Genomic DNA, 139751 nt, shown 5'->3' with positions numbered 1-139751 from the left:
TTGGAGCCTGCTTCAGATTCTTTGTCTCCTCTCTCTCTCTGCCCCTCCCCCACTCGTGCTGTTTCTCTCTCTCAAAAATAAATAAATATTTTAAAACATTTAAAACAAAAGAAAAGGAAAGGAAATTAGGACACACACACACACACACACACACACACACACATACACACACCCCAAAGATGGCCATGTCTAAGCCAAGCACCAAAAAAAAAAAAAAATCAACCCCATTGATATCTTGATCTCAGACTTCTGGCTTCCAGAACTGTGAGAAAATAAATTTCTATTGTTTAAGCCACTCAGTCTATGGTACTTTGTTATGGTCGACCTAGAAAACTAGCATAGGTATATGGATGGATGGATGGATGGATGGATGGATGGGTGGATGGGTGGGTAGGTGGATAGATAGAGAGATAGATAGATAGATAGATAGATAGATAGATAGATAGATAATGTGGACCAGAAAGACCTGTTGTTACTAAGATTGTGGAGTTCAAAGTTAGCAAACCAAATAAGGAGCACCCCTTGTAATGTTATTCTGGCAGAGTCAACAGTTTCTGTGTAGATGTGCTCTGTATTACAAAGATTTTGGTTGCACTTTTCAAAATATAAGACAATACCTGAGAACCCCACATCCCCACTTTTCCAAGCCACCAACTCTTTCTACAAGCTCCTAAGAAAACTATGAAACTAGGAGACTCCAGAATGATGTAAACTCCTCATTGCCAACTGGACCTTGGGCCTGAGCCTTAGCTGATCTTGGCTGATCTGCTGATCTGGGCTGGACATGAAAACAGAAAGGACTTCTGTTGCCCAGAATCCTTGAGCAACCCAGACCAAAAGCAGTACAGTGGTCAACTTGGCCCCTTCCCTAAGGCTCACACTTTCACCTGGTGGCCTAAGGTCTAACAGCTTGAAAGAGTCAGGAAGAACGAGCCCAAAAAACAAGAGGAATAAAAGCTTTCCTCCCTGGGGCTGAGAGCAGCTGGCCTGAGTCATCCTTCCCTGTGCCCTACCCTGTTATTGCTTGGCCTTCCCAGAACAGGATGCTCCCACACGCAATGTAGCCCCAAGCCCTTCATACCCCTCCAGAGGCCTGGGTAGCAAGATTCTAAATGTGAGGGAAAGGATTCAAGAAAGAAAAGCCAGGCTCAATGGCATAAATAAGTAAATGCCTTTAAACTCCCCTAAACTCCCCCAGTAATATCCTCCCCCTTGATACTGATCACACTCCTTTTCTCCAACCATAGAGCTGTGGAGGTGGGGTAGAAAACCCAGAGAGTGACCTGATAAAAACACTTTGTGAATGCAAATAAGAGTTCATTACCAAGAGGTTTCATTACCAAGATGTCTGTGTTTTTCATTAACAGATATTCAGTGCATCTCGATGCAAGGCACTGTTCTAGGTGCTCATCCCACTGGAGCTTACATTCCGGCCCTGGTACAGAGGGTAAGAATAAAGTGTGGCACCTTAGAGCCTGGCAATAATTAACTATATTACCTCTCTTCTGGATTCCAGCTGTCCCTTATGTGAATCATTCTTTTTGTGTTGTCTGAGGTTGGCATCCTCTGTACATCTAGTCCCCTTTGGAGCCCTCCGGAAACAAGGCCCTGCTTCACACACTGCTGGGCTGTCAATAGCTCCCAGCCCAACACCTACTCACATGCAAGTTGGTTAAATGTTTGTGGAAGGAAGGAAGGAAGGAAGGAAGGGAGGGAGGAAGGAAGGAAGGGAGGGAGGAAGGAAGGAAAATGGGGAGGGAGGAGGGAAACTTCTTACGGCTTGCTTCGGGAGACTTCTTACTTACTCAAGGAAGAATTAACTTTTAATGATCGGTTATACCTTTTGAAGTCTCCACATCACAACTGCCATCTGTTCATACTGTGGACCAACCCAACTGAAATGAACTTACGTTTTAATGTGACATTTTGCATAGCAAAGAATAAATCAGCAAGGGGCTCTCAGAAATAGACCATACCATTATATCACCAAGAGTGATCATTTCAGCAGTCTCTGACACTGCATGCCCTTAATATATGAGGCAGTCATTGGAGGGGCTTTCCCAAATGCTATTGTCATAAACAATCAGATTAATATAGGGGATTTTTCTTGCATTTGTTTGGAAACACTTCATCCTGATGTAGAACATTCAAGCCTCACCGCTTACAAATAAACTCCAGCTTTTCCTCTCAGTTGTCCCTTAGCCTTCCATCTCACCCCATCTGAAGCAACAAGCATGCTTAATTTTGCTTTGTTGCCCTCCTAATATAGAAAGCAGTTCAGGTCAAGAAACTGAGAGAATGTGAGTGCTGACTCTATATGTTTTTGGTTATTTGTGGTTTCCTGTGTACTTTCTCTAGTGTAGACTTTCCCCCCTTCATTTCCTTACCCCTCAGGCCCTTAGGATTGTACCAGTTTATTTTTCTAACCTTAAGGGAATGGATTCTTAACTTATTCACAGCCATGAGAGGCCTACCAGATTTCAACAACCACAGAATTCCATCAGGAGTCAAGATTTCCCAATCACGAGGCTGAGGGGCCTTCCTGGGGCCATTGGGCTCAACACTGCCTCCTCACAGGGCCCATGGGCCACCCAAGATGGCTAGCTGGCTGTGTCATCCTTTTTCTCTCCCAGCCAACCATCTTTGAAAGAAAGAAAAAGGAAAGGTCTCTTTGAACGTACCCATTTCTTTCCCAAATAATTGTGTTTAATGAATCCCTTATTAGGCCAAATCCAATGCACTGAAATATGGGCGGAGCATGGCATTCTGCACAAAAGGGGTTTGAAAACAGTCAGTAGCTAGTGTGAGGAAAGCACATGTGAAAAGACCTGGTGAGGAGTTTCCCATCGGTGGCCAGAGGTCCACCACTGCCTCGCTGTTTGCATATTTGGGCTGAGCTATGCCTCACATTGTTCATGTAAAGAAAAAGCGGCTGTTCTCCCTGAGTGCCCCTTCCCTGCTCCAAATGGCTGCGATCAACAGCCCCAAGACCCTAATTGCCACAGCCTATTAGAAATAATGAGACTTACATGGCAGAAGCCAAGGGTAAAAGCGACATCTCACAACACGAAAGGTTAATATCAACATATACTGCCAGTGAGTGCAAAGGGCACGTCAATTGGTGGCTCATTACCGCGGGTTGACCCATGGGGAAAGTGTCATTCCGAGGAGAGGCTCTCTCAGGATGTGGCAGCAAAAGTTACAAAAGATAAGGACTTGCCTGTGGAACACGCTGAACTAATGAGAGCTGGAAACTGTTTGAAACATCCCGATGACCTCACAGATGGGGGATGCTGATTAAGGTGGCTACATGAGGCTCCTTTCTTGTCTGACAGCCCATTGAGAAGCTTTGGTGAGATGTGACTAACCGGCCGTGAAGGTGTCTCCATCTTCCCTGACATGGTCCATGCTTTGGGCAAAACAAACATGAAAAATAAGTCTAAACCGACATGCATGTTTGAGTTTCGTTTTCAGGGACATATTTTGGGAAAAGAGCCCTGGTCGGGCTGTTAGCTATGATTCCTTTATGGCAAAGGGGGTTTGTGACTACTTGCGTGACTAATCGCATGACTGCGCTGGGGGTGAGCCAACGGCAAATTTAGGTCTTGAACACTTGACAAAACAACTCTACTGTTCTGGGGGTGAAATTCTATGGAGCTTCATGTGTAATTAAAAGAAAGTTTCACAAGAGTCTATACCTCAGTCATTCAATGCTGATATGTGGCACAAAGAACGGACTTTGCCACATCAAAATACATCCATGAAACAATAGGGAAATGAAACCAGATTTTTGTTTGCTTTGCCAGACGTTTTCTGAGACAGAGACGTTCGAAGAAGAAACCCTGGAGCTCTCTTGACCTTCATTTAGAGCCTGAGACTCTGAAAAGAGATCACCATTACTGATGTTCTGCCCCTCTCTCATTCTACGGATAAGGATGAGAGTGGATCTCATACTGCTTTTCTTAATGCCTTCTCTAGAAAAGCTGTAAGTAATGCCTGCCCATTTACCACTTCACTTAAAATTGCAAGAATCATTCATGTCTTGCAAAAAAATAGTCAGATCTCAGAAAAAGAGCTTATCACTATATTCAATAAGGTCACACAAGGGTTTTTATAATGCAATTTAGGAAACTTTTATTGAAGCATTTCTAACTGGTTGTACTAGTTACAGATTGCTTTATAACAAATTATCACAAAACATAGTGACTTCACAATTAATTTTTTTAAGTTTATTTATTTTCTTGTGGGGCGAGGGGCAGAGAGAGAGGGAGAGAGAGAATCCCAAGCGGGCTCCATGCTGTCGGCACAGAGCTTGATGAGGGGTTCAATCTCATGAACCATGGAATCATGACCTGAACTGAAATCAAGAGCTGGATGCTTAACCAACTGAGCCACCCAGGTGCCCCAACAATGAACTTTTATTATCCGACATAGTTTCTGTGGACAATCTCATAGGGTTGCAGTAAGATGTTGACCAGAGCTGTGATACTGTGTGAAGGCTTGTCTGGGGCTGGAAGATTTGCCTCCAAGGTAGCTCACTCACATGTCTGGCAAATTAGTGCTGATTGTATTCAGGAGGCCTCAGTTCCTGCCACATCCTCTCTATACAGCTACTTGAGTATCCTTACAACATGGCCACTAGCTTCTCCAAAAGTGATAATTCAAGAGAGAGAAAGATGGAAGCCACAACTTCTTTACCGATCTAGCCTCAGAAATCATGCACCATCATATCCATAATATCTTAGTGATTACACAACTCAGCCAATATTTAATGCAGGAAGGGACTACCATGGGTGTGAATATGAGGAGGCAAGAATCTTTGGGAGCCATCTGGAGACTGAATGCCACACCACTTTCTAAAATACTAAAAACATACGGTTAAAAAAATGTAAGGAATGTGACTGTTGATCCAGTCAACCAGAATTCTTCAAAGGAGACAAAACCAAAAAACAAAAAGTCCATGGTAAAATTTCTGAGAAAATATACTCCATTCAACTAAAAAGATTTTTCTACTCATGTATATCTATACTTTGTGCCTTTAAGGCCAAAGTGAAGAGATGAATTAAGAAATTATACAAGGGGGCACCTGGGTGGCTCAGTTGGGCGTCCAACTCTTGATTTTGGCTCAGGTCACGATCTCACAGTTCATGAAACTGAGCCCCGCCTTGGGCTCTGCACTGACAGTGTGGAGCCTGCTTGGGATTCTCTCTCTCCCTCTCTCTCTCTCTTCCATTACTCTCTCTCTCTCTCTCAAAATAAATAAACATTTTTCCAAAAAAGAGATTATATAAGAGAAGTTAATCTGCATAGATTTCTTTTTTAAAAAGTTTTTTTGGGACAATTCTTTTGGCTTCAAGAGCAGGATTTTTTACCTAAAGCATCTAGAAAATTTCACAGTCTCCCTCTTGAAGTACATATCCATGGAGTGGTTTACAATCATTCACCAATGTGCCAAGCACAGAGAATTCAAGAGGAACAAGATGGAGAAAATCAAAATTGGCTAATCCATTTTAGGGAGAGACACCCTCTTTGGGGGAATGGACTTGATAAACCTACTGAGGAGTCCCTGTGAGTATGGATGTGACCAAGGTTTATACATGTTCTATATATATTAGAAGTAAACTGGTTTATAAAATTTATCAATATTTCATCTCATAAAAGAAATTCTAATTTACTTGAACCACTTTAATGAATTAACTCTTCTTGTTTCTCTATAGAATATTATAGACTTGTTCACCTACTTCAGTATGATCACAAAATTAGATATTCCACGCTTTAATTCATATCAAATTCCTATTTTCTGAAAAAGAATTACAACTTTCTTAAACCTCTTTTCTTTCTGACTCCCACCCTAACTTCTCTGACCTAAATAAATGGAGAGATGTAGCATGTTCAGAGATTAGAAAACTCTGTATTATTAAAATGGTAACATTGCCCAAATTTCCTCCAAGATTCAACACAATCCCCATCAAAATTCCTATAGGAATTTTTGTAGAACTTGATAAGCTAATTCTAAGACTTACATGGAACTTCAAAGAATCTAGAATAGCCAGAACAATTTAAACAACGTACCAAGTTTAAGAACCTAGTCTACTTGATTTTAATACTTATGATAAAATTGTGGTGATTCACACTGTTGGGTATTGTTTAGGGATAGATATATAGATTAATGGAAAAGAATAGAGTCAGAAATAGACAAAGTGATTTTTGAAAAATATGCCAAGGCAATTCACTGGGGAGATGGAAGTCTTTCCAATAAATGTTCAGTGAACTAAGTATCCATATTTTAAAAATGTCAATCCATACTGACTATAATACACAAAAATCAACTCAAAATGAAACCTGTAGCCTAATGTGAAACCTGAAACTATGAAACTTCCAGAAAACACAAGAAAAATATCTTAGCCCTCGGGCCAGCAAAGATTTCTTAAATATGACACTAAAATCATTACCTGTAAAAGATGAAATGTTGACACTTAAACTTTATCAAAATCTAAAACTTTTGCTCTTTGATCAGACACCAGTAAGAAAATAAAAAACAAATAAAATACTGGTAGAAAACATTCACAACACATTCACATCTGCTAAAGAACTTCCATCCAAAAAATATAGAGAACTCTTAGACTTCAAAATGATATGAACAGATTCTTCACCAAAGAAGAGATATAAATGGTCAATAAATACATGAAGAGATGTCCAACATCATTAAAACTCATTGTGGCAAATGTATAATAATGCAAATTACAACCATAATAAGGCACAACTCCACACACATTGGCTAAGATTAAAAACACTGAGCACATTAAGTCTTTGCAATTATGTGGAGAAATTCTTACACACTGGTGACAGGAATATAAAATGGCACAATCACTGCCAAAACAATTTGGCAGTTTCTTAAAAGTTAAATATACACCTACCATGCAATGCCCAATCATTTCACTCCTATGTATTTAACCAATGAAGCAAAAAATCTATGTCCACACAAATACTGTACATGAATTTTCTGTTTTTGTTGTTAATTTTTTTTAATGTTTATTTATTTTTGTAGGAGAAAGAGACAGAGTGTGAGCAGGGGAGGGGCAAAGAGAGAGGGAGACACAGAATCTGAAGCAGGCTCCAGGCTCTGAGCTGTCAGCACAGAGCCTGACGCAGGGCTTGAACTCACGAGCTGTGAGATCATGACCTGAGCTGGAGTCAGACGCTTAAATGACTGAGGCACCCAGGCGCCCCTATACATGAAAATCCTTAGCAGCTTTATTTGTAATAGCAAAAAATTAGAAACAATCCAACTGTCCAACAGGTAAATGGATTAATAAATTGTAGTATATCCATACAAGGGAATACTATTCATCAAGTAAACGGACGATTCATTGATATACACGACACGACTGAATCTCAAAATCATTGGACTAAATGAAAAAAACCAGGCCAAAAAAAAAAAAAAAAAGGCAGACAGATGGGCTCAGGTTTCAATTTCATCTGGCTATGCAACATTGAGCTGTGACTCACTCTACTTGCTTTAGTTTTCCCACCTGCTAAATAGGAATAATAATACCGATAATGATTCATAATAATAATAAAAATTGCTACCACTTATTGAGTACTTAATATATTTCAAGGTCTTTACTTGCAATATCCCCTTGAATCCTCACAACTCCGTGATATTTGAGATAATGCATGTTTAGTTCTTACCACATGACTCAACAAATTATAGTTATCATTTTACTTTCTTACTGGTTTCTTGTTAATATTAAATAAATATATGTTGAGACCCAACTATGTTCAGGCCCTAAGGAGAGATACAAAGATAATAAGATTGCATCCCTACCCTCCAAAAACTAACAATCTACGACTGAAATAAAAACACATACACAGGTAACTGTAACATGAGTAGCATTAAAAGAAGCAAATATTGGGGTGTCTAGGTGGCTCAGTCGGTTAAGCATCCAACCCTTGGTTTCAGCTCAGGTCATCATCTCACCATTCATGAGATCAAGTCCCACACTGGGCTTTGCGCTGACAGCATGAAGCCTGCTTGGGATTCTCTCTCTCCCTCTCTCTCTGCTCCTCCCCTATTCGCATGCACATGTGTGCGCTATCTCAAAATAAATAAATAAACTTAAAAAAGAAAGAAACAAATATGGTGCTGTGAGAGAGGATCATGGGAATTCCCATAGAGGAACTAGTGCTTAAGCTGTATGGCGGCACCACACCAGCAAAAGCTGCTAAAGCCCCAACTCCTTGCCTACTATTCAGGCCTTCCAAGATCTGACCTCATTGCTCCCATTTATTTTCACACAACTTGTGCTCCACTGATACTGTGCTATTTGCTGTTCTTCCCACCCTCCTGCTTTCTCTCTTCATGCTATTATGTCCAGAGCTTCTTTGTGCCTCAGCTACCAGGCTTTCCACTCCCACCTGGTGAATGTTCAACAAGCAGGAGATGAGGGTCTATGTTAGTAGCTGATAGGAGGTTACCGGAGATAAACATATGTGTGTCATTCATTAAAACAGTTATGGATAATGATAAAGGGAACGGAGTGAGAAAGCTAAGGAAAGAATCTTGAAGAATGCTTACCTGTAGGTGTTGGAAGAAGAAAAATAGAGAAAGAACAAAGAAGTAGGAAAGGGTCAAGAAATGCATGCACATGAGCCAAAGCAGAACAATGCTTCAAAGAGGAGAGGAGCAGCTAATAGCAACAGCAAATGCACCGCAGTGGTTAAGAGCATGGACTTTGGAGCCAGAGCTTCTGGGTTCGAATCTCCATTTCCTCATCTGCCAAATGGGGCTACAAATGGACACTACCACATTAGGTTAGTTCATCTGAACAGTGCTAGCACCTGCTTATATAGACAGCCCCAAGAAGATGAGAAGTGTGAGGAAGACGGATGGATTCAGTAGTTAGGACTTGAACTGGAGCCAATTTTGGAGAGCACTGGGGGAAGGGGGCAGAAGTTTGGTAAGAAAATAAATACTAAGAAAGTGAACCAATGATGAACAACCAGTATCCCTAAGACCACAGATGAACCTTTCTAACATGACAAAAGGGTCTGGTCACCTTCAACCTCTCCAGTTCCTAGTACTCCCTTGTATTCCAGATATGAGAGTGAGGCTATAGGTCAGCCAGGGTCCCCATTAGACAGGGACCTCCAAGCAAGTGGCCCAGGAAGAAACAGTGGTTTTCTCAGTTGGCTGAGGAGTCTGAATGCAGCCATACTTATCTTCTAGAAATAATGCCAGGGTATAGTTTCTGTTTCTCAGATTAAGAAGCTTCCCCATTAGAAACCCATCCCAGGAAGGAGAGAAGAGGAGAAATCCTAGACAATTGTTCATAAAGACTGACTTAATGGTTCTCTCCAAAGCTGCTTTTCCAATGGTGCCCTTGATGGGCAGCCCCCATGGCGACACTAAGTTTAGCTGTATTAACATATTGACGTATTGATGTAAGTATTGATGTAACTAAGTATTGCTCTTGTCCTAACTTTCCTGCTATTTCCAAGGGACATCTCAACCACTTATATCACGTCTTTCAAAAATACATCTTTGAATGAGATACACTGAATTTCTCTGTGCTTCTGTGTTTTCTGTGAGCAATCAAAAATGTCTTTTTTATGGCACGGAATTCTTTAGAATTTATCAGATTCATTGAAATCCCTACATCATTCAGGGGGCTTTTGTTTCAATGCTGATAGTGACAGAAAAAATATGTGAAAATTAGAATGAGTATCTTCATCCTGTATGCTCACAGAGGGATCCAAAGAAGCCAAAAACACATACTGAATAATAGATATTTGCCTTCTATGAAAGGTACTGTTGTATCTTTAGATATCTTGCTGTTGTAAGAGTTAGGGTAAGCAGGTTATCCCCGTGACTTTGGACAAGTTAAGTTCATCAGGGTTTCAAGTAAGAATAAGACTGGACCACAGAGAACTAAAGTAGAAGCCAGAAGAGATGATGTTATGAAGAAATTGCAACTCTGAACACGGAGCATAAATTCCTATATTTTTTCCAGAAAGTGTCAGGGCCACAAATCATAAAACTTATTTTAAAATATCCTTTAACCTAAAAATCTCCCTCCTAAGAATTTATTTTAAGGAAGAAGTTCAAGAGAGGCCAAACAGAAAGCTATATATGGTAAGATAATTTTGTAGTGCTATTTCTAATAGGAAAAAAAAAAGTGAGAGTAACAAACAGACAATGGACAAAGTTTTGTAAAATAGGATGTTAACAGAACAAGTATTAGTGACTTTTCAAATGGTAATTATGAAGTCTACAAACACACAGGGAAATATTTTCCATATTTTAAAATATGATAAGGAAAAAAAAAACCAGGACATAAAAATGTGCATACACTGATTACTAATCCATAAAAGATTATATGAATGTCGGCAAGAAGTGGAAAGTAATATGTAAAAATGAAAAGTTATGTTAAGATGAGATTATGAATAGATTTTCTTCTTTTCTCAAAGATGTGTCGACTTCTGCTTCCAGGAAGATAGAATACGTGTAATTTTCCGTTCTTCCCACGAGCTACAACTAAAAATCCTGCACATTGTATATAAAGCAAACATAAGAAAACTCTGAAAGGAGGAGAGAAGAAGGCAGGCCAGCTAGGGATGTTAAGAGCCACGGAACAACATGACGGTGAGTTCCATGGGCTTTCTCTTCTCCATACACCCCAGACTTGGAACCGAAGAAGCCGGCAGCCCAGAAACAGCAACAGGCGCAGACAAAAACAAAACAAAAAAACAACCAAAGACTGCTGTCTTAAGCCAAAGGGCTAAGAAAGGGTGGCCTAGAAAGCCAGAAAAGCTTTAGACAATTTAGATAATTATCACACTACTCCAGCCAAACACCACAGAAAGAACTGTGGGCCCACCCTCACCCACACGTGCAAAGGCTGAATGAGAGCTGGGTTATCCACTCTTGCCAGGTTGTACCGAGGCTCCCCAAACTCCTGACAGGGTGGTATTAGAGAAGACCAGTACTTTAGGAAACCAGTACTTTCATTCCTACTGGCCAATAGTATACATCCCCTCCACCCCCAACCATTGTGGGAAGCCTGGTTTTCCACTCCCACCTGGCAATAACATGGCCCCACCATCTACCCCACAGGGTAGTGTCAGAGTCAGGTGGACAGTCAGGACCTTATTTATCCCCCAGGGGTAATGGGGGGGGGGTGCACCCTTACTGTAGCATCACTAAAGACTACCTTTAGTGAAAGGGAGAGCTGGAGCTCCCTCTCCTGCCCAGCAGCCATGAGGAGCCACCCTGGCAAGTGTCAATGAAGGCTAAGTGGGGACTCTGGACTTCTACCTCCATTGGAAGTAACAAAGCAGTACTCTCCCCTACCTTTCTCTGCCAGAGTGATGTCAGAAAAAGCCAGCTACAACGGATCATTTCAATAAAATCCAGGGTCTCATAATTAGGAAATGTCCACGTCTGGGGGCACCTGTGTGGCTCAGTTGGTTAAGCATCCGACTTCAGCTCAGGTCATGATCTCATGGTTCATGAGTTCAAGTCCCGAATCAGGCTCTGAGCTGCCAGTGCAGAGCCTGCTTGGGATTCTCACTTCTGTCCTAGCTCTCTGCCCCTCCCCACTCGTGTGTTTTCTGTCTGTCTCTCTCTCTCTCTCTCTCAAAAATAAATAAATAAACTTTAAAAAAAAGTCCACATTTTAATTATAATCACCCATACTACCAAGTACCAGGAATGTCTCTGACTAGATGAAAAAAAAACCATCAAGGATGCCACCATGATGAGAAAACTATTAAAATTATTGGACAAAGATTTAAAAGCAGCCATATGTAATGCCCAGAGCAGCCACTGAAAAGCTATACAAGAAATACACTTTCAAACACTATAGATAAATCACTACAGAATTCTTTAAAATGTTTGAGTAACCCATAGGAGGGCAGAAAAATGAAAAACAGAACAAACAGAAAACAGAAAATAAAATGGCAGACTTAAGCCCTAATATATCAATAATTACGTGAAATGTACAAGGTCTAACTATACCAATGAAAAGACAGAGACTAGCAGAGGAGATTTCCAAGCATGATCCAACTATGTTCTGTAAACAAGAAACTCATTTCAAACATTACATTGGCAAGGTGAAAGTAAGCCACATATGAGATGTCACTAAATACCTGTCAGAAGAGCTAAATAAAAAAATAGCAATGACGCCAAATGCTGACACACATGTGGAGAAACTGAGTCACTCATCCATTACTGGTAGGAGTGTAAAATGGTACAGCCAGTTTGGAGACAATTTGATAGTTTCTGAGGAAACTAAGCATTTAATTTTCTTATAAAACTAAGCACTTAGTTTTCTTTTAAAACTAAACTATCCCAAAACTTAGCAATTGTACTCTTGGGCATTTATCCCAGAGAATCAAAGACTTACATTTATACAAAAACCTGCATATAACTGTTTATAACAGCTTCATTCATAATAGCTCCAAAACTGGGAAAAACTCAGATGTCTTTCAATGGATAACTGGTTAAAAAAAAGAAGAAGAAAAGAAAAGGAAAGGAAAGAAAAGAAAAGAAAAAAGAAAAAAGAAGAACAAACTGTGGTAAACCCATACCGTGGAATATTACTCAGCAATAAAAAGAAACAAACCATTGGTACATACAACAGCCTGGATGAATCTCTGAATTATGCTAAAAGGGAGGAGTCAGTCCCAAAAGGCCACATACTGTATGATTCCATCTATATGCCATTCCAAAATGACAAAATGACAGAACTGGAAAACAAATGAGTGGTTACCAAGGATTTAAAGAGGGGATGAGGGTGAGGAAGAGGTGGGCATGGCCCTAAAAGGGCATCAGGAGAGACCTTTGTACTGATGGAATGTTCTGTATCTTGACTGTATTGCTGTCTGTATCCTGGTTGTAGGATTGCCTCGTAAGTGCTCGAGATGTTTCCTTTGCAAGAAACTAAGTAAGCAGCACACAGGATCTCTCGGTATTACTTCTTACAAGTGCATGTGAATCTCCAATGGTCTCAACATAAAAAGTGTTTTTTTACGTGTCACACTCTTTTTTATAGGAGACCCTTGGTATTTCAGAATAACAGATCCAAACCTTCAGAAATCCCCAAATACCAGGAAACGGACATGCTTGTGCAGGCTTTCTCCCGCATCACCTTTCCCACAGAATCACCCATCCCCGCGCATCCTCGGTCCTCCCCACTCAACTTGTGCTGGAGCTCACCCCTCCCTTTACGTCCATTTCCACAGCACGATCCTTGTGACCTGAGTCACTGCACCCACGAACAAATTGGGAGCCCTGGTGCTGCTTCAGGAAGCAACAGATGCCAGGTCCTGGGCTGCTCAACTCCATACCTCAGTAAAACGCCAAATCGCTGGAAAGATTAGTGGGCACCGTGGTGCTAAATGCAGAGGAACCAAGGGCACACTACGTCCTCATTGTTTTTTGTTTGTTTTTGTTTTTGTGTGTGTGTGTGTGTGAATGAAATGGATCATTGGTGTCTGTTCAGATGTGCCAACCAGGTAGAAATTATTCAGAAGTGAAGCGAATGAAGGTCTTCCATTTGTGGTGTACTCTCAATCTGAAGTTGGCTTGAATCTTTCAGTGGAGAGTTACAGCCAAGACCTTCATCTGATTCCATCTGACTTAGAAGGTAAACACCAGTCACACCTCGCTACCAGATCCTTACATTTACCTAACGTGTCCTCTTAGCCCAGGCTGCTGAAACAAAAATACCAGACGCAGGGTGGCTTATACACAGCAGACGTGAATTTCTCACAGTTCTGGAGACTGAAGTGCCCACGTGGCCGGGTTCCAGTGAGGGCTCACTTCCTGGGTTATAGACAGCTGCCCTCTCCCTGTAACTTCAAGTGGTGGAAGGGACTGGAACACTCTCTTGGGTCTCCTTAATAAAAATCCTGATTATTATTTTTATAAAAGAAAAACCAGGATCAGAGCCTCGCCACTGTCAGAACCTCACTGTCGCACCCAGAGGGGTGAGAGACTCTGGAGACAATAGGGGGAAAAAAAGAACGAATCTTCCTGTGGAGTCAGACTGACGAGGTGGGGGTCCTTGGCAAGGGCAGGATCAAAAAGACCGCTTAGCCAGCACCTGTTGCAACCGTGCATGGGGCCCCGTGCCTGTCAACGGCTGAAGGCCCTCTGAGCACCTCCCCCGATGAAGTCCCAGCTGGATGCCGGAGCTGTTTTTTTAACCCTAACAAGATCTGTCATTAAACGTTACTGGAGCCTGACTTTGCCTCTTTCCCTCCAGGCCCCGCTAGTGGAGGTCAGAGGTCACACCATCCATCCACACAGGCTCCTGGGCCCCAGCTTTTGTTCACCAGGCCTCATAGTGATGATGGGGAAGCACTCTCTTGGCCCTTGGAGGCCATACAAGAAACCAGCGAACCATGGTCCTTAACGAACTGGGCCCCTCCACGGCCAGCCGGCAACAACCACTTACGATATTTACAGCCTTCTGTCTGCACAGATTAAACACAGGGAACAAAAAATGGAACTCCTTTGTCTGGTAAACTTATGTCATTCCTTGTTAAGACAAATTGAGAACAAAACTCGATTTTGTTGGGAAACGTTTGCTTCTAAAGACAGTCTTGGATGAGGATAGGAGCATTTCTAGGGACAAGGACATCTTGTACAATATTATGAATAAGTGACTGTGTTCTGATAATTTCACAAATACTTTAGCTGTATTGTTTTCTAGCAACAGAATATATTTTGGCCAAGAGCACTATTTCTCACTTGTTCATTGGCAATTAGTGTTGTAAACAGATACCTCGTGGGCACATTCCTCAGCAAAGAATCAACACCACAGCAACATGATCTTGGCAGCCCGAGTTATCACTTTTTGTTTGAAATGTAGACATTTTTCTAAAGATCCGTCGGGGCTTTGGGTGCTGAGGTCGAGGGAAGGGTTCCATTTACTGTCTTTGCAATTTGAGAACCATGGATCTAGGGACAATACATTTTGGCAGAGAAACACTTTTTATTTTTCCAGAAAAAGCATATGCACAAACCCAGTATGTCAATTTAAACCCAGAAGTGCTTTTTAAAAAAAAAAGTTTTTTTTTTATGTTTTTATTTATGTTTGAGAGAAAGAGACACAGAGCACAAGTGGGGGAGGGGCAGAGAGAGGGGGAGACACAGAATCCGAAGCAGGCTCCAAGCTCTGAGCTGTCAGCGCAGAGCCCGACGCGGGGCTTGAACTCATGAACCGCGAGATCATGACCTGAGCCGAAGTCAGATGCTTAACTTACTGAGCCACCCAGGCGCCCCCCAAGAAGTGCTTTGATTTACACCAAGTAGGAGACCAGAGCTCCCCTGACCTGCAACCCTACTTCTGGTGCCACCCCAACTCCACTGTCCCCACCCACGGTATCCCCTAAAGAGGCTCTGCAGAACACAGCTGAACAACCACAGCTCTACCAACCGTGTCTGGAACTAGTTGTCAGAAGACCTGGGTACCTAATGGATCTTCCACAAAGTTTCTCGAGCTGGGAGAAGCCCCATGGTCTCACTGTGTCTTCGCTTTCTCATCCAGTAAACGTGGCTTCCTTATTCCACTGCCTAATGGGACTGTGATCAGTGTTGAACAGAGAGGACAACGTGCTGCTAAATCCCTGGCACCCTCCCCCTAAGGTGTGGGGGTTGCTGCTCCTAATGGTTGTTTTATAGACTAACTTGAGATATAATGCACACATAACTCTCCCGCTGAAAGTGAACAACTCAATGGCGTCAGTACATTCACAGTGTTCTCACCGTCACCACAGTCCCCATCAGAACGTCTTCGTCACTCCAGAAAGAAACCCTGTACTCACTGGCGTCACTCCTCATTTCTCCCCACTCCCCCACGGTGCCTCAGACTTTCTGTCTGCAGAGATCTGCCAATTTGGAGATTTCCTATAAATGGAATCATACACTATATGATCCTTAGCAACTAACTTTTATCATTTAGGGTTACTTTCAAGGTTCATCACTACTTCATGTCTTTTTATTGCCGGATAGTCTGTTGTGTGGATGTACGCAGTTTCGCTGAAGGACGTCTGAATGGTTTCCATGTTTGAGCTATGGTGAATAATGCTGCTGTGAACATTAAAAACATCAACAAGGTTTTGGTTTTGCATTTTTGCATTTAGTTTTTCATTTCTCTGACTGTATCCCTAGGAGTAGACCTGCAGGGTTACACGGTAAGTCCATGTTTAACCTTTTGAGGAGCTGCCAGACTGTCTTCCAAAATAGTGTACCATCTCACATTCCCCCCAGCAGCGTGTGAGGATTCAGTCTCCCCATATCTCTGCTACACCTGTTAGTATGTACTTGCCTCTCTGATTATAGCCATCCTGTAAAGATTAGATAAAGTAGTATCTCCTTGTGATTTTGATCTGCATTTCCCTAATGACTAGTGATGCTGGGTATCTTTTTGTGTGCTCATCATGGGTCTTTACATTTATTGTTTCCTCTGTAGAATGCCATCCTATACACCGCCCAGGATAATGGCAGGCAATCTAACAATGGAAGATGTCCGGAAAGATGGAACTCTGCAAGCGTCAGTTGTTTTCTATGTCTGTCAAGTGTACTTTTTATTTGAAGACTTGAAATATTTTTACTTAAATTATGACATCGACCTATCTCTCCCAGCATCCCTCTTACCCCATATTCCTCTTAAGTCATTACTATGCCTTAAATTGACCAAACTCTTACAAGAAAGTTTCTCTACAAAATTCTCTGAAAAACAGATGAGCTCTAAAATCAAGCCAATAACTCACTTTTTCAAAAAAATCCCAGCATACCAGGTCATCTGAATTTGACCAGGCTGCCACTCAGTCCAACCCTGGCAGGTGCCATTCACGCAGTCCTCCGTGTGCCTGGAGCCCCCTGGAGCTGTACAGTGCTCTCACCCTGTGAGACAGCTCTCCCTTCCCTCACCCACCCCACCCGCAACACACCTTTAATGGGGAGTGTCTTTGAGAGTTGTTGTTTAGCCAATCATGGCAGTGATTTGCACTGACCTAAGGGGCATCTGCAAGGTGGCTGAGTCAGGTGAAGAAGAGAGTGAGAGTAGCCATCTGGATCTGTTCTGTCCAGCTAAATGTTGATTTCACGGGCTTGCCTAGAGCAATGGTCACCCCAACATCTACGGAAAGCTCTTCCTCAGTCACAGCTGATTGGTAAAGGCAGCCCAGAACAGCAGGTAGGAGTAAGAGCTGCCTCTGGTACCCCAGGAGTCTTCATCCAAATATCTCCCACCACCTGCCAGCACTGTCATGTTACAAAGACCTCTTCACCACTCTGAGTCTGTTTCCTCACCTGTACAACCGTCAATACCTTGTTCAAAGAGTTGTGGCAACGAACAAAATACTGTTTAATCCACATTTCACAGAGTGCTCAGGACATAGTATGTCCACAATCAAAGTTGTCATTACAGTTATTTAACCAATAGCCCATTAACGTGCAGGGGTTTCTTGCTTCCGGCTCTTTACCTTGACCGTCTCCTCTGTCCAGAACACCGTTGCATACACTGCCCGGGTCATTCCTGGACTCACGTTTGTGTCAAAATGAGCAACTCCAGAAGTAGCACACGTTTTAGCAGCACGGCTGCCATGAGCCAGCACCTGCTTTGTGCAACTTGGTTGTTCATAAACCGAAAAGGATGCTGCTGGGGCGTCTGGGTGGCTCAGTCAGTTGAGCGTCCGACTTCAGCTCTGGTCATGATCTCACGGTCCGTGAGTGCGAGCCCCGCGTCCGGCTCTGTGCTGACAGCTCAGAGCCTGGAGCCTGCTTCAGATTCTGTGTCTCCCTCTCTCTCTGCCCCTCCCCTGCTCATGCTTGGTCTCTCTCTCTCTGTCAAAAATAAATAAACATTGAAAAGGATGTTACTGCTGTTCCTCTTGCAATGGCACAGGAAGCAAAATGAGGAATTCTTTGCTCCTTAGTTTATTTATTCAACAAATCCATACTGAGCACCTCCTCTGTGCAAAGTGGAAGTGAAAATTGGAATTAAGTTATGGTCTGTGTTCTCTAGACAGTGCAGGGAGGAAGGCCACGTGGTGGAGGAGCTATAACGTTAATCATAGCTGTGTTCCAGTAAAACTTGTTTTATAAATAAACAGGTGTCAGCCCAGATTTAGTCCATGGGCCATCATTTGCCAACACCTGTTCTAGAATATCCTTAAATTCTGCTAAATTTTTTTAAACATTATTTTTTTAATATGAAATTTATTGTCAAATTGGTTTCCATACAACACCCAGTGCTCATCCCAAAAGGTGCCCTCCTCAATACCCATCACCCACCCTCTCCTCCCTCCCACCCCCTTCAACCCTCAGTTTGTTCTCAGTTTTTAAGAGTCTTTTATGTTTTGGCTCCCTCCCTCTCTAACCTTTTTCTTTTTTCTTTTCCTTCCCCAAATTCTGCTAAATTTTATGTTATAATCAAAATGCAAACATACGGTTTAAAAATCATCTTACAGAACTCTTGGACTCTTGAGAAGTCTATGGACTTGTTTGAGAAAAGCTTGCCTAAGGAAGCCAGAATATAAGCACACAGACCAGGAGTGCAGAACCATGGCTCCGTTTGAAAGACAATGTATACACCATAAAAATGACCTCAGATGGTCTCTGAGAATAGAGGCTTGGACTGGCTGCCATGTTCTCTATTAGGTCTAGTAAAATCTTAGCAAAGGATAATGCTCAATACGTGACCATTTCATGAATCAAGTCAAAATCAATAGAGGATTTCTGGTTTAAGCACGGACATCGAAAGTGCTTGGACGTCATCACCACTGTCCTCGAAATAAGAAAAAGCAGCCGAGGGGGGCCTGGGTGGTTCAATCGGTTAAGCAGCCGACTTTGGCTCAGGTCATGATCTCACAGTTTGTGAGTTCAAGCCCCGCATCTGGCTCTATGCTGACAGTGCAGAGTCTGCTTGGGATTCTCTCTGCCCCTCCTATGTGTTCTCTTGCACTACTCTCTCTCTCTCAAAATACATAAATAAAATTGAAAAGAAAAAGAAAACGTAGCTGAACAAATTGAAAACCAACAACTTTTCTTGGAAACATCAGAGAGTTGAAATCGCAGGGCAAACCACCATCCTGAAATTTGAGGAGATGGGTGAATATGGAAAACCAAAGCTGAGATCAGTTCACCTGAAGCAGAAGCCACCAAAACCAGTAACCTAAATGGTGATTTTAAAGACTTGATGGAAACTGAGTATGCACTTCTTGATATTTAAAAACACTTGGGAATCTAGTTTTTGTGTTTAGGGGCTAACCCTACACTTTCATGGTTTTTATCTTAAGAATTCCTACCATGTTCTCACAGCGAAGACTATAGTGTGAAAACCCCTGCTTCCAGCAGAGGGAGGGGGGAAAGTAACCATTTTTTAAAACACACCAAAGGAAAAGTAACCATTTCAAAATAGACTAAGAGGAAAATACCATTTTGAAATACGCTGAGAGTATTCCCTGTAACAAAGGCCTGTGCTCAAAGGGAAATTACTGGAGCCTTATCTGACTTAGGGGAAGAGAAAATAGCCAATTCCAACTCCCTCTAGCCTTGTCCCACATAAGAGGAGGAAAAAGGCCAAGAAATGCTTTTAAAGGTCACAGTCTAGGGACACAGGCCCCACTAAAACACTGAAGTTTTTTAATCATAAGATGGTAGAACACCTCCCCTCTCCCACACCCAACTGCCACATCACTAGGGCTCTGGTAGTGACTGGGGCATATAAATGAAAGAACTGTAAAGCAAAGACCTATTTAAGAAGGAGTTCTTAGGGAGACATGAAGGCAACAGGAGAGGGAGGGAAATAAGAAAAAATAGGGGAAAATGAAGCCTCTGGCACCTACAGCTACAGAAGACACTAAACATAGCACAGCTTCAAGCCAGATTACCATAAAACCTCACACTAAAAGCCTCGATCTTTACCCAATACATCGTGTCCAGCTTTCAACAAAAAATTCAAAAACATACTAAAAAGCAAGAAAAAACATAGTCTGAAGACACAAAGAATGTATAACAACCAGACTCAGGTAGGACATCGATTTTGGAATTATCATATAAGGAGTTTAAAATAACTATGATTAATATGTTAAGGGCTCTATGGGACACCTGGGTGGCTCAGTTGGTTGAGCGTCCGACTCCGGCTCAGGTCATGATCTCACGGTTTGTGAGTTTGAGCCCCTCATTGGGCTTTGTACTGACGGCTCGGAGCCTGGAGCCTGCTTCAGATTCTGTGTCTCCCTCTTTCTTTCTCTCTCTGCCCCTCTCCCACTTGTGCTCTGTCTCTCTCTCTCTCTCAAAAATAAAATGTAAAAAAAAAAAAAAAAAAAAAAAAAAAAATATATATATATATATATATATATATATATATATATGTTAAGGGCTCTAACAGAAAATTAGACAATATGCAAGAACCAATGGATAATGTAAACAGAGAGATGCAAACTCTAAAAGATCAGTGAGCTTGAAAATAGGTCTATAGAAACCTCCCAAACAGACATGAAAAGAGAAAGAATGATTTTTTAAAATGGAACAGAATATCAAAGTACTGCAGAACAACCACATAAGGTAGAATATATGTGAAATAGAAATACTAGAAGGAGAACAAAGAAAGGAACTGAAGATATATTTGAAGTAATAATGGCTGAGAAATTCTCAAAATTAATGACAGACACCAAACCACAGAGCCAGAAAGCTTAGAGAACACCAAACAAGATAAATATGTAAAAATCTATACCCAGACGTATCAAACCACAGTAAATTAAAGACCCAGGGAAAATGACAAAAGAACAGAACACTTGATTGTAGAAGAATTACACTGGGCTTCTCTTCACAAACCATGCAAGCAAGAAGACAGTGAAGTGAAATATTCAGTGTTGAAGGAAAAACCATCAACCTAGAATTCTGTACCCAATAAAACTGTCACCAGATATTAAAAAAAAAAAAACCTCCCAAAACTCAGCAATAAGGAATGAACAAGCCAGTTAACAAATAGGCAAAAGATCTGAACAGACACCTCACTAAATAAGATAAACAAACTTTAAATAAATATATAAGTAATATACAGATATTTATTGAACACAACAAAGCCTTTATTACTTGACGGTACAATGTATATCTCCCGAACAGAGTATAGCGTTTCCCAAATTTGTTTGAGAAAAATATTCACTCCCACCACCCACCTCCTGCTCTATTTATCCATTTTGGTGTAGGAAAGAGAATTTCATGGACTGGATACCATCATTTGGTACACACTTTGAGAACTGTCACTAGGGAATGGCAAATTAAAACAACAGTGAAACTCATATGTGGAATTTAAGAAACAAAACAGATGAACTTAGGGGAAGGGAAGCAAAAAGTAAGATAAGAACAGAGAGGGAGACAAACCATAGAGACTCTTAAATACAGAAAACAAACTGAGGGTTGCTGGTGGGGTGCTGGGTCAGGGGAATGGACTAAATGGGGGATAGGTATTAAGGAGGGAACTTGTTGGGATGAGCACTGGGTGTTCTATGTAAGTGATGAATCACCAAATTCTATTCCTGAAATCATTATTACACTAATTGTTAACTAACTTCAATTTAAATTAAAAATTTTTAAAAACAACAGTAAGATACCACTGTACCCCTGTTAGAATGATTAAAATATAGGGGGAAAGGGCGCCTGGGTGGCTCAGTCAGTTAAGAGTCCGACTCTTGATTTCGGATCAGGTCATGATCTCACAATTGTGAGATCGAGCCCTGGGTTGGGCTCTGTGCTAGGCATGGAGCCTTCTTGGAATGATCTCTCTCCCGCTCTGCTCCTTCCCCACTTGCTTGCTCGCTCGTTCCCTCTCTCTGTCTTTCTCTACAAATAAATAAGTAAACTTAAAATAAAATAAAATGGGGGGGGGGGAACCTGACAGTACCAAATGGTTCACATGAATGCAAGATGTTTATAACAGGGAACCTGAATTGTGGGGAGGAATCATGTATGAGAACTCTCAAGTATTTGCTCAATTTTTCTGTAAATCTAAAACTGTTCTAAAAAATAAAGCCTACTATGTTTTTTAAAAAGCCAATACAGGTAAACTGAGGCCACATGGAACATTCGCAGGGTAGAAGAATGATAAAGATCAAATAGGTTTAAAGCCAGAAGAGACCTTAGAACTGGTCATTTGTTCCTCCAGTATTTGCTGACCACTTACAAAGTGTCACTCTCTGTGTGAGGCACTCCATGGATGATGAAAACAAGACAGCCCCACACAGTAAGTGAAAAACGCCAAATGATCCCATTTTTGATAAGTATGTGTGTCTGGGGGTGGGGGTGGGGTACAGAACTCTGAGAGGAAGGTCACTAAGGTATTAACAGTAGTTATTTCTTGATGGGCTTGTGTTTCCTCTCACTGGTTCACATTGTTTCATAGTGTTTATTTCAAGCTTGCTTTGCTGCAGTCACAAGAAAATAAAATAATAAAAGTCATTTTCCTTTTATTCTAAGGAGGCCCCCTTGGAGAGTGCTCCCAGGTGAAGGTGAAGTTGGGGCCAGGAGTGTGAAAGCAAATGAAATGGGGCAGGGTGGCTAGGACAAGGGCCTGTCTCACAGGAGAAGTACACAGCAAGAGAACCCCATGTCCTGAACGGAAGTGTTTTTGGTCGCCCAGAGGACAGATCCCGGTGGCTTCCAAGGTGCATTTCACTCAGTGGCAGCAACACTTGACCACCAGTAACCATAGCCAAATCTGCGATCCTGATCGTTTTTGACACTCGTTCATTTCCACTAAGCTGTCTCCACCACAGTGTTCTCCAAAGGGTGCTTTATAGAAAACTAGTCCCCAAGATATTAGTAGGTGGGCTTCTGTGGTTAAATGCTTTTGATAAATACTGGATTGAACTAATGAATAGCACAAATACAGCAGAATATATCAAAGCCTTTATTACTTGATGGTACAATGTGTGTCTCCAGAACAGAAATGGTGTTTCCCAAATTTGTTTGAGAAAAGAATTCACTACCACCACCTACTTTCTACTTTATTTGTTTCAGCGGAGGCAAGATAATTTCATGGACTAGATAACATCATTTGGTACACATTTTGAAAACTGTCACTCTGCCATATGTCACATTAATGGTTCATGGACCACAATTTATCTTGTTCATCAGTATTCCCACATATCTCCAGCAGCTAACACATAGAGGGCTCTACGTAAGAATTGGTAAATATGTGAATAAATGAATTTCATTATGAAAAACTGACTTGGGGCGCCTGGTTGGTTCAGTCAGCTGGGCAGGCAAATCCTGACCTCAGGTTCATGAGCTCAAGCCCCATGTTAGGCATAGAGCTTACTTTTTTATAAAAGGGTTGGAGGCGTGGGGAGAAAGAAAAACTGACTTCCCATAAAGCTCTACACTTGCTGTATTTCTTCTGGCTTGTACTTTCACTTCCCTACAAAGAAAATAAATCACCCAGGATCACAATGAACTGCCCAATCTGGACAGTCCATGTAGGCATGGAAGTAGTCAAAATCAGATCTGCTCACCGGGACTGTCTTTCTCCCAAAGGTTCTGCCACTTGCGAACGAAATGCTCTCCCTAGCCGAGAGTTAGGGACAAACCAAGGCAGACGGGTGTGTGGTTCATCTTACCAAACACTTTCAACAAATTCAACTTACTTCATAAGAGTCAATTGGGAAAGACCTCTAAACAAAACAGCCACTTGGATTATATGAGGTGAATGCATGACTGTCGAAGCAATGAAGACTTGTCTTTTCCACTTCTCCATCAAGAGATTAGCGGGGGGACATGCTTTCCCCATGTAGCCTGATAACAGCTGTGCTGGAGGATGACTTATACATGGATTACAACCAAATGGAGTCAAGAAGAGGTCGCCCACAGTCTCATAAAAAAGAGTTCCCCCGGGGCGCCTGGGTGGCTCAGTTGGTTAAGCATCCAACTTCAGCTCAGGTCATGGTCTCATGGTTCATGAGTTCGAGCCCCATATCTGGCTCTGTGCTGACAGCTCGGAGCCTGGAGCCTGCTTCGGATTCTGTGTCTCCCTCTCTCTCTCTGCCCCTCCCCTGCTTGCGCTTTGTCTCTCTCTCAAAAATAGATAAACATTAAAAAGAATTTTTAAAAAAGAGCTGAAAATGTGTGTGTTCCTCCAGATATTTCCCTGACCCCAAACGCTCAGCCGTTGTGGTACTTGATGCTTCTGTCTTCTGCAGGCTTCTGTCCTTGAACAACAAAGGAGCTATTGCCCTCATTTTTTTATTTTTAAGGGCTGAAGAAACTCGTTAGCCCCTCTAAATACAACAAAGGAAAACTCCATTCGGCCAAAAGTTCAAGCCTAAATTTTAAATCTAAATATTTGAACTGATCACTGATGTCCACATGCTACAAAATTATAACTTCCTCTTTTTAAAACCCTGCTGATTGTACTGTACGTATTCTAAGCAGAATGCCTTTCAAGTCTAGAGCCATTTTAAATTCTCAAAACTTTACATATGCAAGGAAAGCAAACTGAAAGCGAAAGTCAGTAAGTTTCCCCTTATTTCTGAGATTAATTTCAACCTCCCCAGTTTTCTGCACTCCTGCCATGGTTCAGACTACTAGATGCGGCAACAATGAGGGATTTCCTAGGTTACACAGGAAACCTGGACTCAATTACTGCAGAGGGATATGTGCCATTTCTAAGTTTGTGGTTTGCTTCACTGTGTTTAAAGCAAAGGTTATTAGACACTAATGCTGCACAGATTTTCTAAATATTCTGGATTGCCAATGGCAGAGCCAGATGTGAACCACATCAGGAGAGACATGCGTGACAGCGTTTTCCTAAATGCTCATGATGAATTATAATTTGCAAAGGGGAAAATTGCAGCTGTGTGGTGCCAGGATCACTTCTTGCAAATACTACTCTTCTCAGGGTATTTTCTCCTCAGGGACAGTAGAGGCTCCCTTTTGTGTGAAATCTAAAGAACAGTATCAAAGACCTCAGTCATCAGCCTGCCCTACCTTTAGGCTATCCGAAGGGTGCGCCGTACCCCCAGGACAACCTCTTTACTCTCTTCCTATGTATTTTTGCTTGGGTGGCTGTCTCTGTCTGGAACCCACGGCCCTAACATCCTTCAGAACCCGGCTCAGACCTCATCATGGTCAAGGAGCCTCCCGTCTCCAGTCCCTCTCCAGGCTCATCATTCCCCTGTATTTGTCATTCCCTGTAGTTATCTATACTTGTCATCATGACTATTGGTAGTGGCCACTGGAAAGTCTGGCATCACATCCATGGCCCCCTTAAAGCAAGAGTGTGGAATGGACTCCCTCGTGTGTATTTTCTATACTTCCTCTTTCCTTCCTTCACTTCATGCTGTGTGTCCCCACCCTTGATTGGATTTGCCTTTTTCATCCCTTCTAAAGTGTTACCTTATTCTAGCTTCTCTATTTTCACATGATATCTTAAATCATCTCTGGACTAAAGTGGAGTGTCCATGTGAATCTGTGGACTATATTAGCATGCATTGTTCTCTCAGCACATCCTCCGTGAGTGCCTACGCTCCCACCATTTCACATACTTTGCCAAGGAAAAACTGATGTCAGAATCAAGTTATCTTCCTGTCCTAGTTGTCTTCTTGTATCTAGTTACCTTTGATGTTCTAATTTTTGAAACTTTTTTTTTGTTCCTCCTTTGATTAAAGGATTAAATGTGCAAGACCTTTTATATATATTATCTGCAACCCGGAATTATCATCCCATGTTATACATGAAGAACCACATAATCAGAAATGTTAAATGGTTGGCCCAATGCCACCCAGCTAATAAGGTAGAGTCGAGACTTGAACCTCAGTCTACGTGATTCCAAATCCCTTGACTCCGTAGCTCCTAAAAACCTTTTAGGTTTAGTACAAACCAAACTCCATGGTTTGTACTAATTGATTGTTGAAATATGACTAGGAAAACTTGGTCCAGAATTGAATAAAACCTTAGAGGCTAAGCTATTGCAAGTTGAACTTGTAAAGCTGGTACAAATTGGCTTCATAAAGAATATGTGTAGATCCTAAGCAGATCTGTCTGGGAAAGACAAGGAAGACATACTAAAGTAATCAAAACACTTAGGATATGGGGTAAAGAATCCAAGAAGAGATGCCATGTGCTGATGTCCAAGTTTGGATACAAAGAAAGAATGAATGAGGCACACTGGTTTGGATTTAGGCCCAGGGCAAACTGATCTAGCTGTGCAACCATCCCAGCAATTTTAGCCCAACCCTTGGGTTTCAATAAGGGTAGCCGTGGTGGTTATTTCTTGAAGGAGTCTGACAAAATGGAATAGACATTTTATATCTGAAGCCAGAATACAAAATCTTTGTTCACTGAGAATCTATACACATTACCTTCTCTGTAACATTTTCCCTAACTCCTCCCTGGTATTTCATGTTTATGTAATATTTACCACATGGTATTATAATGGTGTACCTATGTCTGTCTTCCCCCACTAGAGCTTCTGCTACTCAAGGGCCATAATATAATCTTTTGGAAATATCATACATATGTCACTTCTTCCCAAACCGATCTAAAGACTGGATGCAATTCCAGTAAAGCCAAATAGAATTGTTGAAGAACTTGACTGATAATTCTCAAATTTATATGCAGGAGCAAAGACCTAAGAACAAACAAGGCATTCCTGAAGGGGACTATCAAGATTCATTAAAAAGTTGTACAAAGTTGTCTATATAATAAAGACAGTATTGTAGTGGTACAGTTATATACAAATTGCCCAATGAAATAGATGAAAAGGCCCAGAAACATAGAGAGAGAGAGGTGAAGAGGGTGGATCCTTGACATACGACAGAGAAGGCATTGCAAATTGGCAAGGAAACAGCAAATTCATTAATAAACAGTGCAAGACCAATTGGTTTTCTATATGGAAAAGAAACCCTGTAATTAGATCTTGCTTCACACCATGCAGAAATGTCAAATCCTAGAGGATTTAAGACTTAGATGTAAAAGGCAAAACACTTAAAATTTGGAAGACAATGCAGGAGAATATCTCTAGAACCTGAAAGTAGTGAAGGTTACTTTAAAAAGTACAAACTGCATGGGGCGCCTGGGTGGCTCAGTCGGTCGAACATCCGACTTCGGCTCAGGTCATAATCTCACGGTCTGTGAGTTTGAGCCCCGCGTCGGGCTCTGTGTTGATGCTCGGAGCTCAGAGCTTGGAGCCTGTTTCAGATTCTGTGTCTCCCTCTCTCTCTGTCCCTCCCCCACTCATGCTCTGTCTCTCTCTCTCTCTCTGTCAAAAATAAATAAACATTGAATGAATGAATGAATAAATAAATAAATAGTACAAACTGCAGGACACCTGGGTGGCTCAGTTAAGTGTTAAGTTGGTTAAAAGTCCAACTTCAGCTCAGGTCACGATCTCGTGGTTTGTGAGTTCGAGCCCCACGTCGGGTTCACTGCTGTCAGCACGGAGCCCACTTTGGAACCTCTGTCTCTGTCACTGTCTCTCTCTCTCTCTCTCTCTCTCTCTCTCTCTGCCCCTCTCCCGCAATCTCTTGCTCTCACTCTCTCTCTCAAAAATAAATAAATATTTAAAAAATAATAAACAGTACAAACTACAAAAGAAAAAATAATAAATTCAGCTGCATTCAAATTAAGAACATCTGTTTAACAGTACATCCCATGATGATGAAAGTGGTCAGAAACCCCACAAATCAGGAGAAGATAATTTGCAACATGTATGACCAATAAAATGTACATAAAGACGGTTTACTTTTTTTATCTTCTAAGTCCAATAAATAAATGAATAAATCCCAACAGAAAAATGAGCAAAAGATAGGACTAGGACAAAGCAGGAAACATGACAGGCCCCCAAACACATGAAGGGACACTCAACCTCATTAGTAATCAAGGAGACATTCAGACACCATTACTTTTCACCCAGTGGATGAGCAAATAAGAAGTCTCAACACTGTCAAAGTCTTGGTGAGGGTGTGAATCAACTGGAATTTTTATACATTATTGGCAGGAGTCAACTGGTACAACCAACTTTGGAAAAAATAAGCTGAACATTCACATACTTTATAGCCTAGCAGTTCTACTGTAAAGAAATTCTTGCATACATGTCCAAGACTCATGTGATTCTACTTCTGAGGATAAATCCTAGAGAATCTCTCGCACAGCATTTACGTATAGGAACATTCTTAACAGCATTGTAATAACAACTGCAAATAACCCTTGTCCAAAGTGGCCAGAGAATGAATAAACAGTCATTTATTCGTGCACAATAAAATGTGAAAAAAGCAAGTGAAAAAAAGACTGGGTATAGTAAAATACCATTTTTTTGAATTTTTTTTTAACATTTATTTATTTTTGAGACTGAGAGAGACAGAGCATGAATGGGGGAAGGTCAGAGAGAAAGGGAGACACAGAATCTGAAACAGGCTCCAGGCTCTGAGCTGTCAGCACAGAGCCGGACACGGGGCTCGAATTCACGGACCGCGAGATCATGACGTGAGCTGAAGTCGGACGCCCAACCAACTGAGCCACCCAGGCGCCCCGTAAAATACCATTTTTTAAACAAGCAAAAAATACACTATTTGATATTATATATGTATGTGATAATTTGGTTTTTTTAATATTTACTTTGAGAGACAGAGAAAAACAGAGTGTGAGCAGGGCAGGGGCAGAGAGAGAGGGAAACACAGAATCCAAAGAAGGATCCAGGCTCTGAGCTGTCAGCAGAGAGCTTGTTGCAGGGCTCGAACTCACAAACCATGAAAGCATGACCTGAGCCTAAATCAGACGCTTAACCGACTGAGCCACCCAGGCACCCCAATAACTTATTTTTTTTAACCAAGGGTTCATAGAAATCAAATTCAAAATGTTGGTTACTTCTAGAAGAAATGATCAGTCATGTGATTAACAGGAATTCTGAGAACGCATGAGTGGCGGCTTGTGGGAGGCGATATCTGAGGGAAAGGAGGGCAGGGATCTCTGCAGTCGCCATGGATGCACTTCCTAGCAGCCCAGCTTCGCGTGACTGACTTTGTTAGCTAAAGGTGTAGAATTCAAGAGAAAGGAGCCAAACCCTATGAGTGTGTCTTTGTTGCCTCCGGAGCAAGGAATTGCCTGGATCTGTGGTTTGGCTGTGGAATGAGCAGTGGAAGCACTTTCTCTTCCATTATATCTGCATAATAGACTGGCTGATCCCACGCCATATTACTAAGCTCCTGGCAAGCCAAGTGGTTTCCATGTTACTTCACTGACAGCTTCCCTGAACTTCAGGTTTCCCTAGCTCCTGATTCCGTGTGGTGAAAATTCCCTCAAGTATCATTATTCTTCGTCCCTTATGTTTTTCCAGACCTTCCCTATCACCTGAAGGCTGAGACAGATTCCTTGGTAGTAGGAAATTTGCAGCCAGCCTCCTTCTCCAGCTCTTGTCTGGAAGAATCCTCAGCAAAGGCTCCTAAAGCAAAGCTGTGGGAGTGCCCCCCCCCCCGAGTGATGTTAGGTCCAAGGTGTCTCAGGATGCCCACGTATCCCTGGCAGCAGTTAACAATAGCCAGGATATCTGACTTCACCTCAACACTTTCAGGATTGTGTTGACAGACCCAGAATTTTGAGAATTTCCATCCAGAAATGTAATATATCTCCCCCTTTATTCAAATGCCCGCTCAAAAAAGCTTCTCATTTTCTTCACCAAATTCTATTCATTTCTCAATAACTATATTCCCAGGAATGCTCTGTTTGGGGTGACTTGGGGCAACAATCTATTGATTTATAAACACCTGCTGGCCACTAGAGGTTCCAAGATGGCCACCCTTCATTTACTGAAAACAAACCACATCTCTCCCGTGAAGAAGCACCACCTTCCTGCAGGTTGGTTTAACACCAGGTGTTTGCTTGTAATTTCCCATTTGTACAGATCTTCCCCAAGGGTATGTAGAAAGGGCCCTACCCACTGCAGTGGAAGCCAGAGCATGGTTCCTCACACTACAGTAATGTTAAGAACAGATGTGACCACCTGGTCACCGTCCTTGACCCAGGCTACCTTAGTTACTACGCATAGGAGGCAATGTAGGCAGATGTCAGGAAATGCCTTATTCGCAGCTGAGCTCCATGAGCCACACTTCTTAGGTTGGCTAATGTCCTCCCTCTGCAGACCAGCACGCCTTTCTTTTTTTTTTTTTTTTTAATAATTTATTGTCACATTAGCTAACATACAGTGCATACAGTGTAGTCTTGGTTCAGGAGTAGATTCCCGTAATTCACCACTTACATACAACAGCCAGTGCTCATCCCAACAAGTACCCTTCTCAATACCCATCTCCCATTTTCCCACCCCCAACTCTTCACCTCCATCAACCCTGTTTGTTCTCTGTATTTATTTTAATTTTTTTAATGTTTATTTATTTTTGACAGAGAGAGAGACAGAGCATGAGCGGAGAAGAGGGGGCAGAGAGAGGGGGAGACACAGAATCCGAAGCGGGCTCCAGGCTCTGAGCTGTCAGCACAGAGCCCAACACGGGGCTCAAACTCACAGACCGTGAGATCATGACCTGTGATGCCTCCCTCTCTGTTTGTAACTTATTTTTCTTTCCTTTCCCCTATGGTCTTCTGTTAAATTTCTAAAATTCCACACATTTGTAAAAACACAGGATATCCGTCTTTTTCTGACTGGCTTATTTCACTTAGCATAATACCCTCCAGTTCCATCCAAGTTGTTGCAAATGGCATGATTTCATTCTTTTTCTTTGCTGAGTAGTATTCCAGTGTGTGTGTGTGTGTGTGTGTGTGTGTGTGTGTGTGTGTATCACATCTTCTTTATCCATTCATCACTTGATAGACATTTGGGCTCTTTCCAAAATTTGGCTATTGTTGATAGTGATGCTATAAACATTGGGGTACATGTGCCCCTATGCGTCAGCACTCCTTTGGATAAATTCCTAGTAGTGCTATTGTTGGGTCATAGGGTAATTCTATTTTTAATTTTTTGAGGAACCTCCACACTGTTTTCCAGAGTGGCTGCACCAGTTTGCATTCCTACCAACAGCGCAAGCGGGTTCTCCTTTCTCCACATCCTTGGCAACATCTGTTTTTTTCCATGTTCCCAAATACAGAACCTAACCTCATGCCTAAAGGAACCAGAAACAGATCAGCAAAGAGAGCCCAAAGCCAGCAGAAGAAGAGAAATAATAAAGATTAGAGCAGAAATAAACAATATAGAATCAAAAAAGGAATAGAACAGATCAATGAATCTAAGAGCTGGTTTTCTGAAAGAATAAACAAAATTGATAAACCCCTAGACAGACTCCTCAAAAAGAAAAGTGAGAGGACTCATATATATAAAATCACTGATGAAAGAGGAGAGATCACAACCAACATCACCAAAAATACAAGCAATTATTAGAAAATACTATGAAAAATTATATGCCAACAAACTGGACACCCTTGAAGAAATGGACAAATTCCTAGACACCCACACACTACCAAAACTCAAATGGGAAGAAACAGAAAATTTGAACAGACCCATAACCAGTGAAGAAATTGAATTGGTTATCAAAAATCTCCCAACAATTAAGAGACCTGGGCCAGACGGCTTCCTAGGGGAATTCTACCAGACATTTAAGGCAGAGTTAATACCTATTCTTCTCAAGCTGTTTAAAAAAATAGAAATGGCTCACCAAAGAATTACAAATAATATATTTAGATACTCCCTCCTACTGGAGATAAGAATAGTGCCTGCTCCGTTAGAATATGGACTGTACTTGGTGACTCACTTCCAAAGAACAGAGTAGGGAAAGGCAAAGCTGGTAACTTTGCAGTGGAGAAATCCAACAAAAACCACTTCAACCAAGTGATGAAGATTACCATCTTCCGTTACATTATGTCCATATCATGGATCCTGTGATACTTGAAAACAGAAAACTTCACTTCTGTGGTAATTCTTCCATAAACCCAGAATCCTAGTCTCATCACGAGAAGAACAAACACAAACCTGGATTGAGAAATATTTCACAGGATGCCCATACTCCTCAACACGGTCAAAGTCATGAAAATCAAGAAAAGACTTAAAAGTGTCATAGACCAAAGGGGACAGAGGAGGCAGCAACTGAAAGCGAGTGGTTCCTACTCTGGATTGGATCCTAGACCAGAAAGGAACACCACAGAAATGGTGAAATCCACATACGATCTGGAGTGTAGTTAATAGCTAACGTCAGCTTCACACTTTAGATAAATGTACTATAGTAATGTAAGATGTTAGCAATGGGAGACAGTGAGTGAGGGATATATGAGAATTTTCTGTCCTACTCTGCAATTTTCTGTAAATTGAACTATTCCCAAATAAAAAGTTTAGTTTGAAAAGAAAAAAAAAAATAGAAATGGAAGGAAAGCTTCCGGACTCATTCTATGAAGCCAGCATTACCTTGATTCCCAAACCAGACAAAGACCCCACTTAAAAGGAGAATTACAGGCCAATATCCCTGATGAACATGGATGCAAAAATTCTCAACAAGATACTAGTAAATTGAATTCAACAATATATTAAAAGAATTATTCACCATGATCAAATGGCATTAATTCCTGGACTTCAGGACTGGTTCAACATTAACAAGTCAATCAACATGATACATCACATTAATAGAAGAAAGGATAAGAACCGTATGATCCTATCAATAGATGCAGAAAAGCATTTAACAAAATACAGCATCCTTTCTTAATTAAAAACCCTCAAGAAAGTCAGAATAGAAGGAACATACCTTAACATCATAAAAGCTCTATATGAAAAGCCTACAGCTAATACATTTTCAATGGGGAAAAACTGAGAGCTTTCCCCCTGAGATCAGGAACATGACAGGGATGTCTACTCTCACTACTGTTGTTTAGCATAGTTGTTTAGCATAATTGTTTAGCATAGTGTTGGAAGTCCTAGCCTCAGCAATCAGACAACAAAATGAAATAAAAGACATCCAAATTGAAAAAGTCAAACTTTCACTTTTTGCAGATGACATGATACTCTACATGGAAAACTTGATAGACTCCACCAAAAAACTGCGAGAACTGATCCATGAATTCAGCAAAGTCGCGGGATATAAAATTAATGTACAGCAATTGGTTACATTCCTATACACCAATAATGAAGCAACAGAAAGAGATATCAAGGAATCCATCCCATTTACAATCCACCAAGAACCATAAAATACTGAGGAATAAACCTAACCAAAGAGGTAAAAGTTATGTATGCTGAAAACTATGGAAAGCTTATGAGAGAAATTGAAGAGATACAAAGAAATGGAAAACATTCCATGCTCATGGATTGGAAGAACAAATACTGTTAAAATGCCGGTACTACCCAAAGCAATCTACACGTTCAATGCAATCCCAATCAAAATAGCACCAGCATTCTTCTCAGAGCTAGAACAAACAATCCTAAAACTTGTATGAAACCACAAAAGACCCTAAATAGTCAAAGTAAAGTTGAAAAAGAAAACCAAAGTTGGAGGCATCACAATCCCGGATTTCAAGCTGTATTACAAAGCTGTAATCATCAAGACAGTATGGTATGGGCACAAAAATACACAGACCAATGGAATAGAACAGAGAACCCAGAAATGGACCCACAAATGTATGGCCAACTAATCTTTGAAAAAGCAGTCTCTTTAGCAAATGGTGCTGGGAGAACTGGACAGCAACATGCAGAAGAATGAAACTGGACCGTTTTCTTACACCGTACACAAAAATAAATTCAAAATGGATGAACGACCTAAATCCATTTCAAAGCAGATGAAAGATAGGAAACCATCTAGAGGAGAAAACAGTCAACGACCTCTTTTACGTCAGCCGCAGCAACTTCTTACTTGACATGTCTCTGAGGGCAAGGGAAATAAAAGCAAAAAATGAATGGGACCTCATCAAGATAAAAAGTTTCCACACAGCAAGCAATCAGCAAACAATCAGCAAAACTAAAAGGTGACCTACGGAATGGGAGAAGATATTTGTAAATGACATATCGGATAAAGGGTTAGTATCCAAAATCTATAAAGAACTTACCAAACTCAACACCCGTAAAACAAATAATCCAGTGAATAAATGGGCAGAAGACATGAATAGACACTTTTCCAAAGAAGACATCCAGATGGCTAACAGACACATGAAAAGATGCTCAACATCGCTCATCATCAGGGAAATACAAATCAAAAACACACTGAGATACCACCTCACACCAGTCAGAGTAGCTAAAATTAACAAACCAGCACACCTTTCTAATTTACATTGCCTCTCCTGGGCCTTCAGGATGCATGGGCTCTCTGGATTTGAAGCCAGTTTTACTTGGGTCTATAAGGCCTGATTTATAGATGATGCATGTGTTTGTGCTTTTTGTTAAATTGAGTTTTTCATTTCCAACACATTTGGGCTTAAACTTCTGGCTTTCCACCTTTAAGATCTGATTTCATGGGAAATGCCATCCAGGAATGTACAGAACATCTGTTGTGTGTAAGAGGAAGTTGCCATTTGGTAGACCTAGGAACAAGAGGCGGGCAGGAAGAGGCAGGGTTTCTAAGGCTGGGGGAGGCTCGCTCAGCAGCCCTCCAGTACTTGCCCACCCTATCCTTGCTTGGTTCCTTTGTCTTTTGAAGAATGCAAAACAGCCAACTCCTCCTAAATGGTGTCATTCATAATTCTGCAGAAATCTTCCCTTACAATTCACAAAAATGACATAGTTTTTGCAGTATTTTAATTTTTAAAAGTACCAGACATCAGGGTAGAAACTGGAAAGAGTATTGCATATGGATTTCAAAGAGCTATGCTCCAGTCAGACCTTATTAAGACCACATACATGACTTTGAGCAAGTCATGTGACCTCCCCATGCTTCATCCCATCCGAAAATGGGAACAGTAATACCCACCTTCTAAGATTGTGGTGAGGCACAAATGACTTTGCCCAAGAGTTGTACAAACACTAGCTATTATAATTTTACTCTAAGAATGTTAGTAGATGTCCCATAAATATCTTATTTCAAGACAACAATTATTTAGCGCTTATATGCAAACAGAATATGAGAGATTCTGGTAGCACAAAAACGATAGTAATACTAGTTCCTATTTATTGAACACATACTACATGCCAGACACTTTGCTAAAGTCTTCACAGAAAGTATCTGTAATCCTCAGGCAGGTAATATCATTCATCCATTTTTACTGAAGGTAAAAACCATGTTTAGCAAGTTTTAGTAACTTTGCCAAGGTCACAAGACTCCTAAGTGGCAGAGCCGGAGTTCAAACACAAAATGTCAACTTTTGAGCCTTATTTCAAGAAGCTTCAAAACTATCATGAAAAGCAAAACCTATTCGCAAATAAGACACATTCATAAGTAAATAAATAAATGAAATTCACAAATTTAAAAGAAACAAAGAAATAGAAGATATATCAGGGGTAATACCATTGATTACCCCCAACATGTGCTTTGTTTCCTGGCTCTGGGTCTTTGTGGTCACACCTCCCTTTGGGGCACATTTTTTCTCCTCCACTTGTCAAAATATGTATCCTTCATGGCACAAAATAACATGCTTCTTTGTCCATGAAGTTTTCCCAAATTCTCAGTTCTCCCCCTCTCTCCCTTTGGCTCTTTGTTTATAAGTGGAGGAGGGAAAGGATGTCCTAGACAGAGGGAGATATGGGCAAAAAGGCCCACATCCTAGGAGACAAAGCACATATCCAGGTAGTATATTTGTACAGCTAGAACATAGGAAAAGTAAAGGTAGACATGGCCCAAAGTAGGGACTGATCATTGCCTCCTAGTATCCATTTGCAACTCTTCCTTTTGTTCAGAAAAACCCAATTTTATCCCAGCACATGGCTACCCAGCTAGAGGGTACAACTGCCAGCTTCTCTTGCAGCTAGGTACGGTCATGTGACTTGGTCTGAGCCAACAGTGCATGAACTGACATGACATGCTAAAACCCTGAGCTAACGTCCTAAAGACCAAGCCCCCTACCTGAGACCTCTCTTGTTCCTCTTCTTCCCGGATGCAAATGGCAACAAGTAGAGCCTTGGACCCAGATATGGAATCCATAAGTGAAGGATGGAAAAACTGCCCACCACCTGGACACTCACATCTAGACACATGACAAAGGAATAAACTTTTATCTTATTTATGTCATGGTATTCTGGCTTCTTGTGCGACCTCCAGAATCACAAATGTGTGCTGTCCACACCAGATTTGATACAAGACCGACCTTTATAGGGTCCTGACTCCATGATATATATTTGGAAAATGGTTCACAGGCAATAGGAAGCCTTTTTTTTTTTTTTTAAACTTGAAACATCTGTATCCACACAGTGACCTGGTGCCATGGTTTATCTTTCTTAAAGAGCATTAATGTATTAATGGTAAGCCTTTCTATCAACTACATTTCAAATTATGTTAGCTAGAGCTTGAGGTCAGGACAACATATTTGTCTAGATCTCACAGTAGAGGGCTGTACTGGCTTTATTGAAAGAGTTTTGCTTTCAAGAGTGCAGAAAGGGAAGAGGAAATAGAGACATGAGGAATGCGTGTGTCGGAGACAATTCTGCCAAAGAACGGTTTGCCCATAGTCTTCAGTCAAATTGCTAGTCCCAGTTATTCTGGAATAGGGTGACTCTCAGGAGGGCACAGTCCAAACCAGTGGTACCCAACTAACATCCACCACCTTATATCTTTTATGCAAAACACAGTAAGCAATTAGATTGAGACCTAGAGTAAGATCTCATCTATGTGTTTCTTTAAAGAGATGGGTATTTCAGATAAATCAATTTTTTCAGTGTCTGATGCTTAATTTCTTAACTGTTTTATCATTGGCCAACAGCAATTAAATCCATGCTATGGTTCCCAAGATGATCATGAACAAAACCTTAAACACATGTACTAAATTGGTGGCAGTAATTATCAGAAGGTGAGCGCCTGAGTAATCCAGAACATGCTTGCTTATTCCTTTTTAAATTGTCATCATAAGAGAAATATAAAATGTAAGCATTTTCTAGAGAATCTGGGGCCAATCTATACCTCTCCTGTGTGAGAAATTCAGGTATAAGTAGCCAACATTTCGAGGCATGTGGTCTATTAACTAATCATTGGTCTTTCGTAAATCTTACCTTATAAATATATGTTCAAGATATTATTCAGCATGTGTTGTACATTAAATATTTTTACCACACAGACTTATTCCTCATGGGTCTGTGGTGAGGGAGGAAAACTTTAAGTGAAAAGCAAAAATGTGTAATTCTCAAATTACACCTACAAGGAATCAGCAAAAAGTCAGGATACTATTACTTGAAAGTAAAACAGTGAACTGATTTACAGGACATTTGCATTCCTGGAAAACTCAATGTATTTTATTACCATGTAAAAAAGTATTTGTAGTTCTATGTAAAATGGAGTTCACATCTAGGTTCAAGCAATGGCCAGTGAGTTTTTTACACTAATGTGCCATGGGACATTCGAAAGTTGTGCGGGACGTGTAATAGTGTTTGTGATGGGCAGGAAGGTGCTATGCATGGCAGGGTGACCGCTTAACCTACTGCACCACACAGGCACCCCTGACTTGATCTATTGGTCAATTTATACAAAGAAAAAACTCATTTTACAGAAGGCAAAGGGGAGGAGTCTATTATGCAGACTGGTAGTGCCTCTTAATCATCAAAGCTCTCTGTTTTCTTATCATCTTGCTCAGATTTTTCATTTATATCCTCTACTCTATATTCAGCAGTATCTGTTTTCCTTCACGTTCTATCCAATATAGCCTTAATTTTAATCATAGGGTTTTTTTGCTTTTTTAAAAATTTCTGGGTTCTGTGCTTTTTGGAGATGAGAGATGTTTGACAGCTTTCTCTATATCTTTTACTATAATTAGTCTATATAGATATTCTATCTTCTCTTGAACCTTATTTGGTAATTTATATTTTACATATTTACATTTCAGCAACCTTTGTTATTGCAATACAGCTCCCTGATCTTTTATATCTCTGCTTTGGGCTCTTGATTTGATTATTTTTGAAATTAATTCCAAAGGATTTTGTCATAGATTTTTAAACAAACTTTATTTTTTTAGAGAAGTTTTAAGACCGTAGCAAAATCAAGTGGAGAGTACAGAGAGTTCCCACATGGCCCCCACCCCCCAACATGCATAGCCTCCCCCACTATCAACATCCCACACTAGAAGTGGTATGTTTGTTACAATTGATGAACCTATATTGACACATCATTACCACCCAAAGACCACAGTTTACATTAGAGTTTACTCTTGGCATTGTACATTCTATGGGTTTTAACAAAGGAATGATGACGTGTCCACCATTATAATATATAGAATAGTTTCATTGCCCTAAAAATCCCCTGTGCTCCACCAACTCATCCCTTCCACCCCATAGCCCCTGACAACAACTGATCTTTTTATTGTCTCCATTGTTTTGCCTTTTCCAGAAAGTCATATAGTTGGAATCATATTTCAGATTGGTTTCTTTTACCTAGTAATAATGTGCATTTAAGGTTCCTTGGTCTTTTCATGACTTGACAGTTCTTTCTTTACAATCACTGGGTAATATTCCATTGTGTGAATGTGCCATCGTTTATTTATCCATTCACCTACTGACGGCCATCTTGGTTGCTTCCAAGGTTTGGCAATCACGGATAAAGCTGCTATAAACTTCTGTGTCCAGGTTTTGGTGTGGACATAAGTGTTCAACTCATTTGGGTAAATACTAAAGAGTAGGATTGCTAGATTGTATGGTGAGAGTATGTTTAGCGTTCTAAGAAACCAGCAAATTGTCTTCTAAAGTGGCTGTACCATTTTGTATTCCCACCAGCAACGAATGAGAGTTCCTGTTGCTCCACATCCTCTCCAACATTTGGTGTTGTCAGATTTTGGCCATTCCAAAGCGCAGTCATCATTTTTACCAGCGAGACTGCTACGCTTTTTCTGGAGTGTGTACTTTGATATTTGTTTTTACTTTTCCTTTCCTTTTTTTTTTTTTTTTTTTTCTTGTAACATCTTTGTATATTCCAAGATTCTGTGATGGTTCCTTTTTTGTTACTTTTTATAGAAACAGGTGATATTTTTCTGAATCAGCTTTTTGCTCTCTTACTCATGTTACTTCCCTGCCCTTAATCAACCACTTAGGCTGAAAATAGCAACATGGAAGGAAAGGGAAAAAATGAGTCCTCCCCTGTTCCTCTTCCTCTTATGCCCTCCTTACTCATCAGAAAGCCAAAGGTAGAGAGCGTGAGGACAATGTGCACATATCAAGAAGTAAAGTGAATGGGCACCTGGGTGGCTCAGTCGGTTAGGCCTTGGATTTCAGCTCAGTTCATGATCTCAAGGTTTGTGAGTTCGAGCCCCACATCAGCCTCTGTGCTCACAACCTGAAGCCTGCTTCAGATTCTGTTTCCCTCTCTCTACCCCTCCCCTGGCTCACACTCTCTCTCTCTCTCTCTCTCAAAACATTTCAAAAAATTTTTTTAAAAAGTTAAGTGCAAACATCTGAGTTAGTGGTGTGCAGTGCTTCTGCTGTTCTGCTTAAAACAAAATAATATATGTGCATGCACAAGCTACAAAACATGAATTGCGTGATTTTGCCTATAATTTCAATGCTCTTACAGTTTATAATTTATAACTGCCATTACACAATATAAAGATGAATGGTAAAATTCACGCTAATAATATAAGTTTTAATTGGTCTTTACTTAGAGTAACATTAAATAGTAAATGAAAAACATCATGACTATTCGAGAGAACAAAGGAGAACGGAAATGCTTTATATTTTTAAGACCTTGAAGAGTCCTTTTCCCCTGATTTTCGAACAAGGACCTTGCATTTTCATTTTGCCTTGGGCCCAAGAAATTATGTAGCCAGCCCTACCCAGGAGGTTCGAGCTGAAAAGACCTTAGAGATTATCCAGCTCACTCTCTTCATCAGACAAGGAAAATGAGGCCCAGAGAGGAAATTAAAAGGGAAGGGTGAGATTGGAGGAATTTTCTCCACCCCCAGACTTTGAGGAGTGAACTGGGGCTTCGCTGAAACATGCTCAATCCCCAGGGACCCACACCTCTCTGGTCTGTCCCTGTCTAGGTTTTCTGGCACCCAACGCCTCCCACCATGATCCTGGCATTCCCAGAGCCAGACTTGTCTCCAGGGCCCGAAGACAGTGGAGTCAAACTCCCTCATTCTGTGTGTCTGCTGCATATTCTGGCCACATTCCCAACGTCCTGGATTCCCCCCAGGCATCACGAGCATACATTCAACAGCCAGACAAGACCCTCTACCACCATGTCCTGCCAGCCCTGGGCACTTGGGGACTTTCAGACGACATGTTTTCTATTCTTGGGAACACCTGGCTTCTAGTAAGTCCACAAAACCTTTTAAGTTTGGAAAATAAACTGTCAGAGATGGAGTTTAGGGGAGCACAGGGGGTCCTGATGCAGTGTCCTGAACCTTCCAGCCTTTGACCAATTTCTTCCCTCCTAAGAAGACATCACAGAGGGGAGAAGAGAGCGCTAGGAGAACAGAACCGGGAAAGATGGCATGTCTTTTCCTACAGCCCTGGTGGTGTCCTTGCTGTGAGGCTTGGAAATGTTGACTTGGAAAGACTTGACAAAAGCAACTGACTGAATAACTCATAGAACAAGAGCCTTTTATCAGATGTCCTGTCCTCGGGTAGCCCAGCCAGCACCCCCGCTGTTCACGAGCGTGCGCACGCACACACACACACGCCTTATTTTTACTTCTTCAAGGAATAAGAAAATAGACGCTTTTTCTCAAATTACAGTGAGATAATTTTACCCTCCCCTATACCCTAGAGCCCAAGGCATTCCCAAACACAGTCGAGCCACGTCTGAAAGGGCACCATGTACCGTTTCATTCCTTTCGGTGCAAACATGAGCTTGAACTCCACCCTGCATTCCCTCCACCTACATCAAAACCCTAGAAGGAGATTTTCTTCCAGTGATAGATTTCCTGGGACTTCTTCAGGTTGCCTGAAAAGTGTTTCTTTCTACTCAAAACATCTGGGCACCGGCCACAGCCAGCTGTGGAGCGCTGGAGCAGATTGGGACCCTGGGCCTGGCACCTGCAGCCGGGAGCCAACACTCCCTCTCCCAGCTCTCAGGCCCTCCGTGCCTTCTCAGGGAATGTTCTTCCCTCCTGTCATCAGCCGCACGTTTCACAATGAAAGACCACAGCCTCTGCTTCAGTGCTGTGGGGTAGTTTCAGGGTCTACCTCCTCCCATCCGCCTTTCCCGGATCCCACCACCCCTTCAGACACCCACCACCCCTTCACGCCCCGCCCTTCCCACAGACCCTTTGTTTCCATCAGATTCCATCGACTCCTGGGCGCTAAACTGCAGACTCCCATCACTTCCTGAGCTTTCTCCCCAGGACCCGGAGGTCAGTCCTCCTGCCTGGTTTTCCCACTGCCCTGCAGGAACCAGTTCCACGCAGCTGGGCCACTACACCTACCTCTCTGCTCTGAGGAATGTTCTGGAGGATCTGAGCAAAGCCTGTATTGTAGCACATTATCTTCCTCTAGTGTTTGCTTCGCCCACTGCCTTGGAACTCAGGAATAATGACTTACTTTTCTCTGCCTCCCCCAACGTCCAAATGATTCGTGCGGGACTGGCACATAGGGCCTGGCGTCAGGGAGCGCTCCCCACCCCACTGCCAGCTCAGCGCTCTCTGTCAACATACCTGCGCAAAGACCCAAGAATACGTGTGCTGGTAAATTTGCTTTCAGTTCGATGCCTGTCTTCCAGCGTGTTCCCAGCGCCTCTCCTCCATCACTGCCAAGGCCACAGCGAGGTTGTCACACCCTGGAGATCGAAAAAGCCACGTGGGCCGCTCTGCCCAGCCGCAGGGCTCCAGGGGCTGTTGGGGCGCTTTGAACCAATGCCGGGATGATTTGTAATTTAAAGCCTGCGGAGACAGTCACGAAGGAGTTCATTATTTTCCACCCCCGCATGCTTCTCCGGGCCCTGGGCCCCAGCCCACCGCCCACCAGCCTCCGAGCACCTGCCACCGGGACCCCCAGGGCTCAGGGATCTACACCACACCGCCCGACCCTCCTGACCACCCCTCCTGACCACCCCGGGGTGGAGCACGGTAGAGCAGAAAGGCCAGCTGAGGCGCAACCAGTCCGGACCGGTTCCCTCCTGGCTTCGGTAAAGAGGCTGCAGGGTCGGGGAAGGGCTGGGGGCCGCAGGGAGAGTCCAGGGGGGAGCCTGGGCTGGGGGGGGGGGGGGGGGGGGTCCTGCTTCCCTCCCTCCTCCGCACTCGGCCTGAGCTCCCAGGCCTCCGACGCCCACACACAACTACCTTGGCTGCAGAGCCCTTTCTTCCAAAGACCCTTCCCAGAACCCCAGAAAGAAGAGCCCACGTGTCTGCCCTCTGCTTTCACTTCCAGGAGGCCAACGTGTTTGCATTTTACTTTCCTTCCTCTGCTGCCTTCCACTCCTGACCAGCAGAGGCACCTGGCACCTGGGGGCCCAGCATCAGGGGCAGGCAGCCTGCACTTGCCCGTCATGCAGGAATGTTTACGGAAAGCCGTAGAAGACCGGCACATGGATGGCTGCGTTAGTCAGAGTATTCCGTCCCGTGAGTGGTAAAAGCCCAGTACAAACAAGCTTAGTTTAAAAAGGGCTTTATTGGAAGGATACTGGAGCATCCGGACACGTATCTCGGTTCCCCGTGCTAGAATTGGGCCTCGATGCCATGAGGAGCCCTCTCTCTGTCTCTCCTCTCTCTTTACCTCACATGCTTTCATTCTGTCCAGTGGACATGCGGCTTTTTCTGCCACCAAAAACAGGTTCTCTGGAAGCCTCGCTTCCGATCCCTCCCTCCAACCTCTTGGGTTAAAATGCTGCCTCTCTGAGCTCTCCTCAAATCACTCCTAGGAGAGGCCTCTGATTGGCCCAAGCTCTGTCATGTGCCCATCCCTGAACCAATCACTGTGCCCCGAGGGAGGGACCCATGCCCCGCTCCGTGGGCGGGCGAGAGCTAGGAGTGCTGGGATTGACAGCCTGTCGGAACCACGGGAAGGGGGCGCTGGAGGAAGTTCCCCCCGAAGAAAGAGGAGCTCCTGTTAGGTTGAGGACGGTGAATGGGACAAGTTTTTAACATTTTGACAAAGGCTTTCTTGGAAACAGTGCCTTAACCAAAAGAAATGGTCCCAGGGAGTTCATCCGCAAGCATTAGAGACTGGGGCAAGGAGAGCCTTGCAGAGCCCCTCCGACCACCCACAGAGGGAGCCATCTACACTTCGTCCCTACACAGCCGGAGCTAAACCCCACCATTAGCTGGGAGCATGTGTGTTGCTTTTCCTTTTAAACTTAATTCAACTTGAAAGGGCTCTTCATCTTATCTTGTGCAAGTGAGCAAGGGAGAGTGTGTTGGTTCAGTGGTGCAATAAATAACCTCTCATTATGAGAAATGTGATGCCTCAGTCCACTAAGCCATTTGGTAACCATAATCTGACATTACAGAAGCTTTTCTTGTGAGCCCAGAGATATCTGAGCCACTTCCCTTTTCAAACAACTTCAGCTAATGGCTTTCCAATGCTATTAGTGGAATGAGTCCAAGCTATCTTTGATTTGTGGCCACTTGATTGGGTCCTGAAAGCGGAGGCTCAGCTTTGTGAGGAGGAATAATTGCCTGGGAACACTAAAGAAAGATACAATTCCTGTGGAGTCGGAGGGACCACAAATTTAGAGAAACTTAACTCCTCCGGGAAGATGAAAACATTTGTAAGGGTTTCTCACTCCCATGCAGGCCCCTTCCTCACCCTGATAGCTCACTTCAGCCCTGTCTGCCTCGCCAATTTTCCTGACTCTGGGAATGTTGTTTTAGAGAGGAGGGGGTCTTCTTGGATCCTACGACACCAAGCCAGGAGCCATATAGAAAATGATTCAGCTGCACAGCCTGGCTTTCAGGTCAAACCTCCATATCCTCAGGCAAAATGTCAGCGCTGGGAGTGCACCTAAGCCTCTGCCTGTGAATTTCAAACTGACTCCGGCCATTGCAAGGCAGTTCCAGTGGGAGGGCGGCAGTGTGCATGACTGCAAAGTAGACCTTCTCTTACTAATAGGAAGAGAGACGCCATCTTGTATAGCAAAGTTGCCTGACCACCTGTATGCTTCTGGGCTAACCTGCAGGCCCGTTTCAGGAGTCTTGGAACCGTGTGCTCTAAAAGGAAAGGACAGTAAGGCGCAACACTGTGCTAAGCACTCACCATTTGAAAGAAGGAACACCAATAGGACAGCATGTGTTTTGACATTGGAAACCCAGCCTCATTTGCAGAACCATAACAACCAAAGGTTATCTCGAGCTTGGAAGGGACTTTTTCTTTTGAATAAACTTTTGACTTTGGAATAATTTTAGATTTACAGAAAAGTTGCAAATGTAGTACAGAGAGTTGCCATATACCTTTCACCCACTTTTCAAAAATGTTACCATTTTTCATTATGCTGCATTTGTCAAAATTAAGAAATTAACATACCATCAACTAAACTCCAGACATTATTCAGATTTTCACCAATTTTTCCACTAACATTCCAGGATCTTAGACTGCATCTGGTCATCATGTGTCCCTAGTCTGCCCTGATCTGTGACACTTGTTCAGTCTTCTTTTCCTTGTTTATCATGACCGTGACAATGTTGACGAGTGCTGGTCAGATGTTTCATAGAATTCCCTCCATTGGGATTGTCTGATACTGTCTCATGAATAGATTAAGATTATGGTTTTTGAGAAAGAATACCCGAATGTGAGTGCCTGGGAGGGATTTTTTAAAGAACAAGTAACTCAGAAGTTATAACCCACCTGCTGTCAAACCAAATCATATTTTGTTTGTTCTAGCTGTATTTTTAAGAGATTGTGTGCCAGTTTTGGCCTGAAAATTTTCAATTCAGATTTCTAGCTTCTCTTTAAAAAATAGGAAGAGCTGATGATGCTTCCCCAGCAGTCAGAGATGGGTGCAGAGAAGCAGAGCTCCTCCTGCTTGGCATGTGGTCTCTTTGGACCCCACCAGTCCCATGGCCTCCCCAGCTCTAAGGCCCAATATCAGCTGCCATTGGTTATCATATCCATGGTGTTGATCTTCTTAAAGTAAAGAAGTGCTTTCTACATCTCCATCACAGATGTGACAGATGGCTCCACACTTCAAGAGAAAGAAAGCCAAAGCAAGAAACGTGGTAAGGTGAATCTCAAGGAAACTACATTTTTCCTAATAATGGGAAAGGGCATGAATGCACATTCTGAAAAATGCATGTGATTTTTTGTGACTCTTGGCCACACGACATAGACCTCACCACTTATTTGGCAGCAGAAAGGAGGGATGTGGGTCAAGAAGGAAGCCAAATATAAGAAAAATGGATGGGTCACAGGAGGGATGTTGAAACCTCCACCAGTCCTAACTTCCTCCCAAGATCCTCCCAGACCAAATTCATGTCACCACCACCATTCGTGCTAATCATCTACCTAGAACAGCTATCTAGTAGGGTCTGCACATCCAGGCCTAGCTTGGGTAGAGATTTCCAATACTGCCAAGCCCACCCCAGAAGAAGACCTATGAGCAAAGAGAGTGTCTTCCATGTCTTTTGTATCCTTCCTAATGTATGACTTGTTAGAGGCACAGTGAAGGTTGGCCTGATTTCTCCACTGCCCACCCCTGCCGTCCGTGAGTCAGACATCCCTTGCCAGAGCAAACCTGGATGGGGGGGTGGGGGGCGGGGAGGAATTCGGGCGAAAAGAGTGAGCACTGAACCAGGAGTCAGAAGATCTGGATCTAGCCTGGATTGCAGTGCTATGTGGTGTCAGGCAAATCACTCAACCCCTCTGAGTCCTAGTTATCTCAACTGTCAAATCAGGTGACATTTTTACCTGCCTTGCCAACCTCCGGATTTCTGTGATGTGTAAAGATGATCAAGCTACAAAATAATCTTCCTGACTTGTATCCTTCACTTCCACGCACAATTTAGGTACTTCTTTACTGTCCATCGCAACCCAACTTTCTCCATCAGTGCCCTTCTATCACATTCCCTGCTTATTTGTTTATCCTGCAACCCCACTCCTAATAGAACTGCAATACTCATATTGGAACATGGAACCTAGTACTGTGGTACCTACTCCTGTTCTTGGTACAGGCCATGTCATCAAATTTTGAATGAATACATTAAGCAAGCAAACAAGAAAATTAACATAGAGTATGTAAAAGCACTTTGTAAACTACTGGGCCTTATTTCATTGTGAAGGGCTAGGGATGCTATCAAGCTAGTTCCTGGGTAGCTGACCTGATCTACCAAGCCCCCTTCTAAGAAACCTCTTCTGGCCCACAGGCAATTATTACCCGACCATGCCTTTTGTTCAAAATTGATTGGACCAAGCTATTGGCTGACCGATCTGTCAGTCTATTGGCTGATAAGCTGCAATCAGGCTTTCACAGTCTTTGGACTGTCACAGAGATTTTAAAAATCATGAAATGAAAGTAGGTGATTGAACGAAAGTGTTATGTAGAGCCATGACTGGGCAGCCATATTGGTCCAAGAAGCCACCAGAGACAGGAGATGGAGAAATAGAGGTGAGAAAGATTATCTGAGGCTTACAACTGGAGAGGGCAATCTCTGTTCCCAATATTCCAGTTGTGTTTTCAGGCCGGCTGCACTTTTTGTCTTGTGCTTGGATGTCCAAGAGATTTTCCTTTGACATTGTATAATAAATCCCTCTGTTTAAGCACGGAGTGGGATGGAGGTTGGAATATCTGTTCCTTTTACCCAAATAATCTTTATTTAGACACTGAGCAAACAAGACATAGTCTCTTATTAACAGATACAAACTTACCTACAGAGAGAAAGAAAAAGACACCGATGAGGGCTAAGACATGAGCGCTTACCTGAATCAGGGATAGGTCAGAGGGCTTTCCTGGGGCCCAGGACAGACCCTGAATCCCAAAGTTGATGATAGGAGTGGTACTTCCCTGAGAAGCCTCAGAGATACCGCTCCCTGATGAACAGAGGAAGCTGAGCCATAAGCTAGCCAAAAAAAATATTCTAAAGAATTAAGCTTCAGCCTGGCATGTCATTGCTGGAGTTGAACACCAACAGTTAGTGGCCAGATCAGGAAGCCTCGCGGGATCCTCTGTCGAGATTGACTGGTTCTAAGGGCTGAGAATTCACCAGATCAGGAGATGGCTAAGCTCATAATAGGCAAAAGTGCAAACAAATCGTATGAGCAAAGCGACAAAACCAGGAGGAGACATAGCCAACTTGGGCCTGGCCAGTGAATCCTCGTAGGAAAAGATTCCTCATCCAGGAACTGTAAGTAACTCAGATGGTGTTTGTCATAAGATTATGAAACACTGTGGAACTTTTGTTTCCTGTGATTTGTCTGCCTCAGAAGAGCTAATGTTTATTGATTTTCTTTTGTAAGAGGCAGAATCATCAATTTGGTTTGCCAGTATTAAAAATTCTCAGGTTTCCAGAGAAAGCTCGAACCAAAAGAATTGAAATTGGGGTCTCTATATTGGTTTTGCTGTTATTCACAGAGTACTATAATGACACTCTTCACAAACATCCAAAATCTGACGCTTTTCAAATAGTCAGAAGTTGAAAATGAAAGAAGGAAATGAGCATTTACTGAATACCAAATATATGTCAGGCACTGAGCTAGGCCCCTTTACAAGACAGAAGAAAATTTGGGGCTCCTGAGTGGCTCATTTGGCTAAGGGTCTGACCTCAGGTCCTAATCTTGCAGTTTACGGGTTTGAACCCCGCGTCGGGCTCTGTGCTGACAGCTCAGAGCCTGGAGCCTGCTTCAGATTCTGTGTCTTCCTCTCTCTCTGCCCCTCCCCTGCTCATGCTCTGTCTCTCTCTCTCAAAAATACATAAACATTTAAAAAAAAATTTTTTTAAGACAGAGAAATTATTTAATCCTTGCATGACCTCTTAAAGTTATCATACCCATTTCACTGAGGAGGAAACTGAGATTTAAGGAAACTAAATAGCTTGTCCAAAGTCCCACATATAATATGGATCCAAACTGAGATTCTGGCCCTTGTCTGTCTATCTCAACTTCCTGATCTTTCCGTGGTACAGACTGCCTCTCTGAGATTGGCCTCCCCAAGGCCTTAGTAATCTAAACGTCTGTGAAGAGAAATACTTTGGCTGGTTATTGAGTCCTCGCTCCTGATCTAGTTTTTATGACAGTCTTGGGCCAAGAATATAGGAAAACACTGAAACTCCAAACTTTTATTAATATTGCCTTTTTTCTAATGTCATTTTAAGATTTGTATCATAAATCTATCTGGAACTTATTTTTCAGTAAGGTGTGAATGAGAAGTATAGATCATTTTGTCTTAATGGACACCCATGTACACGTGGTACAATTGATTTTTTTTTTAATCTTCTTTCTCCCACTGAATTGAAAGTCCTGTCTAGAATTCATTATGTTTCCATATTCACTGAGTCTACTCCTGACTCTCTTCTTTTGCACTGATCTGTTTCAGCACCATTTCCTGGCTGTCTAAATGTTGTAACTTTGTTTTAAGTTATACTACCTGTTAAAGCAAGCCATCCTTCTCAGTTCCTCTCAGACGTTTACTCTTGCACAGGAACATTAATATCTTTTTGTGTAACTCCCTCCACCTACTCAAAATAATGATTTTTATTCCATTACATTTTGAACTAAACTTGCATATTAATATGGATTATTAATAAAGATTGACTTTTTTTAAGTTTACTTATTTATTTTGAGAGAGAGAGAAAGAGAACACAAGCAGGTGAGGGGCAGAGAGAAGGCAAGACAGAAGATCAAGCAGGCTTTGCGCCATCAGCACAGAGCCCGATGTAGGTTCAAACCTACCAACCGTGAGATCATGACCTGAGCCAAGATCAGGAGTCAGATGCTCAACCGACTGAGCCACCCAAGTGCCTCAAGGATTGATATTTAAATTGCAAATTAAATCTTATGTTGGTATGTATCTCCATTTCTAAATCCTGCCTTATGTCCCTGGACATGATTTTATAGTTTTTTGTTTGTTTGTTTGTTTAATGTATGTCTTTTACCCATTGCATCAGATTCATTCCTAAGTATTTTGTAGTTTTTATTTCTAACTGGATATGCTTATTTAGAGACAAGCTACTGACCTTTTTATATGTTTATCACATCCAGCCACCTTACCAAATTCTCCTTTTCATTCTAGTAGGTTTTTACTGTCACTAAATTCTGAATATATATTTATATTTCTGCAAAAAAGAGAAATAATTTATTTGGCTTTCCTCTAATATGTTACATATTTTACTGCTATATTACATTAGTTAAAACTTCCAAAATATACTTAGTAATAGTAAAAGTTTTCAGTGCTATTTGTTCCTGATTTTAAAATAGCGTTACTATTTCATAGTTTGATATAGTCATTATCATGTTAAAAATGTCTTATCCCATCCTTATTTTACATGGGGTTTCTTATTAATAATTGTTGCTAGATTTTTATCAAATGCCTTTCACCAACAATAGTTATAAAAGATTTTTTCCCTTTTAATCTAAATAGGAAATTATTTTGATAAATTTCCAAATTTTCAACTATCTTTACATACCTGAAATAAACTTGACTTAATTTCCTTTCATTCTTTTTATAATTTGCTACTGAATTTTGCTTACTATTTTTTTTTAGTATTTTAGCCTTTACATTCATAACTGAATTTGTCTAGTTTTCTTTTTTCTACTTTTATCAAGTTTTAATATTAATATTATTGTGGGAACTATTTCTACCTTTTTTCATTGCTTAGGATAGTTTAAAAATAACCCACCACTGTTTCAATAGATGCTGACACAAAACTCCTGGATCAAATGTAAAAGACAGGATTTTGTTTGTTTGTTTTAAATATTTATTTATTAATTCATTTATTTATTTACAGGCACCTGGGTGGCTCAGTCAGTTAAGCTTCCAACTTCAGCTCAGGTCATGATCTCACAGTTAATGAGTTCAAGCCCTGTGTCGGGCTCTGTGCTCATAGCTCAGAACCTGGAGCCTGTTTCAGATTCTGTGTCTCCTGCTCCCTGCCCCTTCCCTGCTCACAAACTACCTCTCTGTCTCTCTGTCTGTCTCTCTCTCTCTCAAAAATAAACATTAAAATAATAGTAATAAATATTTATTTACTTATTTATTTATTTTGATAGAGAGAGGGTTGGGGAGAGGGGGACAGGGACAGAGACAGAATCCCAAGCAGGCTCCACACTGTTCACACAGGATCCAACACAGGGCTTGATCTCACGAGCCGTGAGATCATGACCTGAGCTGAGACCAAGTGTCGGGCACTTAACTGACTGAGCCACCCAGGTGCCCCAAGACGGTATTTTTTTAAGTTTATTTATTCATTTTGAGAGAGAAAGAGGGAGAGAGAGCATGCAGCATGAGTGGGAGAGGAGCAGAGAGAGAGAGAGAGAGAGAGAGAGGAAGAGAGAGATTCCCAAGTGGGCTCCATGCTGTCAGCACACAGAGCCTGACTCAGGGCTCAATCTCACAAACTGTGAGATCATAACCTGAGCTGAAATCAAGAGTTGGACGCTTAACCAAATGAGCCACCCAGGTGACCCAAAAGACAGTTTATTATTCGCAGCACTAGCAGCAGCGAGAGACCAGCATGTGTGTGCCAATCTCTGAAGCCCTGATTCCCACAGGCAGCGTGAAGAGGACCAGACGTGCAGTGGTTGGATTACAGGAGCCGAATCCTGAGTTTAAGGAACCTGATTGTTTTATAACGGGCATTAAGCCTACCTGCTCTTTGCTCCAGAACGCGACACACTGTCTATCTTCCAAGGTTGGAAGAAACTTGCCGTTTACTCTGAAGGACATCATTATATCTTTCATAGCTGTTCACAGTACAAACCTCTATACAAGATAGTCCAGAATAAGGAGCGGCCAGTAGTCCACTCGCGGATGTTTAAAAAGGTAAGAGACCCATGGAAAGTTATTTCCCAATGGTGGATAGCTGAGGCAAAAAAGGACAAAACACTGGAGCTTGTTAATTCTTAGTCAGTGGGCATATGCATGTCATTATATTATTTCCTGTATTTTTCCATATTTCTATAAACATCTGCCCCAACACCCCCTCCCCCAAAAAAGAAGCAAGAACTGTCTAGTAGTGGAATAGCTGCCTCAAGATATGGTTAATGTTCCAAAAAATATGAGTGACTTCCCTTAGGGACACTGTGGAATCCTAAATTAGTTGGGTGCGTCAGAGTAGGGCCCTTCTAATTCAAAGAATGTAGAATATTAGATGGCTAGATTGGAAGGCATTTCAGAGTCTATGTAGCTACTCCTATTTATTTCCTCTGCATTTCCCATCATATTCATAGGTGGACCAGGGACAGATGATTAGAAATCACACACCCACACCCACACCCCCACACACCTACACATACATTTTAAAAAGAACTCATGGCTGGGATTATCCATGTTTCTTAATCTCTTTAGTCTTTCTTTAATGAAGTCAGTGGGAAGACTATTATTTATGCCCCTAAAGTATTGGCATATGAAAAATGACACGGGCACACGAAAGTCAATGACAAGCAAGATAAACATGACCCTGTTCCACAGAACTTCCTGTCTAGTGGGGAAGATAAATAATTCCACAGAATATGAGATGTGACTCACTCTCACATTCACTAGAAATTGACTTACCCCCCTCCCCTTCTACTCCCCCACTACCTCTCTAGGGAGCCATAGCCAGGGAGAGTTGGTGCGATTTTCCTGTGTTTGTCCCATAGGGAGTAGCAGAACAGGAGGAAAGGAAAAAAAGGTGTCTGCTCAGGTGATTCTGCTCTCTCTGACTCAGATTTTCCTTTTCAAAGGAAACTCTAATATCTATCTTCATACCTCAAATGAGTATCTATCTTCAGACCTCAGATAAATACTGATTGCCTGAAAGCACCCAGCACATCTAGCATAGCATTAAAAAGTCCAAAATTAGAATATTCTCTTGAGGTCTTTGCCCCCAGTTTAATACCCCACATCCGTGACCCTTTCTTTGTCCCTGCCCCTCTGATATCATTCTTGAGGTCCCAATAGTATGTAAAACACACATGCACACACACTCATACGCACTCACATACACACACGTTTTGCTATCTCTACATTTCTAAAATTTCCTCTTATTCACTGTCAAAATCTGAGGATGGAGAGCTACTGTTGCTGAAATAAGAACAAGATTAGCTGATGGGAATCACGGTTTCTTTACCCATTCTCTCAGTAACAATAAAAATGCAGCTACAGTTCAATCTGAGCAAACACCTAAATGAAAATTCAGCTCCACAGAAAACATTAAATTAATATTAAACCCATTGAATAGTCTTTATTTTTGAAAGCATCCAGAGTAGAATTCCTTCCCTTAGCAAGCTTCTCTCACGACTATTCCAGAAAAATACTGATTCTGAAAGATGGAATGTTTCGCCTTTTCCCAAATTTGGTACCAGAGGTACCCAAAGTCAGAGGAGCAATGAGCAAAATGCAAAACCAGACTCTAGTTTCCTTCAAAAACTGAAGTCACAATTCTAATCTACAGCTGAAATGCTAGGACGCCACAACCGATTGTGAAAGGCGGCCTTCCTCTGCCCCCTGCTGTACTCTACATAAATGACAGGACTTCCTAACGGCAGCAGGAGATGGGGCCAAATTTGGGGGGGTGCTTGCGGAATATAAAGGCTGTGGCAAAAGGGGCTGTGCCTGTGGTTCAGCACTGTGCTCCCAGCATGTAGCAGAGGTGGAATACACCAGGCACTCAATAGATACGTGCCAAACGAGTAAACATACAGGTAAGAAAGATGGGCTTACAGCCTCTGCATAGGCATAATACCAAGAGCATATTGGCCCAAGGAAAAAACTAGTGCAGATGTTTTGTGATTCTACCTTCACAAATGTTTGAAATAAATTGGTAGCAATCAGCATGGCTGGCGTTCTCTCTCTAATAATTCCATTGGGCTGAACAAAATAATAAAACTGGAATATGCAGACTTCAGGATAAAGGTAGATTTTCTAAATGTTACTGCCAAGAAATAAATCTTTGAGAGCTTAGGAACTAAAAGCCGTGAGATTAAAAAAAGAACGAAAGAAAAGAACACATATGATTTTCTCCAAGATGGCAGAACAAGTAGAGATCATAAAGTTCTTTGTGTTATCTTTCATCCTTTTCTCCAGGGACCCCTGTTTCTACCAGCCTTCCAATGATTATCCATATGTCTCTCAAGGATTAGTGAAGGCAAGGATGAGACAGAGAGGCATCATCTTTAGTTGGAGGTGGATTTATTGAATATGAAATAAGTCATGGTAGGGCTGACTTTGACATTTGATACATCGGTATACCTACCCTGGAGAGCCTTAGGTCTCATTGAGGAGTCAGCAAATAAGTATATGCAGAACAGTTCTACAGGAAATATAATCAAATGCCATTGGATGTGATGTAGAAACTGTCCAAGAGCTGGGGTGCCTGGGTGGCTCAGTTGATTGAGCGTCCAACACTTGAATTCAATCTCAGGTCATGGTCCCAGAGTCACTGAGTGTGGAGCCTGCTTAAGATTCTCTCTCATACCCTTTGCCCCTCTCCCCTGCTCACATGTTTGTGCGCTCTCTCTCTCTCTCTCTCAAATAAAAAATACAAATAATAAAAAATAAAAATAAATGCCCTGATGAATGAATGAAACCCAGTGACTCAGCCTAGATGTGCAATTCTTTTTTTTTTTTTTTTTTACATTTATTTATTTTTGAGAAACAGAGTGAGACAAAGCATGAACGGGGGAGGGGCAGAGAGAGTAGGAGACACAGAATCTGAAGCAGGCTCCAGGCTCTGAGCAAGCGGTCAGCACAGAGCCTGATGCGGGGCTTGAACCCACAAACTGTGAGATCATGACCTGAGCCGAAGTCGGACACTCAACCAACTGAGCCACCCAGGCACCCCTAGATGTGCAATTCTTAAAGGATTAAGAGGCAAAGTAAATGGATCACCCTTAATTTTTGAGGAAATCTGCGAGATCTATCCAGAGCCTGTGCCACACAACTAGGGCAATGCCCATGACAAGTAAGTTCAACTTCTTGTAGTGGATGGTCAGGGACTTTGGCCTCATGAAGATATTTATAAGATAACTAGGAAAATTTGAATGCCGACTGGCTATTCGATACTGTTATTCTTTTAGAAAAAATAAGAGTATTGAGGTTGCCAAAAATGAAAGTCCTGATGTTTTAGAGATACATACTGAGATGCTTGAAATAATGGAATATCTGACACGTCCTTGAAAACAATTGATTCTGGGGACAGAGGAGTGGCAGCACATAGATGAAACCGGGCTGGCTATATGCTGGTCACTATCTAATCTGGATGACAGGCACATGGAAGTTCATTCGACTGTTCCACTTTCTTTGTGTTTGAAAATCTTCATAATCGTGTCTTTAAGCATCTCTTGACGGACTTTTACATTAACTCTTCATTTGATCTCCTCTGCCCAGCACCACACATCCTCAAACAGGAAAGATATGACATTGTGACATTAAAAAATGTCAATGCACATATTGACACCACAGACAGCCCTGAAGTAACATCGTTGACATTTACTCAACAACTGCTGTTTGCCGACACATGAGAGTCAGCTTCCCTGGGAAATATTACTGGAGGCAAACCAGTGTGAAGCTTACCTGCATGGTGCCTCCTGCATTTCTTTCCCCTCCCTGAAGCCTTTTCTCCACTATTCTACCTACGTTGCCCTTGAAGGATTTGGGAGAGTTTCGCTTAATGTGTGTATAGTATCTTTTTAAGCATCGAAGGTATTTGCCAACTACGTGTAGTTAAGTATACTTGATATAAGACTGTTCTTTTCAATATTAAGTTTATCCATTTACTTCTCAAGACCCTTCCAAGGTTGATATGAGGGTGTTTTCATGACCATTTGCTGTGGCAGAGAGATCTGCAATTCTTTCATCCAATAGCTCTTTAAACAGCTTAACTGTATATATATATATATATATATATATATATATATATATATATATATATATATAGTTTTTATATATATATAGTTTTTTGGTTTTTTTAAAGTGTTTACAGGGCACCTCGGTGGCTCAGTCAGTTGAGAGTCTGAATCTCGATTTTGGCTCAGGTCCTGATCTCGCGGTTCATGGGATCTTGTTCATGGGATTGGCCCCACATGATCTGCTTGGGATTCTCTCTCCCTCTCTCTCTGCCCCTCCCCTGCTCGCACTCTCTGTCTCTGTCTCTCAAAATAAATAAACATTTTTAAAAGACCTTTTAAAAGAAGTGTTTACAGACAGTTCAAGTAGTTAATATTGTGTTCTGACTCAACCAGGCACTCTCCGAAGAGCTAGAAACATGGCAGTTGGACAAAGAGAATCCCTAACCTTTAGAAGCTAACATACTACTATAGGAAGACCTATTAATACGCAAACAAATAAGACATCAGGTACTGAGGAGAAAATACTAGAATAGGGTCAAGCAATGGTGCTCCTGAGATAACAGTGGTTAGGAGGTGCCTCTGAGAAGGTAAGTAATGTTTGGGTTGAGATCTGAAGGATGAGAAGGGAGATCTGGTGAAAGAACGTTCCTGTGGAATAAACAAGCATCGAAGCCCTGAGATGGTCTTCGTGTGATTAAGGGTAGAGTCACTTCTGTGGCAGGAGCACAGTGAAATGAGGAAAAAGATGAACTCACAGAGATATGCAAGGGCCAGCTTCTCTGCCATGGTAAGGAGCCAGAGATTTATTTCAGCAGCAAGGGGAACTCCCTGGAGAATGAAACAGCAAAGTACGATTGATTCTCTCTTTAGAGTAAGAGTGGTTCCGACCACTTTGGGGAGAACAGACGGTAAGAAGGTGAACAGACCAGTTTGAGCCGAAGAGGGAGGACAGTGTATGACCAGAGTTGGAGCAGGGGAGCTGGAGAGAAGAAATCAGATTGAGGATGTGTTCTGAAACAGAACCAATGGGCCTAGGATAGGTTGAATGTGGAGATGACAGAAAGGGTAGAATCGAAGAGAACTCATACATAGATGTTGACTGAGACAGAACACTTCCGAGTGTACTAGGTTGGCGTGGGGAGAGAATCAGTAGTTCCACTCTTGGCATAAATTGACACGGACATACAAATGGAGGTGTGGTGTAGTTCAGTACAGAGTGCGGGTGGGAGATACAGATGTAACAGTCACCAGTGTAAAGATGGTGGTTATGGGATCCAGCAAAAGACACTGAATAGGAGACTGACGAGTGTGGTAAGAGGAATAATCATGAACGCGTTTCAATGAGGATGTAGTCAACTATATCAACTATATCGACTGCTACTGAGAGACTCTGATATTAGATTGACCGTTGGCTTCGAAGATGTCTTTTGTAATGTTAATCAGAACTGTCCCCATAAACTGGTGGAGACAAGCCAGCTTGGAGTCAGTTCAGGTAAGAAAATAGAGGCAGTCTGTGTATATAAATCTTTCAGAAAATTTTGCTGTATAGAAAAAAAAAGGGACTGTAGCTAGAAGGGAAAGGACAGGATAAGGGAAAGGTTTTGTTTGTTTGTTTGTTTTGCTTTTTTGAAGTTGGGTGATATTAAGGAGTGTCTGGAAAGCCCAAAGAAATGATGCAGTAGCAGAGAATTTGATGATGCAGAGAGACGCAAAGAAAAAGGATATTTGCAGGATCAAAGTCCTCAAGAAAATGGATTCCGGAGCACATAGAAAAGAGTAGACCTCAGATATGAACAGGGACACCATCCATTGTGTAACAGAGAGAAATACAGAATCATCTGGGCACATTTAGAGTCACGCTCATAGATCATTCGTGGCAAGATAAAATTATTGTCTTCTTGTATGGCTTTTTCTCTGTGGGATGTAAGGTGAAGTCAACAGAGCAGAAGTAGAGAAGCGAAAGGATTTTAATGATCTGAGGAGCAAGAAGGTATAAAATAGCCCCTCAGTTTACCAGAGAAGTGTGATCAGGTTGTTGGGCAGGACCGAGTACCCATTTCAGATCTGCGGTAATGCAGTTTAAGGAACATTAGCCATCAGCCTTCTGTTATCTCCTCCAGCAATATTCAGCTGCTAGAGTAGAGGTACAGGTGCCACAAAGGGGCGAAGGACGTGTATGAAGGAATGCGTGTAGTGCTGGGCCACTGCATCCATGGAGACTGAGAAGGGGGTGACACGGGATGACATGTACGGAAAGCGGGGCCAAAGGAGGAGAGAGATTTGAAAGGATCAGAGAATGTCTTGAAAGGGAATCTGAGAAAGGCTGACGAGTGATTGCTGTCAAAATTCTAGATTTGGGAGGTGGGGAATTCTACAGTGGGAGGCTATGACTTATGAACGGCTGGAGATGGAGGGGGAGGAGATATCCTGAGAACTGAAAACAATTGTGGGATGGGTGGAGTCACGTATCGGAGGTGAGGTTGCCAAGAATGACCACAAAAGGGGACAGCGCCAGCGTAGTGGGTAGGTTGCCCATGGTACGTTGGGGTGACGAGTGGAAAATTCTGACAACTGTGAAGAAGCTGTTTCGTTTGTTGTTGTTCAACAGAGAAGATTTGAAGTCAGCCGTGGACTGCAAGGACAGGGAACTGTCCTTTAGGACCTGAAGATCACAGGGTGTGGGGAACACCAGCCTCGAGCAGGCTGCGCGGCAGACATCGAGCTGGGGAGTGGAAAAGGAAACCAGGTTTCAGTTCTGGAGAGACGTGAAGAGAAAACACACACAGAGATAACGTTTTTGGCGAATTCGATAATAACAGACCCTGGATTATACAGAGTGCGAAGAAAGGGGCAGGAAGGCAGGGAAGGGTAAGGTTGGGGTAAAAGCACGTGGTGGTTCTCCGTCCTACCTGCACAACAAAACCACCTGGGGGAGGGAACTTTTAGGACAAGGGGTCACAAGCTCCAGGGGTGTGGTGATCCTGATACACAGAGCTGAGAACCACTGGCTCAAGTGATATGTGAAGCAACGTGAAGAGAAATGACTTCATTTTCTGATGTCCAATGGGGGAGACGCGTAGTGAGGCCTGATGGGGTTGGCCCTGGAGCCACTGGCGCTGGGACCGTAGTCTCAGGTACCGCTGGGGAAGACGTAAGTTGCTACGAGACTTCTAGAGGGCAGGGATTTTCTAATTCCAGGAGTTTGTGCCCATCTCCTGGTTACTAGCAGAGAGCGGCACAAGATTGCAGGTACAAGGTCATCCATGGCTGTGTTATTAACACACCGAACATGAAAATGTCAAAATATGCAATGTTACAAAACTAGATAAAGCGTAACAAAAATAAAATGTAGCCATTAAAAAAAAAACTTAGAATATGATCTACTCTCATGAAAAACGACTCATGATATATTAAATGGAGAATGCAGTTTCAAAAAGGCGTTACGTAGAGCACGGTACCAAATGAAACGGGACGGACTTTGACACACTAACACGGATAACAGACTGGAAGGCCTTAAAAAAGGTATCGGTGTTCATCTCTGACAAGTTCAAAGTACTTCATATTTTCAAAATCTCTTGCACACATTTTTTTACTGATGGGGAAAAAAAGATTTTTGGGGAGCGGGGGCAGATTGTTTAAAGAAATGGGTTTAGGGGCGCCTGGGTGGCTCAGTCGGTTAGGCGTCCGACTTCCGCTCAGGTCACGATCTCGCGGTCCGTGAGTTCGAGCCCCGCGTCGGGCTCTGGGCTGATGGCTCGGAGCCTGGAGCCTGCTTCCGATTCTGTGTCTCCCTCTCTCTCTGCCCCTCCCCTGCTCATGCTGTGTCTCTCTCTGTCTCAAAAATAAATAAACGTTTAAAAAAAAAAAAAAAGAAATGGGTTTACAAGCAGTTCCAATTCCTACTGTTTACAAGTGGAATTTGCTCTGTCTGGCCCAACCTGTTCCTAGTGGCAGGAACAAGACATGGGCTTCGTAGTATTAAGAAAAACTATCCCCAACTTGGAAATAAAGCGTAAGACAGTACAGCATGTCCTTGCAAATTCATACAGGGGCATTGTTTAACATACCTGCCAAGGGTATTTCTTAATGTTGGGCAGTGGTTCTCAAAATGTAATCCAAAGACCCCTGGGAGTCCCCAGCATGCACTTTGGGGATTCTAGAAGGTCCTCCTTTTCCAACTGCATAACCATGTGAGGCCAGATTTTCTTCATATACTTCAACCAAAACAACATATTGTAACATATGAATGTGGAGGCTGATATGAGAATCCAGCTGTCCTCTAAGCCAGTTAAAGTGTTCTATTTGCAAACATGTAAAAGAATGCCTATACACACACACACACACACACACACACACACATACATATATATATGGAGCTATTTTTCATATATATATATATATATATATATATATATATATGGAGCTATTTTTATTTATTTTCATTAAAAAATGTTAACTTATGATGGGTTTAATTTATTTTTAAATTAATAAATATTTAAGCTTTTGTTTTAATTTGCAAAGTAAATATTGACAGACCATTTGGGGTCCTTTAAGCCTGTAAAGGGGTCCTAAGACCACAAAGTCTGAGACTCGCTGATCTTTGCTACTTACTCTGAGGAGCTCAGATCCCTCGGCATACTGGTTTCCAAACCCTTCCCGGTGGCCTACATAACTCCCGTTGCTCCAATGCTTTGAACCAGCTTCGCCACCTTAACCATTTCCTCATTAAGGAGGCAAATCAATTTGACAAAAATTCATTATGTACCTGTATGAGTCATGTCTGATTTTCTGAAGATTATACTTTGATAGATGTAATCTCTCTGCTGATTTATGGACATTGGGGGATTTAGCCCTGGGGCTCTTTTCCTTGCATTCAAAGGCGGATGAAAAAACAAACAACACTATGAAAAGTCTCATCAATCTCGAACATTTCCCGAATGAAATAAGAAGACCGCAATGATAGCAGTACCTAGCTTGTTACCCAAGGAAAGTATCTTAAAAGAGAGATTCAGTCCAAAGCCCGCGAGGCACAGTGGCAATGCTGAAAGAAGGGCTGAGGTAAAGAATGGGTCTGTAACTTGGGAGAGACGAGATCCACCTTCCTATGGGAGAGGAGTACACTTTCCACCTCTGGTCAACATGTCCTTCTCTACTTCTCCACCAGCCTCTCAGCTAAACAACCGAATACAAGAACATCATTTCACGTCTCTGCAGAAAGCTTTCCTAGTCAGTATAAAAACTGCAGGAGAGATCTATAATCCAACTACTCCTCTAACATGACACTGCTCTAATACTGGATCTTAAGCTTCAGAAGGCATTATCTAAGAATTATCTAAGAAGCCTATTAGAAATACAGATTTAAATTCATTACCCACTGTGTGAGGGGGGTCAGGGGTGCGTAGGTGAAACAGGCACTCCAGGCAATTCTGATTAAGAAAATAAATAAAACCATACTTTGAGAAACTACCTTAAGGCTATTAAAACTGCCGCTTAACTGATGTCTTCCAAGTCTCGAAGAGTGGTTCGGGCATCCTCAACATCTAACCGCCAAGTCCGCCCACGTGGGCCCTCGGCAATCTTGACCGTCTGTGTTTACAGTTCTCTCCCGGGGCCACATCCACCGTTCCCACACCCGCCTCACCTGCACTGGAGCCCAGCTGTGTTCCTCCTTGTTGATCTTTTTTCCACTTCCTTCCTCTGCCCGTGGAGGACGATGCGTGCTTCTCGTTGTGATAAGGTGGGCAAGTACTTGGCTCTCTGGACTCTAAAGCCAGGCCCGGCTTCCGATCCCGGAGCGCACCCCCTTGGTAAACACAGACAACGTCTTTGAGACTCAAGAGGACTCCTCTATCAAAACGAAGGATGGGGCGCCAGGGTGACTGTCAGTCGGGCATCCGACTCTTGATTTTGGCCCAGGTCAGGATCTCAACGGTCCTGAGATCGAGCCCCACGGTCTTGAGATGGAGCCCTATTTCGGCTCTGAACTGGGTGTGGGCCTACTCGGGATTCTTTCATTCCCTCTCTCTGCCCCACCCCTGCCATGAAGGTAAAGAGGACCCACCCCAAAGTCATTACCCCAGCACTGGCGGTATTTAGATGTTAAATGTATTAGTTTGGGGGTTTTTGGATTTTTCATTTGGTTGGTTGATTTTTTGGTTTTGGGTTTTGTTGTTGTTGCTGTTTAGCCTCTTGTAAGGGCTTCAGTCCTCCCAGGAATCCTAAGAGTTCTAAGCAACATCAACATTCTTAGAGAGACACGATAAATGTAAGAACAACTCTTAGCTCCTTACTGCACAGGCTTGTGAACCAAATTTTGGAACAACTTAAAAGAGCAGATACTTAAGATGCATCAGATCAAATCAGTATAACTCAAGTTCTAAAGATAATCCAGATCTGTTAAGAGTAGACCACACTCACCCTACGCCAAAATTATTTTACCAGGTATTTTTTAGTTAATAATCATGTTCCTTAGCATTTTGAAGCCAAGAGGAGAAAACACATGGATATTTAGGAGTCCACAGTTGCCAAACGACAACCTGGTTCATTTACAGTAGATGGTACAAGTATGGGAGGTGAGCGGAGGGGATGAAGTGGACCAGTCCAACGCATGTTAAAATATTCCGTGCAAGGGGCGCCTGGGTGGCTCAGTCGGTTAAGTGTCCGACTTCGGCTCAGGTCAGGATCTCGCGGTATGTGAGTTCGAGCCCCGTGTCGGGCTCTGTGCTGACCGCTCAGAGCCTGGAGCCTGTTTCAGATTCTGTGTCTCCCTCTCTCTCTGACCCTCCCCCGTTCATGCTCTGTCTCTCTCTGTCTCAAAAATAAATAAACGTTAAAAAAAAAAAATTTAAAAAAAAAATATTCCGTGCATTTGCCATGCACAAGAATAGTGGATAATGTGAAAGATTAAAGAATGCATAAAGTATCGATTTATTCTTTCCAAGGAGCTTAAACTAGTTGGGGACTTACTGACACTGCATTTTTTTTTATAGACAAGATAGCAATGACCATCACCTTCCAAGATTTATCCTGTTTTTCTCTTCAGGAAGCAGAAGGTATAAAATTAAAAGTAGGTAGGATTGGGAAGATAGATGCATTTTTCTCGAACATCATCCCCATAAAAAGGATTCAAAATAGGTTCTCACCCCATCCTGAGAGCAACCCTGAGGGATAGGCATTCTCTCCATTTTATAGACAAAGCAGCCGAGGCGAGGCTGTTCCAAAGCGCTTACCTAAATTCACAAGTGGAAAGCAGGGGTGCTGGGGTCAAAATTTTAACTCCAAGATCTAGCTCCTCTTCCTGGAATTGAAAGGCAAGTATTCTTCCAAGTTTTTTTGGTAGTCTTCATGTTTTGTGACTGGGAAGTATACACGAAGGCCCAAATGAGCCCTTCCCCCCCCCCCCCCCAAAAAAAAAGTTAGTGATGGCCAAGCTTCAGAAGTAGTTTATCTGACTCCTGGCCAAACGAAGGCAGCACGTGGAGCCTTAGAACAAGAAAAATTGAGAGTGCACATTTTCTATTCTTGTATGTGCTTCCTAGACACCCTTCACATGTTCTTATTGGGTTCTCTCACCAATCCTGTGGTGGGGAAAACGCGTAAAAAATAAGAAAGCCACAGCAGCAATCCAAGGGCTGATGTTCTCTCCTCAAAACCCCTTCGACCCTCAGAAGAATCAAAGCAATCATGTGAGCACTAAAGAATTACTTAGTGGCTTAGGAAAATGTGTTCTAAGGGCGCAGAAAACCACATACGGGGTCATTCTATTTTTGTGTAAAATAAAAATCAAGAGTATACTTTATGCACCTACAGATGTGTCGATAAGCATGGGGATGATTTTAATAGCACACCCAGGAAGTTACCTTTGAGGTGCACGATCAAAAGAACAGGAAAATTTCACTTCTTGCTTCGTGTCTTTTAAGAGTAATATTATAGGTGATTTCCACCTTGTTTCAATATAATAAAATCATGTTTCCTCCACCTTTTGGTGCTTCACAGAATGCCACCAAGACAGAGCTTTCTTCTTGAGTTAGGAACATTACTCTCTGGGTCTGAAACTTCTGAAGGATTGAAACCCTGGAGGCGTGTGCTAGCATCCCGGTTTGCAAGCCTGAGGTGCCCCCAGACGCTTTTGTGATAACGTGGTTTCCTAGCTTCCTCACAGGACTGTTGGATGAAAAGTGCGAACACACGTGGAAGTGCTTCACTGGGTTATACAAAGGCTGTGACCCCCTCTTCTTAACCTGCTTGCATTTATCTTTGGGCACTTTTGACCTGGCCAACTGCTAGCTTTGGCTCCAAAGAAGCCAGAAAGTCACAAATCTAAAAGAACATACAGGACTTGTTCAGTTGCACTGAAGGATGTCAAGGGTAGATCAGTTCCTCAACCTAAACTCCGGCAAAAACCCCAAACTTGAAAGGGGATAAATCCCTAGGATCTAAGACTTGGGTGGAGAAAGTAGCAATTCTCTCTCCTGCTTGGTTCAGCTCTACTTTAGCTTTGTTTGCCCAGGAGCCCACTGGAAGGCTCCCCAAAGTTCTGTGACAGAGGCTCCAGACTGAATGAATCCAAGACAGCCAGCCATTTGGTTAGCAAACCCTGCGAGACTGGTAAGCGCCGGCTGCCAGCCGCACAGCTGACAGCTCTCTAGGCTGATTTTTATCATCATCCCGCAACTGTGATGGGAATGGTAAAACACTTAGGCACACAGGTTGATTCTGATCAAAGTTTGGGAATTCAGACCACGAATGAAGCCTAATAGCGTGGAGATCAGACACAAGCAACCCCCGTTAGCAGATACACGGCCGATCAAAGAGCCAGTTCCCGCAAGTGCTTTAAAAAACTTTGTGAAGGGCCATTTCGAATATCTATACAGGGCACCACTAACAGCAGCACCGCCGTGTTTTCTGACCCTTGACGGTATATATTTTTAACAGGTTTTTAACCAAGTTAAGGACAAACCTTTTCTTTTTTGATCCCATAATAATGAAACAACGTAACTGACACCAACAGCACTCCCATCTCCAGCAAGATGAAGCCCCTGGTCTGTCCCATTCCGGAAATAAAACAACTAAAGCGAGTCCAGGTTGGAGTTTGCTGAAAACACAACGCTCACCAGCGAAACACTGCTATTCAAGTTCACAGATAGAGTATGTTCAGGCAAGTGAGGATGACCGACCGGCTAGCTATCTTCAGGAGAAATGTGTAAGGCAGACTCGGTAGGTTGTAAACGACCATCCGTTCCACAAAATTACTTGGGTCTTAACCAGGAAATCACTTGTCATTAAGTATTTTTTAAAAACCTACCTTATTACGTGGGTTACTACAAAATTGTACCACAGAAAACATACTAACACCCAAGTTATTTCAGCCAATAGCTTTGTATTTGTCTTTAATCCCTTTTATTGCTCCTTAATAGTGATTTTCACAGTCTTCCAGCTGACACCGAAGTGTTTTTTCTTGGAATCCTTTATAGAATTGTATCTTCTTTGTGGAAAACACATTCTCCAACAAGAAAAACTAACAAATCCATGGTGTAGATTTCACAACTCTTTTTGTTTTGTTTTGTTTAAGTGAATTTGTGTGCCTTTAATTTCAGAAGAATTGCTATTATACAACAAACCTTTTATTTTTTTTCATTCATAAAAACAGTCCACAGCATTCATAAAACAGGATGTTAGAAGAAATAAAAAGACTTTTCAGGTGGATTCATTATGTTTTAAGAAGAACAGATGAGTCAGTAGCAATTTAATACAGATGGAAACAAATACAAGCCATATAAAATCAGGATTTGAAAAGGGGCGGTGGGGGGAGATATATCAACCAAAGTAAATTTAGAGCTTTCAGGCATGCAACTCAACATCTGAATTTTCTTCACTTAACAACCAAAATAGGTACTTTAATAGGTGTTTATAAAGAAGGCTACAAAAGAATGGCAAAAATGTTAGCCTTACATGTAACAAGAAAGAAAAGAAAGAAAGGAAGGAAGGAAGGAAGGAAGGAAGGAAGGAAGGAAAGAAAGAAAGAAAGAAAGAAAGAAAGAAAGAAAGAAAGAAAGAAAGAAAGAAAGAAAGAAAGAAAGGAGGGAAGGGAAGGGAAGGGAAGGGAAGGGAGGAAGGAAGGAAGGAAGGAAGGAAAAAAAGAGAAAGGGAGAGAGAGAGAAAGAGGGAGAAAAGAAATGAACAAATCCCCAGCTACACCTAGGCTAATCACAGTTCAGTTTTCCCTAACAGAGACAGACAAAAGTGAGTTTTACAAGCTTAGCTTTGGGTACAATACCTTAGAGCTCTCACTTGGGTGTTTCCTGCTCATGCTCTTTTCAGTATAAACAAATACGGTTTATGTAATGGAATACATACTTGAAGGATTCCTTAAAAAAGAATCACAAGTTTCATTTTATATATACAACAAATTTTTAATTATGTACTGAAAATAAATTACAGGAAATAACTTTAAAATGCAACAGAGGACAAAGTCACGATAAACATTCCCATTGAATTCCCTTGGGGGGGTGGGGGGGGAGACTGCAGTGCTCAAGGAAGATAAATATCACAAATATATCAAAAACTTCAAATTGTCTATGCATTCACACACTGACATGAGCCACAAACATTCCTTCACAGGGACTGCACTTAGCCTACCACAGAACCAGATTTTGCCATAAACTACAAAACTTTTAATACAAAATCGTATTTATATATTTATAATTCATATACATGCCCTATCTGTGGTTTTAGAAAATAAAAGCTACACACTGTACAGACACTCTGAACTCATAGCTGTAGGCAACATTTTTGGATGGAATTTCTCCCCCAATAAAATTAATGGCATATTTTATGTACACGAAGGCTAAACTGAATAAAGACAGTTCAGTTTCCCAGATATGCATCTCCTTTTAGGGCAGGTTTATAAATTTAAAAAGGCAAGACAAATGTACACCTCAGAATCACTTTCTTAGCTACAAGAGTTGTCATGTAATTTCTGTGAGACTTCTGACACATGCATTTATGTAATACTGGTATTGAAGGCAGTAAAGCAATATATACTTTTAATGTAGTGGCTCAATAAAGGCTTCATTGTCATTCCGATCTGATTCTTGATACAGTGATTCATAACTTCACTAGAAATTAAAATTTCAATGGGACACTGGTGTTAAAGAGACTCTAAATAGATTTCTTAAAAGATTTCCCTGAAATATCCTTTTACGTAAGACAAATTTCATTAACATTAGATTAAGTAAAAAGGAAAAAAAAAAAAAGAAAAAAAAGAAAGGAAGAAAGAAAGAAAGAAACATGGCACAAATGTGCATGATAAACTAATGCTCCTCAGCCAATCTCCATGTCTTAGGAGCCAAGAACAGAATGCTTAAAACCAACAAACAATTTTCACACTCTGTGGCAGCCATCTGTGAAGCCAGTTATACTAAACTACTTCTACAGTTGATTGTAAACTTTGGTTTATTTTTATTTGAGTTCTCATTGTACAGCAAGCATGAAAAAAAGGGAGAGTGGAGTCCATGAGGAGATGAACTGTCAGTCTGTCTTTAATCTGGCATGATGAGACACCTGGTCAGTCAGGCCTGCTTTGATAGAGTTTGTGACAGACTGCCTTATGTTTTCCTCCATCAAATTATCACCCAGGGGCTTCAATACCTGTGGTATGAGAGATGTGCAAAACAAATAAAAACATGAGGTAAAAAAAGAGGTACATAGAAAAATAGATATAAAAATTCAATCCAAAGCAATGAAGAAAATAACCAGGAATGTGGGAAATAAAAAAGATGCTTCTCCCCAAAAAAGCTATGAGGCTACAAATAATGCAGTTAGACATCTTATAATGCAACAAAAATTACTTTCCTCCTACTCAAACCATTTACAATTCCTATGAGATGGACGTGCGATTCCATACCCTCTATGCAGCATCAAATCTGGTAAGTATACAGCATTTATGCAGACCGGCCCAGACGGTCCTGCTTATTGTCCTACATGTTTAAGGGTGAACAACTTCAGATAGAGAAAAAAGTTAAAAATACTGTCTAATTTTTCTTCTTGTTATTGTTGGATGACAGTCTCTGTCGCTGTGCTGATGAAAGAGCACGACGGACCATTCGACGTCTAGTAACTTCAAACAGTTTGGAAAACACCTAAAACATGGAGTGACTCGTTAGGACAATGACTCAGAGCGCCTTGAAGTTAAAGCGTTTAAGACTACAAGAATCTGCGACTGTGAGTTTCTCACCTTCCTGGGACTCCTCTGAAGCAAAAGAAAAGAGAAATGCAAGAAGATTTAGGCAAGGTTTGTTGACACAGCACACATCTTCTCTGACTAGTGATCAACCTACCTCAACTACGCTGGTAATTTTACACACTTTAGACTCTTCCACTTAATTGTTTTGTAATAATGGCACCTCTAAAGTCCTAGAATCAGTGCTACCGGAGCATGATATAGGAGGATGACTGGTTTTCAAATGGAGACATCGCACAATGATTAAAATTCATGCTGCAGAAAATTAGTGATGGTCCGCAATTTTAAAGTAGAGAATTTTTTTTAAAAAGCGAGGCTGCAATAGCTTTTAATCCATCCTCTATTAGAAGATATCAAAGGAATATCAAGAGTGAAGTTTTTTTTTTTAAAATGAAGGGTTAAATTTAACAAATATCCAAACACGAGCTTCCAAATCAGATCCAAATTTCTCTAAAGAATAAATACAAAATCCAAACTAATATGGCGGGTCACTTCATAAAATAATGACACTGTTACAAGAAAAGTCAATGCCCAATCAACCTTCATCAAAAAATGATTTACTTCTTCCATCTTTAAATTTAAAGGCAAAACCAACACGGACCTGCATGTCCTAGACCTCCAAATAAGCCCAATACTTCTTATGCCCAGAAGCGGTATCTGAAAATGCCTATTCTGCTGTCCATCAATACTAACTGCAGCTTTCATTCTGATCCTTGACATGATACTCAAGTATTTCACGATGATCATTTTAATGACAACATCCTTGAACGGAATTTTCTGAACCTGGGGAATTCCAGCACACAGGTGGACATTCAACATGGCTTCCCTTAGTAGATTCTTGTCAGGCCCGACTTTGAATTCTGGTTTGAGGTAAAAGATTATGATTTGAATTCTGGTTGAAGTCAAAGATTATGATTAAGAGAAGCTGGTTCTCTGTGGCGCTTTGTTTTGTTCATTAGTGTTTCCATAGTACGGACAGCAAACAAAATTCCTTTGGTAAAAGAAATCCCTATCAGGTTGTTCCATCAGTAAATCACCACTATCTTCACGGAAGGCAACAAAGACCTGAATATCAATATTTTCCCTCAAATATAGGCATGAACTGCTTCTTGCCAGGGTTAATAAGACATTTCTTTTGCTTTCTTAAAGCACTGCACTTCCAAATTTCTTTCTTACACTGATTATATTTTCTTTCCTCTAAGAAAAAAGTCCGTAGAGACTCTGGCCCTGCCCATTGTCTGGTATTATCAGGCCTATGACTAAGAATCTATCCAAAGATATTACAGATTTAAGCCAATCAAAGCACACTAAAATTATGACTTTAAGAAAAAAAAAATTACTCAGTTCATACTTTATATTCAGATTACACAACCGTAACCGAACAAAACAGAAAACATCCTTTTGACATTCCTCGTATAAAGGAAAAGGAGGTGTGCGAATACTGCAGGAGAAGGGTAGGGAAATGTCACAGGGATGAGATTAGTCACTGAAAAACCAAAAGATAGATACCAACCTGTTCCCATAGTGTTTCAGCAATCTGATCAATCATTGTTCCAATTTCTCTGAACTCCCCAGAGTATTTTACATATGCCCAAGTACAAAGAGATGTCAGTGCTAACCCCATGACAAGGTTACACAAGACGGCTATAGAGTTTAGGCCAATGAAGCCGGTCAGTCCTGAGATTATGTACATAGCAAACATGACTGCAAACAGTGTGGCCGGGGTACGAGCAGCATAGAAGATGTTTTTGCCATCATTGTGCTTTATCAAGTTTGCATAGGTTTCTTCAATTTCAGCTTCAAGCTGGTCCTGATAACGATGGCAGAATTCATCTCCGCCCATTTTTTTTACTGAACGAAACTGTTTAATCGCCACTTCCTTGAGATCCAGGTGTTTTCGTTCCAGATCTGAAGGTGCAATGTAAGGCTTGTCCCCACCACATACCTGTACAGAAGAGTACAAGACAGATTACTGGCTAGAAACAATTCACACTTAAAAAACATTCCCGGTTCACAGTTTTCAGTCTCAAAAAGTCAAGCCATCTACATGGTTCAGTTTTAAACTTGTTCATAATATCTCGTACGTAATCATAACCTATTTCTTGTATGTTTAATGGACTCGGGTAAAATAAATTCTCCAAGTATGACTAATACCAGTAAAGACCAAAAAAAAAAAAAAAATCTGTACCCGACTTCACAAGACTATGGGCAGAGAGTAGGTAAAAGAGAACACATAAAAAAAGGTCCTTTAACGTTCTAGTTAACAAGTTTAGCACAGAAGTTGTCATTGGCCTTAAACTAATATTACATCAGAAGCTGCTAATAAGAGCACTCTGAATCATGCGTCAAAACTATTTTAGTACGATTTACGTAGTAACTTGCCACCTATATTGTGCACTCTAAACATGAGAATTATTTTCTTAGTTATTTCCAGCAGAGATGATGAAGGGGAATCAGTGAATGATGTATTGTGACAGTACGTAAGGAGCACAAATTATTTCAATTATTTAACTGTAAAAATCCTCTGTCTCACTTTAGTGTCAAATGTAAATGTCGCTTACAAACCTGCTCCATACTTTTGCAATAGATCTCTCTTGCTCCTGCTACCGCAGCAAGATTATTAGCTTCAGCTGTTGCCTAGAAAAATAAAACAAGATGTGCCAATTTTATGCAAAAAATACCCAGCGGCTCTATAAATTCTGACTAACACAATAAAGTCTATAGAGTGAACAAGTCTGAAAATGAACCAGAGAAAACATTATCAACTTCCAGTTTTCCTTTCCAATGGAAGGGATATAGTAATGGCTTCTAATGGGACTGCCTGTCTAATTTTGTTTTGCTTAGGTTTGTTAAAATGGGTTTGTAAAAAAAAAAAGAAAAAATACCACACATGCTCAGGAAATTGTAGAGAATTAGACATACCCTAAGAAGTGTCAAGTCTCCAGATGTATAGAATTAAAAATTACCCATATGCTTGCTCTCTCATATCAGTATGACACAAGAGATTTTTAAATCCACAAAACTGCTTACTACAGGAGTTTTAGAAGAAAATACTATTCAATCCACTATAAAACTGAAAAATTGTCCAAAATAGCAAATCTTAAAAAACATAAACTCGATATGTATCTGAAAGAAATAAAACCTAAATTTGGGTGAAAAATTAACAGTATGAACACAATGAAATTAGTAAAATTTAGTAAGAAGTGACGGACATGAATATTAATTATTCTTGATTTATTAAATTAAGCTGCTTTATCTTTTAAAAAAAATAAACTTAGGTTAAAATAACATTGTCCCCAAAGAACACCTTTTAAAAAAAAGAGAAAAAAGAAAAAAAAAAAAAACCTGTATGTACTAGAAGCAGCTCTAAATCATTAATACCAAGATGAAATAAGCCTTACTAAAAACATTCAATGTCACAGACTCAGAGAAGAGAAGAAGTTTGGTTTAGACAGGCCCTTATTAAGCTATCTCCTACAAGAGGAAGTTTTCTACACTTCTCTAGCAACTTTATTTTTGATGGCCTATGTGTGCAAGGTCTGCAATCATAGAAAAACTTCAGGACCCATGACCCGTATTGACTTAAATATCTGAAATTCATTTGCGTGCAAAGAAGCATAATCCCACTTCTAGCGTTTATCTCTAAACCAAAGGCTCTTCACCTTCAAAAATAAATATACGTACAACACACACACTACCTGAAGCATGGACTTTGGATGTGGAAGTTCCTCTCCTTGATAAATCTTAATGTAAGCCTAAAAATATAAAAGACTCTTTACATTGGCAGGTTAAACAATTTGGCTCTAGATTTCCGAAGGGAAAAAAAAAATCCATTAAATATAAAAATAATTCATACTTTTAAACATATGTTAAATAATATCCTAGAGAGATGTTTCTAAATAGAATTCCAACGTGCATAAAAGTTATATTTAAAAGTAACATATACAATGCCACCCACTTTACGAAAAGGAATCCATAATTCTCCCCTACTGTTACTGTTTTAAATGTTAGACATTTTTACTCAATGTTTCACTTCAATCAAGTTAAATGATATTTCAGTTCAAGAAAAAAATTACCTAATTTGTGCTCTAAGAGTAAGAAGGAAAGATGACAGTTTTTAACAAGTCCATATAGAAATTGTTCATCTCAACTTTCTACTGACTGAATTACTTCACAACTAACCAAAAATGCTATGAAAGTGACCAACTGTCCAATAAATGACCAAAAATATACTCTTAGTTAACTATAGTTTCCCTTCCATCTACCCGTAACTACTATGAATAACTAGAACCCTGATAATGGTCTTGCTCTGGCAAGCAAGCTACCAAGACTAAAGAAGAGCAGAGAGAGAAAAAAAAATCTACAAGTAATTGGATTCAGAAACCAGTTTGATACTTTCAGCTGCTCCTATTAAGTCCTCAAGAACTCAGAGAGAAGGCTCTTTTATGAGAACTCGAGAGGCAGAATGCCACTCCGCATATCCACTGTCCCTCACAAATGAGAGAGTGGCATTACAATTAATTACATGGTGAATGGCTCTTCCTCTCTCCCTACCAGAGCTGGAGGAAACGGAGGATAATCCCATAAACAAAACTACCGTCTAGAACATACAAGTTGTCTGCTATCATTTTAGATATCCTTAAAAATTGGTACAGCCAATGCAAAGAAGGGAAAATTATAAATTTCACTTTTTTGCTGTAAAATAAAGACAGGAAATTTCTTGTACATACATATGAGTTTTGAGTCAGCTATTTTTCTAACTGAGACCAAGTCATTTAATGTAGCAGTTTTCCTACCTTAAAGTATTCTACAAGATCTCTACAAGTGACTTTAGATCCACTTATCTCTTTTTCTACCAAATTCTCAGGGGCAAGCAGCAATGGAACCAGATTTCGAAGCTCTCGCTTAAAGTCTTCATCAATATCTAATGGAAACGAAATATAAACCAACATGTTAGTCAAAAGAAGACAGAGTAAAGAAGTCCCCACTGGTAAGAGCTAATAACATTCTGTTTCACGAAATGACAGTATACACGATCTATTCCTCGAGTACATTCATTTAAAAAACCTTATCCAAACACATCGTATCTCCTAGGAAAAAATATACTCTCCCCCTCCGCCCCTGCTCCATTTCCCTCATGCCCCAGTAATTCTTTCAGGTCAAATAATAAATTGTGGACTACCGCAATAAATTCCACATTAGTATTGACTAAACTATCCTTTTCAAAAGGCAAACAATTCATGAAATTATACTAAATTTTAATACTAGATTTTGTTTTCCAGCCATTCTGTAAAAATTTCATTATTCCTCCAGCCTTTTGCCGTCATGCTCAAATCCTAGGACATACTCAAAAAATTACATCATCCCTAAAACAGAGACTTAAATCTGATTACATGAATACGATATATTGATAAAACATTTTACAGACTACAAACAGATGAAATACTGAAATGTTCTCAGCCTTCGGGATTTTTAGGACACCGGTGATGAACAACAGACCACATTATAAAATACGCTAATCCATACACTACAAGTCTACAACAGCCCAATGGAAAGCTAGACAGACCACACAGAGCATTAATATCACCTCATTAACAATGCATCAAAATGTCTTCCAGTAGAAGACAGAAAATTTAAGGAACCATGTATTTTTTTTTAAAACTCTCAGCCTCTAAAAAATAAATTCTGATTTTAGCAAGAATGGGAATTCCCACCTTTCAATCTCCCATCAAAACTAGGATTAGTTGCAACTTTAAGACCAGGATGTGGCAAAAGGAAGCAACCAAGATTTGAGAAACAATTGTGAATGTGCTTCCTTACATTCTGTAGCTCTTCATGTTGATTTTGTTTTACCTGAGGGCAGAAGGAGACAGCGTAAAGGCACAAACAAGGAAAAAAAGTTCTCAAGAAAACACACACACACTCACAAGTGTGCACACTTAACTCAGATGCTACTCCAGATGGGTATTTTTTGACAATATAAAATTTTACTGAAGATGCATTTCTGACCCCTTTAGTAAGACCCCACCCACTTTTGTCTTAAAACTAGAAAAGATGTTTTTTCCCATGTTAAATATGAAAAAATACAAATACACAAATAACTAATTAGAATATCCAACACCAGACTAACAAGTAGTGGCTGTGGTGTACAAACCAGTAAATAAATGAAGGATTTGCCTTTAAAGTATTTATAACAGCAAAGAGAAAAAACAAAGTACTAATTTGCTAATAAAAAGGTTAGCCCTTGAGCAAGATAACAGCTCAAGTGAAAAAGCTCCAATAAAGTCCAAAGAACCTCTGAAACTTACTGGAATTTCAGTACTTACTCCACATGATTATTTATGATTGATGCTAGTTACCAGTGTTTTGGGAAGAAAGACTGCTATGTATTTTCTGGAAGAAAATCCTAAACTTAGACTTTTATTTAATTTATTTGTTTGTTTTTAATGTTTATTTTGAGAGAGCAAGTGCATGCAAATGGGGGGGGGGGGGAGGGCAGAGAGACAGAGAGAGAGAGAGAGAGAAAGAGAGAGAGAAAGAGAGAGAGAGAGAGAGAGAGAGAGAGAATGAGAATCCCAAGCAGCCTCCGCACTGTCAGCGCAGAGCTAAACACAGGGCTGGATCAAACCATAAGATCATGACCTGAGCAGAAATCAAGAGTCGAGCCACCCAGCCCCTCAAACTTCGATTTTTTTTAGTAGCTACTTATCCCAATATAACTCATATACTCACTCAGACTCTTCTCAAACACCGTTTAAAAAAAAAAAAAATGCACCATTTATAACTGACAAAACCTGGAAACTACCTAAATCTCCATCAAGAGTAGAATGAAGAAACTGTTGTCTATTCATGTAATGGAATACCGCATAGCAATGAGAATAAATGAACGAAACTACATGCAACAATATCTCAGAAACATACCATTAAGCAAAAGAAGCTAGACACAAAAGAATACATGTTGTATGTGATTCCTTTCATAAAAAGTACACACAGCACCTGTCAGGTCAGGACAGTACCAGAGGGCTTGGGGGTTAGTGGATGAAAATGGGTGCTGTTACGCACCTATGTTCAGTTTGTATAAATTCATCATCATCTGAGCAGTTTCCTGTATCATGTCAATGAGATTTAAAAAAAAAAAAATCTTGTCTTTGAAGTACATGATTCTGAGTTGCTAACATGCCTGATGTGCTTTGTGTTAATTTCTTCTGAACAAACCAGAGAAAACTCTGACAGCTGAAATTATCTCTGACAACAGGGTCTAGAAATGCCTTCTAAAAAGCCCAAAAATGAGGAATTGGCTTAATCTCATTTTAGTGATAAGAAAATAATTATATTATACTCCAAGTTTTTGAATGTGGTTGAGAAACTAAATGCATCATCCTAAAAGGAAATAAAATTTTATTAACCAAAAAAAGATGACCCTTCTACTTATGAATTTATGGGATTTTCATGTATTCTTTGTGTATGTGAGTAGGTGAGTAGTATCTGACCTGAGGTTTTCCCCAAGTACTTCCAGGGGAGGGTAACTTTAGGAAGAAAGGATCATGTTGGTGAGGCTATTCTTTAGGAATGGCCTTGGTGTAGCATATTGCATGGGCCAGGAGTCCGGATATTTGGGTGCTAGTCCCAGTTATCAACAATTAATTAAGCGACGAAAGGTACGTCACTGTTTTGGGTTCCAGTTATATTATATATTAAAAAAAAGAAGGGTGAGGGCACCTGGGTGGCTCAGTCAGTTGAGCATCTGACTTGATTTCAACTCAGGTCATGATCCCAGGGTGGTAGGACCAAGCCCCATGTCAGGCTCCGTGATGAGCATGGAGCCTGCTTAAGATTCTCTCTCTCTTCCCTTCTCCCCCTCTCCCCCTCTCCCCAGCTTGTGCACACTCTCTCAAAATAAAAAAAAATAATTTAAAAAAATTTTTAAATAGATGATGTTTAAGATCCCTCTTCTAGCTCTATATGCTGTCAATCTAGGATAGTGACATCTCTTTGGAGAGAGGGTCTCACATCATCTGTGTTCAATATATGCATACTATATTATCCAGGCTGTCCCAAATGTTCAGAAGCTCAGCTGGGCCAGAAAGAGACACACATGCAATCTAAGTAAATTCAAAAAGTTAGTCTCCTTCAAATTTTTATATTTTGAGTACTGATTTACAGTTGGTTCTAAAGAGAAATACTTGTTCCTTAATTTCTATCCAAGGGCATTGGCCTCTTTGGCAGAAATACGACCAATTTACTTTTCATCCATTCTGTATGGAGCCACCTGGGCTAACCTGGGACACACGACTTATGCCAAAGACATTGAGAGACTGGAAGTCTAAGCCGTAGTCCAGACAGCCCGCTCCTTCATCTGGCTGGGTGCTTATGCTCTCCTCACTGGGAAATGGGGGCTTACCTGCAATCTCTTTTCAAGGAATTGTTTTCCACCTTCCAAACCATATGAATGTTCATAAGGATAACTCCAATCTCGAATCAAAAACATTAATGTCTATAGAAAGAAAACAGTGGAAATCATTTCTTACAAGATTTTACAAGAAAATCACTACTTTAACAATTTAACAATCACTCCCCTAAGAATTCCTTATCAAAAGTTATAGTAACCAAATGGTTAATACTGCTCATAGTGATAGCAAGGGCTTCCCTCAGTCAACAACACTCCCAGCCCCTATACCAAGCAACTGCCTCCATCTGAGAACTTCATGGTATGTAAAGAAAGAGCCACCACAAGCAATAATACAGGGTCTTAAAAAATGAACAAAAGGCCTAACAGGGCATACAGATCATAATTTTAAATCAAGGTTGTATAACTAAAAGACCAACTAATCTAATTTTAGACTAAATTTTTTACTCACATGTGCTTAGGATTCTCAATCTCAGCCCCTAAGTATTTGGACCAGTTTTTAGTTGTGCGTGGCTGGATGCTGAACAGCATTTCTGGCCTTCACGCACTATGCCAGTAGCATTAACCTCCCTTCAAAAACTGTGACAACCAGAAATGTCTCCAGACATTAGCAAAATTATCCCAGGTCAAAAAAAACTGATATAGGCCAAATGGAGTATATGTATCCATATACACAAAAAAGCCATAAGCTGCCCAGATATTTCATAAAAGTGATCACTTGAGCCAGACAAGACTGAGGCAGAATCAATGTAAACCCACCAACACTTGAGAATCACCAGCAATGCTGTCACACAGAAAGAATTTCAGAGACTGATGAGCAAACAGGGTGGAGTCATTCCCACCTCCTATAACACAACCGACTAAATAGTACTAAACGTCAACTTATAAATTACACTTACTTCAAAAAAGAAACTATCTGAAATTAACTTTGTTTTTGTTTTTGTTTTTTTAAATCTCTGTCATGACAGGACTCCACAGAAGCAAGCATAACATATGCTTCTCAAATAACGCCACCTAGGTTAATTTCTGACTTAATACTCCGTACCTGACATTTTAAAGGAATAAAAAACATATGGAGATTGAAGAGGTGGAGGGAGGGGACAGGTCTAATAAATTCTGGAACTTTTCTACATGAAACCAAAATAAAGAATAACAGGACTAACCTCAACTTGTAATATACCACAAAAAACAAAAACCAAAAAAAAAACCAGTAATATTATTCTGTAATAGTTTACCATGTATAAAAGAAATTTACATGACTGTCTAAAGTTTAGGAATTAAATAATCTCTAAGAGGAAACACTAACCATTTAATCTAAGTATTAAGGATCAAACTATATTCATTAGTTCTATTTCCTATTCTGTGAGCCTACTGCTGATCAGGTGGTAATGACATTAGTTTCAACTCCACTGAATCTGCTGCTAAAAATGAATTTTTTGTAATATCCTCTTACCTTTTAAGTATCTTCAGACTTAAAAGACAGGTGGCTTGATAGCTATTTATAGGTAAGTTTTTACAAAGGATAAAATGCTTATTTACCTGAAATGGTTTCTGGTAGATTTCTTCCATCGCAAGTCTGCCGTACTCTGTAAATAACTATTAAAGCAAATTATTTAAAATAACGCCCCCAAAGAGATTGAAAGAAGGTATCTGTAAAGCCTTTCTGTATCAGACATCAGAGCCTTTAAAATCATTTGAAAGTTAAGCACTTAATTTTCTAACAGACTGGGCATACATTAAAATTTCTTCTAGTTAAGAAGTCATACGTCAATTTAAACTCATATAATATTCAATCTTCTTATACTAAAATGGGCTTCCAGATGGAAAGTCACGATTAAACACGAATTATATTTTCAATTCTTTGGCACACATTCTTTGAGAAATACATACTTGCAAGTGTTGAAGATCATCTTCTTGAATATTCTGAGACAAATTATATACCTGTTAAAACAAAATAATCTTTTTATTCTTTTTTTTTTTTAATACCCAGCTGTTTCTAACTTTACTTGCAGAAATGGAGGTTATTTTATAACCTTAGCACAAATGAATCATTTAGCCATTAGCTTAACCAGTGGCACATGAAAAGGATTTTCTCTTTTTTTCCTAACAGGATAAACATTAAGGGGGAAGCAGCGGTAGGAAATTAGGTAAAAATCATGAATACACACATAAGGGACCTAGAAAGTGGCAGACATTTTTAAAAGTATGTCACGTAATAAGGTTTTTTTTCCTCCTTTTCAGTTTCTTTAATGTTATAACAATCATTTTTTTAATAGAGTGAAGATTGCTTTCACAATTCTTTTTTTTTTTTTTTTAATGTTTTTTATTTTTGAGAGAGAGAGAGCATGAGCAGGGGAGGTGCAGAGAGGAGAGGTAGACAGAGGATCCAAAGTAGGCTCCATGCTGACAGCACAGAGCCTGACGCGGGGCTCGAACTCATGAACCGTGAGATCATGACCTGAGCCAAAACTGGCCACCCAACTGACTGAGCCACCCAGACGCCCCCCACAATTATTTTTCTAAGTCAATGAATATGAGGGGCATAATTCTACAAAGATATTTTCCTCCCTGGTATAATCATAGTGTGAGTGAGTGAGTGTATTTTATAGTTTATATGTAGTTTATATTTGTTTATATATTTATATATTCATGTATTCATTTATATATTCACGTATTTATATATTATATTTACATATAGTTTATATATATATATAGTTTATAGCTTACATAAGTAGTTCATAGTTATTTGGTGGGTGTCTCAACTACCACAAACTCTAATATGGCTCTTTTTTTTTTTTTTACTTTAAGTAAATCGTTTGTCTAAATAACTTAAAAAATGAAAATTTTACCAGCCTGTAGTAGCTGAACAAATAACAGTAGGTGGCACTCTTTCCCTTTCTAGAATTTTTTAGGAGGCTCTCCAAGGCACAGAGCCCAGAGCTGAAGGTATAAGTAGTGTCAAGGAAGGGAAACTGGAGAAAAGACTGTATTTGAAAAAAAGGTCCAATCCTTCTGAGTCAGGTTAAAAAGTGACATAGGTCATCACAGGAGAAAAGCGGGTGTCCACAGATGTCACCTCTGCTGAAAGACAACTTATGTCTAAGAAAACAGGGTTACTCCAAAGACAGAACAATTTGTTCTAAGGGCAAATGAGTGATAATCTAGCTGAATCACTCAGAGGTCAAGAATATAAACAGCCAAAATAGGCCAGCAAACCTAAAATGACATTCTTAGCTGACTAACTCCAAACATGGTACTTAAAAAGTAATTAATGACTGAGATGATTATACTGGAGCCAAACTTACAATCTAAAAACATGACCAACCTATTCTTACCCATAGGGCCTTAGCTTTTAGAAAACAGGTTGAGATACTTTCATTGTCAAGGCCAGGTTGCAAACAGCAAAGAGAAAAGAGGATCTGTTTACCTTAGATCATTAGTACTTAGCACATGGACTCTTAATAGATGCTCAATAATCATTTGTTGAAAGAATAAAGGACAAGAGGATTTGTCATTTATTTATCAACCAGATAACTTATGTAAGGAAAAGAAATGTAGTCTCAAAGAGGAAGAAAACAATAATAAAAATAATTTTAACCTTTGTTATTTATTGTTTACAAAGCACTTTCTTATGCATTATCTCATTTAGATCTTATTTCTACCTCCACACAACAATCACAGCTAAGATGGATAAAATCCTCATTTTACAGATAAGAAAGTGGCTGAGTGGCTCTAAGTGGTTATCCAAAACCAGGCCTCCTACTATCATCAGGTTGAATATATAAACAAGAGAACACCAAGGTACAAGCTTCAGAACAGAGAATTCCCTTATATAATATTTTAAGGTAAGCTACAGAGCCAGCTAATTCGAGGGGCACAAAGATTGGCTTCTGCCTGCCTCAAGGAAATGGCAGTTGTGCCACCTCGTAGGATTAAAAAAGAAAAAAAAGAAAAAAAGTAGAACAAAATGGAGAAAAGATACTCTAAGGGCTCCCCCCAAAGTATCATTTAATTGGTAGTAAGAGAGCTCCCAGCCCTATAATAAACAGAAGCCAAGCTGAAAAGTACTCCTTTTTTATATCAGAATAACATCCCAAATTCCCTTCCATTCTGACAGCTATTTCAAATTGAAGAAGGAAGGAAATGGGAACTTACAGAGACCAGACATATGTTCTGAATATTACCAGAAAAGAAAACCAGAAAGCATTACAAAAATTCCAAGACACTGTGACAGAATCACTTATGATCTACCATCAGTAAGAAACCTCTGTTATCTCAGAAGGAGCACATATTTCTAATATTTGCATATACACTTCTGGATACATCATCACCAGCTAGGGCTAACCACCTTACTCAATAATTCATTTTTCAGTCAGAGAAGCATCGACCACAGATGATCTCACAAAGAGACAATAAAGAGATACAAAATGACATGTGGTGGTTTAATTCAGTCCATCAGTCTAAATTATACAGAAAAGAGATGGCCTAGCTTGAAGAGGCAAGAACTTGATACAATACCAAACACAATTAGAATATAGAGTAAGTGAAAACCAGAAGGGATTTTATTACCCCTTTCTAAATTAAACGGGTCCTATAAGTCCTTAGTGTATCAGAGAAACATCACATACATTTCCTAAGTTAAATATGAATTAATTCTTATGCCTCTATCACCATTAGTTCAAATAATCAAGTACTAGTTGTCATACATGTTAAGAAAAAAACTAAGTTTAATTACTTGGGTTTTTTTTTTTTAGTTGGTTAGCCAAAATATAAAAGACATGTTGTACACCTTACTGTATCTGGGAACCACATGACTGAATTCAATTAAAAATAACATGCAATAGCTTTTCCTTTAAAAAAAAAAAAAAAGGCATAGATGCTATGATGAAAAACCAAAGGGCCTGGATCTTGGTTTATTACTTCCTACATAACCAAAGTATGAAATTTCACATTGTGAGCCAGAACAGTAAGCGTGAAATGTACACGACCAATGAGAAATGTAAATAACTCTGACTTTAACCCTTTTTTCTCGGGGGGGGGGGGGGGGGGGGGGCACCTGATTAAGCAGCCGACTTCGGCTCAGGTAATGATCTTATGGTTTGTGAGTTTGAGTCCCACATCGGGCTCTATGCAGACAGCTCAGAGCCTGGAGCCTGCTTCAAACTGTGTCCTCCTCCCTCTCTCCCTGCCCCTCCCCCGCTCACACTCTGTCTCTCTCTCTCAAAAACATTTTTTAATGTTTATTTAAAAAAAAATTTTTTAATCTTTTTTTCTCCAATGAAAAGGCATTTTGAGAAAAAGCAAAGGTATTAGGACTATCTGACCCAATCATAGCACAGCACTTCATGTCTCACCTGGACCGAGCTAGTCATGGTGCTCAGAGCGAATACCGTTGCGCAGTCTTTGATAGTTGACTGGCTATCAAAGGCACCCTGGGTATCCATTAGCAGCACAGCCACCTAGGAATTTAAAAGTTTAAAATACTAAGTAAAACACTCATCAGTAATGACTATTAAAACCAAATTTAAAATGATAAATGTCGTTTATAGCAGTATTATCAGCAATAGCCGAACTATAGAAAGAACCCAAATATCCATCAACTGATGAATAAAGATGTGTGTACACACTAGAATATTACTCAGCCATCAAAAAGAATGAAATCTTGCCATTTGCAATGATGTGGATGGAGCTACAGTGTATTATGCTAAGCAAAAAAAGAGAAAGACAACTAACTTATGATTTCACTCATATGTGGAACTTAAACAGAAGAAAGGAACATAGAAGAAGGGGGGAAGAAGAGAGGGAGGCAAACTATAAGAGATTCTTAACCATAGAGAACAAACTGAGGGTTGATGGAAGGGAGGTGGGCAGGGGGATGGGCTAAACGGGTGATGGGTATTGAGGGCACTTGTTGGAGTGCCTGGGTGGCTCAGTCAGTTGAGCATCTAACTTTGGCTCATGTCATAAGCCGGTTCATGAGTTTGAGCCCGACATCAGGCTCACTACTGTTAGCACAGAGCCCACTTTGGATCTTCTGTCCCCCTCCCTCTCTCCCCCTCCCCTGCTTATGTTCTCTCACAAAAATAAAAACAAACTAAAACCAAATAAAATTTTTTAAAAAAAAAGGAGGGCTGGGGCACCTGGGTGGCTCAGTTGGTTAAGCATCCAATTCTCAGTTTCAGCTCAGGTCATGATCTTACAGTTCATGAGTTTAAGCCCCACATTAGGCTCCACACTGACAGACAGAGCCTGCTTGGGATTCTCTCTCTCTCTCTCTCTCTCTCTCTCTCTCTCTCCCCCTCCCCTACTCTCTCTCTCTCTCTCTCTCTGCCCCTCCCCTTCTCTCTCTCTCTCTCTCTCTCTCTCTCAAAACAAATAAATAAACTTAAAACTAAGGGAAAAAAAGGAGAGCACTTGTGATGAGCACTGGGTGTTGTATGTAAGTGAGGAATCACTGAATTCTACTCCTGAAACCAGTATTATACTATATGTTAACTAACTAGAATTTAAATAAAAACTTGAAACGAAACCAAACAAGACCCAAAGAGACAAATAAAAAAATATATAAGAAAATAAAATGAAATAATGTCAAAATCAGCAATTAAGTCAAGAAAAGTACGCTACATCTCACACATTTTGACATAATCCATATATGTTATGTTAAAGTTATCAGACATTAATAGCTCTGTGTTGTTTTGATCTTTAGTATGAGAAAACAGTTCAAAAAAGAATATGGAAGGAAAAAAAAACAGTAAAAAATATAAACAGAATTTTACTTTTGTTCCATTAGGTCTGTCAATCACAAATACTTCATTCCAGACTTGTATGCCTGTTGTTTCTCTTTCACAACCACCTCGCCATGTAAAGCCAGTCAACGGTTCATTGTTTCCACCAATCCAACTTTGAGAATCCTGTTAAAGTCAAGCATAAATGTAAAATAAAACACAAAAAATAAAGAACTGAGGAGAAGTGTAAGAAATCACCCATTGTTTATTTTATAGATGAGCCAAGGCAGGTAAGTAAGTCCAGCAAGATAAGATACACGGTAACATTACACAAAAAGTTACGAGAGCAATCCCAAATCCCACCTGAGGTGCTTTGTCTTAGAGATGTGGTCTCCTACAAACCCGAACCTTCTCAAATCTCAGATTTTTGCTATCTAGATTTCTATATAAGTGAGGCCACACCCACTTGTTCCCATTTTGAAAATTTCCTATGTTTAAAAAGCATAAAAAATAGATGCCAGCTATTGTGACATCTTCTTGTACAGATAAGCACAACTCAATTCCAGAGAGAATGGCTGTCAAAAAAGCACTGCTCTCTTAGAATAGCTTATACTAAAAATGCTTTTCACACTGCCTTAATTTTTCTCTTTAAAAAATATCTACTTTAAAAATAACCACAAGACTTGCTTGGACCTGATTCAAACAATTGTAAGAAAAAAAAAAAGTCTTTTTCAAAACCAAAAGGGAAATCTGAACTCATGCTATTTTACTAGGCGGTGCTAACTCAGAGTAAAAATGATTGTTTGGCATGATAACAGTATTGTGGGTAATACTAACAATAACATAGTTCTTATCTTTTAAAAACTCAAGTTTATGATGAAAAATACGCTTCATATTTGCTTTAAAATATTGCAGCAAAAAACTAAAAGCACAGAGAGGAATACAGATGAAAGAAGATCAGCAAAATGTTGACACATCCAGTGGGATTCATGATGTTATTCTATCTTTGGATATGTTTAAAATTTTCCCCATAATAAAATGTTTTAACTAAAATCACAGGACTAGGGGCGCCTGGGTGGCTCAGTTGGTTGTTAAGCGTCAACTCTTGATTTGGGCTCAGGTCATGCATGATCTCACAGTTTGTGGGATCAAGCCAAGCCCCAAGTTTGCTTGGGATTCTCTCTCTCTCTCTCTCTCTCTCTCTCTCTGCCCCTCCCCTGCTCACACTCGCTCGCTCTCAAACACTTAAAAAAACATAAATTAAACTAAATTAAATAAAATCACAGGGCCAAATGGTTCTAATTAAAAATTGTGAAATAATATGAAAATTAAAATACTTGTAAGATAATTTATCTGGAAAAGTATATCTTGGACATAATACATGAGTACCTTTGACAGATATCAAGACCTCTATACTTTTGCATACTTAAAGCCCATACAACCTTTACTCAAAGTACCCCATAGGAAAAATTCCTTTGTTTCAGAAATACTTCTGATAAGCTTAGATACATAGTTCAAAACAAATAACAAAAACAACTCAAATTAGGAGTAAAGATGTTTAAGGTAGGCCCAACGAGGGATGTAGAAATTTATGAAAAACAGATAAGGTTGGGGAAAAAAAGTGTTGTCCAGGCCACCACCTAATGTGAAGATCAGCCTTAAACTTCCAACCATCTGTAATTATTCCACAAAACTCCCATCCCCAGTAGGTTACCAACTTTATCAATCACAAAATTCTCTTCTTCACCTTTCAGAACCTTCGACGTAAGGCCCTCATCTCTCTGTTGGTGACAAGGCTGCCTCATAGCACAACTCCACACTATATACTAAGGACCTGTGCTTCAGAAGGGACTCTTCACGGGGATTAGAAGATTAACGGTACCCCCTAAACAAGCCCAGTGGGGGCTGTGCCCCTGGACTATATTTTGGATGCTCCAAATAGATTTTCTTACACCTCCATGCTGTATTCTCCAACGCATTCTTCCGTAGTCATTTAATTTTCCCAACAAGCGATGGAATCATGCTACTGTCCTAAAAAAAAGCCATCTGTAGTTCTTCATTTACCTATAGAACTATCTGGAGATCTGTTGAACATAACCAACCTTTACTTTTCCTATCTCTGCTCCCAATATTCCCGATAGTCCCCCTAACACACACACATAATTCCTGTTGCTACCATACCAAAAAGGTCGCTATTCCCAAATATTTAAGTTGTTTAGTATAGCTCTATCTTTTCTACCTGTTCTCTGCTTGAACTGAGCCAGCAATTCAAGAAACTCCCAACTTTTCTGAACTCTTAAAGAATATTATAACTACAGATGGTTATCTTTACACAGCTTTACACTGCACTTCTTGTGTGAGTCTTAAGAGCACAGGCTATAAATTCCACCTGTTTACCAAACTGCTCCTACCAAAGTATCTCAGCCCATTTTTGGCTCTCACATGTGGATTCTCATTCCACTAACAATGTTGAAGTGGCACTAAACAAACTGATTATTTTTAAAAGGTCCAACCTACGTAAATAACTTAAAAGAATCTACCCTGTTAGAGACATCTGTTTTCATTCTACATTTTACTTATATTCTCATATAGGATATAGAGAAATAAGATAAATAAGTTCCATGAAGAAGGAAGTTTTGTCTGTTTTTTTCCTCAAAACATAGAACCACATTTCCGTGACAATTACTGGCTTGTAGCAGGCACTCAAAATATTTGTTCAAGGGGTGCCTGGGTAGCTCAGTTGGATGAGTGTCTGACTTTGGCTCAGATCACGATCTTGTGGTTGGTAGTTCAAACCCCGCACTGGACTCAATACTGTCAATGTGGAGCCTGCTTCAGATCCTCTGTCCCCCACTCTGCCCCTCCCCTGCTTGTATGCACACACACGCTCTCTCTCAAAAATAAATAAAATGTTAAAAAAAATTTTTTTAGGGGCACCTGGGTGGCTCAGTCAGTTAAGCGTCTGACTTCAGCTCAGGTCATGATCTCACTCACGGTTCATGAGTTCGGGCCCCTCACTGGGCTCTGTGCTGACAGCTCAGAGCCTGGAACCTGCTTCAGATTCTGTGTCTCCCTCTCTCTCTGTCTCACCCCTGCTCATGCACTGCACTTGCTCTCTCAAAAAGAAACATTATTCAATAAATGAATACATAAGAAATTTTAGTTATTAAGCTTCAATGTGTTCCTTTTTGAGCATAAGTAAGAAATATGGAAGAAATATCCCTTTTACTATTCTTCAAAATAATTACACAGACAAGACCGTAAAAATAAACTTTAAGAAGTAGAGATGATTGAAATCATAGGCTAACACGTTTGTTAATCTGACCCTCTCTAAAACGTTAAAAAGAATCGGTGTCTCAGGGGTGCCTGGGTGGCTCAGTCAGTTAAGCATCCAACTCTTGATTTCAGCTCAGGTCATGATCTCATGGTTGGTGAGTTCAAGCCCCCCTGATGGGCTCTACACTGTCGGCACAGAGCCTGCTTGGGATTCCCCGCCTCTCTCTCTCCCTTTCTTTCTGCCCCTTACCACTCACGTGTGCTCACTCTCTCTCAAACCTAAACTTAAAAAACAAAAAAACGAAAAAACAAAAAAAACTGGTGTCTCAAAAAAAAAAATTAGTGTCTCATAAAAAAAAAAATCTATTATCATCTTTTTTTAGTTTACCCTGTAACTGATCTGATCAGTCAATAAAAGGATGAAAGAAAAGGCAAATCAGAGAGCTAGCTAATCCAGACTAATAAGTTTTGCTATTTTTAAACCTGAAGTTAAGAAGTCTATCTCTGTATCATACTAAATACTGATAACTTACATAAAATGTGTTCATACATTCACTCAAGTATTCACTGAACACCCTACCATGTGCAGCTACTGTTCTAGGTTCTAGGGATACAGCAGTGCATGATAACAAACATTCCTGCCCCTCCAGGAGCATTCTAGTTAATTCTAGAAGCAGACTCACTGATACTATTTGTTGTAAATTACTAAAAACAAATCTAAGAACTTGAAAAATAGTAATCTGGTACCATTTAGTACTGTGGAGGCAAAAAAAAAAAAAGCCTTAAAACTCAAAATTCCAAAAATAATCAGTCCTCCAGTAAAATTAAAAGGGAAGATCTTTTAGAATAAACCTCAATGGTAAAAAGTAATCTGAAAACACCCAAACTTCAAATACCACAAATAAACATAAGCCCTTGCCAAAAAGACTTACCAATGTAATTATCAACATAAGAACCCCTACCTACTCTAAATAGTAAGACACAAATTCTTACTTCACCATAGGAAAGATAACATTCCTTGGTAACAAAGTGAAACAACAGCTAGGTAAACTTTATCCAAAGGATAAAAAAATGCTGATTGGAAGGGGTATGTGCCCCGCCCCCATGATTACAGCAGCGCTATCGACAATAGCCAAATTATGGAAAGAACCCAAATGTCCATCGACTGATGAATGGATAAAGAAGATGTGGTATGATATTCAATGGCGAATATTACTCGGCGATCAAAAAGAATGAAGGGGAGCCTGGGTGGCTCAGTCAGTTGAGCATCTGTTTTCAGCTCAGAGCATGATCTTACGGTTCCTGGGTTCGAGCCCCACATTAGGCTCTGTGCTGATAGTTCAGAGTCTGGAGGCTGCTTCAGATTCTGTGTGTGTCTCTGTCTCTCTCTCTCTCTCTCTGCCCGTCCCCGTCTCGTGCTCTGTCTCTGTCTCTCAGAAATAAATACATGTTAAAAAAATTTTTTTTAAAAGAATGCAATCTTCCATTTGCAACAACATGGATGGAACTAGCGTGTATTATGCTAAGCGAAACAAGTCAGAGAAAGACAAATATATGATTTCACTCATATGTGGAATTTAAGAAACAAAACATGAATATAGGGGAAGGGAAGCATAAATGAGATAAAAACAGAGAAGGAGGGGGGCGCCTGGATGGCGCAGTCGGTTAAGCGTCCAACTTCAGCCAGGTCATGATCTCGCGGTCCGTGAGTTCGAGCCCCGCGTCGGGCTCTGGGCTGATGGCTCAGAGCCTGGAGCCTGTTTCCGATTCTGTGTCTCCCTCTCTCTCTGCCCCTCCCCCGTTCATGCTCTGTCTCTCTCTGTCCCAAAAATAAAAATATAAAAAAAAAAAAAAAAAAACGTTGAAAAAAAAAAAACAGAGAAGGAGGCAAACCATATGAGACTCTTAAATACAGGGAACAAACTGAGTGTTGCCGGAGAGGTGTTGGGTGGAGGGATGGGTTAAATGTGGGATGGGCATTAAGGAGGGCACTTGTTGAGATAAGCACTGGGTGTTGTATGTAAGTGATGAATCACTAAATCCTACTCCAGAAACCATTACTATACTACATGTTAACTAACTTGGATTTAAATTAAAAAAAAAGAAAATCTTAATCTTATAAATCTACCTCATTTAGGAGGTAGGTTATTAATAACACCCAAATAAGTGGATAGAAAAATATACACATTCTGACCACCAAGCATCATTTAGTGTTTTCACTTAAAATATGTAAGAATACTCCGCAAGTTCTAGAACAAATTAAGAAGCATTAGAGTCTTAAAACAGTTTAAAACTGTCTCACATCTTACCTACCCCCATGTCCAATTCCTCCCTTTAGGGCTACACAAATAGATAACATTATGACTGACCCAAGTCACAAGCTCAGACAAAGGACAAGTCTATTAACCTAGGTACGTCCTAAGAATTTTAAAAACTTAGTTAAAAGATGTCCTTGACTTTGAAGACATTATGCTAAGTAAAGTAAGCTAGCCGCAAAATAACAAATACCTTATGATTCTACTCATATGCAGTACCTCGAGTAGCTAAACTCATGGAGACAGAAGAAAATGGTCCATGGAAGGGGAGGGGAAAAAATGGGAGTTTCATGGGTACAGAGATTCAGTTTGGGAAGGTAAAAAAGTTCTGGGACATTAAAAGAAAGGAAAACTACAGATCCATATATCCCATGAACACATATGTAAAAATATTCAACAAAACATTAGCTAGTTAAATCTAACAACATTTATTAAAGAATTATCACCACAGCTAAATGGGACTTATTCCATGGGATGCAAGATGGACTCGATATTTAAAACATTAACAATATAATCAATCATATCAAGAAGCTAAGAAAAATCACATGTTCATCAATAGATACATAAGAAGCATTTGACAAAATCCAACATCCGTTCATGATAAAAAAAAAAAAAAAAAAAAAAACAAAACAAGAAACAAAAGCAAGCAAACAAAAAACCTCCCAACAGACTACGAATAAACAGGAACTTCAAAAAAACTCCTACAGCTGAAGTCATACATAATGGTGAGAACCTCACTGCTTCCTCCCTGAAGATTAAGAAAAGAGTAAGGATGTCTTACCACTTGTACTCAACATTGTACTGGAGGTTCTAACCAGGACAGTTAGCCAGAGGTACTTCAAAGAGAGAGTAGAGGTACTTAGATTGGAAAGGAAAAACTAAAACTGTATTTACAGGTGACATGATCTAGTATACAGAAAACTCTAAAGAATACACTAAAAAACTATCAGAACTAATGCAGGAATTGAGCAAAGTTGCAGGATACAAGATCAACATAAAAGAAATCAACTGTATTTCTATAAGCTTGCAATGAATGATCTTGAAAATGAAATTAAGAAAACAATTCCAAATGTAAAAGCATCAAAAAAGGAATAAATTTAACAAAAGAAGTAACACATACTCTGCAAACTATAAAGATCTAAATAAAGGGAAAAACATCCCATGTTCATGAACTGGAACACTTAAGATGGCAATACTCCTCAAGTTGATCTTTCATGTTCAACCCAATCACCAACAATCCCAGCTAACCTCCCATAGAAACTGACAGGCTAAATCTAAAATTCATACGGAATTGCAAGGGGCCAAGAATAGACAAACTTACTACAAACTTACTACAGAGCAACAGTAATCAAGACAGTATGGTACTGGCATAAGAACAGACCTATATAGACCAATGAAATAAAACTGAGAGCCCAAAAATAAAATTGAGAGTCCAGAAATTAGTTTGATCAACTAATTTTCAACAAAAGTGCCAAGACCATTCAATGGAGAAAGAATAATCTTTCCAACAAATGCTGGGACAACTGGATAAGCAGATATAAGAGAACTGAAGCTAGATCCTTATCTCATTTCATTAACATGATTATATACTAATGTATTATAATTAGTGAAATATTATATATTAGTATATATTCATATAATTATAGCATTGTAAGCCAAATGGTGGAAAACCCAAATATCCATTAACTGATAAAATGTGGTATATCTATACAACAGATTATCAGGTCTTAAAAAGGAATGAAACATGATAATGCTACAACACAAACCTTTAAAAGTGCTAAGTGAGGGGCGCCTGGGTGGCTCAGTCGGTTAAGCGTCCGACTTCAGCTCAGGTCACGATCTCACAGTTCGTGAGTTCAAGCCCCGCATCGGGCTCTGTGCTGACAGCTCAGAGCCTGGAGCCTGTTTCGGATTCTGTGTCTCCCTCTCTCGGACCCTTCCCCGTTCATGCTCTGTCTCTCTCTGTCTCAAAAATAAATAAACGTTAAAAAAAAAAAATTTTTTTTTTAAATAAATAAATAAAAGTGCTAAGTGAAAGAAGCCAATCACCAAAAGACCACATATTATATTTGATTTATATGTATGCACAGAATAGGCAAATCTGTAAAAAAAAAAAAACAGACTGGTGGTTCCTTAAGACCAAAGGTTTGGGGATGGTGGAAGGGGAAGTGATAGCTAAAGGGTACAGGTTTCATTTTTTTCACTGTGAAGGGAAAAAGGTGTTCTAAAATCGATTGTGGCGATGGTTGCACAACCCTGGGAATATACTAAAAACTCATGAAACTGTGTGGTTTAAGTGCATAGATTATACGGTATGTCAATTATATCTCAATAAAGCTGTTAAAAGAAAAAGAAAAAATCAAATATATTTAGTACACAAGCTTAAGAAAGACTCCCAGTCATACAAAATCCACCCAATAATACTACAAAAGTCTAGGAGGAAAAGGAAGGTCATTGGAGGTTCTGCTATATATCCATCTATAGTGCAATATGTCATAAACGCTATGTTAGCTTAAGTATGCTTTTTTTTTTTTTAAAGATTTTTTTATTTTTAAGTGATCTCTACACCCAATGCAGGACTCGAACTTACAACCCCAAGATCAAAAGTAGCATGCTCTACCAACTTAGCCAGCCAGGCACTCCTAAACTTGCTTTTTTTTTTTTTTAAGTTTATTTGAGAGAGAGAGAGAGAGAGAGAGAGAGAGAGAGAGAGAGAGAGAAAGCAAAAGTGGGGGAAGGGGAGCAAGAGAGAATCCCAAGCAGGCTCTCTGCACTGTCAGTGGAGAGCCTGGTGCAGGGCTCGAACTCACAAAACAGGAGACTGTGACCTGAGCCAAAGTCACACACTCAACTGAGCCACCCAGGCACCCCTAAACTTGCTTCTTCATGAAAGGATTATGGTGAACATTATCCAAAGTATCTACAGAAAATGCATCCTATTAGATCTTTTTTAAAAAATGTGTAAGAAAAAAAAATGTTTCAAATAGTGAGAACGAAACATTCTTGAAGTAAAACTCATGAGTTAAGTAGTAAAACTGTCTAGGAGAATAAGGGAGGGAGGCAGGGGGTTAATGACTTTAAGAAAGTATTTCTTGGGGCATCTGGGTGGCTCAGTCAGTTAAGCATCCGACTCTTGGATTTTGGCTCAGGTCACGGTCTCCCGGTTGTGAGACTGAGTCCCATGTTAGGTTCTGCTCTGGGCATGGAACCTGTCTGGGATCCTCTCTCTCTCACCCGCTGCGCTGCCCGGCCCTGGCTTGTACATGCTCGCTCGTTCTCTCTCGTTCTCTCTCTCTCTCTCTCTCTCAAATAAATAAATAAATAAATAAATAAACGTATTTCTTCACCAGAGACCATTAATGTAAAAGAAATTTAAATTATACAAGACTGTTTAACTCCCTGAATGTCTTAAAACTGTGTTTGAGTAATCAGTGTTTATGTTAACCATCTATTACTTACGATATCTTTTAATAGATGACCTAAATAGAATCAAGTACTTTAGAAATAGTAAATTTTAACTTAAAAGGAACAAAGACTTCAGAATGGAAAAAGGTCTGTTAGAACAAATAATTTATGTTCTCTCAAGTCCACATATGTGATGACATAGTATATTTTTGATGAAAATACAAAACAGGCAGTATATACATTTGGGGCTTAAAGCTGGAGAGCTGTTTGAAAGACTACAAATGACACAACATTTTCAGGGAATAGATTCAGGAATGCAGCCGAGAAAGCCTCTCCTAAGACAGTGCTATAAGGACTTTGAACAATATATTGTAGACTCCTCTGCTTCTGCTTCCTCCAGCTTTGGTAACACTTGTTGAAGTTTTTCTAACTGAAATTACTCACACTAATTTTAAACCTGCACATGAAAGAACAGATTAGTTTCAACGCAGAAATCAAAATCTGGGAGGAAAAGAAAGCCAGTGAGCTAATGGAAAAAAGGTAGTCCACAGTCCACATAACTTCTATACTCACTCCTTAGCTTACATTCAGGGATAAAAATAAGGGAACCAATTTTTATTTTCCTTACTGACTTAAAATTCTGATCAAATTTGGCTGGCTTCTCGCATAGGCAAAAATAGTAATAATATAACACTTAAAATTTCCACAGCTTGTTACATAAGTTACATACATTGCTTCACATATAATGAGTGAAATTCACAAACGTGAATGCAGTTAAAGTAATAATTAAATGAATAAGCTACGTTTCTACAGTAAATATGGTAACAGTTTTATAAGCATGACCCTGTATAGAGTACAATGATGACCTAAAATTAACACAATGCATACCTATCAGAATCGCTAAAGTTAAAAAGACTGACAATACTGTTCATAAGATGTATAACAAATTTAAGTCTCTTACATTGCTCAAGGAAGTGCAAATTGGTAAAACCACTTTGGAAAAAAATTGTGGCAGTCCCTAGTACAGTGAAATGGGCTTTCTGAACCTAGCATTTCTACTCCTGGTTATATACCCAACAGAAATAAGTGATTATGTCACCAAGACTTGCACACAAATATTCATGGTAGGTTTATTCATAATGGACAAAAATTACAAACAACCCATATGTCTTTCAAAAGAAGGAGTAAATAAATCGGTATCTTCACCCAATAACCTACCACTCAGCACTAACAAACAACGATTACTGGATCATGCAATAACATGGATAAATCTCTTAGATTCAATGTTGAGTCAATGAAATCACACACAGGAGCGCATACTTTATGATTACATTTATGTAAAGCTCAAGGGTAGACCAAACTAATCTATAGTGATGTAGATCAGGATGGTGGTGGTCTCTGAGTATTGGAGATAGTAATACTTGGCAGGGGAAATGAGAGAGCCTTCTAGAGTGCCGGTAGTATTCTCCTTCTTGATCTGAGTGGCAGTGGTTACAAAAAGTATAGGTACACACAAATTTACTGGCTATCCTAAGATTTATGCACTTTATTATTATATGCAAGTTATACCACACAAAAAAAACAGAATAAAATGACCCTAGGCAGAACCTTTTAAAAATACCGTTCATCCTCCAAATACATTTCTTTCTTAAAAAAGGAACATGAAACAAACCAAGTTTTCCTTCATGCATTCACACATTTCTCACAAGCCCCACATCTCAGACAATGTTAGCCTTAGGAAAAAAAAGGGTGAAATCAAGTTCAATATCCCATATGGCCAATTTGGAGATATTTGTGCTTTTGGCAAATTATACGTAGCAGCACATATGATCTTTAAAAACTGTTCTTACTCCTGATCTCTGGAAGCAGCTCTTTAAATAATAATCATAATAATAATAATATCATCTACAATTTCTCTTAAAATGTCTTTAGCAATTATGTTATAAATGGAGTCAAAACTCTTTACTCATTAAGCATATAGATACCAGTGGGCAGCAAAAAAGTTACCAAGCATGCACTCCTCTCAGGCTATCTCAACTTCTGAAGTAAACAGTGAAAAGTAAACACTAACAAAAAAAACAAACAAACAAACAAACAAACAAAAAAACCAGTTTAGTGTAGGTAAAGGATCAAACATCATTTTACATAGTAATTTTAAGAATAAAGGCTTTAGAATCAAATTGCCTGGTTTGTATCTCAGCCTCGCCACCTCCTTTGAACCTCATTTCCTCAACTATCAGGCTGCAATACTAACACTACTGCATAGGGGGAATGTGACTACTGAGGGAAATAATACCTATTTAATGTTCAGTAATCAGAATACCTAGAATTCAGTAAAGATTCAAAAACTGTTATCGTCAAAGATAATCTGGGGACACCTGATTCCTGATTTCGGCTCAGGTCATGATCTCAAAATTCGTGAGATAAGTCCCACATCAGGCTCTGCACTAACTGCAAGGAGCCTGTCTGGGATTCTCTCTCTCCATCTATCTTTGCCCCTCCCTCACTTTATCAAATATAAATAAATAAGCTAAAAAAAAAAAAAAGATAATCTGCACTTTCTCATGGAACAATACATCATCTTGGAAGTGCTCTTACCCAAAAGTCAAACCTGAGTCTGATCAAGTCCTTAGATTTAAGTAACAATTTACAGCAAATTCAAAGGACAAAGGAACATGTAAAAATTACACTAATGGGATAAAATCAGCAAATCCAGACTGGGAAACTCTCTAAGACCAACAGTCAGTTTCTTCAACAAATAAACTGCTAAGAAAAATAGATGGAGGGAAGCCTAAAAAAAAAAATTAGAAACACTTTAAAGACAACCAATCACAATGTGTACCTCATTTAGTTGGCTCTTGACTCTAAGCAAACTGTTAAAAATGAAAAAATTAAAATATCTGAGTCAACTGGAAAATTGATCCCATATATTAACCTTATATATACCTAACTTAAGGAACTATTTATTTTTATGTACGATATTACTGTAAGGTCCAAAAAACCCGTCATACTGAAATATTTACAAATGAGATGATATATCTGGACATATTCACAACAATATAAAAGGTATAGAATGAGTTGGCATATAGATGAAATGAGATTGAGAGTTGATAACTGTAAATACATGAGCATTCATTATACTGTTATCTACTTTTACGTGTGTTAAAAATTCTTCATAATAAAGTTATTTAAAAAAAAGAGAATGATATAAAAGTACAAGCAACTCTGTACACAATTCAGACTCTTTCTTTATCTAGCGCGCCTGGGTGGCTCAGTCAGCGAAGTGTCTGACTTCGGCTCAGGTCATGATCTCAAGCCCCTGATGAGGGGCTTATACTCTCACGAACCCTGAGATCATGACCTGAGCCCAAGTTGGATGCTTAACTGACTGAGCCACCCAGGCGCCCCTGCACATAAATTTTTATAATTATTTCATCTATAGCTTTTTAAGAATGACTTTTACAAGTAATAAATATTCTACTTACAAATTGTTAGGTTCACTAACAACTTGAATTTTTGTGGTATTTCTCATATACGGCATTCATAGTAAATGTCCTAAGTGATATCTTTGGAAGTTCAAAAGGTCTTCTACATTATGAATCCAGTAAATCAGCAATTTTAGTCACCTTCTGTTATATTTCATGGTTAGAGTCTAACTACAGAATTGATTAACTCCAACATACATAAGAGAATTTTATTCTAGAAAAAGGTTTAGTTCACCTCTTAAGTTTACAAAAGACTAATTTCTTTCCTCCTATACTTTAAACAACCTATTTTCAAAATATAAGTAGCAATTCAAAAAAAGAAAACTGTGTAGAAAGCTGTTTACTTCACAAGAGAATGAGGAGAACTAAAAGTCAGAATTTTCCCCTATAATTTAGAAATGTTTGGTAAATGTTTGGGTGGCTCAGTCAGCTAAGCATCTGGCTCTTGATTTCAGCTCAGGTCATGATCTCACAGTTTGTGGGTTGGAGCCCCACTCTGCACTCTGCGCTAGCAGCTTGGAACCTGCTTTGGATTCTCTCTCTTTCTCTCTGCCCCTCTCCTGCTCCTGCTGTCTCTCAAAAAAATTAAAATAAAAAAAAAAAGATTTGGTAAAAATCTCAGAATAGTCTTAGTTTTAAGAACTACTGAAGTTTTTGTTTGTATCCAACAGAAAAGAGCTCATGTTCATGTGCTCTTGTGTTATGATTACTAACTACTTAAAATGAAAACAGTCATCTATTTCTAAATCATATGTAAAAAATTTGTATTTAGCTCCTTTAGTGAACTACACCCTTACCCAGCTCAATAAAAAGGACATATGAAGTCAATATAAGTCATGTTCATCTCCTACCTCCCTCAGTTAGCATCCCACCTTTGCAGGCAGATAGGTTAATGAAATAAATTCAAAACTATCTCCTTCTTTAATTTCATTCTCTTAGGAAAAGCATGACCCACCACCAAATCAGTGTAAGCTGAGGCGTGTTATCCCGAAACTCAACAATGTTTAATGCCATTTTCAATTAACAGAATAAATTATTTATAGCATAAATTCTCTATGGAAAGCATATCAATGAAAATTAATAAAGATATTTCAGCCTAGAAGCCACTAACCAGGTGTGTAACCTCACTCAGGCCCTCCTAACCTTCCCGTGGCTTCAGCGACTTCCCCAGGAAAAGAACTGCAAATGCATGACACATGTGTGGGCTGCTACTCTCCTCTGAACAACCACTACCAATTGATCAGAGATGGATTCAGAAATGGCACCTGAGGTGAAACCTATCTGTCATTGCTAGGCAAATGATCTAAGCTTCTTTCCCCTTTGAACATTCGGTCTGTGACCTACTTGGAATCAAATACACTTGCAGGAACAGCTCAGACACACATAAATATGACATATACAAGCTTACTTAAGGAGTCAGAACCTCAAATATCATCTTTAAAGGCACAGTCTTTAAAAAAAAATATGCCACTATTCATTTCTCTATTTCAGATGTAAAACTGTGGGAAATAATCAAGTCTAAATGGATGAAATACCGTATCTTTCTCAATTTGCTAAACATGTAAAATAGTGTCATTTAATATGAATTACATTCCTGATACTCAGGCATTCCTGATGATGCCTAAAGAGATCCCTACAAAAAGAATTTACTGAAAAGCTTCCTGGAAAATCAACTGTTACTTACCTTAAGGCAGATGCATACACACCCAGTTTCGGATTAATATAGAACTCATAAAGGTGAGCACCCTGACAAGAGCTTAGATAATTACATAACTCTGTCAAAGTGTTATTTCTAGCATCTTCACGTGGCTTCTGAATGTCAAGCGCCATGTAAGGAAAGCCCTTTCTTCTAAATGCTCCACTCCAAATTTCCAATTCCTTCTTCTTCGTCCCTATCAAATTCCCATTCCCTCAGCCCAACTTTCAACTGTTAGAAAAACACTGATTTAAGTAAAATTATTTTTTGCTTTTTTTCAGAGGAAAAATTCCAAAGTCAGGAAGGGGGAGGGAAATAACAATTGCCTGGTACCATCAAAAAGTATTTGGAATCAAATATAAATTTGATTTATATTTATTAAAAATAAATCAAGTATAAATTTATGGACAGAGGGAGATTCAATGATCAAAACAGAAAATAAGTGTTTACAGCAGGCTAGTTAATGTTAGGTGAGGGAGACATGGTAACCAAGAGAAGACCCATTCCTGACAGAAGTTAAACTAGCCAGGAAAAATAAGTAACTAAAGTAGTTTCAATGAAACAAATGACTAGTGCCATGAGAGTTGGGAGAAGGACATAATATAGTCTTAAAAATCAGAGAAGGCCTCGGGGCACCTGGCTGGCTCAGTCGTAGAGCATGCAACTCTTGATCTCAGGGTCATGAATTCAAGCCCCACACTGGGCGTGGCCCTACTTAAAAAAAAAAAAAAATCAGGAAAGGCCTCCTATGAAAAGATCAGCCAAGGATATAGCAACATTTGAGAAGTAACATGACACAGCTGAGGAACTGCAAAAACTACAGTATACCTGACACAGAGAAGCAAGATATGAAACTCAGAGATTATCGAAGACCAGGGAAGCCACACTAAGGAACCTGACTTTATCTCAAAATGTAATAGTCACTGAAGCTGACTTATTTGAAAGGGCACAGGTGTACTTCTACAAAAGTCTCTATCAGCCTACTTCACCCATTATTGTAAAGGTGATCAAAAAAGGGGAGGCGTGAAGAAATAACCAAAAGGGAGAGAACAGCGTATCAGAGGCTTTAAAATATACTCAGACACCTTGGGTTAGAGCTACAATGCCTGTAACATAGATGCTCAGTCATATGCATCCATATGGACTGCACGCAAAATGGAATTATGGAGATGAGGAAGAATCAAGAACTCAAACGAACTTAGATTACTGTCTTCACTGAGAAGTCTTAGCAAGAACTGGATTTTTGAAAAATGAAAGACACAGCTCTTACTGTTTTTTGTCTATTATTTTTAAACAGGGTTGGTTGGCTGTTTTTTGTTTTTAACTGGGTTCAATTTAAAAGACACTATTCACCTTGTTATACATATATCTAAGCATGAAGTCCAGTAGAAATGATTTCCCTTTACGAAAAGCTCCTGCCACGGATACCACTACTATGTTAAGATCTCGTATGTGTTCCTGTAGCAATATCTGCTCCAAAGCTTCTTCATCGAGCTCAAAGTTATGGTCATCTTCATGAGCAAGAACAATCTGTACTGGACATGGTTTCTTCATAACCTCATCAGAGTTTACTAGGTCATCATCTTCATGATTCTCACCTAAAATTAAAAAAAAGAGAGAAAGGTTACTTGAATTCCTGCATTACAAACTTCTCCTAAAGGATCACAACTAAACCAAAACTTCAAGTAACTTCCCCTTTGTTACAGATCATCTGCAAAAAGTGATATTCAAGTACATGTTGGATTTCTCCCTCCCTCTATAGTAGGACCAAGAATATTGCTAAGATTTCCCACTATACACACAGATAAGCACAATAGTAAGTATAGCCTCTACTATTAAGTCTAAACAGCTAATTGTGAACAGTAGCTGTTTCTTGAGCACTGCATTATTCTATAAACAATTTCTGCTACTGTATGCACACTGAAACTGGATCTATGCGAGGGGAGGATGGGGGGGGGGGTCAATTTTACCTAATAATTCAAATTCCAATTTTCCTGGTAGGCATTTCCTGGATATTATTCCAAGTTACAAAGATTAAAACATATGAATTGTAAACATTTTTCACTATGAAATTTAAATGGCTACGCTGGGGTCCTAAGAAGTTTCTAAAACCGACACTAATGGTAAAGCTAATGAGTCCCTAATTTAGTAAGAGTAACCTAATAGTACAGCTTCCTTTATTAAAGCAAAGCACAGGACTGATGTTCTGTTGGAAAACACAAAATGAATAGTAGTGAGGTACAGAGTTATATCCTATAGTTTCATCTGCCTCTGGGCTCTTACAGACCACAACCACCATTTCAAATTACCTAACTCCCCAAAACAGGTATATCAACTCTTCCTTTGTTCACCCAGCACACCAAAACAAGGTAATCTTTGCAGAACTTTACTGAATAGTAATGAAGAAATAACGATAAAACACACAACAGCAGGAAATGCCTGTGTCACACTGACAACACAGAGCCTGCCTGGGATTCTCTCCCTCCCTCCTTCCCTGCCCCTAAACCTGTTCTGAGCACACACATGGTCGTCTGTTCTTTCTCTCTCTCTCTCTCTCTCTCTCTCTCTCTCTCTCTCTCTCTCTCTTCTGAGCACACACATGGTTGTCTGTTCTCTCTCTCTCTCTCTCTCTCTCTCTCAAAATAAATAAACACTTAAAAAAAGATATGCAACAGCAGAGACGAGTTTCTAAAGTTTAGGTTTCTGTCCTTTTAATAAAACAAAACAAAAACACCTAATAGCTGATTTCAGAGACTTCTATCCCTTGTCAGGCTTTCTTTCCTATCAATTGCTTGATCCCATGTAGCCAAATCACTGGTAGGGACCTTATCCTCCCCCACCCCAACATTTTTAAGAGACTCTCCCCTTGAGTCTGTGTACTAAATGACCCTTTGCAATCTAAGGAGACATACAGTATCTACTGTGTTCAGTGCAATAACAATCCCTTCTCTCCCAGGAGACAGCCAGTCCACTGAGGAGTGGCATATTAGTAGCCAACACGGCAAGAATACCTTATCCAACTAACCACTATTCTTAAAGATTATACATCTACATTCATGGCTCCTTTTTTCCCCTAGAAAGAAATATCTAGCTTGTTTGATTTGCAAAAACTATGAGAGCCTTTTCTTCCATCACAAGGCACCTTTAACTGACATAGCAAAAGCAGCAACACTATTTCAAAATGTGCTACAAACAGTGACAATATAAAGAGCAAGCAATTTCAAAGGAGAATCATTGGAAGTAAAAGCAATCAATATTTAATTAAAGACAGTATTATCACTTCCAGTTTCAGTGGTATACAAATACAGAATGGTACCTAACTGGTCTCCCTTTTTGCTCCCTCCTTTAAACCAATCTAGGGGCGCCTGGGTGGCTCAGTCGGTTAAGCAGCCGACTTCGGCTCAGGTCATGATCTCGCGGTCGGTGAGTTCGAGCCCCACGTCGGGCTCTGTGCTGACAGCTCAGAGCCTGGAGCCTGTTTCAGATTCTGTGTCTCCCTCTCTCTGACTCTCCCCTGTTCATGTTCTGTCTCTCCCTGTCTCAAAAATAAATAAAATGTTAAAAAAAAAATTTAAACCAATCTAAATTCCACAGAGTAGTGACAAAATAATATAGATAAATGTGACTGTTATTAAATTACTCTCCTTAAAATCACTGTTACAGAGCATTAACAACTAAAATCCTACACATACCTTATAAAATCCTGTACTCACTGCCAAATCTCTCCTGCCCCAAATACATTTGGTGCTACTCTTGCCTGTGTAAACTACAAATAGACAAGCTAGCCTTTTTTCAGATTCTTATGCTACTAAAGCTCTTTCTAGACTCATATTTCACTGAGGATATTCCTTTGTCTGGAATATTCTTTTCCACGTTGTTGCCCTAATCAACTCATGCTTATTCCTTAAGCCTCCGTTTAAACGTCATTTCCTAAACGTCATTTCCTCAGGAATATCTTTCCTAAGGTTCCTAATCAAGTTTAGTCCTCCTATACTCCCCTAATCTGAATCTACCCATCATTTGAATATTTATGTAAATGCTTATTTATTATAGGTCTCCCCCTCTAGACTGCCAATCCTCTGTTTAAAACCCTCAATTAGCTTCCCACTGTAACCAGAAAATATACAGAAAAAAACAAAACTCTGAAGGTCCTGACCATGACCTCCACAGTCCTATGTGATCTGGCCCTTGCAATCGGGACCTCTTTCTGTTCCTTGAACAGGTCAAACCTGTTTCCCACCTTAGAATTTTTGTCCTGTGTTCTCCCCTATCTGGAATGTTCTGTCCCTAGAAACTAATGTGGCTTTATCTTCCATCATCTAGGTCTCAGCTCAAATGTTCTCGTAAGTGTGGCCTTCCTTGACCATTCAGTCTACAGACCCTTCCACATCACTTTAACAAAACAGGTTTTGTGGGGTTTTTTTTTCCATAGTCCTTTTCAATATCTAAAATAACCCTTTTTCATTTGTTTACATTTGTGCCTTATATCACTCCCTCCACAGAAAGTATATACCACAAAAATAAGAATCTCAATCATCCTGTTGGCCACTTTATCTCCCAGCACCCCGAATAGTGCTTGGCACCTAGCAGGTGCTTAATAAATATTTCTTGAATGAAAGAAATTTACACATTTTACTCAGGAGTTTTATACCTACCTGCCCCTAGGTATTTTACAAGCAAATCTGACAATCACATAACTAGTTTGGGAAAATATTTCCAGCAACTCAAGAGTAGTATATTTATCACAAAATTACAGTTAGAAGTATGAAGTTCTACCAATACACTAATTAAAAAGAACCCAAAATGAGTAAGTGCTAAAATATCACAATGACCAAATTTGGAGATTGCTGATTTTGTTAAAACCAACAAACAGTCTTGTTCTTACTGTAAAGAAAGCATTAGTTTCTTAAAAATGAAGCAAACAAGGGCCCTTGGGTGGCTCACTTGGTTAAGCTCCAACTCTTGATTTCAGCTCAGGTCATCTCATGATTCGTGAGATCAAGGCCCACATTGGGGTCTGCACTGACAACACAGAGCCTGCTTGAGATTCTCATTCTCTGTCTGTCTCTCCCTCTCCCTCCCTCCCTCTCTCCCTCTCCTCTCTCTGACCCTTCCCCACTCGTTGCGTTCTGCTTCTCTGTCAAAATAAACATTAAAAAATAAAGAAAAACAAACCACTTGTTTTTAACAAGTTATTAACTTGAAATTTCACCTAGATTGGTTGACTACAGTTACCATGTAGCCAATTTTCTTTTATTAGCGTGGATAAAGATAGGTACCTCAGATATACAGGCAGCAGGTGTCTACATTTTTGTCACCATTTCTAGGCTACAGACTTCTAAAGTGAAGTGCAGCAAACATGTTTCAAAAGCATGATGGAGCACAATGACACGGTTCACTAAGTTTACTCCCCCACCATGATTTCTCTACCATTTTTGTACTAACTACAGACACAGTACTTCATTCATCAAACACTGATATAAGCAACTAAATATAAGAATTGTACATTTCATCAGACTACCTGTAAACATTAACATTCAGTGATTACCTACAACTGGAAATCTTTTTAAATTTAGCATTGCTCTAAGATTTTAAATTGAAGTTAAATGCTAGGCAGAGAATAGTGATTTTATTTCTTTTTCAATGCCAAAAAATGACTGAAGTAGACTTTGACCATCCAATAAATTTTCCTGATTCACTGTTTCAAGTCAGTTCTCCCCCACTCTACCGCCTAATGCATCTTTCAAGGTCAAAGCTGAAAGATACCTACAGCAGATCAACTGTTCCTCAGCTATTTCCCCATACTTAACACTAAGTATACTTAACCTATTTGCCACAAGGCCTACAAAAAGACACTTGTCTAAGTGAAAAAAAGATCAGTGGTTGGTAGGGGTTGGGGGGGAGGAGACACGACCAGGTGGAGCACAAGGATTTTGACAGCAGTTAAACTGTTCTCCCTGATGCTACAGAGACAGACGCAAGGCATCATACATTTGTCAAAACCCACAGAATATACAACCCCATAAATGAAGCCTAATGAAAACTGTGGACTTTGGGGAATAATGATGTGTCAGTGAAGATTCATCAGTTGTAACAAAGGTGCCACTCTGGTGTGGAGCAGGGCAGCTGTTGGTGTGTGGGGACAGGGGGTACATGTGCACTCTGTATTTTCCACTCAATTTTGCTATGAATTGCTCTAAAAAAAGAAGTCTATATAAAAAAAAAGACATTTGTCTTTTTGATTGCTCTTTAAACACACTGATCTTAAATCTGCCAAATTCATACAGTCAGTATACATTCCAACAGCAAAATTTACACTTCAGAACTGACCTAGATCCGTCTGCAAACTTCAGGCATAATTACACACTAAGGCAATATAAAGATGCTAGAAATCTGCATTACAATAAAATGTTACTAACGTTAGATTATTTCAGCCCAAAATTAAATTTGTAGAGAGAGAACCAAGTAAGGAGTAATTCACTTCTCAAGAGCAATGAAAGTATAGTTATTCAAAAGCAATGAAAGTATAAGTTATTCACATTCCAACTAAAAACTTGAAACACATTCTTACGGAAAGTAGCCTGGATTCAGTCTACTCAGTCTATTTACAAAAATTAGCAGTTTGACAAAAGCAATGTTTTGGTGTCTGGCACCTGCCCTCAACATTTACACCGTATAACCACGTGAAAACAGTATCTAAGTATTCAGAAGTTTATTCTAGCACGTATTTTTTAAAGCCTTAAAGAGTTCATACCACGGCAAACCTATTTGTAGGAATTTGTTGTAAGAAAATAAAGATGCTAGGGGCGTCTGGGTGGCTCAGTTAAGCGTCCAACTTTTGATTTAGGCTCAGGGCATGATCTCACGGTTTGTGGGTTTGAGCCCCGCATCAGGCTCTGTGCTGATAGCTCAGTGCCTGGAGCCTGCTTCGGATTCTGTGTCTTCTTCTCTCTCTGCTCCACCCCTGCTTGCGCTCTGTCTCTCAAAAATGAATAAAGGTTTAGAAAAAAAAAAAAAAAAAGAGTACAAAACGATACAACCACTTTGAAAAACTTTTTGGTAATACCGTACAGAAAGTTAAACATTTTTTCCCCCAAAAAATCTCTATGCCCAATGTGGGGCTTGTACTCACGACCTCAAGATCAAGAGTCGCGTGTTCCACTGACTGAGCCAGCCAGGAGCCCCAGTTAAACATATTTACCATACAACCATCAATCACACCCCTAGGTACTTAAAAGAGAAATTAAAACATTATGACAAAAAAACCTGAAAATGAATGTTCATAGTAGCTTTATTCATAATGACCATAAACTGGAAACAACCCAAATATCCATTTACCAGAGAATGCATAAATTGTGTTAAATCCATACAATGGACTATTACTTAGAAAGGAAAAGAAATGGGGGCGCCTGGGTGGCTCAGTTAAGTGTCTGACTTTGACTCAGGTCATGGTCTTGCGGTTCATGGGTTCGAGCCCCGTGTTGGGTGCTGTCCTGACAGCTCAGAGCCTGGAGCCTGCTTCTGATTCTGTATCTCCCTCTCTCTCTGTCCCTCCCCTGCTCACGCTCTGTCTCTGTCTCTCAAAGGTGAATAAATGTTTAAAAAAAAAAAAAGAAAGAAAAGAAAAAAAGGAAAAGAAATGAATTACTGAAATACACAATAACACTTATAAATCTAAAAAGCTATATACTAAGTAAAGGGAGCCACACACAAAATGCCATACTGTCTGAGTCTACATACATGAAATTCTAGAAAAAGTAAAACTACAGTAACAGAAAGCAGATCACTAGCTACCAAGAGCTGACGGTAGGGGAAGAGAAACTGACTACTGCTACAAACTGAATGTGGGTCCCCCAAATTCATATGTTGAAGCCCTAATCCCCAATGTGATGGTATTTGGACGTGGGGCCTGTTGGGGGGGGGGGGGGGTAATAAGATCCCGGGGGTAGAGCCCTCATGTACGGGATTAGTAAGAGACTTGAGAGAGAGAACCTCTTTCTCCACCTGTGAGGACACACAAGACAGCCATCTGCAAACCAGAAAAGAGGACTGAAACCAAATTTGCTGGCACCTTGATCTTGGGCTTCCCAGCCTTCATAACTGAAAAATAAATGTCTGCTTAAGCTGCCCAGTCTATGCTAATTTGTTATAGCATCCCAAGTTAAGACAACTATAATGGGGTACAAGGGAACATTTTCAGATGATGGAAATGTTCTGTATCATGATTGTGGTGGCAGTGATGGTGGTTACAAAACTATGCATTCATCGAAACTCATCAAAAGGTACTCAAAACTCAGTGAATTTTATGTAAATAATTTCAGTAGGGCAGATTTTGAAAAAAAATCACATGCAGCCTACTCCCCTTAGCACTTTCATTTATTAAATGAGAGGATAAAGCAATACAACCAACTTATTAATCATTTTCCAGAACAAAAATACTCTAATTAGTATTGTCCCCATCAAGGAATATTGCCCATGAAGGTTATACTCCAATGTGATGAAAAATTAGAGCTGTCCAGGGGTGCCTGGGTGGCTCAGTCGGTTAAGCAGCCGACTTCCACTCAGGTCATGATCTCATGGTTTGTGAGTTCGAGCCCCAGGTCAGGCTCTGTGCCAACAGCTCAGAGCCTGGAGACTACTTCGGATTCTGTGTCTCCCTCTATCTCTGCCCCTGCCCCATTGGTTCTCTGTCTCTCCCTCTCTCTCAAAAATAAATAAATGTTAAAAAAAAAATTTTAATAAAAAATAAAAAAAAATTAGAGCTGTCCAATAATTCTGACATTGCTCAAATTCAATTTAAAATTTTTTCTCTTGACCTGAATTCGGGAGCTGGAAAATATAATTTTGATTGTCTCCAATGGTGAAAAACATACTCCCCTATAAATGAATTCCTGTGAATCCACTACCTCATCATGCCAAAATATTTTGGTTAGAAAACAAAAAGGTATATGGGTATTGAGGAGGGCACCTTTTGGGATGAGCACTGGGTGTTGTATGGAAACCAATTTGACAATAAACTTCATATATTGAAAGAAAAATAAAATAAAATTCAAAATAAAAAAAAAGAAAACAAAAAGGTATTAGGAAATTACTAATAGTTATTTTCTTAAAGAACTCAAGACAGCTGTTCATACTGGGGAGGAAGGAAGGGCTTTTTTTTTTTTTTTAATCCTACAAGTATTTTAAGCATCAACAGATTATACATATGCTTTCTAGAATACATGTCTAGAAGATACATGAGGACATTCAAGTTCTAGTACCTATGGCTAAAAATTAGCCTCACTACCTAACATTTCATCTAATATATCACTCACAGGGGTTTTAGAGATTAGGCAGCCAAATTCACTCATTTTACAGGTAAGGAAAACACAGGACTAGACTTCTGTTTGCAGGGAGAACTGGGCCAGGTCTTATTAGTGTTTTTCCTCTCCAGCAGGGCTTCTCAAACTTTAACATGCATATGAATCACTTCAGGATCTTGTTAAAATGCAAATTCTGATTCAGTAAATCTGGAGTGGAGCCTGAAACCGCATATTTCTAACTCCAAAGTGATACCAATACTGCTGGTCTCAGAACCTAATGAAATACCAAGGATCACCGTATTTTACAGGTGTTAATATGTAAACTAATTTTATTTTGTAGTTTCTACCTATGTTAAAGTTTTCACAGAAGGAGATAAATTTTCAAGCCAAACTATAATCCTGTATTCTTCCTGGGAGACTGCTATTATTCTGATGTAACTAACCTCCAGCCTAGCCACTGAGGGTTCGAGAAACAGGGAAATAAGGCAGTGAACGTAGATATCCCTACTTTAAAAATACAAGTGCAGAAAATGTTTTAATATGCTGACATGATATATAGCTGGGGTTGAAAATTATTGGTCTGCAGCCATCATCAGTCACCTGGGTGAGCTATTTATTTATTTATTTTATTTTTTAGAAATTTATTGTCAAATTGGTTTCCATACAACACCCAGTGCTCATCCCAAAAGGTGCCCTCCTCAATACCCATCACCCACCCCCCCTCCCTTCCACTCCCCATCAGCCCTCAGTTTGTTCTCGGTTTTTAAGAGTCTCTTAAAGCTTGGGTGAGCTTTTTAAAACAGTGCTGGGCTTCCCTCCCTCTCCCCCAGACAGAGGCAGCCCAGAATAAGATTACTGACACAAACTTGGACTTCATTAATATAGTTTTGTTTTTTTTTAATGTTTATTTATTTTTGAGAGATACAGAGACGGAGCGTGAGCAGGAAAGGGGCAGATAGAAAGGGAGACAGAATCCGGAACAGGCTCCACGCTCTGAGCTGTCAGCACAGAGCCCGATGCGGGGTTTGAACCCACAAACCGGAAGATCATGACCTGAGCCGAAGTTGGACACTTAGCCAACTGAGCCACCCAGGCGCCCCTAATATAGTTTTTTTGAAAAAGAGAAGCAGCTATTAACCAGTCAGGTCCTACAAGAAAACGTTTTAACTATTTGCTCCTGTAAAATAGTGTTATTAAGAACTCACAAAGTTATTAAACTTCTGTCATGTAAAATGGGAACCAGAATGCAAATTGCAAAAATAAAAACTTCAAAGATTCCAGAAGATCTATTAACAATTTCAGGTATCAGATACTTTCCCACACCAGCTCTGCCTGTTTTGCTAATCATTTTGCTAAAAATGCTTTTAAAGTGTATCTAATGTAATTCATCTCCTTCCTTAATTACTGTCAAATCAGGAGAGAAACAAAAGTTGTTTTCTTAGAAGATTCACATATTATTTTTCACTTGAAAACTACTGTTTCCACAGTAACCAGTACTGATGTCACAGAATTTTTGTTGTTCCCATTTAAAGAATACTGAGGCATAAAAATGTTTTTATGAACTCATCTAGATTAAGAAAAATGTAAAACAGACTACAAACATATAAATGTGAGGTTTTTTTCCCAAAGCTTATAACCAAATATTAAGCACTTAAATATAAGTGTATTTTGAGATCAGAAAAACACTTTTCAACTGAAGTTAATTTAAATTAGATATTTTAAATGAGACTGCAGTTTATTAAGTCAATCTTGTTAGCTAGTTAAGACATGCTAGAATAAATAATGGCTCAGGGGACTCTAAGCAACAACGTAGAAATTCAGAAAAATTCTGTTTAGGTTCTGCAACCTAAAGTCCTAAGGTTTTTCTCAATTTTCTTCCAAAATTAAGTCTTGTGGAAAATCTCACCCAAGACACCCCCAACGGTCTCACATCTGTTCTTATGTACTTTTTTTTTGGGGGGGGGGGGGCGATATACACTTTTGTTCTGTGGTCTCAGTTGTTAAAGAATTAGAGTACGAAATACTGAAAAAAATGTTTACCGAAGTTATTTATATGCTAGAGGAATTCTTACACATATGCACAGGAAGAGAAAAACAAGGTTTATTGTTCACTGAAGTACTGTTTGAAATTGCAAAAAAAAAATTTTGAAACAATCTAAATATTCATAGATAAATAAACCATGAAATAGAAAACTGAAGTTAATAAGATTTAAGTGTGTATACATGGATAAACTTCAAAACCAATGTCAAATAAAAAAACAAATCAAACCACAAGTACATACTTTAAGCCACTTACTAAAAATTTTTAAATACAGCACAGTATTGTATATTGTTTATTTTAAAAATACATATATGTTATAGGACTATTAAAAAAACAGGAAACATGTATACCGACTTCAAGATAAGTGTGTGTCTGTGGAGGGAAGGAAGAAACGAAGGAAGGCTGCTTAACAGACCAAGCCACCCACGTGCCCCAAGCATCAAACTCTAGATCTCAGCTCAGGTCATGATCTCAGGGCCCCACATAGAGCTCTGTGCTGACAGCACGGAGCCTGCTTGGTAATTCTCTTTCTGCCCCTACTCCATTCATGCTCTTTCTCTCTCTCAAAATAAATAAACTTAAAAAAGATTTTTGTTTAAATAAAAATAAATAAAACTAAAAATGGGGGCACTTGGGTGGGTCAGTTAGGTGTCTGACTTCCGCTCAGGTCATGACCTCACAGCTCATGGGTTCAAGCCCCGCATCAGGCTCTGTGCCGACAGCTCAGAGCCTGGAGCCTGCTCTAGATTCTGTGTCTCCCTCTTTCTCCGCCTCTCCCCCGCTCACGCTCTCTCTCAAAAATAAATTTAAAAACATTTTTAAAAACGATTCAAAACAATTAGGGCATATACAATGCATTAGATCTATGCAATGAGCACTTGGACATCTTTAATATTTTTTCTATAATTTTTAAAAACTTTATTTATTTGAAAGAGAGAAAGACAGCAAGTGGGGGGAAAGGGGCAGAGGGAGAATCTCAAGCAGGCTCCAGGCTTAGCACAGATCCCATGATGCTGGGATCATGACCTAAGCAGAAATCAAGAGTTGGACACACAACCAACTGAGCCACCCAGGCACCCGTCTATCATTTTTGTAAGTTTGAAATAGGTTATAACTGTTTTCAATGAAGTATTTTGAGTTACTTCAGAATTTACTTCCACAGAAAAAGGAACTTATACTTATCGAATGACTCTATGACTTTAGGCCAGGAACTGTGACAGGAATCCTCTCAACAACCCTGAGACTTAGCAATTATCCCCATTTCAGAGAGATGAAATGTGGACAAAGAAGTTGGGGCTTGGGGGCTTTTTTTTTTTTTTTTTTTTGAGTAGGCTCCACGCTGGGAAGTTATTTATATGCTAGAGGAATACTTACACATGTGCACAGGAAGAGAAAAACAAGGTTTCTCGTTCACTGAAGTACTGTTTGAAATTGCAAAAAAAAAAAAAAAAATGTTTTTGAAGCAATCTAAATATTCATAGATAAATAAACGATGAAATAGAAAAAACTGAAATTAACGAATATGATGTAAGTGTGTATACACAGATAAACTTCAAACCCAAAATGTCAAATGAACTCACGACCCTGAGATCAAGACCTGAGCTGAGATCAAGAGTTGGACAACTGAGCCACCGAGGTGGCCCCTGGACAAAGAAGTTTTTTAAAAAGAAATTCAAGATTCTACAGGTAAAAAGTAATATGCACTGAGACTTCTATTTAGGTCTTTAATTAAGCCCATGCTGTTTCCTCTATACCAAATTGCCTTTCAATGTTACAGGATAATGTTTATAAAAATCATTGTTTCCAGTGATGTATAGTCATAGAAAGGACACTGAAAAACAGCCCATATTTTTAAATAATGTTTATCACTTAAAACAAATCCTTGATATCAGTTCATCTGTTCTCATGAGTAAAAAATGACAAGTACAGATTATGTGTGGGCTTAAAGGGTTTGATTTTGTTTGGGAGAGGTGGACTTATATATATCTAATATTTGAAAGAAATTTCTAGATCCTTAAAGTTCCAGATTAAACTGGAGTTCTAGACAAAAATAATAAGAGTAACCAAAATAATCAAAACTACAGAAAAACAAGTCTCCCTTGACAGATCAACAGGGGAAAACACTGCTACAGTACAGTCAGTCCGTCCATAATTTAATTATAGCTGGGTCTGAGTTATACTGCCAATATTTAATTAGCCAAAGCTACACCATAAAACAATGAGTCCCATGTACACTGAAGCTTAAGAACCACCTGGGTGGTTTCCTTGGAATACACTCTTGGATCTCACCTCCAGAGTTGATTAAGCTGATCAGGAGCAGGGTCCAGAAATCTACATTTGTTACTAGCACCCCCACTAACAACCACCAAGGTAATTCTAATGCAGGGGGTTAAAGGATTAGAAGTGGGAGTGCATTAAGTCTTTACTCCTTCAACAAATATTCACTGAACACCTACAATATGGTTCTAAGAATTGTAAGATTCACTAGTGAACAAAATTAAAAAAAAAAAAATCCTGCCCTTAGTTTATTACATCCTAAAGATGAAGAAATAGAAAACAAATACATGACATCAGCTGGTGTCAAGTACTACCAAGAAAAATAAAGCAAGTTAAGGGAAATGGAAACAGGGGTTGCTACTTCGTACAAGAGTGGCCAGGCAATGCTTCCCTAATGAGGAAACATTTATTAGAGCAAAGAACTGAAAGAAGTAGATATCTGAGAAAAGAAGTAAAAACATTATTAATAACTTCCCCACTCTATGAAATAATTTATTGTACAAATTAAGTATTTTAGGTGTACCTTTTACTGGAGAACAGAGGAAAATACTTAAGAGTGTCTACTCTGGATTCATAAGTACATAATATCTGTTTAATCCTCAAAATCACTTTGTTGGGTAAGCTAGGAGTTTCCTTGTTTGTATAAAGGAGGACACTGAGGCTCACATTAAGCAATTTGCAAGGACACGTATTTCCTAAGTAATCAAATCTGGATACACACTCAGGTCTTCGTCAAATTCATCATCTTGCAACTATGCCAAATGAGCATGTTTGTTGAATAAACACAGAGCTGAATACTTATGTGCTCAAGATTTCTAGAAAGCTGAAAAAAAAGTTACCAAAAATGTAGTTTGTTTAAAAAAAGAAAAACGGAAGAAGGGTTTACTTCTCATCTTTATTAACAAATCTTGGCATATAGCTATTTTTCCCTTTTCCCAAAAGTTTCCTTGTCAAAATTTAATCATTTATACAGTCAGCAAATCATTTATACCATCCCCCAACATTTGGGAAACAATTTTTTTTCTTCATAAGCTTTCTAGAAGGGCAAGTTTTAAATTGCAGATTTTTAAAAGATGAGATGCAGGGTGACCTGGGTGGCTGAGTTGGTTAAGCATCCGACTCCATTTTGACCCAGGTCATGATCTCCTGGTTCATGAGTTCAAGCACTGCATTGGGTTCCACACTGATGGTGCAGAGCCTGCTTGTGATTCTCTCTCCCTCTTTCCCTCTGTCTCTGCCCCTTCAGCACTCTCCTCTCTCTCTCTCTCAAAATAAATAAACTTTAAAAAAAATTTTTTTAGGGGTGCCTGGGTGGCTCAGTAGGTTGGGCGGCCGACTTCGGCTCGGGTCATGATCTTGCGGTCCGTGAGTTCAAGCCCCGCGTCGTGCTCTGTGCTGACAGCTCAGAGCCTGGAGCCTGTTTCAGATTCTGTGTCTCCCTCTCTCTGACCCTCCCCCGTTCATGCTCTGTCTCAAAAATAAATAAACATTAAAAAAAAATTTTTTTTCTTAAAATTTTTTTAAATGAGATGCAATAAAACTATTTGCCAATTTTCAGTAAGACATGCATATACAGTTACATGTAAATAAATGTGTAATTCATTGTTTCTTATGGTACACAGTGTGTCATGAATAAGTGAGAAAGGTCCCCCACTCTACCCACTTCAAGCTAGTAGTAATTAGAGAGCAAGGCATTATACTCGATACTTGAGAAATACAATTTGCTGATAATGGTCCTCACTCTCAAGGCTCCGACAAAATAAGTGCAAAAGAACAGTATAAAGAAAGAGCCATGTTCGATTATTTAAACTAGTGTATCAATGAAGACATCCTGGAGAAGGTTGCATCTCTCTGAGCCCTGAAAAGCAGATTAAGGCTAACCTTAAAAGTTTAGGGTAAGAATACTGGGCATTATCCTGAGAGCCATGGAAAATCTGGAAGGAGAGGAGTGATAGGATCAAAGCTGTGTTGCAGAGATAAACCAAAAGTGATGAGTGAGTAAGAAGTATAATGAGAACCTAAAAAAACAGGGAAATCAGATATTAAGCAACTAGAAGAGCCAGAGTACAAGGTGAGAAGCCCGAAGTCAGAAGGTGACAGTAAAAATAGAAAGCAATGAATGCAAGAGCCAGCCAGTTCTTCAACATCCTTCTCTGAACTAGGCAACTGATAACACTAAATTATTCCATATTTTTATAAGGAGCATATTCTTTTCTTATAAGTCTTTAAAAAACTATGGTGCACTAAATTTCCATTTCCAAAAGTAATTTTGAAACAGTTACTCTAAGGTTTTCTAACAGGGATCAGGAATCCATCAAGACCAGAGTAGGTTTCCTTAACTCAGGCAAACAGTTTAATCTGGTCCCAAAATTAACTCAGTAGTAAGTTAAAAGATATTAAATCCATAGAAAAGCGACTGAAATTTGGGATAACCAGTTAGCAAAGGAGTCATTAAAATACATACACAGGGACCCAAGCTTAAATTTAGAATAAGGTTTTTATGACAAATCTCAAATAGGTATCTGCCAAGACTCTGGAAATAAGATGCTACATTCCATTTTGTCACAACTCTCTACCTCACATGGCTCATTATAGGAGCAGTTAAAAAAAAAACCAAAAAACAAACAAAAAACAAAAACAAAAGTATACACTCAAATCCCAAACTCGGCTCAATACAGGCAAAATTCCTACTACGAGAACAGCTGTAAAAAGAAAGGAATAGTGCCAAAACAGACAAACATCCTTCTAAGTAGATAAATGTGGCTAATTTGAAAAAACAAAAGGAATAAGAAAGTCAGAGGTTCTCAATATATTCTCCTTTCATCCTTTCTCTAGTTTGGCAACTTTTAGAGTACATGCAGAGTTTCTTGTGGTAGATAAATACACATGGCTCAAAAACAGGGATAGCAGGGTGGGGCACCTGGGTGGCTCAGTGGGTTAAGCAACTGACTCTTGATTTTGGACCAGAATCTCACAGTTCAGGAGATCGAGTCCCACGTTGGGATCTCTGCTGTCAGCACAGAGCCTGCTTGGGATTCTCTCTCTCTCTCTCTCTCTCTCTCTCTCCCTCTCTCTCTTTCTCTCTCTCTCTCTCGCTCTCTCTGCCTCTCCCCAGTTCATGTTCTCTTGTGCACTCTCAAAAAATAAACAAAAATAAATAATTTTTAAAAACAGGGGTAAGGGAAACATATCTCCATAGTTTTTAAGAAGTCACATTTGGGGCTATTCAGACAGTTTTTCCAGGAACTATACAGTTAGTTAATTCTTTGCTCAACTTGGCTATAAAAACAGCCCACATTCTCTCTTTTTTAATGTTTATTTATTTTTGAGAGAGACAGAGTGCAAGCAGGGGAGGGGCAGAGAGAGAGGGAGACACAGAATCTGAAGCAGGCTCCAGGCTCTGAGCTGTCAGCACAGAGCCCAGTGCAGGGCTTGAACTCATGAACTGTGAGATCATGACCTGAGCCAAAGCCAGACACTTAGCCAACGGAGCCACCCAGGTGCCCCATATTCTTTTTTTATTACACATGCTCGGACACCATTTGATCTTTCAGCCACCACTATCTAATTGCTTTTAAATACTTTTTAAACATCCCTTTTAGAAAAATTCTTAGAAATAGACAAGTGCTTAAACTATTTTGTAAAAAAAAAAAAAAACTTACCAAATACTGGCTATCTTCAAACAAGTAGGATATCCTACACTCAGCCTCCTAGGACCCACTCATTCCTCAAGGCCTGACAAAGCCCACCCTCACACACAGGGGTTCCTACTTCTGAAATTATAAACTTAATGATAAACTTTACTCACAAATATGCATAAGGTCTATCTGATCTCCCAACTACATGAAAGCTTGGAACAGGGATCTGTTCTACACTTTTCCACACCGGTACTCATTACACACAACTGAAAAGCCCTTTCAAAAGGTAGGTGTTCAATATGTCAACTGATAGCATCAAGGGAAAAAAAGCTAGTTCTTTGTCTAAAAATGGTCTTCTATCAGCCTGCCCTACTCCCCCTCTTTTCTCCCAAAAGAAAACAAGTCCCAGCCCTTTCAGGCTCTCTTCATCCTGAAGGGGTGATAACTTTCTTTGTATGGTCAATACATGCCAAGTGCTTTTAAGACATTATCTTTTAATCTAAAAACTTCCAAAGTAGGTTTTTTTAGTTAAGGAAGTTGAAGCTTGGTGGTGGGACAATATGAACGCAGCTCCTAAGCTAGGAACTTCTATCACACTATGGGCACCAAAGCAGATGCACATACTCTGTCATTAATGAGTCAGGAACAAACAATATCTCAGGAAGAATTCAAAACAGTTTTTTTAAAAAAAAAAAAAAAAAAAGAGAGAGGAAGAGAGAGAAAGAAAAGAAAACCCTCTAGCATACCTAAAGATTCAGAAGAGACGAGCCTCAGTAAATTGAAAAGTTGCCGATTTATTTAAGAAAAGCACTCATATGGAGCCATTTTAACCTTTTTTTTTTTTAAAAAAAAAAAACACTATTCGCCAACCCCCTCCCCCACAAAATTAAAAAGCAAATATGAAAAAGAATGTCTTATACACAACAGGACTTTTACAAAATAGTAACACTGAGATGGTCCAAGATTATAAAAATGCAATTAATAAAAAGTTCTGAGTTCATACTCAGTTACCATATTAAAATTTCAAGATCAACTGTAATCAAAGAAATGCAAATGCAACAGTAAGGTCCTCATTTTTACCTATGTGTTGGCATTCATTTTTAAATAACAACATCCACGTGTGAACAGAAGTATTTGTAAACAAGTACAAACCTAACCCAAATGAACACAGAATATATGGGAACAACCTTTCCAAATGATTTGCTGATGTGTCTTCAATCTTGAAAACGTATAGGTAGTTTGACCCACCTACTTTTAAAACCATATCCTAAAGGTCAAAATTTATCTACAAAGATGTTTTGCCAGCATTGTTCACAAAAAAAATCCCCATTTTTAATGCCACTTTAAAAATCATGTTGTAAAGATTATTTAATCACACAAGGAAATACAATATGGAACGAAAAAGTGAATTACAGGGGCACCTGGGTGGCTCAGTCGGTTAAGCGTCCGACTTCGGCTCAGGTCATGATCTCACAGCTCATGGGTTCGAGCCCTGCTTCAGGCTCTGTGCTGACAGCTCAGAACCTGGAGCCTGCTTCAGATTCTGTGTCTCCCTCTCTCTCTGCCCCTCCCCCGCTCGTACTCTGCCTCTCTCTCTCTCTCTCAAAAGTAAATAAAACATTAAAAAAATATTTTTTTAAAGAAAAAGCAAATTACAAAATTACAGTAAGATCCCAATTTAGGAAAAATTAAATTATGCATTCAAAAAGGATATATACTAAAAGATGTACACTAAAATGTTAGCAGTACTTACTGATGTAGAAATGTTGGGGTTCAGGGCCAACGGCCAACAAAGAATCTTAAGACCTCTTCGGTGCAAAAAGGTGGTTTTATTAAAGCATGGCACCGGCTCCATGGGCAGAAAGAGCTGCACTAGGGTTGTGATGGATGACTGATTACATACCTTCAGGTTGGGAGGGGGTTTAGGGACACTGCAAGTCTCTAAGGAATTTTGGAAACAAGGTTTCCAGGACCTTAAGGGGGCTAGCTACTGTTAGGAAAAGTTCATTTATTACTGTCTAATAAAACCTTAGTCACCAGATCCTTGAGATGTATATCAGTGGGCCATATACTTACTTGGAGGATGATTGCTGACATGTATTTGGGGGGTAGAGATAAAAGAAGTTTCCTAAGGAGTTTTTATATGTTAAAGTAGACTTACAGAATCCTCTAGGACCCTAGAGATCGGGATGTTAAGCTAATATTGCCTTTTGCCCTTAGCAAAGTGTCATCATTGAGGCAGCTGAGTTCCTAGAGGAAGGTCACTACGCCTGTCTCAAAGACTTGTCAATGGGCTATAAGTAGCAAGGAAATTTAATTTTTTCTTTTGCCTTTGTTTCCCATATCACTTACCACTAGTTGATATTATTTTTATTTCTTCTTTTTTATTTTATTTGTATTTTCCAAAGTCTATAAAGATTTACTGCTTTTGAAATTTTACAAAAATTAAAACTTTTACAAGGTATAAATTATCCACGACTTGTATTAGATTAAAAGCTCTGACCAATCACAAGTTCAGCTGTAATTTAAATGCAGTACATTTCTATCTTAATATCTAATTGTAAGACATTTGGCATCAACAACATTGTTCAACCTTTCTGAGAACTTCTAGCCTACACTTCAGAATTTGATAAATACCCAAGGCCACAGCCATTCTCCTGCAATAAAAAGTCTCTCAACTCTGAACAAAATTTCCACAGTTCATATTGACACATCTATTTTTAAAATTAAAGGGCTGATGAAAAGAAAAGAGCAATTTCTGAAGATGTGATTAACAAAGGTCTTCAAAAAAAATCTCAGAAGAAGGGTGATTTCGTGTCAAAGTTTCTCTACAACTTACTTCAAAAAAAATCAACTCCTTCCCATTCTGATAAAAGTGAATTTAATCCAACTTTTAATACCTCATAAACCCATTCATTCAAATATGAAAGAGTAGCTCATTTAGCATTCCAATTTCACCCCCTTTAAAAAGTTTCTTTATAGAAGGCTTTAAAGTTTCTAAAGTGCCTTCACAGACTATTTAACAATCAAAAAAAAAAAAAAAAAAACCCAAAACACCTGTAAATTGGCTTAAGTTTGCTAGGGCAGATATTACCTCCCAGGAAGGAAAAAATGTTATTATAGAGCTAGCATTAAAACCTCCATTCTAAATTAAAGCCTCCATTCTAAATCCATTCTGATGATCGTAAGAAGTGTATAGAATTCAAAAGTAAGTCTTTGGTTAAAATAATATGTCCTAAGCACTATCCATGACTCTACTATAAATGATTATTACATGTAGGGGGAAAAAAGCTTTTATTGGGATTCACAATTTGTATAATCAAGTCAATTATTCTTGAGGCACTCTTGGGCATAACAGACCCATTAGATTCTACACATTTACTGTCTGAAAAGTCAATTCACTCCACTTGGAAACTGCCATGACCTTAACTAAGAAATTACTTCATACTGAATCCTATAATTGAAATAAACAATTTCAGGGGCACCTGGCTGGCTCTGTCGGTTGAGCCCCCGACTTCAGCTCAGGTCATGATCTCAACAGTTTGTGAGTTCGAGTCCCGCATCAGGCTCTGTGATGACAACTTAGCTCCTGGAGCCTGCTTTGAGTTCTGTGTCTCCCTCTCTCTCTGCCTCTCCCCTGCTCACACTGTCTCTACCTCTAAAAAATAAATAATCTTAAAAAAAATTAACAATTTCAGAAGACTGTTTTGCCATATGATTAACTGATTCTCTAAAGTGCAAATTTATTAAAATGAAGACGGCTGAGAAATATGCATGTATATTTTTATCTTATAAAAACTAACAAAGGTCTTTCAAGTCACCTATTGTGAAACTTAACTTTTAGTTCAGAGTCTCATCTTAAATAACTATACATTATAGTAATAACTACCATCAACAGAATGTTTGCCGGTGGGTTAAGCACATTTATCACATTTAATACTTGCAATATCCCTAATCATGAACACATTATCAGCATTTTACAGATAAAGTTAAAAATGTACCCACTACCCTTGCTCAAAATAAACCTTTGTCCACACTGCAGTGAAAAAAAATTAGAAGAGACTGACTGCAAATATACACATCTATATAACAGCATAGTCGAATTGGCACATTCTTACATGTACATTACTGTCTCTTAAACACAGACAGCTTTACAATTTACAGAACACTTGTACCTGTCATCTCATTTGTTCCCACAACAGCCCTATCATGGGATTATCATCACTGCTATATGTGCGGGGCTTCAAGGCTCAGAGAGTTTAAGTGATGTCACTCAGCTTTTGATTCCTCATTCTTTCCCAATGCACTATCTTGCTTCTCTGTAATTAAAGAAACATTACCCCCACAGAGTATTATGCAATAAAAAGATGAAATGTACTATAGATCCTTGATAAGCTCTTTCATAAGTTACATAGTTCACCAACAAGTTACTAGAGTTACTGGTTATTTTGATGCCAGTCACAGAAATATAATTTGTATGAATAATTTCTATTAAGATAGTACATTACCCAGGCATCCCCTAGATCCTACCTGTACTGGTCAGAAAACTAAACCCCAAATTAATCAAAATGTACACTATCTCCTTGGGAAAATAGAGAATGTATAAATAAGTCTTTCATGACTTAACACTTCCTTCTAATAGATATCATCTGCCCATAAAACCGCCTACCTACAGCCATTTATCCCACAGTAGATAGTGAGGGTGGCTACTTAAATACACATTTTACAAAAATCTACCTAAGTTTAGCAAATATATGTACACCTAAACAGAGAGATAGGATTACCAATGACTTGAAAACTCATTTGTAAAATAGTTATCTTGGCTTTGCACTTCTGAATATTTTGTACTTCTCAATGTACTTAATAAGCAAAGTTGTTCTACTTCGTGAATTCTACTTCTTTCTATGAATTCTTCTTTCTACCTTTTCCCTTTCTACTTTAAAATCTCCTACTCCACTTAGTGACTTGCTCTATCGTTACTCACTAACTGTCCCAATCCTTAAGCAACTGAAGTTAAAATTGTTGAAGGAAAAGGCACTTAAAATGGTTACTTTCTGTCCAGCTGTATATAAGTCCAATGTGTTAATTAATCTAGATGATGCAAAAAAGAATCTCCTGGTAGAGAAAAGACATGTACAAAATTGGTGAAAAAGGTTTTGGGGTTTGTTTGTTTGTTTGTTTGTTTGTTTGTTTTCAGTAGGGTGGGGGAAGGGCAAGCTGGATTTACAAGTCACAACTGCTTTTTGTCCTGCCTATCCTTCAGGCATCCCTAAGGCTCACTATGAAGATGACAGAAACAAACACAAAATCTTCGAGTTAGAAGTTGATCTGACACTGACATGAAAGCAAGCACTGATTTCATATGAATGTTGCAGAGGTGGTGGTGAGTGGAGAAAACAGTTCCCAGATTGTAAACGTTAACTGAAGATATTAACACAATTAAAAAAAAAATCAGTAAAGGAATGTATATAATATTGCTCTTGTGTTTTACAGTAAGAGTTGTTGCTCTCAGACTGCGTAAAACAAAATTTATTCATGTTTTGTGCATATTAAAAAAATCCTATTGTATCAATTGGTAAGCTATTAAATGCCTATAAAACTAAAAAAAAAAAAAAATCATCAGTATGATTTCAGACATCATTCAACAGTTTTACCCTGGCATTTCTAATTATGCCTGTGATAATTTTCAAGGAAGAAAGACCCATACTCTCCTCCAAGTCTACAGGGGTAAGAGTGCCTCTGAGTAGTTTCTGTGACTGTAGACAAGTCAAAATCACTCCCTCCAATGGGATCTCTCAAAGGCAGACTTTAAGAAAGAAAAAAAAAAAAAAATCAAAGCAAGATGTTTAAAGCACTTTATAAAATATCAAGGATTATCCTATTGCCACCATATTTTCAGATTGGTGGAGTTTTTTCAACTACTCACTTTTAAAGCTATAGAGAAAGCCCTCAACCATTCTTCTGTACTAAAGGTGATAGGGAACAGTAAAGGATAGGAAGAAACTTAACATGGGTAATGAATTCATTGGGGGATCAAGTTCAGCAACTCAATACTCACATCTATCTTCCTTAAGTTAAATAATGCCCAAGAAAGTTAACATACCTGGATTTTAGAACCCTAAAATGGTTACACAGAATACCATTACATTTTTTTAAAGAAAAAAGGGGGTTTCCCTGTAGCCACCCCAGAGAAAACTTCTGTAAAGCAATAAATCACCGTTACAAAAAAGTTTGACTTCCACTCCCATTCTTTACATTTCTGTCTCTTAACTTTGAGAGCCTGCCAAAAGGCTTTGCTCACAATCATGTCAAACAAGTATTTGAAACGAGCATAAACAATTTTTTAATGCATCTTGCTAAAAAGTATCGCAATTTAAAAAAATTTTTTCTTTAATGTTTATTCATTTTTGAGAGACACAGTGCGAGCGGGAGAGGGGCAGAGGGAGAAGGAGGAGACACAGAATCCGAAGCACGCTCCAGGCTCTGAGCTGTCAGCACAGAGCCCAACGCGGTGCTCGAACCCACGAACCGTGAGATCATGACCTGAACTGAAGTGGGACGCTTAACCCACTGAGCCACCCAGGCATCCCTCTCACAATATGTCTTGAACTCCAGCATGGAACGAGGTGACAGTTTTCCAGGTACTTTTAACAACTGTTTAATACTAGACAAGTGGAAAAAGCACAATTTTGGAAAAGGTCTAACAATTTCAAGAAAGTTACTTTCACTTGTGAATATTCAAAAATTTTATCCTAAAGTTAAAACATAGTGGCAAACTAAAATCGAATCCCAAATGGACACACGTGACTTAAGGCCAGAATCTCATTTTAACTCACAGTTTATTTTCCCTATAATAATTACCTCATAACTGTAAGGCAGATCTTTCTTCACCAAATAAAGAATTTCCAGGAATTCTGAAACACCTTACTAAGGAGATTTAATCACATCCACAGATTCCTATCACCCCACAAAGCCATTAAAATACAAGAGTACATAAGTACTTTATAAAGATCGTACATTCCTAAAGAGAGTAAGCATTTCTCTTAAGAGACACAAAGCACCTTCGTAAGATTGAACTACTGGAGTGGCACCTGACTCACCCCAACTCAGTTCTTCAACTTTACTTATTCAGAAAGCAGAGGGAGACAAAGAGTTGCTTCTACAAAGTCAAAAATAGATGAGTCCCTTACTCATTCACAGCCTGTCTGCAAGGACTTTAAACACAAATCTTAAGAAGTTTTATTTGGATTTTAATGTAGTATTGAGAGACTTCAGAGCAAATTAGCAGGTTTTAGGCAGTCATTTGATAGGTATCATTACCAAGTGAAGGGCTACCTCCAGAGTAGGGGGGGAAAAGCACACAAACACCTCTGAGTAGCAGACAGAACATTTAATAAATAGTGAGCCCTATTTATCAACTCTTAAGAATCACATCTCTTTCCAATGTACCACAAAATAAAAACAATGTTCATCACCATGACTAAGTCATAAAGTTTTGCTTCTCCTAATAAGGCAAGTACATAAAACACTCTGAAACAACATCTAAAACGGTCACCTTAAAAATATATATATATAAAGCACAAGAGCTTACACACACACACACACACACACACACACACACACACACACACACACTACAGACCCCTAGGGTCCAAAAGATCTAAATTAATCAATCCATCAGCATTCCAAAACTAATTATTTGAGAATTCCAACTAGAAGAGATCTAAAGCAAAACCCCTCTTCTCTGGTTGTATTTTGGTTTTTCTATGTAAACAGTTCTGTCAAGTGCTTTCTTTGGCAGGCAATAATAAAATAAACTTTATTTCCTGTTCTTTATCCCGTATCAAAACTCTAAAGTTTATCGTCGCCTCTGACATATGGTCACCATGTCCAAGGGTTACTATGAATGATGAAATACATAGTTCACATAAACTTTTCTCTTGAAGTGTCTTCACGGATAACATCTTATCAAAATGTTTTACATCTCATCTCACTAAACCATTATCAGATTGTGGAAAGAGGAATCTGAAGAACACAAGTTCACGTTTAGTGTAGTTTATAAAATCTTCTCTATGCCCCGGCCATACTTCCCTAACCGTAAGCTTTTACTGTTTATAAGCATTTGAAAAACTTCATGCCTTTAAGTACTATCAAAATTCTCAATCAGGATTTCATGCGTTCGGTTCACACCACAGCAAAAGATCAAATGCTGAACTCCTAAAAATAGGGGTGTTAGGAGAGGGACACACAACACTCCGCTGCCAAAGCAAATGCGTCTTGGAGGGGGCAGGGGCGCTCCTGGTACACGTACAGTAGGAGCTCACATTCAGCAAAACCGGGGAGCGAAGGATCAGGTGACTTCACACCACAGACCTTTCAGTCTGATCGGGCCTCACTACCGTCTGGGTGACTAGTAAACGGCTCACCAGCCTAGTTTAACAACTAAATCTGGACTTGCATCCTAGCCACGCGCAACCGGCGGGAGTGGGTTCGGGGGCCGAGGAGCCCCGGAACGCGAGCCCCGGGGCACAGCCCTGGCCTGCGGACTGCGGTTCCCTCCTGGAAGGGTGTCTGGAGAGCTTTCCGACCTGGCAGCGAGGTGTCTGCTCCCCCCACGCGCTCCGCGTCCTCCTCCTCCGTGGAGCCCATAAAGCCCTAGCCACTCCGTCCTCCCTTTCTGAGACAGAGGGCAGCGAGTGCCCGCCGGCAGACAGATCGCCCTGCCGCGTCCGGGGCTCTCCAGCACCCAGCCGCTGCGCCGCCGACTTCCCCGCGCCCCCGGTCTGCGGCCCCAGCTCAAGGCCGCCCCCTCAGGTCGGGGCGGACGCGGCGGCAGCCACGCGGCGGGCGGGCAGGGGGCCGGGCCGCCCGGGCGCAGACGCGCGCGCCGCCCGCTCACCCGACAGCTGCGGGAGCCGCGGCCCGAGGGCCGCCCTTTCAGGCCGCGCGCCGCGGGAGCTCGGGGCGCGGCGGGGGTTAGGCCCCGCGGCCGCCAGACGCGACGGCGGGAAGAGAGCTGAGCCAGCCGCGGACGACGACCCCGCCGCCTGCGGCCGGTGCCCGCGGGTCCGAGCGGCCCGCGCCCTCTCCCCACCGGGACCCTGCGGCCTCCGCCCCGCCGGCGCGTACCTAGGAAGGTCGTGGACGAGACGTGGTTAACCCCGGTGTTTGGGTCGCTGGTCCGCCGCCGGCGCCGCAGCCCCTGGTGCGGCTGCTGCCTCCGCGCTGCCTCGTCCCCCTCCGCCATCTTGTACCGATTTAAAATTAACTCCCCACTGACGTCAAACGCCGCCGCCGCTTTATCAACCTCCCGGGAGCCGGCGGGACGCTGGCGGGTCCTAGCGCCGCCAGTAGCCAGCGCCTCCTTGTCCTCCCCACGCCCTCCCCCGTCCCGCCCATCGGCGCCTTCGCTCCGCCTCCGCCCTGCCAGCCTCCCTGCCCGACTGTCAGCCTGTCCCTAGGCTTTCCTGGCCTCCCGCTACTGGATGGGATTGGGCGGCGCCCCCACCGCGGTCACCTGGCATCCGCACCGCTGCGAGCTCAGTACCACACCCCCTTAGCGCTGGGCTGGTCTGTGTGAACGCAGAAGGGATCTCCAGAGAACCAAGTCCCTCCTTCCCAGTTCAGTAACCCAATTCTTTTTACAGCTCTTCTTCATAATCCTTAACTCGTGCCCTGCACGTGCGGTTGCTTTCGCACGCCTTTCTTTCTCTTTTTTATCCGCCACCTTCTGTGGGGGATACCACCCTACCTGCCTTCCTCCTAAGCTATTGCTCTGCCCTGCTTTTCCTCTTGATCTTTCCTCGCCCAAGTCCCTAATGTTGCTTCCCCTCCAGAGACCATCCTATGGTTTATTTGCAATAGCTCCCATCTGCTTATGAGACCCTCCCCCCTATCTTCTTGACTGCATACCTTTTCTTGCCCCTAGTACCTTGCAGGGACAAGCCAGAAAGCACTGTCATCAGAAAATGAATTGTAGTAGGTCCTTTCCTAACTATGATGAAACCTCCTTGTGAGGATCCAGTGATATCCTGCAGAAAGTGCAGGTCACTTTTTAAAATAAACACCAGTCCGTGGAAGCTTCTGTGAAACACAGTCTCTTTTCTTTTGGATTTCTACTACATCACCAATGCATTAAAAACTCCTTTTCCTTGGTAAAGACAGGCGTCCAGGTATCTGAATTGCTGTCTTGTCCATGTCTTCTCAAAAGTCTAAATATTACAGCCTTACCTCCTGCACAATCTCTTGGAAAGCACTGGTGTCATGAAAGCTTCAGGGTGCCATTTTAGAGGAGTTTTCATTGGGCTGTCTGTTTATTCATCTGTTCTCTGTCTTTATGGAAAGGGACTTGAAGCTCCTCCTGGACTTCCTAACTCCCTGCATCCTGGTTCAAGGCTCAAGCCATAAGCCTGGCCTGATGATGGATTTCCTTTCATAATCTCCCTATGCGGCATCTATCTAGTATGGCCAACAATCTGCTTTCTGCAAGGTATCATCTTGGGCATGAAAAAAGATGCAAAAGGGAGTATTTTTGCAGTGAAAGAATAAACTTTCCGTTAGAGTCAGCAGTGAACTTACTACTGGGTGCACCCCCATCAGGAACCCCCAGGGAGTTAAGGCTGCACTCCTCCTAGTCAATCGACCTAACTGGTATCCTTTCCAGGGTCAGACACTATATTAATGTCATAGACTGCTACTACAGTGCCCCGAACAGGCCCACACAGCTCCCAAGTTCAAGGAGTGTCGAGAAGCTAAATGCAAGTACAGTCAAGAGACTGAGCATTGTCCCATGGTCGCCTCATATCTGTGTGTGTTGGAAAATCCATTCTTTGTTTTCCCCAGTCAGCTATCCCTCTTCAGTATCTCATCACAGTGAAACCTCAGTGTTACTGCAGACTTGTCCCTCCCCCACCCTCCTTCTACACCAAGCGTGTGTAAAGTCAGTCTTGACTTCTAAATCTCTGTCCAGTTCTCCTCTCCATCCCCTCAGACTCCCTCTTGATTCCGCACTCATCATTTCTTTCCCACTACACCGAGGTGGCTTGTTGCTGGGGGCCCTTCTGCTGTGGGTCCTCCACGCAGCCACTGGCTTAAGTTTTCTTCCATGCAAGTTCGGTGATGTGATTTCTCTGCTCAGGATAAAGTCCAAACTCTTCAGAATAGTTGGCAAGGCCTTTCATGATTTGGGCCCTAACTACGTATCGAGCTGCGTTTTTCACTACTCAGTCATTTATTCCTCATTTTTTTCATTTAACAAATGAGTTCTAACACTGTTGTGTGTGCTGAATGACGAGTAATCAACAAGACAGACAAAATTAGTTTACTTAGGTTTTTTTTGTTGTTTTTTTTTCCCCTTCCTACAGCCCACAGACCCCTCCAGTATAAGAAAGTGAGCTCCAGGGGCTCAAAGATCTGTCTTATTCAGGGGTGCCTGACTGGCTCCGTGGTGGAACATATGACTCTTGATTTCAATATCTTGACTTCAAGCCCTATGCTGGGTGTAGAGATTACTTTTAAAAAACTCAGGTTCTACCACTGATTCACCTAATGTTTCAAAACCTCCAGGTCCTCATTTTTTATAACTATTTAAAACAAAATTCTTATGGGCTCAGATGAGTGGGTTTCAGAGCATTTTCTTGACTGCTAAATAGCTAACATTTGTGAAATGTTTACTGTTCCAGCCACCCTTCAAAGTACTTATCATGTGTTAAGTCATTTCATCCTTAATCCTGAGAGGTATATGCTCTGAATATTCTCATCTTACAGTTAGAAAAAACTAAAGTTCCAAGAGGCTTAAAATGTGCCTAAGTGTCAGGACTGGCCTTTGAAGAAGTCTAGGCAATCTGGGTCCAGAGTTTCTGCTCATATCCACTGTGATAGTGTTCATTTTACACACTGTGAATTCGTGGAGGGCAGAAACCATAGCTTATCCACAGCAGGTACTTTGGGATTCTGCCTTCCGTTAGTGTAAATTGTATTAAAAGCTATGTCTTCCAAATACACAACTTTAAAAATCTTTAAATCCGATGAATAAATGGGCAAAAGATGTCCACAATTTGCGACAAAGGCATCATAAAAATGGACCCTAAACATGCGAGAAAATGTTCAGTTTCACTCGTAATAAGAGAAACTCAAAACAACATTAAGACACCATTTCTCACCCATCAGTTTGGCAAAAATTCAAAAGCTTATGATTACATCGTGTTGGCAAGGACATGGGGGAAAACAGGCACTCACACACTGCTTTCTCACTGAAAATGCAAAATGGTACAGCCCCCATGGAGAGGAATTTGGCATTGTCCAACAAACTTCATCCGCATTTACACTTTGACCTGCCAATCACACTTCTGGGCAATAATTCTGAAGGCACAACTCCAATAATACACACACACACAAATTGCACAAGGTTATTCACTGCAGCATTATTTGCAGTTGCAAAATATTAGAAACGAGCTATCTGGGCATCGGTGATGAGTTAAATAAACTATGATAAATACTCATAATGGGGTAATTCGTTGCTGTAAATGGAGAAAAGAAAGACCTCTATGAACTGATAGGGAGTAATCCCCAAGAGATATTCTTACATGAATAAATCAAACTGCAGAAGAGCATCTGTAGTATGCTACCTTTCGAGTGACGGGGAGAAATAAGAAAACGTGCGTGTATCCACTTATGTGTCCAAAAAGAAGCTCCGAAAGGCTAAAGAGAAAACAATAGTTCCCTGAAAGGGGGGTGCGTGGGGAATAAGGCAAAAGGAATACAGAATGGAGTGATGCTTTTCTCACCATACCATTTTATATAGTGTTGACTCTTGAAAACATGTTTCACATGATCAAAAAATTAAAGTTGGGAAGGGGTTTCTAAAACTAAAAGCAAACCAAATAAATGATTATAAAAGTATTTAAATGAATAACATAACCGCACTGAAGAGGAAAAAAGAGCCAACTAATCCAAGTACTTTACAAACATAGAATCAGACTATAAACATTTCTCAATCTTTGTCAGGGTAGGGGGAGAACAGCAAACAAATCCTGAAGCCTTTTTAGTAGGCTTGTTTTTGTAGAGGTATGGGCAAAGCAATTCTGAATCTATTTTAGATGTATTATAGATTGTATTATAGATGTATATAATATTGATATATATCATCAATCTATATATATTTCTATAGTATATAAGTGTATTTAGATATGAGTAAATATATAAACATATTTTAGCTGAATGATAGATGAGTAAATGTGTTGATATTGTTGAGAGCCAGGGTTCTCAATGTGGAAGAAGGGTCATACAAATAATGAAAGGGGGAAAGCAAGGTGAATCCTATGGGATAGACTACACTGAAGGTATTGATATGGACTGAAGCTTTATAAAAATGAATACATACATGTGTGTATGTAAGTGTAAATGTGCATATATACGTATATGCATACATACAGATTATGTATGTATATATGTACGTGCACATATTTCCTTTTCCTATCCACAGAATATGCCTATAAGCAAAGACACCCAAGTAGCAATGATCATACCCAATGCCCAAACTTGGTCTCTAATATGATTCCCTACTGAAAGGAAGCAGGAGTCCATAGAGAAATCACTGGTTTCTGAGCTAGAACAGGGTGGGTACAAGATGATACATGAGCATCATTTTGTGACAGAATAAGGAGGTACTCAAAGAAAAAAAAAAGATAGGGCATATCAAAAAGACACAGAAGGGTCTCCCACTGGCCAAATTTGAAACAATTTAAGGACTAACACAATTAAGGACTACAATGAATTATAGAAAATAGAGAAAATAAGAATCTATGAGTCTATACCAATGACAGATTAGATAGATAAATAGATGATAGATAGATAGATAGATAGATAGATAGATAGATAGATAGATAGGAGGTAGACAGACAGATAAAGGGAAGACTCTTGTCTACAGTAGAATGCTGAGGGTCAACTGGTAAATGTGGAGACTGTGCTAGAGTTAAAGACTCATCAATTTGCAACCATGACAGCAAAGATTGGGTCAGACAAGAATCATCAATGGATACTAAATCTTGGGGTGAAAATTTGACAAATCTAGGGTCGAATATTTGTGTGTCTTCAAGTTTCTCTTCACATCTGCTTATTAATTGCAAGAGAAAAATAGAAATGGAAATTAGACAACACTTTAACTAGGTGATTAAAATTAACATCCCCAGCGGTGCCTGACTGGCTCAGTTGATAGAGCATGTGACTCTTGATCTCGAGGTCATGAGTTCAAGCCCCATGTTGGGTGTAGAGTACTGAAAAAAATATTTAACATCACCAGTGAGGAGGCAAGTGGATATCATGTGCCTCCACATGTGATGCCCCGAGAAAAACACAGCATCGCTTATGTAGTATGCCAATCTGGCATGAACCTAACCATGAGGGAACCTAAGACAAACCTAAAACAAGAAACATTCTATTCAAAAAAAGGGGGGGGGGATATTTTCTTCAAAAGCGTCAGTGTCATAAAAGAAAAAGGACTGGAAATGTTCTATATTAAAGGAGGCTGAAAAGGCATAACAACCAACTACATCAGATATTGATCTGATCCTAGCCTGGATCCTGTACAGGAGGGGGAAATGCTATAAAGGACACTATGGAGTCAACTGACAAAATTGGAATACAGATGGTAGGTAAAAGTACCGTATCAGTAGTAAATTTGTGAAAGCATATTCTTATTTCTTATTTATATAAAATACATACAGGAGTATCTTAAAGAGCCAGCATGTATAAAATTTCTCCTCAAATGGTTTAGAAAATATTAGAGACAGAGAGAAAGAGAGAGGGACAGAGAAGAAGAAGAAGAAGAAGAAGAAGAAGAAGAAGAAGAAGAAGAAGAAGAAGAAGAAAGCAGAAACCAGAAAGGAAGAAAGGAAACAATAAAGCACAAGGGGCAAAATATTTGCAATAGTGAATCTGGATATCAAACCTATAGGTGGTCAATATTTATTATTATTCTTGAAACTTTTCTGTAATTTTAAAATTATTTCCAAAATTGATTTGTTTGGGTTTTATAATTTTAAAAATGTAAAAAAAAAATTTTTAATTGTTTCTTTTAAAGGACAAAACATATCTCTTTAATTGGATCGAAGATCGATCAAAATTTACACTTCATGTCTCACTATTCAGTTATTAAAAATAATCACCATTAACAACTTAGTGGCAGAAGAAAATTTTTATAATGTCAAGGAGGAAAAAAGTGGATTACAACTATGTAAAGACATGTATGGACATAGAAAAACTGGTAGGAGGTATGTTAAAAACTGGTAAGATGATACAGGGATTATATTTATTCTCTATTTTACAAATCTTCTGTAGTCCTGCTGTATTGCCCAAAATATTTTAAAAAATTACTTTGCAAGTGGCTCATTTGGGCTTCTAACAAATTTCTGTGATAGAGGATAGAAGAGATCTTGATTTCAAGAGGAAGTGTTTAAGTTGGACATTCTAATGTCTATGACTTCCTTCTCGGAAGAAATCTTAGAAAATATTTGCACATGGGGCACCTGGGTGGCTCAGTCGTTTAAGCGTCCAACTTAGGCTCAGGTCATGATCTTGTGGTTCATGAGTTTGAGCTCCACATCAGGCTCTCTGCTGTTAACACAGAGCTTGCTTCAGATCCTCTGTTCCCCCCACCCCCACCTCTGCCCCTCTCCCACTCACTCTCTCTCTCTCTCAAAAATAAATAAATATCTAAAAAAATATTTGCACAAGTTAGCAATAATAGAAAAATTTTAAACAGAGTAACTAATGGCCCAACATCTCTCAAATTCCATTTCTGATATGTAGCTTGTTCCTTTTATATAGAACATAGCTAAAATACCTTGGGATATTCTTCACAGCTTATTCTATGTCCCTAGAACAGAAGGAAAACTCTCAGCATATTCTCGAACCATCCAGTCTGGATTTTCCAGCTGATTCTGATTTCGTACATAATCCCCTATTATGTATGAAATCGTGCATTCAGATGTTCAGTTGTGAATATGTCATCACTATGCTTTTGAGGAGAATTGGAGAACTTCCTTCCCCGTTTCCTCTTCTCTTAATAATTACTCACTCCCTTTTCCTTTCTTACAGGACCTCTGGAAATTGCTTGATTTCCCTGAAAAGTTGAACAGGAAGAATAAAGCTGATGTACAGAAAAGCCATGGACTCAATCTAAATATATTTAACCTGAATCAGGAGTCTGTTCCAGTTGTCACATAAAACTAAGGAAATAACATTTCCATGGTTGGCAATATTCTTTGAGTAACTAAGGTTGTCCGAGGGTTCTAGGTCCCGTTCTGGGACCTGAACCACCACCACAATCAAAGAATAATAAACCTTTCCCTCATCTGGACATCAATGGCAGGACCTTTATCAACTTCTAAGTTGCATCCTCCTAACATCTAAGTGACATACAGTTTGGGATGCTTGTTTTGTCAGGGCATTTTCTGTTTTATTATTGGCCTGAAGAATATAGTATTTTTTTATTTTTTTATTTTTTAAGTTTATTTATTTATTTTGAGAGAGAGCACGTGCGCGTGCACAGGAGGAGCAAAGAGAGAGGGGGAGAGAAAGAATCCCAAGCAGCCTCCACACTGTCAGAGAGGAGCCCAATGTGGGGCTCGAACTCACGAACTGTGAGACCATGACCTGAGCCGAAATCAAGAGTCGGATGCTTAACTGACTGAGCCACCCAAGCGCCCAAGACCTTATATTTTTTTAAAAGACCAAACAAAGAAAAAAGCTCTAAAAGGATCATTCCACAAAGATTTATACATTGTCACTTACTCACTAAAAAATTGCCAAGACATGTAGAAATAAACAGTTTATAAGCAGGACAGCATAGATCGTTTGCTAAATTAAAGCTGATATAGTCAACAGAAATGCTACTGCGGTCTTTATTGACCTGTAAGTTTACCTGAGAAGTCATTTTACTCTCTACTGTTGTGCGTAGGTGTTCTTTTGGAAGATTCAAAACGTCATGTAATAGAGATGTTATGGTTTTCCCTCACTTCAGTTTTAAGGAATCCAATTCTGTCAGTCTGGTTCCCCATGTGTTTCCCTTTCCTTTCCTCCGATATACTTTTCTCCTTTTGGTGTTCTGTGCATCTTGCCCCCCACCCCCACCCCAGTCTGTGGTTACTATGCCTGAATCAAGATGGGCCAAATCCTTATTTTAAAAAAAGAAAGAAAAAGGCCTTCTCAGAGACAAAAGGCAGTGATTCCTAAAGAAAACCTCCCACTCTCCTATCTCAGGGATTCTTGCTGAGTTTTCTATGGAAGGAAAACACAAGGTACCGAGAGTATGAGAACTGACGGAAACTGACCTTATGATCTTTTTCACCTTCATGGAAACAATGGAAGGTGGAAGGACGGTTCCTCCCAGTAAGAAGTAGAGATTTGGATATCCAGTGGCCGAAACTCTCCCCTTGGTTTAGGGGGCATCGGATGGATGGGGCAGGGTTCGTGTCAGGGAACAGGTAAACAAAGATAAAATAGTGGCTGCAATAGAACAGGTGTTGGGTACTGCTGAGGCTGACACGAGACGACTAACTCTCTGAGGGTGAAAAAGTTGTCTGCGTTAGGAGCACCCTGCATCTACAGATAGACTTGTTATGTCATCAGCGTTGTGTCTCCTAGAAATGTAATTTAAGCTACGCCATGCTTGCGAGCTGCTGATCCTTCATGCGAAGATGTTCTCTTTCTCGCGCAAGACTCGCTGACAGAAGACGAATGAGCCGTTTCCCCGCGACCACGTAGAGTTCTGCGCACAGACAGAGTTGCTTCAGGGCCAAGCTGACAAACAGAAGAACAAGGTTGGGGGACTGGCCTGGGGTCTGGCAGCGTCGGGAGCACTAGGAACCACTGAGCTTGACCCAATCACTGCCATCCCTTGGTGGACTCCACAGGATCAGCGGTAGTGGCCACTGATTAATGCCAGAAGTTGCACGGGACTGTGGCTAGAAAACTGCTTGGCCACCATGAGGATTTCTTTGGGATTAAACATTTTGAGGGAGAGGCCAGAGAGGAAATGTTTTGCAGCAGAAGAGGGAAACCAGAGTGGATGTAGATAAGAATAGGGACTCAGGGTTACTGATTGGCAGGGAGATTTTACTTAGATTCAAAGCTGATGAGCCAGGGTCGTTTGGTTATATTCTACAAGGGAGATCAAACCGAGGGGTGCCTGGGTGGCTCAGTCGGTTAAGGTATGATCATGATCTTAATTTTGGCCCAGGTCATGATCTCATGGTTTGTGGGTTCAAGCCCTGCAATGGGCTTTGAACTGATAGCATGGAGCCTGCTGGGATTCTCTCACCCTCTCTCCCTAGCCAACCCCCCCCCTCTCCCTTAAATAAATAAATAAACTTAAGGGGCGCCTGGGTGGCGCAGTCGGTTAAGCGTCCGACTTCAGCTCAGGTCACGATCTCGCGGTCCGTGAGTTCGAGCCCCGCGTCAGGCTCTGGGCTGATAGCTCAGAGTCTGGAGCTTGTTTCTGATTCTGTGTCTCCCTCTCTCTCTCTGCCCCTCCCCCGTTCATGCTCTGTCTCTCTCTGTCTCAAAAATAAATAAACGCTAAAAAATAAATAAATAAATAAATAAATAAATAAATAAATAAACTTAAAAGAAGAAAAAGGAAAAAGGGAGAGCAAACCAAGAACATTAAAGCTTCCTTGAGACTAATACTTGCAGAAGCCTGGACGTGAGTGCATGCTTCTCCAACACAACCGTGTTTGTCTCGTATTTGTCTGCATCTTGAAAGGCAACGGCTCCATATGGAACACTGTGGGCAATTGGGTTTCCCCTGGGCTTGCTGCTTAATAGTAGCTGTCCATTTTTTCTCCAGAGCAAGAGGGAAACAATGACCTCCGCAACCCATATCGATCCCGAGAGAGAACGACTTGAACTGGGATACGTTAGCATCAGTGTGGCTTAGTGAAAAGAACACCAACTTTAGAGTTCAGACCCCAGCTCTGCAGGTTGGTTTTATAACCTTGAGAAGGTTAGTTAACCTTTCTGACCCTCAGTTTCCTCTGCTGTAAAGTAATGGTTTCTTCTTAGCATTTTTGCCATGATTACAGATAACGTAGATCAAGTTTTTAGCCCAGTGGCTGGCACACGGTAATAAATGGTAGCCATCATGATTATTGCTCCAATGAAGAAGCTCTTTTGAGTCTAGGAAGAGACTGAAAAGCAAGGACACAATTAATAATAATAGTACCTATTCAGAATTTCAGTTAATCTACAAAATACCTTGATGAGGCAAGTATTATTGGCATCGCCAGCCTTTTACAGAAAAAGAAACTGGGGTTTCAAAAGGTCACATAATTTGTTCAAGGCCACATAACTTGCAAATGGAAGAGCTGAAGTTCAAATGCAGTTCTGTTTGCCTCCAGGGCCTGTGTTCTTAACCATGTATCTCCAGATTACACACTGGTCTAAAGGCTAGGAGCTGAAAACTCTATAATCAGAAGCCATTTGTACAGACCACTAAGTAGCTAGAAGCAGCTTCTGGATGTCCAGGAAACTGTTTCAGGTTGCTGGAGTGGAGGCAGACGCCACTCAAAGTCCAGGACAAGGGCGTCCCCCAGCATTCTGAGAAGCACGCTCCTAAATGCAACGGGACCATCTACTTGAACGACCAACTTCTACAGAATTCATAGGTATCTTGTAGTCCCTAAAATAGTCGAATAATAGGAGCCACAAAAATCCAAATCTGTGAACTAGACTTGCTTGAGGATATTTGGGAGAGCAGACAGAGCCCGGTTTTTAAATGAAGATCAGCATGCAAGAGAAAAGAACACGGTCCGGAACTCCTTAGGAACTATTATCATATTCTATAACATCTTTTCAAAAATAATAACAAGGAAGTGAATGAACCATCATGATACAGAAAACGTGCTTGTGGCTTGGGGGGGAACCCTGCCATGTGCTTTCAATTCATCTGAGAACAGGGCAGGAAATGATACTGTCCCCAAGCAGAAGCAGCCTATCTGGGCACACCTAACATCACCACCATCACCCCCAGCCTTCAGGAATGCCTTTGAAGTCAGTGGGAAATCCAGCCCTCCCTGAAGGAATTGCATATTTTAGCTTCTTTTAAGATTAGGACATTATCTACATTGGCCTTATAACAATCAACATATTTCATTTGTAGCTGGAAAGCAGACAAACCTTTCCTATCTCACACCCAAGCTTAATTCCAAGCTCCCAAAATCTGACTGGCCAGTTGGCAGACAGAACACTCCACCTTGACAATGTCCTTAGAATTGATTGTCCTTGTTGTAACCTATGTAATCCTTGGATTCACTGCCACCGGAGAAATTTCATCGTTATATTTTGACAGATCTGCACCTCACCTCATACAGCTCCCCAAGCCCCACGTCACTTCTCCCCTCCCTCATATTCTTGGGATCTATCTTCAAGTACAAGTGCTCAGAACATGAGCTCCTCCTTTCTATTTCCCACAACCATTCTTTCCTGGAGCTGAGATGTCAGCAAGGAATGCCACTGGCACTTGATCGGCAAATATTTATCTTTCAAGCTTGTCCTGATCGTCCTCCAGGAAGGTGAGATATCATAAGACATAATGAAATGACTGTTGTTTTAAGGCATTATGTTTGGGAGCTATTTGTTATACAATAGATAACGAGAATGCATGCACATGGTGTGATACCAATGCATAAACATATATATGCGGCAAAACAATAAGCAAATATGTAACAACAGTAAACACTGAATTCAGGGTCATGGTAATCACTCTTTGGTAAAATTACTTGCTTGCTTCTGCTGTCTAGAAGAGTGGGTTTTAATTTTTTGTTGTCGTTGTTTTGTTTTATTTGACAGGAATACAAGCGTGCAATGGCATTCATTTGCAGGACATGTTCCCATAGGCGTGCTCAAATATCCATTGGTGGCCCCTGTCAGTTAGACTACTGGCCATGAAGCACCCATCAGGAGCCGGTCCAGGATTTGTGGCGCCTAAAGCATCTACGAATTTGGGGAACCTCTTTAAGAAAACAAATTCTGAATCAAAATTAGATGTGAAAGTAAATATTTATGTTTAAAATTTTTTTAAGTTTATTTAGAGAGAGAGAGAGAGAGAACTAGAGGGGGAAGGGCAGAGACAGAGTGCAAGAGAGAATCCTACGTAGGGTCCACACTGTCAGCACAGAGCCCCATGTGGGGCTCAATCCCATGAACCATGAGATGGTGACCTGAACCAAAACCCAAGAGTCGGACATTTAACTGACTGAGCCACCCAGAAGCCCCATAAATGTTGATTTAGAATGAGAAAAGAGGGGTGCCTGGGTGGCTCAATCGGTTAAGCATCCCACTTCAGCTCAGCTCGTGATCTCATGGTTCGTGAGTTTGAGCCCTGCATCAGGCTCTGTGCTGACAGCTCAGAGCCTGGAGCCTGTTTTGGATTCTGTGTCTCCCTCTCTTTCTCTGTCCCTCCCCTACTTGCACTCTGTCTCTCTTTCTCTCTCTCAAAAATAAATAAACATAAAAAAAAAAAAGAATGCTAGAATTGAAAAAAGAAACCACAAATTTTATAAAGCTAACACATACCACAAACATACAGAAAAATAATACTTTTATTAATTAACTTCATGGCATACATTTCTAATACTTTTTTTCTAAATTTTTTTTCTAAAATTTATTAACTTTATGGCATACATTTCCAATACTTTTTTTCTAAAATTTTCTAAAATTTTCGGGGTGCCTGGGTGGCTCAGTCGGTTGAGTGACCAACTTCGGCTCAGGTCATGATCTCACAGTTTGTGAGTTCGAGCCCCATGTTGGGCTCTGTGCTGACAGCTCAGAGCCTGGAGCTTGCTTCCGATTCTCGGTCTCCCTCTCTCTCTGCCCCTCCCCCTCTCATACTCTGTCTCTGTCTCAGAAATAAACATAAAAAAATTAAAATAAAATAAAATAAAATAAAATAAAATAAAAATACTTTTTTTCTAAAATTCAGTCTTTGATTGGCTCTTCATAATATACCAATTTAGGGATATCATTTTCTAAAGACAAAATGGAAAGACAATTTAGTTTTTCTTCTTGCATAGTTCATAAAGTTCTTATTTATTGATAGTTTTAAAAAGTCTCTGTCAGCCTTGAACATTTTATTGTTGATGTCATGTGAAGTTTTAGGATTATTGTCAAATTCGGGTAGATCTCTATCAGGTCTCTCTTGTGCAGGAGTGTCAGATTTCAGGGCATATCAAGTTTTCTTCTCAGTGACTAGTCTCAAATACTCTGAATTGAAAATGCATGTGGCATTTATAATTGCATATGCTGCATTTTGCAGCAGATTCTTGACAGGGGAGAAATTCCACTTCTCATCGTTACTGACGGGATCAAAATCTTCTTCTTATGATTTTACCCATCTCGTGATTGGAAGGATTTTCCCCCTAGACTAGGTTTCTTCCATACTTCTCAAACAATGTTTTCCCTCTACTCTCTACATACGGTTGGAGCCGGCCACTGTAGAACTCTTTTACTTCTTTTCTTTTACATGTTCCTATCACCTTTGAGTTAGAGAACGCAGGACTAGAGAGACAAAGGGTATATGTGTCCTAGTTTGCTCCTCTAGAGCTTGTATCCAGGAAGTGGAAGTTAAATAGATTGAAGGGATTACAGGAAGCAGAGGTGGGTTTTCCACCCTCCCTCATCTGGAACTCGGGAGGGACCTGTGGCACAGAGTGGACTTGCTCCTTTAAGAAACACTCACAGCAGATTAAAAATAATGGTGCATGGGGGTTAGGTGGCGATGGGACCTGGATGTCACCACAGATACTATGAAGGACCAGTAATAAAGTTAGCTGAGTTGGGAACCGAAGGTCATGACTGTGAGTACAGAGTGTTCAACCTAAACCAGGAGTCAGATGAGGGATGTAGCTGTGATTCAGACAGGCATGTCTCACCAAGGTGACCCGAATCCGCAAAAATGTGCATTGGGTCCTGGGCACACAAAGACCAAAGCACAGGCAGACCGACTGCAACGTCACAGATGAGTGCAAGGTGCCCAGTGACCCGACTGGCCAAGCCGCCTCACCGCAGAGCTCAGCAAGACCCCACACAGAGCACTGGGACACAGGCACGTCCACGTCCCCCACCCCTTGCCAGACGGCCACCTGAGTAAGCTTTCCACTCTCTCTGCAAGCCTGTTCCTTAAGCTATTATTCTAGGGGGGAGTAGAAACAATGGAGTCTAAGACACCAGAGTCAGATTTTCACATCACGGGAACATCCCTGGAATTCTCTAGTAAGACTTATTAACAACGTCTATCAGGTTCTTACATACGTCTGGTAATTCTCATTACCATAATAAGATAATATATTTATATCACTTTTTTTTCAATTGAGCTTCACGATATCTCCAAATCTGAGGTACTATTACTATCCCCATTTTTATTTGTTTTTGTTTTTGTTTTTTTAATGTTTATTTGTTTTTGAGAGAAAGAGGGACAGCCCGCGAGCTGGGGAGGGGCAGGATAACTGTGGATACTACACTAGGCCACCCTGGCAGAGGCCAAGTACATCCAAATCCCATACCCATTCTCTGCTCCATTCCAGAAGCCTCTGGAGCATCTTAAAGGTAGGCTCACTCCCAGCACAATGTGTGTTTCGTATTTTAATCCATGGAAATTCATCCTTAGAAATAACCACCCTTGCTATGGATAACCCAGAAACTGAAGCAGTAAGGGCTCTGGCTTGCAATTCTGACTTTGTGACAGGATCACCTGAAAATGTATTTAAACTTCATGTACCTTCGTTGCCATAAAACTGAAAGGGGAGGGGAGGCAACCTGCTACTATCACTTACAGACTGGTTGGTCCGTTCCCCCTTGAGCAAGTATCCGTGCTCAGCGCACCTGTTTGCCCACCCATGCCATTTCCTCCAGCACCCTGCCCTCAGCCTCCACTTCCCTCAGAGCTCTTAAGGACAAAGCCACATCCTTGCTGGTGCTGACAGGGCCCATGGCGAGAGCTAGGATCGCTGCCAAACATGCAGACTGCTGATGCTCCTGGAGCCTCTGGTCCACTGGGCACCACAGCTGAGAAGATTCCATGCAGAGGCGGGGAGATCAAGCTCCAACCAGCCCCGCCACGCTTTGTTCCAAACAGTTCTGCTTGTGCCTAAAGATTCTCAAGACTTTGCGGTTTCTTCCTCTCACCTCTTGCCGGGAGTGCCTCGAAGTCTCAGGAAGCCAGTTCCTCGGATTCTGGCCTCTCCCCTCTAACCAGGGGTCTGCAGCACCTTCCAGATGTTGTGACTCCTCATTAATCCTACTTGTCCTCTCTGCAAGAGCAATTGATATTTGACCCACCCGGCACAAAACAATGCACGCGCTCGTGATGAAAGTGGGGGCAAAGCCAAAAGGGACTTGAAGGAGAAACATTGTCCTCGCCAGCTGTATTCTGGCCCTAGTGCAATAAGGCAAAATTGCCCTGTAACAGATGTTAAAAATACTTAAGAATTTCAGCATGGGTTAAATGTTTTCTTCCTGTTTTTATTTTAAGTATGTAGAACCAAAAATGTGCATGTCCATCTGGAAAACAGCATTTTTAGATTTTAGTCATGGGTATATTTAAATCTGAAGGTCAAGACCAACAACACCCTCTGTCCCAAATTGGAACTCTGTCCTCACACACATTCATGTTTTCTTTTATTTCTTCCTGAATGATGGCGAGCGATAGGATTTGTCAAATGCACTGAAGAAACACTAGGGGAAGTTGATCAGGACTATAGGTAGGGCACTTGTTCTTGACAAGATAAGTGGTTACTTCTCACCATAAAAGTTGCAGAGCATCCCACTCTCGATTTCAGCTCAAGTCACGATCTCACGGTTCGTGAGATAGAGCCCCGCGTCAGGCTCTGACAGTGCAGAGCCTGTTTGGGATTCTCTCTCTCTCTCTCTCTCTCTCTCTCTCTCTCTCTTTCTCTCTCTCTCTCTCTGCCCCTCCGCTGCTTGCATGCATGCTCTCCCTCAAAAATAAATGAACATTAAAAAAAAAAAAAAAAGGTTGCAGTTGCATAAAAAAAACACACAAAATCTTTCAGCCTAATATTTTAATGAAGAAAACTGTTTGCAGAGCAACTTTAACATCTTCCGTAATGCCTATGTGAGAAGGGAGGCGCCGGTAGCCGCTCTGGAAGGACGTTAAACATTATGGGCAGAAGACTGATATGTGGTAACTTCCCAAAATTAAGACAGGAGAGCTCTAGGACACCACCGAAATTCCTGGTGCACACATAGACGCTCCAGGAGGGTTGGAAGGAAAATAACAGGTCTCTGGTGGAAAAAACAAAACAAAACAGAACAGGAAAAGAGATATTTGGGGATAAAGGAGCTAGATGTGAACAGTCAAGAATAAGAAGAGGAAGTTAAGAGGAAATTCAATTTAGGAAGGTAAGAAAAGGCTGAGAGGCAAAGAAGTGCCCTTTGAGAGCCAGGAAGGAGGAAAGAGAAATTCAGCAACAAAAATTCATGAACCCTGGGGCGCCTGGGTGGCTCAGGCCATTAAGCATCCGGCTCAGGTCATGATCTCACGGTTTGTGAGTTTAAGCCCTGCAACAGGCTCTCTGCTCTCAGCACAGAGCTCTCTTCGGATTCTCCATCCTGCTCTCTCGCTCTCTCTCAAAAAAATAAAAAAATAAATTCAGGAACCCCAAATAAAGAGAATAAATGGAATGTATTAGAGTCACATATGATTCCAGGGAATCTGCATCTGCTCAATAAATGAGGGTATTCCCAAACCCCACAGCAAGGAAACGAAGAATAAGATGACCTTGGTTTCTATTCTATCTTCCCCAGCACCTGCTAAAGCAAAATGGCCACCTATCCCCTCTTGGGTGGCAGGGAAAGGAAGAAGCGTACAGACAACAAAAGTGGGAAGGGAACATAAAGGACAAAGCATCAAGTACTGCAATAGAGGAGAGACTTGGGACGTGCTGCTGGGGAAACACCCAGAGAT

The 139751-nt window shown here is 40.2% G+C and overlaps 1 protein-coding gene across 4 annotated transcripts; it reads right to left on the bottom strand.

Annotated features, from left to right (window-relative positions):
- Positions 1-66398: 66398 nt before the first annotated feature.
- On the bottom strand, positions 66399-123052 carry ATL2 (atlastin GTPase 2). 4 transcript variants are annotated; one of them, XM_019447178.2, is made up of 14 exons: positions 122900-123052; positions 97866-98110; positions 82387-82521; positions 80965-81069; positions 77501-77551; positions 77150-77206; positions 75605-75697; positions 72918-73056; positions 72000-72127; positions 70902-70958; positions 69769-69840; positions 68717-69148; positions 67198-67212; positions 66399-67102 (listed from the first exon to the last, which is right to left on the bottom strand). In XM_019447178.2, the coding sequence occupies exons 1-14, from the start codon at positions 123015-123017 to the stop codon at positions 66995-66997; spliced, it is 1755 nt and encodes a 584-aa protein (XP_019302723.1). In that variant the 5' UTR covers positions 123018-123052; the 3' UTR covers positions 66399-66994. The 4 variants fall into 4 exon arrangements, with proteins under 4 accessions (XP_019302723.1, XP_019302743.1, XP_019302733.1 ...); XM_019447198.2 differs by lacking the exon at positions 67198-67212; XM_019447188.2 differs by lacking the exon at positions 67198-67212 and having other exon boundaries at positions 66399-66611; positions 122900-123050.
- Positions 123053-139751: the final 16699 nt, after the last annotated feature.

This window comes from Panthera pardus, unplaced genomic scaffold (assembly GCF_024362965.1).
Source record: "Panthera pardus isolate Hobbes unplaced genomic scaffold, ASM2436296v1 HiC_scaffold_26, whole genome shotgun sequence".
Classification (NCBI taxonomy): Eukaryota; Metazoa; Chordata; class Mammalia; order Carnivora; family Felidae; genus Panthera; species Panthera pardus.
Note: the sequence above shows the minus strand (reverse complement) of the source record. Positions and strands in the feature narration are given on the sequence as shown.

Excerpts from the sequence above, each read along its gene's own strand:
- ATL2 (XM_019447178.2), bottom strand. The coding sequence starts at position 123,017 with ATGGCGGAGGGGGACGAGGCAGCGCGGAGGCAGCAGCCGCACCAGGGG. Across the intron at positions 81,070-82,386 it reads ACAGACCTAATGGAACAAAA|GTGGCTGTGCTGCTAATGGA; the intron begins GTAAAATTCTGT and ends TTAAATTCCTAG. Across the intron at positions 73,057-75,604 it reads TCCTTGAAAAGAGATTGCAG|GTAAAACAAAATCAACATGA; the intron begins GTAAGCCCCCAT and ends TTCTGCCCTCAG.